At 39.0% G+C, this 144,179-nt stretch overlaps 2 protein-coding genes and 1 pseudogene across 2 annotated transcripts; 2 read left to right on the top strand and 1 right to left on the bottom strand.

Moving 5' to 3' along the window:
- Positions 1–4,047: 4,047 nt before the first annotated feature.
- LOC150040579 (ferritin light chain-like) lies at positions 4,048–5,368 on the top strand. The gene is made up of 2 exons (XM_090326417.1): positions 4,048–4,574; positions 5,128–5,368. Exon 1 carries the CDS (start codon positions 4,095–4,097, stop codon positions 4,572–4,574), a length of 480 nt encoding a protein of 159 aa, XP_090182543.1. The 5' UTR covers positions 4,048–4,094; the 3' UTR covers positions 5,128–5,368.
- An 8,062-nt stretch (positions 5,369–13,430) lies between these two features.
- Positions 13,431–23,891, top strand: LOC150040578 (uncharacterized; annotated as a pseudogene).
- A 30,355-nt stretch (positions 23,892–54,246) lies between these two features.
- Positions 54,247–123,825, bottom strand: Otc (ornithine transcarbamylase). Its single transcript, XM_090326216.1, has 10 exons — positions 123,597–123,825; positions 111,004–111,142; positions 107,528–107,609; positions 99,594–99,681; positions 76,443–76,596; positions 73,900–74,022; positions 65,573–65,626; positions 65,343–65,492; positions 61,585–61,722; positions 54,247–54,412 (listed from the first exon to the last, which is right to left on the bottom strand). The coding sequence occupies exons 1-10, from the start codon at positions 123,671–123,673 to the stop codon at positions 54,353–54,355; spliced, it is 1,065 nt and encodes a 354-aa protein (XP_090182342.1). The 5' UTR covers positions 123,674–123,825; the 3' UTR covers positions 54,247–54,352.
- Between the last annotated feature and the right edge of the window lie 20,354 nt (positions 123,826–144,179).

The following is a 144,179-nucleotide window of genomic DNA, read 5'->3' as shown; positions in this document are numbered from 1 at the left end:
CCCTGAGCTCTTTTGCTCAAGGCTAGCACTCTACCACTTTGAGCCATAGCACCAGAACAGTTTCTGGTGGTTAAAAGTTTCACGGACTTTCCTGCCTGGGTTGGCTTTGAACCATGATCCTCAGATCTCAGCCTTCTGATTAACAAGGATAAAAGATATGAGCTACCAATATTTTTAACTTTTTTTCTTTCTCAAGTTTTTAGGTTCTCCCTTACCCTCACTTTTCCAATAATCACTTGTACAAGAATCCTTATGTCAGTGTTAATTTCAGGGGAAACTAATCTAGGACCTAAACATTCTAAACTCTATGTTTAGTTGAAGGAGAGTTCAATTCTATAATTCTATCACTCACATGGCACTCATTTAATGTTTCTTACTGTAATGCATGATGATCTTAGGTGAGATAACAAAGAATAAAGAGAATTCTTCTACTTGTCCACCGCCTCCAGAGCTAGCAGGCCATAGAACATCTCCAGTATGTTGTGGAAAGCTCCTTATTCAATGGAAGGAAAATAACATCACTCTAGTTTTAAGTTATGCTGATCTTTTGCATACCCTAAGTTATGGTTCTATACTATCCTATCTGAAGTTCAGAGAGGATATTTATTGCCAGAACAGGTCAGCAGAGAAGAAACTTATACCAGAAACATAGCACCCTACTTCTGTCACTTATTAGGACTTGAAAGGATTAACAAATTTTATTGCAAAATTGACTGGCTATATGACATCATTTAGTTATTTCTACTGGGTTGTTCATCTTGTCTCTCTCATATATTATGTCATTAAATCTTTGTAGCATACTTGTGAGACATCAATTTTCCCATTTTAAAGGTAAAATCAGTAGGGATACTGTTTCTCTTCCCACCAAAATGATGAAGGAAAGATTTTTTCAGAGAAGTATCTCATCTGTAAAAGTCTATACAGATTGTATTATCTTTCTTGACACTGTGACCTAAATACCCAAGAAAAACCTCAAAGAGTAAGGATTTATTTTTCAGTTTTGTCATTTCATGGTTGCTTGTCCCCATATATTTGGGCGTAACACTATCATGGTGATGGCATTGCGTGTGGGGGGAGGGGAGGAAGATTCTTGACCTCATGGTGAATAGCAGGCCTATAAAAGTAATCCATGAAGGGGTCAGGGCAAGAAATAATCCCCAGGAATGTGTCCCCAGTGACTTCCCTCTTCCAACAAAATCCCATATCCTTCCATCACCTCCCAATAATACTATACTATTCTAAATCTATCATGGGAATCATCCATCCATTTGTGTTGGGCCTCTCATTATCTAATTATCCCTGGAAACTCTCATGCATACACCCCCAGAGGTGTATGTTCCTACTCTCCTAAGCTTTTGTCAATCTCATCAAACTGTCAATCAAGATTAACTACCACACAGACATTTTTCTTCTTCAAGAGGGAGAAGCAAATATATAGGAAGTTAAAATATATTTAAATGAGCCTGACAAGCTGCAATGCATAAAATACATATTTTATATAGAGAAATTTTGCTCTAAAATTGGCATTTCCTTATTCTGATGTCTATATGATAATTGATGGTTGATTCAAAATGTAGAAAAGCAATCATTTCTTTGCGGTCATTTGAAAGTATTTCATGTGCTATAATATCTCCTTCTTGAGAATTTGTTTCTAAGTTTAAATTCTTGTCTTTCTCTTTTTTTAAAATTTTATTGTCAGGGTAATGTATGGAAGGGTTACAATTACTTTCACCAGATAGTAGGTGCATTACTTCTCACACATTGATACCCCTTCTCATTTTTTTGTCCCCATTTCCCTTCCCCCAGCCCTCCCAATCATCTTGTTTTCCCCCCCTTCCCTTCACTATTTCAAATAAACAAATAAACTTATATAAAATATACCAGGTCACAAAGTCATGAGATTAACCATAAGGAGAAAAAAAGACAAAAGAAATAACATAATACATTAAGAACAACAAGAACAAAGATAAAGTTCTTGTTTCCATATCCCAGAGTTCATTTCATTTAGCCTTATCCTATATGACCTTATGTGCACAGCTTCTGAGCTATTGTGATCCTCTGCTAGGAGAGTCCCAGATAAATCCTTGGTTTTTTTTTTGTTCCTCATAACCTTTAGCCCCTTTTTCTGACCTAGATCCAAAGCAAGGGACATTGTTACTTTTGCTGTATCCAGGTTCCCTCAAGATTGAAAAATGTAGCTGTTTATGAATTCTAATAGATATTGCAACCCTCAAATGCAACATGAGAGCACTTTGTGTTAACAACATTCTATGAATAAAAAAGATAATACATCTTGCATATACATACAGTGAAGGGAGACTATATGTTCCTTTTTAAATTTTAAGATACCAATTTTCAGCTATAGAAAAACTAAATTTGAAATTGGCTAAAAAGGAATTTTTACTTTCATTTATAAGTAGATCCATGTAAGTACGAAGTTCTTCCTCAATTTCAAAACTTATGTACTCTGAATGAGAGAGAACATACTTGGTATATGAAGTATACAGGCAAATGATACTTAAGAAAACAAAATGCTAGTCATGAAACCATAGATCTGAAAGAGATTTTATGGAAACATCTAACTCCATCTTTCATTAGAGAAAGATAAACTCATTGTTTTGGGTGTTCTGTTGTGGTAGAGATAAGAGTCTCACGAACTTAGGTGACTTTGAATCGTGATCCTTATATCTCAGCTTCCTGAGTAACTAGGATTACAAGCGTGAGCCACCGACACCCAGAATTTTGTACAATTTCTATCTTTTCTCTCTTCTATCTAGCATTAGCATGATGTTCCAGCTAATGGTAAAATATATAGACCCAATGGATGCCAATACCTAACAAGCACTTATGATATTTCCTATAGAACTTTCTAGAAGGAATGGATTTATTAAGAGGTTAAAAATATGAACACTCAGTACTTAAGATATTTTCTATAGAACTTTCTCAAAGGAATGTGTCTTAAAAGGTGAAAAAGAAGGGATGGAAATGTGGCTTAGTGGTAGTGTGCTTGCCTAGAATGCATGATGCCCTGGGTTCAATTCCTCAGTTCCACATTTGAAAAAAAAAGCCAGAAGTAGTGCAGTGGCTCAAGTGGTGGAGTGGTAGACTTGAGCAAAAGAAGCTCAACAACAGTGCCTAGGCCCTGAGTTTAACCCGCAGGACTGGTGAAATAGGTGAAAAATATGAAGTAAGTAGGAGATTTTGTGATGGAGTTTCTTACTAGCAAGATTAATAAAATGCAAACAAATCATACAAGTACTACAAACTCTCACTTACATTTCATAATGTAAGTTTTGTCCTCCTTGAGTAAGATAAGTAAGGTATTTTGTAATACATATTCCAAACAAAGACCTTTCACAAGCTAGTCACTAGTGACTCATGTGTGTAATCCTAGCTACTCAGGAGGCTGAGATGTGGATAATCATAGTTTGAAGGCAGCCTGAGCATAGAAGTCACTCAATCTCTAAAATACTCAGAAAATAATTCAAGCTCAAGTGGTATAGGGCCAGCCAGCTATGAGTAAACATGGCTCTGAGTTCAAGCCCCCAAACCGGAAACACACACACACACACACACACACACACACACACACACACACACACGAGGGCAAGTGGTGTTACAATTGTACAACTGTACAAAACAACAAGACTACTCTGAACAAACTGTGATTAACAGCAACTTACAGAAACAAGGAGTGATTATAAGCAGTGGAAAATACATTGTATACAAGCTCTAAATGAATAAACAAGGGAGTTTTAAGTCAGGAATGAAAATTTTCAGATATTATGAAAACTTTGATTCTCTTACTTTACTTTTTATAGTTTAAAATTAGATCAGATAAAACATAAAGCCTTTCTATTAATTTTGGAAAAAGATGGATCAAATTCTTGCTAGAATATTGGTTGATTGTGTGCAACTGTGCAATCCCACAGACCTATCAGAAAGTTTGAACCCTACCCGACCCCAGCATGTCATTACACTCTAACTCCGCCTCCCAGCTGGGCACTTCAGAGATTGTCTTTAACAGGCATTCTTCTGCTTCCCAGATCAGCTAACTTCAGGCTCCTCCTAGAGCTCCGTCTTGCCCATCAACTATGAGTGCTCTCAGTCTCCCAAGTTATATTGCAGAAGTGCAGGCTGCCATAGACCATTTGATCACCTTATGTTTGCAGGCCTCAGATATGTACCTGTCTCTAGGGTTCTATTTCCAAGACGACAGTCTGATTCTGCAGGGTATATGCTACTTCTTCCGAAATTTAGCTGAGAAGAAGCGTAAGGATGCATATTATCTCATGAGGAAAAACCCATGCAGTGGTGGTGGGTACTTCCCCACTGGCCAGTTGCTTCCCCACGATGAGTGGCATGATATCACAGATGCCATGGAAACTTCCTTGTCCCTAGAGAGGAATCTATACCAAGCTCTAATGGATCTGTATGCTCTGGGCTTGGCCAGTAGAGACAGCCAACTCTGCAAATTCCTGAAGAGACACTTTCTGGGAAAGGAAGTGAAGCTGATGAAGAAGATGAACAAACACCTGACGGCCCTCCGCAGACAGATGGGGATACTGAACTGAGTGAGTATTTCCTCCAGAGACACACCTGTAAGTGCCACCAATAGCTTGTCATGGGGGGGGGGAGCCTTCTGTGTTCCTCTGACATAAAAAATTTCTGCCTGAGCAGCTTTCCTAGAGCCATCAAACCATGGACCAAATGGAAACAAAACAAATCTTTTTTTTTTAGAGAAAATGAAAGTGTCTGGAGGAAGGATGGGGTGAGGGAAGTGTTCAGAATAGCATGAACAATTTGCCATTTTAATTCTCTATTCTAATGACATTCGTAACTTTTTGAGTTGTCTGTTACTTTGAGGATTTCATAATTTCTGTTTACTGCCTTAAGAATAAGAAATACTTTCCAGTGTTCTAAATACTTCTAAATATTGGAAACGAATTTAGTAGTTTCCTAATTTGAAACTATTCAGGATGCTGGATTAAACCCTTAAATGTTTTGTTTGAAAAATGTATCTCTGATTTTGCCTAACAGAATACAGAACTAACTATCTGGACTAACTCAACATTGTGTTTCCCTAACCCTCAAATTCACAATAAAACTGCTTTTCCTTGTTTTCAGGTTGTCAAGATCATATCCACCTGTCGAGTGGGACACAGTAAGAAGCCCCATGAAGTCCATCTTTGCACTTCCCATTAAAATGCGGCTCAGAACATGAACTCCTACTCTTTGTCACTGACCTCTTCTTGAGTCCTCTTTAAAATTTTTGCTCTGGTCTTACAAATTGAAATAATAGCATTTCTTTTGGATAATCGAGTTTGTTTTTTTATAGTGTAACTTATAGGTTTTAAAAAATAATATAACTGGGTGGGGGGTGTGGGGGGGGAGGGAAATGGGTACCAAGACATGTGAAAGGGTATCAATGTATGTGAATTAATGCACCTTCTATCTGGCAAATATCATGTATCCCTTTTACTAATTACAATAAAAAATAAAATAAAAAAATAATATAAGTTTCCTTTCCATCTTGCTGGCTAGTAAGTTTAAGTCGAAATCTGTGGTGTACTAAGAGTAATATACTTCATCCCTTGTAAGTTACTTATTTGTCAACATGTGTTATAGAGCCTTTTAAACCACCTTAAACTCTTTCTGAAAGAAAATCTGCGTATAAATAGATAAACTAGTTTAGTGTAGATTAAAACATTTCTGAAGTTTCTTTTACAGAAAAGGGAGGATAGTCTCAAGAGCTAAAGTGATTAGAATGTAAGCAGGTCAGAGAGGGGATACATTACAGAAGCCAAGGGAAGGGAGTCAGAATAATGTAGCATTCTTCAGAAATGTGCACCGTTTATTTGGTTTGTTATCTTCTCCTAAATTTATACACTTATATCCCACAGATAACCAATATAATAGACCAATATAATAAGTGTTTTATTTACAGTTTTTATACATTAGATTTTTATTTTTTATTTATTACCAGAGTGATGTATAGAGGGGCTACAATTACATTTATTAGGTAGTGAATACATTACCTTTTGAACATTGTTCCCACTTCTGCTGCTTTGCCCCACTTCCCTTCCCCACCCCCTCCCAAGTTGTAGAGTTCATTTCCAATATTTTGACTTGTGAATATCACTGTTAAGCTGGTTCCTCCATTGTCCTTTGGCTCATTTTACTGGCAGTTTGAAAAAACTAGAGTTGTTGCAATTTCTCAAGGGACAGAAGTGGGAAAAAATTTTCCTACATTTCCTCTCCCTCCGAAAGCAGGAAGACCAAGCACATGATTTTACTCTAGAAAGGTCAAACACTTAGGAAAAATGTTTTTCTGAGATTGGGACAATGTCTGCTTAGTTAAGGAGAAACCCATATCTTCCTGTTTTCCTAAAATTGCTTTAATAATAAAAAGTATACTAGAAACATCATTCCTAGAAAGAAGAGTTTTTCCCCTTAACTTGTAGTTGGCAGTAAGAAATATACAGAAAATATTTCCAATTGTCTTTAAACATTTATGTCTGTGTACTTAAAAAATATGACTAAAAGAAGAAATTTTCAATTAGCACCTGAATATAAACACAATTCTGATTGATAAAATCACTTGATACTGTGCAACCAATGGAAAGTTTACCATTGAAAATATATTAGGAAGAAGAATGAGAAAATTTGTTTCTTAATGATGACAATATGGATCAAGTTATTAGCCTCTCAAACAGATGAACACATTCTTTGGTCATCAAATACTATTGAAAATGGAACAATTTGTTGGGTGTATAACAAACAACCCATAAATATGATAAAGTACTAGATTGTCTTAAAGTTTGTAATAAATTCATTTGTGTAAAATTGATGTTTCATGAAATTACAATTCTAAAAATCCCATAGTGATTTCTTCTAGAGATAAACATTGTATCTTTGCACTGTGATAATACATGGTTCTTATAGACTCTGACAAAAATTCCCTGTATCAGTTTTCAAAGTTTTCCCTGGTTTACCATATCCACTATGCCTTATAAATTTGAATTTTCAGATAACTTCATTAAAGTTTTGGGGGCACCAATTGCTCATCCTCTCTTTCATCTGAGTTCTAATTAGTTAGAATAAACAAAGAGCCAAAAGGAAAATCAGGACTCAAGATAGTTTTGGCCAGGCAAGCGTCTCACTCCTGTAATCCTAGCTACTTAGGAGGCTGACATCTGAGAATCAGGGTTTGAAGCCATCCCAGGCAAAACAAAGCTGAGAGACTCTTATCTCCAATTAATCACTAGAAAATGGGAAGTGGGGCTGTGGCTCAAGGGTAGAGTTGTAGCCTTGAGCTGAAGAGATCAGGAACAGTGCCCAGGCCAGAGTTCAAGCCCCATGACCCCCCCCCCAAAAGAATCAAGGTAGTTTTGCTGATGGTAAAGCTAAAATGGAGGATGTCTGAGGTTTTCTATTGCTACATTTGAGCTAAACTATTTTGCTATGTCATGTTTCCCTGAATTGCTCTTACCTGATAGATCTTCTGAGCTTTGCTTCATGGAATCAAACTGATTTAATTTTCAGCCGAATTCCAACCTTTCTTGACTAATACAATTGTGATGCTTAATCATGTTTAGATTGAGAAATGCCTCAGAGATTAGCAAAGCACACCTTTGATGGTGTCTGTGAGAATATGTCCAATGACGCCAGTCTCATAACAGTGAATGGATGAATCCCTTGATGGATTCATAATGTGATGGTATTATTGGGAGGTACTGAAGGAGTAGGGATGGGACCTCATTGGATGGAGGAAGTAATCATTGGAGACATTTCCTTGAGGATTCTATCTTCTCCCAGACCCTTCCTGTATTCCTTTATTCTACTTCCTGTCCATCATGAGGTAAGCTCCTCTGCTACCACATCATCCTACTATGGTGCAATGAACTATTTGAATCTGTAAGCAAAATAAACAGTTCCACTTTTTTTTTCCAGTGGTGAGGCTTGATCTCTGGCCCTGGTCACTATCCCTGAGCTGTTTAGCTCAAGGCAATTGCTCTACCTCTTGAGCCACAGCACCACTTCTGGTTTTCTGGTGGTTCATTGGAGATAAGTGTCCCATGAACTTTTGTGCCCAGGATGGCTTTGAACCGTGACCCTCAGATATCAGCCTCCTGAGTAAATGGCTAGTATTACAAGAGTGAGCCACTGGTGCCCAGCTAACAATTTCACTTTTTAAAGAGAAAAATAATCTAATTCAAATACCAATTCAGTTATCTGGAATGGAATCTTCTGTTAGTTGTCATATGGTACCCTCCAGATTATATGCAAATTGAGAACTGGCAGAATATATTACACCAGAATGCCTGAACAATGGGCCCTGGACCACACTACTTGCCTTTGAAGACTGCCTCCACTCTTAGCTCATCTTGGTCTAGTTTCTTTAATTTCCCCAAGCTCCATATTCTTCATCTAAAAAACTAGATTTGATTATAATAGTCATGATACTACCTAAATCATAGATTGCAGTGGAGATTACATGAGATGAGTTGTGGCCCTGTACATACAACATGCTCAAAATGTTTTAGTAAACTGTATTTTTATCTGAGCTAGTAATGCCTGAAATAAATTTAGTTCTATGCTTTATGAAAACCAATAATTTTAGATTGTATCATCTTCCTTTTTTGTCATTCCTCTCTGTAAATAGACTCTATACATTGAAGTAAAATACAGGACTTTGCTTATTTTTTAGATGTGATTTTCATTACTTAGAAGAGAAAAACTTTCAGTTGAAGGTTCATGTAAGTCAAGCCACATTATTTAGGACCTAGGATTAATTGTTTTAATTAACACACTGCTGAAAGCATTCAGGACAGCTTTTTAACCTCTCTCTTGGGAAGACAAACAGCACAAAGGGGTCATTTCAGAGCTGAAACTAATTAACTGTTGGCTGGTATTCTTCGCATATAGTTGCCAAATCTTGGAAATCTTTCCACCCACTCTTTTTCTCCCACATGCCCTTCTCCTAGCACTTTGGGGGAGGTTTGGATATATCAGCTTGAGAGAGGACTGAAGAGTCACTGTCACTAGGTCTTCTGTGAAGTTCTGTGTAGATAACTTTCTCTGTGTGGAAAGTAATACAGCCCTAGATATAGGTTACAAATGCAACAATTTAGAACAAAAAACAATACGTGAAAGAAATGAAAAGAAATAAGAATACAAATAGACAAGGGACCTGTCTTTACTGCAGTCATGTTGGGTTATTTATCTGTGTTGTTTATCTACTTTGATGAATAATTTATTTATTTCACTAATAATGAAGTACTCACTAATGTGAGTATGGAAAGCAGCTATTTACCTTAGGATGTTAGAAACTTTTTTTTCCAGTCCTGGAGCTTGAAATCATGGCCTAGGCACTGACCTTGGACACTTTTTTTCTCAATGTTAGTGCTCTACCACTTGAGCCACAGCACCACTTCCGGCTTTTTTCTAAGTATGTGATACTGGGGAATCAAACCAGGGCTTTGTGCCATGTTAAGTGAGGACTCTACCACTAGGCTACTCTCACTAGTTAGAAACTGTTATAACTGAATTAAAACTCATAAAAAGAAACAGAAAAACTCAACTCAAACAGATCTCAAATGCTCTACAAAGTGCACAATGCCAGTCCAAAGTATTCCATGTTTCGAACATGGTTAGAAATAGCTACTCTGGGACTTAATAACCACTTATTCTAGTGAAAAATTAGCACCTTCAACCTTAACCATGTAAGAAACATTCTACAAAATAAGTAGATGATAGTAATCACATGTGTCTGGGCCAAGTAAGATACAGAAAGTGGTAGAGTATCTGTGTAGAAAGCTAAAGACCTGAGTTCAAATCCTAGTACTATAAATGAAGTGGGGTTGGTAAGGAATCCCATAAGAAGCATTGCAAAACTATGAAATTTGTACAAGGACCAGAGACTGGTGTCAACTATACTCTTCCTGATTTGGGTAATGGCATAGTAGTTAAATAGGAAATTGTTATTGCTCTTAGAAAACACACATTGAGGCCAGGAGCATGGCCTACTGATAGAATGCTTGCTTAACATGCAGGAAGCCCTGAGTTCGATTCCTCAGTACCATATAGAAAAAGCCAGAAGTGGTGCTGTGACTCAAGTGATAGAGTGCTAGTTTGGGAAAAGTGCAAGGTCAGTGCCCAGGCCCTGAATTTAAGCCCCAGGACTGGCAAAAAACAAAGGAACAAAAAAGAAAATACACATGGAAATATTTAAGGATAGTTACCAAAACGTTTCCAATTTGCAAATGATTAAGAAAACCAATTCATTGAATCTGCACAAAGAATAAAAATGGGACTTATTGTCTTATTATTGCAGCTTTCTCTGTAAATTTGAAATTATATGTAATTAGAAGTTATACCTCCCAAGCACAACTCTCAAGATAGTTCAGACCTGCTCTAACTCAGCTACTCATGCAGCCTCACGTGTATGTGTACGGGGCTCATTATTAAGGGTGGAAATTGTGTCAATAAGTGATGGACTTTTTGTTTTCAAGTTAGTGATTGTTTCTGTTTTAGGACCATGCACAATTCAGACAAGGATTTTTTTTTTAGTTTTTCTTAGTAACTTCTGTATCTAGCATAGTACACAACTTATACCAAGTACTCAAAAATTATTTGTTGAACCAGGTGCCATTGACTCATCTATAATCCTAGTTAAGTGGGAAGTTAAGAACAGGAGGGTCAAGGTTCCAGGCTAGCCCAGGTAGAAAAGTCCCCACAACAAGATTCCAAATTCTTTTCTTCCTGATTATAAAATTATACACTTTCAGTTTTGCTATCTAATCCTCATCCTATACAAAGAATATCAACAAATTTTTAAAAGATAAAATAGCCAGAATAATAAGGTAAGGAAAAAGAAATCCTGGTATTTATTTCCATACAAGTGATATATTACTGGATTATTTTAAATTTTCAGAAATTATGTGTGTTTTATCTCTTCTAAGAAGGATATGTGCTATCAGCTTTCTTTATGAAACATCTGTTTCAGTTGTTAGGTGGTTTGGAGTGATACAGAACTTCAAGCTTTAAGGCTCTTGTCAGCCTGCAAGGTCACATAGCAAGACTGATGATCCAGTTTGCTTTTTATTTATTTTTTACTCTTTACTTTTATTTAGCAATCCTTCTGTACTTCTGAGGGATATCATAAATGAGAGACAGTCTCATTCTTTGGGTACTTTTCCTATTATCAGAAAATAGGCATCCCCTGATGTTCAAACATCTCAAATTCACAACCTTAATATTATCACATGCTTGTCAACTGCTCACAGCTAGGCCATTTCATTCTGTGGGATATAAAGTATTTCACAAAATGCATAACCTCAAAGCAGGGCGTGGTGGCTCTCGCCTGTAATCCCAGCTACTCAGGAGGCTGAGATGTGAGGATCAAGGTTCAGCCAGCCCAGGCACAAAAAGACCTGAGACTCTTATCTCCAATTAACCCCGTGAAAATGGGAAGTGGGACTTGGCTCAAGGGTAAGGCAGTAGCCTTAAGCTGAAGAGCTTTGGGACAGCGCCCAGGCCCAGTTCAAGCCCCGTGACCCACATGGGCCGGGAGTTTAGCCTAGTGGTAGAGTGCTTGCCTAACATGCATGAGGACCCGGGTTTAATTCCTTGGTACCACATACATGGAAAAAAGCCAGAAGTTGTGCTGCGGCTCAAGTGATAGAGCTCTAGCCTTAAGAAAGGCCAAGGATAGTGCTCAGGCCCTGATTTCATGGCCCAGGACTGGCAAAAAAAATTTTTTTTAATGAACAACCTCAGATAAATCTACTCTGAGGTTCAGTTTGCAATTTTTTCTAAGCACAGACAAAAATCAAAGTCACTGTGCTTTTTAGAAAATACCCAGTTTCAAGATTGCCCCCTTTTCTAAGTAACCTAGACCAAACGTTTGCTTTCCTGTTCTCTTTTCCCATATAATTCATTGAAAGCCAAAATCTGATTATAGTATCTATAGGAGAAGTTCCAGGGTCCTATTGTATTATAGTATCTAACACCCTCTTACTGGAACACTCTGTTGACTTATTTTGTTAGATTTTGTGGTACTGGGGATTGAACTCAGGGCATCATGTTTGATAGGCAGGCACTCTACCACTGAGCCACACCTCCAGGTTAGGTGTGTGTGTGTGTGTGTGTGTGTGTGTGTGTGTGTGTGTGTGTGTGTGTGTGTGTGTGTGTATTGGTTATTGTTTTTAGGATAGGGCCTTTCTTATTATCCAGACTTATACCTCAAACTTTATCTTCTCAGTCTCAGCCCATCGTGTTGCTAGGATTACAGGTGTGAGACAGCAATATCTGACTATCTTCATTTATGAATTTTAAAAGGTGACTGACAATGGTGACTTAGTATACCAAGGACTAAGTTGGGTGCTACAAATGAAGAGAGATAGGACTCAGTGTGCTTTTTACACTGAGCTCACACCATAGGAAGACATAAAAAAATAGAAAAATAAAACTTAGGAATTAGAGTTGTATCTGAATAGTAGAGCATATGCTTAGCAAACCAACATTAAGACGTGAGTCTCTATCCCTAGCATTACAATAAAAGTAAACTTCTGATGAACATGGTAAAGTGTATAGTAGAAAGAAGTGTCTCAGGGTGGAATTTATAACATGGTATGGGAGAATACTTTGTCTTAGAAAGTGATCAATGTTTACCTATTACTCAAGAGAGAAAGGGGTATTCTAGACAGAGTGGAGTCACTTGGTAAAGCAGAATGCCTGGTATGCTTAGGATGAGAACACAGACCAAAAAGAGAAGTTGGAAAGGAAATTAGGGTCCTTCAAACACAGGGACAGGTGATAGTAGATGTAATCTTACATCAGCAAGGAGAGAGTGAGGGAAGGGCTGATATTGTACAGAAAGAAAATGTACTCTTTACCTAATTTATGTAATGATAACCCCTCTGTATATTACGTTTATAATAACAAGAAAAAAAGAAAAGATAATGTAATAGCATTCTTCCTAATGGATGAGTAGAATCCCATCTTGATCTATTTCTCCATTGAGGGATATCTAGGCTGTTTCCATACCTTCACTATAATGAATAATGCAGAAAAGACACTTAAAGCCCTTGGCTTATATAGGGATGCCTCGAAAATTAGTGCTTCCACCTCTCTGCTTTGTTTCTTTGAGTTCAACTGGCAAGGCACTCAACGGTCAAAGCAGCTGAATTACCAGAGGGCCCAGGGCATCATGTTGGTGGCAGAGCTTGGTGTCATCCTCATAATGATAGTTTTACAAGCACATCAATAGAAGAATTATGGAGGCTTCCACTGTGATTCCAAAGGAAAGCCTGGGAAGCCAGGCAGTATGTGGCAATCAAAATCCCTGTATGCAACCCAAAAGGTAGTGATGTAAAAAGATGGAAGGACGAAGCTGAAACTGCACTGGAAATCCCAAGAGATCGAAAATGATAGGAAACTGGAGACATCTGCTAAAGGAGACTGCAGGCAATGAGTGGAGTCAGACCATATGGGTTATGACTGACAGGGCTGGAGTAGGGAGGCTGCCCAAGCCCTTTGAGGCTTACATCATGGTGCTATATGCCCCTGAGGCCAGACATAGGCTACAGGATATAATGTTTTCCCTGATGAGTTTGAGTCATGATTTAGTCACATCTTTCTGTGTAATGTCCCTATTCTTTTCCTTTCATAACAGATATTTTACTCAGGGCCATTATATCTTGGAAGTACATAACCTTGGGGTTTTTTTTTTTGTTTATTGATGAGACTTTGGACTTGGACTTGTGTAATGCTAGAACTGTTCAGATTAGGAGGACTCATGAAGATGGATTAGATGTGTTTTGCATTGTGAGTTGGCCATGAGCCTTTTGGATCCAGTGTGGAATGTTATGGTTTTGTTCGTAACTGTTCCCCAAAAGCTCATGTAGTAAAGGCTTGCTCCACAGCTGATAGGGCTATTGGGATTTGATGGAAACATCAGGGATGGGGCCTGGTTGGAGGAAGGAAGTCATTGGGAGAATGCCCTTGAACGGTTTATTAGGACCTTCTTTTCTTTTCTTTTCTTTTCTTTTCTTTTCTTTTCTTTCTGTTTATGTGGTACCGAGGAATCAAACCCTGGTCAAACTCCTGGACCTTTTTTCTTTCTTTCTTGACAGCCATGATATGAGAAACTTTGCTGCAATATCAATTCTTGCCATTATGCTCTGTCTAGCTGTAACTCAAAGTGCTGGGGGCCAAGCAACTTCTGAAACAATAAAGCAAAAGAAATGTTTTTCTTTTATAAGTTATGATTATCTGAAGTGTTTTGTGATAGCAATGGACAATTCCCTAGCACAATCAAGTAATTATTTATGATTTCTATAAGATTTAAGAGCTTCTTGAAAAACTAATTCTTTTTCTTTTTGTTATCCAGCCAGCACCATGCCCTACCTCTCTTTTCTTACAACCTTTGTCCCATGTATCACTCAGTACCTTTTCCTTAGGTAGGAGTCACTCAACCAGGAAAGCCCCTAATCCTAAGAAAAGTTTCAGCTTTTTAGTTTATCAGGTAGGTAAGATGGCTGCCTTTCAACTTTTACACATTTCAGGGGAACAAAGATCATTGCGAATCACTATAGCTTCCTAAATATCAATAAAACAGGGTTAGGTAAACATTTTTCCAGCCAGTAATTTCTGAGTAATGACAACCTCAACACTGAGTCCAGCTACAGTATTATTTTTTCTGACTATCTGGGTCATGTACTCGATGAGACTAGAGAAAAACACTTGAGCCTATTTCTCTGAAGCAAATATTAATAAGCCAGATGTCTATTCTTGAATCAGCTCACATTCCAATTATTATTAGCTGCTTACATCAGTAAACTTGTACTTAGTCTGACACCTGTTACAAAGAGGATCATGTTTCCATATGCTTGTAATAACAATTTAATTCTTCAGGAGCAGGAAGTATTTGGCATTGACTCTATTCTTGTCACAATACTGACTAGAAAAATCTTTTTATCATGGTATGAGACAAGTAAACAAACAAAACAAATCCACCTATGATAAACTTTTAATGATTAGCTAAATCTAGTAATAATTTGAGAGCATGTGTTTAAAAGTAAATATTTAACAACTAACAAAAATCAAAATATAAAAATCAATAATGGGAGTAGTACTTTTATCAAAGGTATATAAATATAAGCTATGTGGTTAAAACAAAAATATTGTTTATGTAAATTCTACCTTAATAAAGCTGATTAAAATTAATAAACTTCATATGTACAAATAATAATAATTAGAAATATAATAAAATTGAGGAACCCATTTCAAGTATGACAAATAATGAAATATACTAATACCTAGGTAAAACATTTCTAAAATGTTCAAAACCTCAATGAGAAAAAAGAAAACATACTTATGAATTGCACACAAATACACACGAATAAATAGAAATACAATGTCAAAAATAAATTATAACAATTTTAATTTACTTAAAAGATTTTGATCTCCTTTAATTTATATTCTAAACTAGGGTAACACTTCTTGCATAAAACAGAATAAGCATTCTGATCACTAAAAGCTCCTTTTATAGGCAGAGAGACTAGAGAAAACAGAAATAAAAACCTTCCATGCTAAGACAGAGTTATGGAGACAATAATAGAAAAATAACTGATGGGGCCAGAAGTTTTGCCTAGTGGTAGAGTGCTTTCCTAACATGCATGAAGATATAGGTTCGATTCCTTGGTACCACATACATAGAAAAGAGCTGGAAATTGTGCCATGTGGCTTAAGTGGTAGAGCTGTAGCCTTGAATGCCCAAGGACAGTGCTCAGGCTCTGAGTTCAAGCCAGAGCTGGCAAAAAGAAAGAAAGGGAGAGAGAGAGGGAGAGAGGGAGAGAGGGAAAGAGAGAGAGAAGGAGGGAGGGAGGAAGGGGAGGAGGGAGGGAGGGAGGGAGAGAGAGAGAAGCAAGCTGATTGGATCACATCAGATTACTTCAGATCCCTTTTTTTTTTAAGGAATTAAAGGATGTAGGGCCGGGAATTTGGCCTAGTGGTAGAGTGCTTGCCTAGCATGCACGAAGGCCTGGGTTTGATTCCTTGGTACCACATAATTAGAAAAAAGCCAGAATTGGTGCTGATGCTCAAGTGGTAGAGCTCTAGCCTTGAGAAATTCCAAGGACAGTGCTCAAGCCCTGAGCTCAAGCCTAGGACTGGCAAAAAAAGAATTAAAGGATGTAAGCATTAAACTCAGGGAATTTCATAGTCATATGGACTGGCCTGTTAAGGAAATTTGGCTATATCTCATTCTTTTGACTTCTGCAAAGGTCAGATAATAACTTAGTTTCCGTTTGATAAGGTAGAACATTTTAGTGTGAGTGACTCCATATTGTTCTGTAGTCTAGACTGGTCTGTTAGAGACCAAGAACTTAGACCATTTTCTATGACTGGGCTACAAACTCAGGCCTTTTTTTGTAGTAGTTATTTTTCAGGTATGATCTCCGGGTTTTGGGGTTTTGCCCAGAGTAGCTTCAGACTGTGATCCTTTTAACTTAAACCATCAGCTAAGCTGTGATGACAGGGCTATACTACCATACTGGACTTATTTGTTGAGATAGGGAGGGGGGTCTTGTTAACTTTTTGCTGGTTTTGAACACAATAATCTGATCTCTCTGAGTTTCCCAAGTAGCTAAAATTAGGTTAGTAGTAGCTGAAGTGTAGTTTTCCAAGTAGCTGATTAGTAGATTACATGAGTGAGCCATCATACATGGCCTTGCCAGTGAGTTTTATTCTCTAACTTTGAGTGGGGATTAGAAATCTGCAGTTTTTGAAATTACGCATAATCCAAATATATGTATTTGAATGAGAATCACTGATTGCTAATAAATAAAATGCTAGAAAATTCCTACAATCAAGAAACTTGTTTGGTGTTTGTTCTTAACCATAATATTCCTTAGACTTCTGTTACCCAAATATTTTGCTGTTATATAACACCTACTAAGATCTCTCTAAGCCAATGAGCTACAATAGGCATCACAATGCAAATTTGAACTTCCTGGATGCTATCTAGAAAGTAGGAGTAACATTCTCCTACCTCTAATGCATATCTGAGCCAGAGAAGTTCAAAATTGTGGGGCCAAGATCTCCAGGTTAAAGATTGTACTGCTGACATAATTAACTTGTATTTTGTGTTCAGTGAAATGATTTCATCAATTGACAATGTATCAGAAAATTTAAATGTAATACAATATTTTTAACACCTTTCTGTCTTCCAAGCTCATGTGCTCCTATCTCCATCTCTACCGTTCAGTTCTTTCTTTGTTTCTTTCTTTCTTTCTTAATTTCTTTCTTTCTTTCTTTCTTTCTTTCTTTCTTTCTTTCTTCCTTTTTTTCTTTTTTTTTGCGAGTCCTGTGGCTTTGAATCAGGGCCTGAGCATTGTCCTTGGGCAATCCTCAAGTCTACAGCTCTACCCCTTGAGCCACAGCACAATTTCCAGCTCTTTTCTATGTATGTGGTACCAAGGAATTGAACCCTGGTCTTCATGCATACTAGGCAAGCACTCTATCACTAGGCCATGGCCCAAAGCCATTTACCTTTCATTTCTAATGTATTATTATGCTAGTAAAATTAGTAAGATTGTTCCCAAGTCTGTCACTTCTTAGTTGAAGAAATGGTATTTATGATCCAGGAGTTATAGTACATACCTATTATCCCAAATCTCAGGGTGGCAAAGGTAAGAAGATCCCAAGTTCAAGTCTAGTCTGGAATAACACAGCAAGTTCAAGGCCAAAAAGAGTAACATAACCAGATGCTAGCTCAGGAAACCATGGGCTGAGAATGTAGCTCATGAACATTGTCACCTAGTAGCTATATAGCTTTGAAAAATTTTAGCATCTTTAAACTCCATTTTCATCATCTGTTCAATGAGAGTAAAAATGGTACTTAGACCTCAGGATGTTTGTGGGGGTTAAATAAAATGAAATTATTTCTATAATCATTTACTATGCTATCTGGCACAAGGCAGGCATATCAGTCCAGCAGCAGACACTAAGAAATGGGCAGATAAGTTAGAGAGTAGGGAAGTAGAACAAGAATGGGACCTTGGCAGAACTCTCACCATAAGTAACCAGCCTGATTCCCCAAGAGAACTCAGAATTTTGAATGAGATCTCCAAGCTATATCATCTTTAGGTCAGACATTGATCTTTCATACTCCCACACAGCTATTGGCTGATAGCCACCTTTGGGTGGAGTGGGAAGATTGAAACTCCCAGCACTAATCTCTCTGACTTGTGGGCAAAGATCCAGTAGCCTGAGGGCAGCCTTATTAAGAGAAGAGTTTAGGAAGGATTCTGGCCTAGAAACTAAAAGAACATTAAAAGTGGTGGAGGGAAGGTAAATAAGAATAAAATAATGAAGCACTCCGACAATCACAGAAGTAGGTGAGGCAGAAATAGGAGGACTGTGGTTTGAGGTGGCCCTGGCAAAGTGAGAGACCATGTACTAAAAGGCAAAAGGGCTAAGGACATGGTTTAAGTAGTATAGTGCTTGCCTGGCAAGTTTGAATTCAAACTGTAGGATCACAAAAAAAGAATAAAAAATTAAAACAGAATCTAAAGGTTCCTTAGTTCTGATATAATTTAAAATATACATATACATAGCTATATACATAAATATGCATGCATTAGAAACATAGGCTCTTTGGGAGGGAGGGTAAAGGAAAGTGAATGATTGAGGATGCATACTACTGAAATACATTGTACCTACATATGAAGATGACATAAGGAAACTCACAGAAAATTATTGAATAATAGAGGATTCATGGACACAAAGAAAAAAAAGAGAGAGCAATAGAGGGAGCTGACTTCATTAAAATGTAATATGTAGGGCCGGGAGCTTGGCCTAGTGGTTAAAGTGCTTGCCTAGTATGCATGAAGACTGGGTTCAATTCCTTGGTACCACATACATAGAAAAAAGCCGGAAGTGGTGCTGAGGCTCAAGTGGTAGAGCTCTAGCCTTGAGAAAGTCCAAGGACAGAGCTCAGGCCCTGAGCTCAAGCCCAGGACTGGCAAAAAAAATGTAATATGTATATGTGTGAAATACCACAGTGCAACACCTTTGTACTTTGTATATGGTTCCTATTTTTTATTTAGACAATTAATATGCAAAAAATGAATAAGAGGAATGTAAAACAAATTCTGTTTGTGGGTTAGTACCAGTAGTAGGAAGGAAGATCAATGGAGAGGGTGAAGGACAGTGAATATGGTAGAAAATAAAACAAGGAAGTCAGGTGGCTCACGCCTGTAATCCTAGTTTCTCAGTAGGCAGAGATGTGAGGACTGTGGTTCAAAGCCAGCCCAAGCCCAATAGTCCCTGAGACTCTTATCTCCAAATTAATCACCAGAAAACTGGAAGTGGTACTGTGGCTCAAGTGTAGCACACTAGCCTTGAGTTAGAGAGCTTAGAAACAGTACCCAGGTCCAGAGTTCAAGCTCCACGACCGACTTAAATAACTAACTAACTAAATAAATAAATATGAAACCCATTGGCTTTAAGAAGGGTGGAGGGGAGAGTAATGCAGAGGATGAACTTGACCAAAGTTCATTATATATTTTATGCATATATGGAACTACCACAGTAATCCTGCCCTACAATGAAGACATCCTAATAAAAATAAACTTTTTAAAAATGGAGAGAAGCTGTGGCTCATGCCTGTAATCCTAACTACTCAGGAGGCTCAGATATGAGGATAGTAGTTCAAAACCAGCCTGTGGAACTAAAAAGTCAGTGAGACTCTTATCTCCAAATAATCACCAGAAAATGGGAAGAAATGCTGTGGCTCAAGTGGTAGGGTACTAGCCTTGAGCTGGAGAGCTCAGGGACAGTGCCCAGGCCCAGAGTTCATGTCCTAGGACCAACAAAACAAAATGGAGAGACAGGGCCCGGGAGTTTGGCCTAGTGGTAAAGTGCTTGTCTAGCATACACGAAGACCCAAGTTCGATTCCTCAGTACCACATACAAAGAAAAAGCTAGAAGTGGTGCTGTGGCTCAAGTGGTAGAGTTCTAGCCTTGAGAAAGCCCAAGGAAAGTGCCCAGGCCCTGAGTTCAAGCCCTGGGTATGGCAAAAATAATGGAGAGACAAAAAAAGATAGAGACGGAGAAAAGTAATGGAATTGTTAGTTGGCCGGTGAAAGGTTTTAGTAGTGTGGCAGAAAAAACATCCACATTTTAGGGGGAAATACTAAATAGATTATTAGAATTTTTTCATGAATTATAATTTTAGTTAGTTTATGGAAAGGTGGACATAATTTTTCTTAGTACAAGATAGGCCTAAAATGTAAACAAAGGAAAAGGCTGATAAAAACAGAAATAGTTGAGAAATTAAAGCTGAAAGAACCAGATGCAAAATATCATCAGAAGAAAATGAAACTGAGGATATCTCAATTCTTCTTGTCCTTTTAGACTTACACCAATTAAGGAAATATATTCCATTATTTTCAGCCCCCTGCCCTTCCCTGTGAGCTTCGAAACTGTCAAATTATGACTCAAATTGTGCCTTCAGTACTAAGTGCCTGATTTGAGTTGAAGCTTGCCATTTGGAAAAGGAATATGCAGAGTATGACTGTCTCAGAATGAAGAAAAGCGGATGCTGACTAGCAGTGAGAGCTCACAAATACACCCACACATTCATCAGCATGGAAAGGAGCAACCATCCTCAAACAAAATGCAATTACAGGCTGAATTGCTGGGTTCCAAAATTGGATTTCATATGCCCAGTCATTTTTTGTTACCTTTAAAGGTAAAGATTTGGAAGATTTTTTTAAGCAAGACCTCTAAATGGAACCTGAAATTAGTCATGATGTTATTCTTATTTTCAATATATTTTTGTTTTTGTTATTTGGATTTCTTTTCTCGGATACCGGAACAAGGGATATGGGGTCCTAACGTGAGCCTGGGTAGGAAGAAAGGAAAGCTATGTTTGTGACATCACTAGTTATTCTCTCAGATTATCAGCCTGGTTTGTAAGTATGAAATTGGTGTTCTAAGATCCAGCTAGACCTGGTCTTGTGCAGAATGTCGTCATGGCAACTGTACTGGCTCAGAATGGGTTTAGTAGTGGTGATAGAAACCTACAAAATAAGAGCCTTGCTTGCTACACTGTGGAGCCATTGTCCTGCTGCTAGGTTTATATATGCTATGCTTAACAAACAGAAAAAGTTCACCAATCTGTAGGTAACATTGGAAAAAACAATCTAAAACAAAACAATGGCACAGAAAAAAATCTCAGACATAAATCACAAAGGCCAGGCAATGATAGGTCCCACTAATCCTAGCTACTCTGGAGGCTTCGATCAGAGAACTGAGCTTCAAAGCCAGCCTCTGCTGGAAAGATGGAGAATCCCTTATCTCCAATGAGCCCCCAGAAAACTGGAAATGGAGCTGTGCCTCAAACTGGTACAGAGCTAGACTTGAGTAAAAGAGCTGAGGGACAGCACCATGCTCTGAGTTCAAGCCCCCTAACCAACAAATTAAAAAGTCAATACATAAATAAATGCATTAATTAATGAGGAAAGCATTGTTGAAATGAAAGCAGCTTTGACTATGTAGTTTGAAATGATATACACAAGAAAAACTGGTTTGGTATATATTGAACTCGAGTTGGAAGAGGTGAGTCCGGTCTCAAAATGGAGGTAAAACCGCAGCCCAGTTGCAGCCTTTGCTGGGGGTGGGGGGACGGGGGAAGAGGGGTGGGAGGAGGGCCATGAGCCAAAGGAACCAGAGCAGCTGTGGAAGCTGTTTATTGGTGGTCTGAGCTTTAGAACTACAGATGCTATTTAAGAGAACATTTTCCTCCATATATTTTTTATTGTAATTAATAGAAGGGTTACATTACATTCGCCAGATGGAAGGTGCATTACTTCACATACATTGATACCCTTTCTCATGTCTTGGTCCCCATTTCCCTCCCCCCACCCCACCCTCATCTTGTTTTCCTCCCTTTCCTATCCAATTTCAAATAACCAAATATGCATTTATCCAATATATCACATAACAAAGGGAAATACTGTAACAATATGAGATAACCAAGGGACAGCAAAAGAGATGAGAGATAACATAGTACATTAAGGACAACAATCACTCATTATATGGCTTTTGTTTCTATATCCTAGAGGTCCTTTCATTTAATGTCATACTGTATGGCCTTATGTATCTAGGTTTTGCTCTATTGCAAATCTCTGCTAGAAGAGTCCAAGGTTTCTACTGATTATGGCAAATGAGGGAAACCATTGAGCCTGTGTTCCTTTGAGTCTGGCTTACTTCACTTAATATGATTTTTTCTAAGTCTTTCCATTTCCTTACAAATGGGGAGATGTCATTCTTTCTGACAGCAGCATAGAATTCCATTGTGTATAAATACCACATCTTGTTGATCCACTCATCAACTGAGGGACATCTGGGTTGATTCCATATCTTTGCTATGGTAAATAATGCTAATGCTGCAATGAACATCATTGTGCTAGTGGCTTTAGTATGCCCTTGTTTCTGGACGGTTGGGTAAATACCAAGTAGTGGAATTGCTGGGTCATAGGGGAGCTCTATGTTTAGTCTTTTGAGGAACTGCCATACTGCTTTCCATAATGGTTGAATGAGTTTGCACTCCCACCAGCAGTGTAGTAGTGATCCCTCCTGGCCACATCCCCTCCAGTATCTGTTGTTATTAGTTTTTAAGAGAACATTTTGAGATATGGGGCACACTCACAGATTGTATCGTGATGAGAGATTCTGAGACAAAAGGTCCCAGGGGCTTCGGTTTTGTGACTTACTCTTGTGTTGAAGAGGTGGCTGCAGCCACATATGCGAGACCCCACAAGGTTGATGGGCATGTTGTAGAACCAGAGAGCAGTTTCTAGAGAGGATTCTGTGAAGCCAGGAGCCTATCAAGCAGTGAAGAAAACTTTTGTTGGTGGTGTTAAAGAAGTACAGAAGAATATAATTTGAGAGACTACTTAGAAAAATATGGCAAGATTGAAACCACAGAAGTTACAGAAGACAGGCAGAGTGGAAAAAAGAGAGGATTTGCTTCTGTTAATTTTTGCTGATCATGATATGGTGATAAAATTGTTGTTCAGGGGCCAGGAGTTTGGCCTAGTGGTAGAGTGCTTGCCTAGCATGCACAAAGACCCAGGTTCAATTCCTCAGTACCACATACACAGAAAAAAGCTGGAAGTGGTGCTGTGGCTCAAAGGGTAGAGCTCTAGCCTTGAGAAAGTCCAAGGACAGTGCTCAGGCCCTGAGTTCAAGCCCTGGACTGGCAAAAAAATGTTGTTCAGAAATACTACACTATTAATAGGCATAATTGTGCAGTGAAAAAGGCTCTTTCTAAACAAGAGATGCAGTCTGCTGGATCACAAAGAGGTGGTGGAGGTGGATCTGGCAACTTTATGGGTAGTGAAGGAAACTTTGGAGGTGGAGGAGGTAATTTTAGATGTGGTGGAAATTTTGATGGAAGAGGAGGCTATGGTGGTGGAGGTGGTGGCAGCAGAGGAAGCTACGGAGGAGGTGATGGGGAATGCGATGGATTTGGAGGTGATGGTGGTAACTGTGCTGGTGGTCCTGATTTTTTAGTAGTAGAGAAGGCTATGGTGGAGGTGGACCGGGTTATGGAAACCAAAGTGGTGGATATGGTGGAGGAGAAGGATATGATGGTTACAATGAAGGAGGAAATTTTGGTGGTGGTAACTATGGTGGTGGTGGAAACTATAATGATTTTGGAAATTCCAGTGGACAACAGCAATCCAATTATGGACTCATGAAGGGGGGGTGGTTTTGGTGGAAGAAGCCCTAGTAGCCCATGTGATGGTGGTTATGGATCTGGTGGTAGAAGTGGTGGATATGGTAGCAGAAGGTTTTAAAAACAACAGAAAAAGGGCTACCGTTCTTAGCTGGAGAGAGAGCGAAGAGTTGTCAGGAAAGCTTCAGGTTACTTTAAGGCAGTTGTCCCAAATGTAATAGAGAAACTGTAAAAGTCTGTCACAGAAGGAACAATGATCCATAGGCAGAAAAGTTACTGCAGCTTAAACAGGAAACCATAGTTTGCAAAAAAGTGCAGCTATAGATTAATGCAATGTAATGTTAATTAGATATACATTCCTGAGGTCTTTTATCTGTTGTAGCTTTGTTTTTTTCTTTTTCTTTTCATGACATCAGGTATATTGCCCTATAAATTGTGGTACCAGGAATAAAAAATTCAGGAATTTTTAAGTTTTCAATATTTGTGTAGTTCAGTTTTTCTACATTTTAGTACAGAAACTTCAACAAAATGCACTTTTGAAGGTGCTTCATTGTAAGTTAACAAGTAAAGATCATTGTCAATTACTATTTTATATGAATTTTGCTAAAGTTAACTGTAAAGAAACCTCTACTGACTTGCAATTTAAGGGAATCTATTCTCATGTACTTGTCCAAAATAACAATGCAGCAGATATGTAGTCTTAGCAGATTAACAAAAAGAAAGATTTTGACCTTAAGAGACAAATAATTGACATGTTCATTTAAGACCAGTTTCTCTTTCTTTTTTAAACCTTCCCCATTCCTTCAACCTTTATTATATAAGACAATTTAGCTCAATTTTAATGTTTCCCACGCAATATTTTGACCAAGAACCCAAGTTATGAACATTGACAGTGTCCATTTATATAACCACACTTGATGTTACTAAATACTTAACAATTTTCTAATATAAGCCTATTTTCTGCACTGCTTATTCACACATGCCCATTAACAAATGGAATATTGTTTTGATACATTTTTTGGTTCGAGTGTTTTCTGGAAAACTTCAGCATCTGCGAAGACCAATTTCCATGCTTGCATCTAAATATTAATAACGCACAGAATTAGAGCACCAAAAGAGAGCATATTCAAAAATTAGCAGGCCCCACTCCCCTTTTTATTGCTTGTTTTATTTAGTACTTTGAAAGCCTCATAAAAATCCTGAATTCTTTTCCCCTTTCCAATAGAAAATGGAAAGACCAACAAGTTATTTGGCTAATGAGACCTACAGTGGAAAAATGAAACTCTAGTCTTCTTTCCAATTAAGCCCTATAACTTTATCAATGATTCTCTAGAAGTTTCCATCTTAGATTTGAAAAAGGGAAGCATCCTCTTTTCCAATCTGAAAAATGGTGATAGTAGTTGTGAAGGATGAAACCATCTCAATTTACAGATACTAAAGAGCTCAGGGCTTTACCAGCCCAACTCTCGTTGAGTTGACTAGGAGATAGGTGGGGTAGAGTCTGTTTATTTCTTAATCTCCAATTTATATTTCTTAGGGGGAAGTAGCCAGGCTTTCTAAACTTAGTTTTAGTGTATCAATTAGTCTTCTGTTCTCACCTTTGGGCATTAATTCCAGGAAACTAGTAACTCCCTCCTCGATATCTGATTACACACAAAAGCATTGTTAGAATTTTCATTTTTTTTCTGTCATGGGATTTGAACTCTGGGCCTGGGCATTGTCCCTGAGCTCATCAGCTCAAGGTTACTGCCCTACCCCTTTAGCCTTGAGAGACAGCATAACAACCTGGTTTTTGGTGGTTAATTGGAGATAAGACTCTACTGGACTTTTGTACTCAGGCTGGCTTTGAACCATGATCCTCAGATCTTGGCCTCCTGAGTAACTAGGATTACAGGCATGAGCCAGTGCGCTAGCTTATAATTTTGGTTTTTGACCTCAAGGCCTAGTGCTCTCTAGGCAAGCACTCCACACTTGACCCATGCTCTTACTGCTTTAGTGTTTTTTAGGTAAGGACTCAAACTTTTGCCAAGACTAGTCTTGGATCATAATCCTTCTATCTTCACCTCCCATATAGCTGATATTATAGGCATGTGTCATCAGGTCAGGCGCCCGAAGTATTTATTTTTGTGGAAGTTTGGTTAGTGATTGAGATACTTATTACCATTTGTTGTATTCCAGCTCTACTCTTCAAAGTATTGTGCTTAACTCAAATAATAAAGTTGAGAAGATTCACTAAATCATCCTGATCTTGATTCTGATATAAAAATGTATCTTAAAATTTATAAAAGTTACATCCATGAAAAAAGATACTTTGGGATTTGTGAAATCTGCATAGCTCGTTACACCTTTGCCTCACTTTTGCATTCCCCTCAAATGACAGCAAACAAATGGAAACATACACTTTGGGTAAGCTTTCTAAATTAGTGAATATAGCACAATATATTGATTGTCTGGAATGAACACACACTAGCGTCTTCCATTAATAACTTTAATTAGAGGAGCCATCAATTACAGTAAAGCAGGCCTTGGGCTGAGACTAGACATGACAGAAAACAGTCATGATCTAGTAATTATCTAATCACTAATGGACAGTACCAGTTGAAGGACATTACAACTCTACTAAAAACAGTGAACTTTTTCAAGAAAATGGCATATATGCTTATTGTAAAACAAGCTAAAGAAGACAATATGAATATAAAAACAAAAATCTCAACAAACATTCTTACCTAGACATGAACACTATTTATATGTTGGTAAGCATATTTATAGAATGATGTGTCATGTTCTTTTTAAAGAATCATATTTTATCATAGTCTTGAATATTCCATATATTAATGGAGATGCTTTCCAATATTTACCATAAATTCTTCACATACGTTCATTTTGTGAAAGATTATTAACCAGTGTCAGTTTGTAGCTACTTATCTAAGAGAAGGTATCTTCCAGTATGGAACATAAAGAGGTTATGGAACCTACTTAGAAGCATCTGAATTTTAAGAAGTTGCTTATAATTTTAGGGAAATTCTCTCACATTGAAAGGAAAACTGGAGCTGGGAATGTGGCCTAGTGTTAGAGTGCCAAGCATACATAAAGCCCTGGGTTCAATTTCTCAGCCTCACACAAACAGAAAAGGCCCCAAGTAGTGCTGTGGTTCAAATGGTAGAGTGCTAGCCTTGAGAAAAAAAAAGCTCAGGGACAGTGCCTAGGCCCTGAATTCAAGACCCAGATCTGGCAAGGAAGGAAGGAAGGAAGGAAGGAAGGAAGGAAGGAAGGAAGGAAGGAAGGAAGGAAGGAAGGAAGGAAGAAGAGAGGGAGGGAGGGAGGGAGGGAGGGAGGGAGGGAAGGAAGGAAGGAAGGAAGGAAGGGAGGGAGGGAGGGAGGGCAAAGAGAAGTGTTTAATACCTTGATTCTAACAAGTTAGATATGGCCTGCTGAGCTGCTGCTAGTGTTAAATGAGTGGTAAATGTATGTGCGTTTCTGGTTATTTGGATCTTCATTCTAGCTGTCTTTACAAGACTTCTTTTAATTGCTAAACGGGACTGCCACCTAGCTTCACTAGTCTACGCTTTCAAAATGTCAAAGCTTCCATCATAAAATAAATGGCCAAGTTGAAGGTCCCTTTATCAGTTTTACTTCAAATAGCTTCATGTCAGTGCAAAGGAGCTCTTCATGTGGCCCATTAAACAGTATGTTATCCCTGTAGGTAATGAAGATTTCAGACAAAAGTATCAGGTTTTCTTTGTATGGACACAAGGCAACAACTTTGTCATCACAAAGGATGAAGCTGAGGGGAGTAAGCCACAATCCTTGAATAAAGTGCTAGGTAGTAATGTCCTTTTTTTTTTTTGACAAAGAGATCTTAAGTTTGATACATCATTCACAATATCAGGTTCGTTTGACAGAAATAATTACCCAAAGACCTTCAGTATCAATAGTTCATAACCTTGGTTGTACATTAGAATTTTCTGAGAAGCTTTTTAAACATTATCAATGACAAGGCCTCACCTTTAGAGACACCAATTTAATTGTTCCAAGATGCTTTCTGGGCGCTGGGTATTTCTATGCTTTTCAGTGATTCTAATGAACAAGAACATTTTAGAATCACTGAACATGCAAGATGTCAGTTTGAGCAAAGGCTCAAACTTTAGGGAAGGAGAAATGGGAAAAATAATTAAGAAATCTGGGTCTTTGTGCCTGAGTGCTTTTTCTTTATGATTAGAATGACCATATACTTACTTGTCAAAATTGGAACATTTCTGAGAGTGGAAGAGGGAGCTCTTAGCAATTATGCCAGGACGCAGTTTGCTGCTATAAGTATCCAGGCAACTGAGACTTATTGTCACTCTGCTTATAGCTGTGGAATGCCTTTCTTCTTGGTCTCAGTAATAGCACCAAGTTGAGCTGTGCTGTTCTTACTGGTTTAATATTTTTCTGTCAGGAGATTTTTCAAGTCACTTTTTAAAAGTGTGTATTGTCACCAAATTAAATTTTGGCAATCACTTTTAGAAAGTTATTCTTTGGGATTGTAAAAATATATTTTTTCAATATTATTATTTTACCTCTCCACCATAGTTACCTTACTGAAGCCATAAAAAGTAAGAACCCACACAAATTACTTGTTTTTTTTTTGTTTTTTTTTTACCAGTCCTGGGATTGAACTCAGGGCCTGGGTGCTATCTCTGGGCTTTTTCAGCACAAGTCTAGCACACTACCACTTGAGCCACAAGTACTCTTTCAGCTTTTTGGCAATTAATTGGAGATAAGATTCTCACACAGTTTCCTGCCTGAGCTGGCTTTGAACCATAGTTCTCAGGTCCTAGCCTCACGAATAGCTAGGATTACAGGCATGAACCACCTATACCCTGCTTCTAGTTTTAATAAAAGTTTAACCACTACTGGATACTGTCAAGGACTTCCAGCCAAAGTTTAATAAAAGAGAAGTTAGAAACTCTTTGTTCTAGTTAAATTTATAGTTTGTGTGTATGTATCGTAGAGACAAACTGGATCCATTTCCCATTAACAAGGATAATTAAATGTTAAAGGAGCTTAAGATATTGCAAATGCATAGACTTAATTAATTAACTTTATTGATCATTTCTGTTCTTCTGGATAAATGAAATGTCTGCACAGACTATTTAAGGAAGGAGAAAATGCCCTATAAAGGGAAGAAGGGTCTCTTACATAACTGAAATTTGCATTGTAAAACAGAATCCTCATTTTCCTAGGATGATTTGGTTCAATGGGTTTTCAATATTTTTCTTAAGCAGAGAATCATTTCAGCAAATGAAATCATACATAGAAATTCCATATATAATGCTGGTTAAATAGTAGCTGCTTGGCTGAAAGTGAGAAGAAATCACTGACGTGGAAATGAAGTGTCTTGCTTGAATAGTCTACCTCTCCATAAACAATATTTTTCAGAATAAGGTTAAGAAGGGCTTTAGAAATCTAAATTGTGGCCAGGTGCAGTGGCTCACAGCTGTAATCCTAGCTACTTGAGAAGCTGAGATCTGAGGATCAAGGTTTAAAGCCAGCCCAAGCACAAAAGGACCTGAGACTCTGATCTCTAATTAACCTCTAGAAAACAGGAAGTGGGCTTGGCTCAAGGGTAGGGTGGTAGACTTGAGCTGAAAAGCTCAGGGACAATACCCAGGGTGAGTTTAAGCCTCATGACTCCCCCTAAAAAATCTATATTGTGTTTCTAGTTTTAGGTCTGGATGTCTCCTACAGTCTAAAATATTTAAAGTATTTCCAGAAATGTCCTATTAATTTAAGGAGATTAATAAAAATCTATCATCTGTCTGCCACTCAGCAGTGATACATGAGCCAAAGGTGATAAGTACAGCATCTATTGATTTCTACTAATGAAAATGTATACAAACTTAAAGTATTTTATGTTTAGGTGCTGAGAGTTTGGACTAGTGGTAGAGTGCTTACCTAGCATACACGAAGACCAGGGTTCGATTCCTTGGTACCACATACGCAGAAAAAGCTGGATGTGGTGCTGTGGCTCAATTGGTAGAAGACTAGCCTTGAGGAAAGCCCAAGGACAGTGCTCAGACTGAGTTCATCCCCCATGACTGGCAAAAAAATTAAAGTATTTTATCTTTGTGTAATAAACCTTATAGATTAACTAAAAAAGAAAGAAGGCAACAGGCCTAGAGAGAATCTAAATATGGGAAAATTAGACTGTGTGTTAGTTTCTATTCTTGTTATTTCTCCTCCTTAAGTCTAATTTTATGTATTAAAAAGGAAATGAAATGGCCAGGAGTTTGGCCTAGTGGTAGAGTACTTGCCTAGCATGCATGAAGGCCCAGGTTCAATTCCTCGGTACCACATATATAGAAAAAAAGCCAGAAGTGGTGCTGTGGCTCAAGTGGTAGAGCTCTAGCCTTGAGAAAATCTAAGGCCAGTGCTCAGACCCTGAGCTCAAGCCCAGGCCTGGCAAAAAAAAAGGAAATGAAATGAGAAACAGCTTTTTGTTCTCTGTGACATGTTTCCTATAACTCCTTAGATGCTCATATGAGTCAATACATGGACATAGGTAAAATCTGTTTCTTTTGTCAGAAAACTTCTTACCAACAGGTCAAATTATATGACAGTCTCAGCCAGGCATTTTGTTCTATGCCTTTCTTGGTTTCTTATTCAGGATTGTTTTACTTCTAACCTGCCTGTGATCATCATATACTTATAAAATCTCTGCGGAAGGCCACTGGGGATGGCGCTGTTTGCTCTCATTAGCGAGGAAAACAAAGCTCTGTTTATTCCTCTTGTTAGTGTCATGGGATGCCTTGTTTAATTCCAACACAGGTCTGAGTATTGATTTCACACAAAGGGATTACCTTGGGTGTATGTGAAATTTCAAAGGCAGCCTCCTAGGCCCCACCTGACTCAACTGCTATGTGACGGGGGAAAAGTGGATATACACCATACACTGTAATTCTTTTCTAAAGCACCATTAGAAAGTAGTTCCGAAGTCCAATCAAGTGCTGATTTCTCACTTATTCAGAACCTAAGTGTTAATTTTGAAATCATCCTCAGTAATGTCCCTTTTGCACAAGGCTGACATTCCATCAATATGGAATGGGGAAGAAAATTCTGCCAGGGTTCTGCTCACAACTACTCCATTTACAAGTTTGGTGGCTTCTATTTTTGTGTGTGTGGGTCATGGGGCTTGAACTTTGGGCCTGGGTGTTGTTCCTAAGCTCTTCAGCTCAAGGTTACTGCCCTACCCTTGATCCAAGCCCTACTTCCAGTTTTCTAGTGAGATGAGTCTCACAGTCTTTAGTGCCCCGGCTGGCTTTGAACTACTATCCTCAGATCTCATCCTCCTGAGTGTCTAGAATTACAGGCATGAGCTACTGCGCCCGGCTAAGTTTGGTGCTTCTTGACTCATCATAGGTTTGTCTGTAGGTTTGCCTTCCCAACAGGCAACATATACACATATATGTATTTTTTTGCCAGTCCTGGGGCTTGAACTCAGGCCCTGAGTACTATCCTGGGGTTTTCTCAAGGATAAAGCTCTCCCACTTGAGCCACATCACCACTTTTCTGTGAATGTGGCACCAAGGAATCGAACCTCTGTCTTTGTGTCTTCGTGTATGCTAGGCAAGCACTCTTATCACTAGGCCAAACTCCTGGCCCCCATATATGTTGGATAGCTTTTCTTGAGCAACTAGGGCCTTTTTTACCCTGAGATATAGAAGTGCCAGAGAAGCTGTCCTATAGGTGACTAGTATCCCTTTAATCAATCTGTGTCTAAGAGTAAAATAATAAATAAAGACTCCTTGCCACCGCTGGAGACAATATTAAAATGCACTGCACATAATCTCCCAGCTTTCCCAGGAGATGGACCCAAGCTTATACTCCTTATCACAGCAACAAAAGGTCTGCCTAAAAAAAAATCCAAACTGGGATTTTCTTGGGTATCTCACTAACAATATTTGATTTTATTTTCCTTGTTGGAATTTTTCTTTCTTTAAGTTTTAACTAGTGTGTCACTGTCAGCTGGTTGTGTCTGTCTCTTCTTAACTCCATACTGACTAATGCGACATCAACTCAGGGATGAACTTCCCTATTGTTGGAGTCTGAATTTAATGGAAATTGGAAATTTTTAAAAATTTGATTTCTTTTTCTTTCCTTCAGAGAGTTGGTTGTTAAACATTTACCACCACATCAAGTACTTACCACATCTTTCCACAGACCACTGATTACCCTATGTTCTTTCCATAAATTGCAATTAACTTCTATCTCTAGTTAATTCCTTTTCTTACATTTTATTGTTATTGTGGAGGTGATTTACAGAGGGGTTACAGTTACATAAGTCAGGTAATGAGTGCATTTCTTTTTGAACAGTGTCATCTCTTCTCTCCTTTTCTCCCAGTTTGCCCCTTCCAATCCCCATTTCTGAGAACTCCTGGTTAATCCATTTTTGAACACTTTCAAGTAGAATGTGGTGGATGGTCCACATCTCACCAATTTTGTTCAAGTACCAGAACCATGAGAAAGCTGCTCTTCATTCTATCTTTTTTTTCCAGTCCTGGCCTTGAGCTCAGGGCCTGTGCACTGTCCTTGGACATTCTCAAGGCTAGAGCTCTACCACCTGAGCCTCAGCACCACTTCTGTCTTTTTCTTTGTATGTGCTCTTCATTCTCATAGCAGCCTGTGGTACTAGAGAAGGATGCCTGGTGGAATATGGCAAAACCCCATGCCTGCTTGCTGCTTCTGCTCCAGGGTACCCATGTGCCTATCTTCATGGAACAATGGCTCCTTTATTGCTCCTGCAATTTCTTTCATAGAAAAATATAATTGTTATTCCATTGGCAAAAGGATATGAGAAGTATAATTTTTAGGATTTGAGTTATTGAGGTACCAAGGAGAACTTAGGAGGTAGAGCGATAAATGAATATTACTAAGCCCTGTTTGGCATGGATGACAACTCCTATTATCGGTGTATATTTAGATAAACAACTCAATAGATTTCTCCTACCTGATCACTATGTGCCAGGCACTGTGCAGAACAACGATCTTCCAGTTATTGAGAAAATGTATAATAGGCTATAATATGAAAAATAAATATATCTTTTTTAAACAAAACTGAATAAAGCAGAATAGAAACATTTATATAAGTAAATACCATGAAACATGTTTTCAATAGGTAGATATGTGTCTACTTATCTGCAAAGTAAAAGGCTTTTCTCACTCTATCTGTAAAACTTTGAAAACATTGCTTTAGAGTAGGCACTCACCAATCTTTTCTCAAAAGGACCAGACAGAAAATATAGTAGTCTGTGAAAAATTACGAAGTCTATGTTGCAACTATTCAACTATGATTCAGGAGAGTAAAAGCATGATGAATAATAAATGAATATGTGTGGCTGCATTCCAATAAAATTTTGATATACAACAGATCAGCAGGATGTGACACATTTGATAGAGCTTGCCAACTCCTAATTTATAGCAGTGCTTCTCAAACTATCTGTGATAAAGCACCAGGATTTTTTTTTAAATTTTAAATAGTTGTTGTTTCTTCTTAATTGCAAGCTAGACCAATACATGGTCTCACTGCCCAGAACAAATATATAAGTCATGCTACATAAATCTTATTCAAGCAAGTTCAACACTATGTAGCCTGACCTCATTCAACAAGATGAATGAACACTAATTATGTGGTTATTAAGTATTAGTAATTGTTTTGGTTATATAAAGCTTGAACTCAGAGCTTCACACTTACTAACCGAGCTACAATTCCAGGCCTGCCTTTTAAATGGTTATTTTGGAGATGAAGTCTGTGGGCTTTTCTGCCCAGTGTGACCTCAAACCAGGATCCTCTAAATCCCAGCCCCAATCCTCAGTAGGTAGGATCACATGTGTGAGCCACTGAAAGCTGGCTAAATGTCTGGAGAAATATTTAAATATAGATACTGTTTGTTATCATTATCTTATTGCAGACTGGTAATCCACATTATATGTAGCACTACTCTAGATGATATATAGAATTATATATATATATATATATATATACTAATATAAAACCTAGTTCAGAGCACATGTACATATAGGCCCCCTGACTTATCTTGAAACATATATGTCATTCATAATTTCAAGAAAATTACTTAATATATAACAAGCATTACAAACACCTTTTTTTTTGCAAGTCCTGCGGCTTGATCTCAGGGCCTGGACTCTGACCCTGAGTCTTTCTGTGCTCAAGACTAGCTAGCATTCTACAGCTTGAGCCACAGTGCCACTTCCAGCTTTTTCTGATTTTTTTGATTATAAAAAGATAGCTAGAAACCAGTGGTTTATGCCTATAATCCTTGGAAAGCACAGATTGAAAGGATTGTGAGCCAGCCCAGGCAGAAACTTTGCAAGGTCCCATCTCAAACAATAGCTGGTCACAGTGCTATGTGCTTGCCATTCCAACTGTTGTAAGATATAAAAAAAGGAAGACTGGGCTTGGAATGTGGCTTAATGTTAGAGCATTTGCCTAGCATGCATCAAGCCCTGGTTTCAATTCCTCAGCCTCACACAAACAGAAAAACCTAGGATTAGCTCTGTGGCTAAAGAGATAGAGTACTAGCCTTGAGGAAAGAGAAGCTCAGGAACAGTGTCCAGGCCCTGAGTTCAAGCCCCAGGACTGGCAAAAATAAAATAAAATAAAATACCAAATAAATAAATGAAAAAAGGAAGATTGTAGCCCAAGTGATAGTAGGCAAAAAGCAAGAACCCACTCAAAAATAAGTAGAACAAACAGAGAGCTGGTGGTGTGGCTCGTGGCTAGCAAGTGTGAACCTCTGAGTTTAAATCCCAGGATCACACAGAAAAAGATATCTTTAAGTAGAGCTTCAGATTTTGAGTGTATGTTTTTATGTGTGTGCTGGTCCTGAGGCTTGAATTCATGGCCTAGGCACTGTCTCCGAGCTTTGTGCTCAAGGCTAGTACCTTCTACTGCTAGAGCCACAGCTCCATTTCTGGCTTTTTTGCTTGTTAATTGGGGACAAGAATCTCATGAGCCTTTCATGCATGGGCTGGCTTCGAACTGTGATTTTCAGATCTCAGTCTCCTTAGTTGCTAGGATTATAGGCATAAGCCATCAGTGCCCAGATCATCTTCTGATACTTTGAAAGATGTTCTGTGGAATTTAGAAGGGTGAAAAGCATTCTCACTGACATAATGAGCAACACTTGGTGAATGAAGACTCACAAAACATCCAACCCAATTATTGATGGAGCTGTGGTTGACCACCTACAGACAGAATCTCTTGATATTTCCAAGTCAAATAGCTTACCTCTAATTTCATTGAAAACCATTACTCTTTGTATGCTAGTGGTAAAACACATTTAGGAACTATTTTTAGAGTTCAAAATATATAATATGATAGATAAGAGCCAGATCATGATGTGATTGTGGCCAAAATTTTCAACAGATGTCAGTTTCTAGCCCTTGGTCTGTTTTCTTGTATTTTTATATGTCAACCTTCTAAAGAGGAGCTTCTGATGGCAGATTGCTTTGGGAGTTTCAGTGCTGGATTATCAGAAGGAAATAGAGAAGTAGAATGTATAGAGAACAGTTTCGTAGAACCATGAGTGGCTAGGTATGGATAAGAGATTTTTTTTTTGCCAGTCCTTGGCTTGAGCTCAGGGCCTGAGCACTGTCCTTGGACTTTCTCAAGGCTAGAGCTCTACCACTTGAGCCTCAGCACCACTTCCAGCTTTTTTTATGTATGTGGTGCCAAGGAATCGAACCCAGGTCTTCGTGCATGCAAGGCAAGCACTCTACCACTAGGCCAAACTCCCGGCCCTAGGATAAGAGATTTTTGAAATCATAGATTACTAATGTCAAGGTGTTGCTTAGCAAGAGCAAATTCACCCGTGATATGTCAAGGCGTAATGTGGGTGAGAAATGGAAATTTAAGGATTGTAGTGGAGGACTATATGATTAATTTCATGGAGTCATTGAAATATAAGTTAAAAATTCACCGTTTTGCCTAATGCCAGTGGCTCACACTTGTAACCATAGCTACTCAGGAAGGTGAGATCTGTTGAGTTTCAGTTTAAGGCCAGCCAAAACAGAAAACTTTGCTAGACTGCATCTCCAAAATAATCAAGAAAATCATGGTTGGATGCTTGGTTCAAGTGGTAGAGTACTAGCCTAACACACACAGATCTTGAGTTTAATCCCTAATACTACAAAAATGCCTATTAAAAATTTACTTTTGGTTATGAAATGTGTTCATTTGAAGACTAATTATAGTGAGGGATGTTTTATTATCAATATTCTACCTCCCTTAAACTAGCAACATACACAAGCAACATTTGACCTTGTTCTTTCCTGTTTAAAGCTGAACCTTCAAAATCTGTCAGTTTTCTTTCGGTAAATGCAAAACCAGCAGGGATAATGTACAAAGAACTTATGACTCATAGGTTTGAGACTTTCTTTTGGGCCATCATAACATTAACTCTCACTTGAAACTGGGGCATCTTTCTCTTCCATAAAAACCTATGAAACAGGAAAAAGATAAGCACTATACCATCATTTTGCAAATGGATACATTTAGGTGTGAGGGTTCCTTGGGAGATTTGGGTCTCCTAATTCATTCGTTGAAGTGCTGGAATGAACTGTCAATACTTTTTTTATTCCAAAGAGAATGACCATATAGTTATGACAAGTGAAACTGTTATAGGTATAAGCATGAGAAAAAGTTCCAATTTAGCCGAGAGCCAGTGACTCATGCCTGTATTCTTAATTACTTGGAAGGCTGAGATCTGAGGATTGTGCTTTGAAGCACAGGCTGAAAAGTCTGTGAGACTCTTATTTCTAATTAAACAGCTGAAAACCAGAAGTGGCACTGTGGCTCAAAACAGTAGAGCACTAGCTTTGAGTGAAAAAACTCAGACACAGAAACCAAGCACTGAGTTCAAGTCCCATGAAAGGCCAAAAATAAGTTCCAATCAATCTCCCAATGTCCTAGAAACCTCTTTAGCCCAGTATAGTTCCATGAGCAGCAAGATGATCCACAGAAATATTACTGTTTCTTCTGGTTTGTTTTGGTTTTATTTTCTATGGTACTAGGCCTTGAACTCAGGGCCTCACAGTAGTTAGGCTTGCTTGTTCCACTGGCACTCTACCACTTAAGGCATGTCTTCACTTCTCCATTTGTTGGTTATTTTGGAGATGGAGCATTGGGGACTTTTCTGCCCAGGCTGACTTTGAATCCTACAAATCTCAGCTACTTAAGAAGTTTAGATTATGGTGTAAGCCACTGGTGCCCAGCTTAGAGATATTAGTCTTAATGAAAGATCATTTGCCTCTTATTGTTTGTTGGTCCTGGGCTTAAACTCAGGGCCTGGGTGCTGTCCCTGCACCTCTCTGTGCTCAAGGCTAGTACTCTAGCCCTTGAGCCCAGGCACCACTTCCAGCTTTTTCTGTTTGTATGGTACTGAGGAATCAGACCCAGGGCTTCATGCATGCTAAGCAAAAACTCTACCACTAGGCCACATTCCCAGCCCTCACTTGCCTCTTTATGGGCTTTGGAAAAGGCTTCAGATAACCTTATATCCCAGACCTTAAACCCATTCTTTCTGCCTACACATAATCCTAGAAGAGCCATACTGTCAGGTACATTAGATTGGGCTGATACTAGTAGGGGTTTGGGACCCTAAAAATTATCATATGAGATTTTTGCTCAAGGCTAGCTCTACCATTGAACCACAGCTCCACTTCTGGCTTCTTGGTGCTTACATGAAAATAAGAGTCTCTCAGACTTTTCCTGCCTGGACTGACTTTGAACTATGATCCTCAGATCTCAGCCTCCTAAGTAGCTAAGATGCTGTCCCTTGGTTATCTCACATTGTTACAGTATCTCACTTTGTTATCTGATATGTTGGATATATTTGTATTTGGTTACTTGAAATTGGATAGGGAAGGGGGGAAAACCAAGATGGGGGGTTGGGGGAAGGGTAATGGGGACCAAGACATGTGAAAGGGTATCAATGTATGTGAATTAATGCACCTTCTATCTGGCAAATATCATGTAACCCTTTTATTAATTACAACAAAAATATTTAGAAAAAAAGATTGGAGGCCTTAGCCACCAATGCCAGCTTGGATTTTTACATTATTATTATTATTATTATTTTAATTAGGAAGCTATAGATTGCTTTTAATAACATAGTCATGAAAAAAATGGGTCAGGGATAAGCATTCTGAAATAGTCCTAGCACTAACAAAAGAGAACGGTGTTGCCATCCTCTTAAATATTTCCTGTAGCTAGCAGATCTATTAAATAGATTTTGTCCCTTTTTCTCACAGCAGAACATCGTTCTGCTCGTCATAGAAAAAACTGAAGGGGCTGGGCTTGGTGGCTCACACCTGTAATCCTAGCTACTAAGAAGGATCGAATCTGAGGATCGTGGTTCAAATCCAGCCGGGGCATTAAAGACAATGAGACTCTTATCTCCAATTAATCATTAGAAAAACAGAAGTGGTAATGTGCTTCATGGGGTAGGGTGGTAGCCTTGAGTTGAAGAGCTCAGGGACAGCGCCTTGGCCCAGAGTCCAAGCCCCATCACACACACACACACACACACACACACACACACACACACACACACATGCACGCACACACAAACACACACAAAAGCTAAAGGCTGGCGAAGAAATATGAATTTTATATATGAAATAGCCTGACTGTCTAAAACCTGAAATGTATGTATTTAATTTTCTCTGGAAATGGTTTGTAATCATTTTCCCTTAGCACTGCATTTTTCAATCTGGAGAAAGCCCATAACTTTGTGTGTTGGCATATTTCAAATTCTTGAAGTGCCTTGCAATCTCAGATGAATCAGGAGAAGTGTTAGTCCCTTTAACGTATTATTTTAATAAGTAAATTTAAGGCAAACAATTGCTCTAACTTAATTGCTTGTGTGACACATCCACTGAGTCCTTATAGTTAATATAATTAGGCTGACTGTTGGAATTGTGACCTACCTGGACAGAGGGAAGAGAAATTATCTTTTGGCCTAAACTTATTTCCTGTATTGACTCATCTTCCAATTGCTTCTGTGTAATCTTAGCCTTGATGAAGGATGTGGCAAGAATGGATCTTTGATTTGGATCGAGAACTTCATATTTTGTTTTTTGTTCTTCCAATATAGGAATATCAACTCAGAATCTAGCAATTTTATCATAATCTTTCTGCCAGATGAATTATGGGTTGATCCATCTCTGAGATGGAGTTAATTGTACAACAATATGGTTGAGAGAAAGGCCTGTGGGGAGGCAGGCATGGTACCTGATGCCTTTCATCTCAGCACAGGAAAGTGAGACATTAGAATTATGAATTTGAGCTGGGTGTGGTGGTTCACGCCTGTAATCCTAGCTACTCAAGGAGGCTGAGATGTGAGGATCAAGGTTCAAAGCCAGCCTGGGCACAAAAGGACCTGAGACTCTTATCTCCAATTAACCTCTAGAAAACGGGAAGTGGGGCTTGTCTCAAGGGTAGAGTGATAGCCTTGAGCTGAAAAGCTCAGGGACAGCGCCCAGGCCCAGTTAAAGCCCCATGGCCCACAAAAAAAAAATTATGAATCTGAGGCCAGGTAGTACTGTTTCATAACTAGTCATAAGGTGCTATAAGATCAGGGAGAGAGGAAACACGTCTCAGATAGCACCAAATGCCGTCTATCAGAGGATTCCCTATAGAAGTGTGGTAGAAGATGGCAGCAAGACCAGTGGATCCCTGAAATCTGGGTCAGAGGAAAGGATATTAGAGCAGTTAGGATAAAAGTGACTTTCATCTGAGCTAAAATGTTTCTGGTTTATCTCAAGCTAATATCAAAGGCAACAGACACATTCCTAGTTCTGACAGCGGCAGGGTCTGGTTATAAACCTTCATGTACCATTGGAATGTCTTTGTTTATTTGTAATATGTTGGTAAACTATGTGAAGAAAACAGACCAGGTCTACTTATATACAATCATCATGGTCACAGCTCAAGATAGCATGCTGACTGCAAATAGCACACATTCCTTCCTGCTCTTGTTCTATAAAAACAGCCCTATTTCTCTTGATCTACCAAATGCTTTTGCCATGACTATAACCCCCCCCCTGCTTGCTTATTAGTTGCCGTGCACAAGGAATTCAAAGTATCATGGTGATAGCCATAGTCTTTAGTTCAATAGCTCCTTCATACAAGAGTTCATTGTAATGAAAGACCAGGACTTACCCTCAGAATCCTCAATTGCTGAGGATGGAAACCCTAAGTCTTTCTAAAGTAAGTGGAGCCACTCACGCTTCCAGTCTTTGTTCACTGAAGCCATGTATTCTTCATACTAGGGATGCTGCACTAGATACAAATACATGATTTAATACATGCACTATGTCCTGAATGGTATAACCTTTGTTTCGGGGTGTTACTTTTAAACTGGTATTAGTCCTTTTGAAGGCCATTACAGTATTCTGTGAGGATGGCTGCCTCTGGGTAATATGTAACTGACACAACCAGTGGGTGATCTTATTTTCATGGGTTCACTCCTACCTCCTCCATGTTAGAAAACAAAACAAAACAAAACAACGGATCGCCTGTTGTATCAGTCATCTGTATATTGCTACACTGAAATATCAGATCTCCCTAACTTATAAACAGAAAAGGTAGAGTTTGTGAGATTGAGAGTCCAAGATTAGGTTGGGGGTCCAATGATTTGGCAGTGAATGGAAGGACATCATGACATGAAAGTGGATGGAAATCATGAAAAAATGTATGCCTGTAGGATCAAGCTATCACATCTCAAACAGGAACACAGACAGGAAAATGGCAGGGACAGGTGTGTTCCTTTATAACAATCCTCTCAAGAGAACTCAAAGGGTCATATGAGAATTACCAGTGGGTTCCATACTAGGTCACACCTCTCAAAGATTCCATTAAATTCCCATAAGCTATCCTTGGAACCATGCCTTTAATCACAATGGACCCTTGTAGAACACTTAAGCAGCACCCAAACTGTAACACCCATTCAGGTATTATATGACATGGAATTCCTTGCTTATAAACAAGGATCTCCATTCCTGGATAGTAGTGCTACCTGTAGTTCTGTAGGCAAAAACAAGACAAACCTTTGCTTGAAATATATCCATTACTGTGAGGACAAATTGCTGACCCTTTCAGGATGTAAGGATCCAGTGTTGGTTTGATATTATGATATAACATTAGCAAAATCAGCCATGGTAAATTGTAGGGAGCTGAGTGTGGGGTCAGACTGATCTTGGACCTGCACTATTGATTAGAGCTAAGTACACAAAGAAATGAGCTGTCATATGAGCTACATTACCAGTATTGTAAACATTTATGGCTTTGTCACTTTCTGCTTAAGCGACCTGAGACTAGATTACCGTTTTGTATGAATGTAACCCCTGGAAGTTCTCTGGTTTTAAGAAAAGTATTTAAGATTGGAATTTGAAATAAACGGGGATACTGTCTTAAGCTTACAGCCTTAGGCTTCAGTCTTAGGTTGCTGACTTAGGCTGTAGACCTCCCGACACCATCTGTTTCTTGTGTTTTTCTTTTCTAGTCCTCACCCCCTAAATCAGGAATCCCAACTTGTTGCTAGCTGGCTCCAGCAGTAAATGTGAATCCATGCACTAGTTTGTGCATATCTCTATTCTACCACATCTAAATTAAAGGATGGAAACAGCTGGATAATGATAGTAGACCAAATCATTATATTTCCTTGGTTATGGCCAAGTGTGTAAATTCCTTGGTTATGTGGTGCCTCTACTGTGGTGGATACTTTAGGTGGATCTTTATGTGTGATGCAAAGATCTTCACTTTATCCACATAGCCATAGGTCTTTTCAGCAGCCTTTACCGCAGAACCCCTTGTTATTGATCTAGTTTTCCCTTCCTACTCCTCACCATACTGCCCATTAATCTGCCAATTAGTCCTCTGCCCATTAATCTGCAAACATTCTTACCTTAAGCCATTTCCCCTGCCACACAATGTGGATGACCAAATACTGTACCTATTCCATCTGACCTATTGGGAAGATTTCCCTTTTGCTTTCAGGGCACCTCATTACTCATTTTCAACATATATATGTGTGTAGCAGACCAATTTATGAACCAAATAAGAGCTTTATTCTTGTTCAGCTTTATTTATCTGAGAACTCTCCATCATATGACTATGGATGAAAACCGGGAAGTGGCTACCTGGTCAAGTAGCTACTAATACCTTCAGCTCTTGTTCAGATACCCCTTAGCCCCGAATATTCTATTTCCATTGTATAATAGGCTATTGGCTGGCCTATTTGACTTTATGATTTAGCAATATTAGAGTTACTATCCAATTCAAAATGAGTAGCTCCAGGTGAGTGGCTATTTGGTGCCAAAGGACAACTGTTCTGCTACTGTCAGAGCCCAGTAACATGCCAGAACCTACTTCCCAAAAGATATGTCATTTATTGCTGTAGATGGCAGACACTTGCTCCAGTCTGCTAGAACCTACATTGTTTTTCTCTCACTGGAGCTTGCCATAAACTCCATACTGTATATTCTACTGCTGATGCCTGTAGCACCATATGGTCCACTAGGTTGCATGGTCCAAGTGGTAGGATTGTTGGCATCATAATCTAGAATCTGTTTCTGAACCCTTTCCTGCTATGCTCAAAACAGACAGCTCAGCTGGGCCCTGTGGCTCACACCTAGCTACTCAGGAGGCTGAGATCTGACGATCAAGGTTCACAGCCAGCCCGGGCACAAAAGGGCCTGAGACTCATCTCCAATTAAGCTCTAGAAAATGGGAAATGGGGCTTGGCTCAAGGGTAGGTCGGTAGCCTTGAGCTGAAGAGCTCAGGGACAGTGCCCAGGCCAAGTTCAAGCCCCACGATCCACCCAAAACAAAACAAAACAAAACAAAAAACACAAGCAACTTTCTATTTCAACCAGTGTATGGCCTGAAGGAATGTCCTAGGAACAATCTGCAGGATGCAAAGAAGCCTTTGAGATAAGGTGCTTTCTTCTCTGTGATAGCAGCTGTGAAATACCTTACCACTGGAGGGAATAACCCAGAATACCTCTATCCTCTCACTCCTTTGTAAATGAACTTTTTAGCACTTGAGCAAATTGAGTTACAAATTGAGTTTATCAAAGACTGTTTATGTCCCATTTATGAACTAGGACAATGTTTTCTTTGCCTACAGGACAGTAAGGAGTAAGAACCTAGTCTACTTATTACTGTCTACTTTCTCAGACTACTCATAGTACAATGTGTAGTGCCTATGAGTGTAATTGGAAAGGAAGTAGGAGAGACTGATAACTTCAAACTAGATCTGATCCTGGGTGAAAGAAAGGAAAAGGAGTGAGATTGAGTGGAGGGAGACATCCTATATTGAAGTCTAGGTCTGAAAGAGTTCATCAAGGTTATCAGGAAGTTCTTGACCTACAGTTTACAGTCCTGTTTCATTAACAAAGCAGACTGCAGAAAACATGGCCTTTGCATGAGTGCAGCGAGGGATTTCAGAGTGCCGAGGCTATTAGTCAATGCTGTCTTCCCAGTGGATGTAAGAAGTGTGTTTCAATGACTACCACGAAAGCTTTGGTTTTCTTTATAGAAAAAAAAACCACACAAATATATTCATAAATTGCATGTGTAATTTCATGGAGTCCATAGATAGTCTTTTGACAATTCATAGATCCTCTTAAAACCATTCACCACCCCCAAGGGAGGTTAACAACACCTGTTTCCAGAGTTATTACTTTAGCAAGAATAAATTTCTATGATGCTTTACCTGAAAGCTATGCAATACATTCGTTTAACTCCTGTGTAAGTTTCTGCTATAGTTTGAATATGTGTCCGTCTAAAATTCATATGTTGGAACATAAATCCCGAGGTGATAGTATTCGAATAGGGAAACTTTAGGAAGTAAGGAGGTGCTGGGGACCCCTCATTCATGAATGCCCTTATAAAAGAGGTTTCACACAAGATGAGGGATGGGGGAGGGGAAGGGAAATGGGGACCATGACATGTGAAAGGGTATCATTGTGTGGGAATTAAGGCACCATTTATCTGGCAAATATCATGTAACCCTTCTATCAATTACAATAAAAAATATATTAAAAAAAAAAACAAATCCTGATAGCCAGCGTAACCTTTCTCCCCTCTAAAAAAAAAAAAAGAGGTTTCACAAAGCATCCATCCTTTCTGCCTCTGCCATATGAGGCTACAGACACAGGATGCCATCTTTGAAGCAGTGAGCAAGCAATATACCGCTGCCTTGATCTTGGACTCGTATATTCCAGAGCCATTAGACAAAAATTTCTAAATGATTGAGTCTATAATATTTTGCTACAGTAGCAGAATGGGCAAAGATAAACCCTTATGAGTGTTTGCAACCTTGTCATTGAAAAGATGAACCAAAGATGGGCATGGGGACATCAAGAGGCAGAGAGAGGAGGATAAGAGCTTGAGGTCTAAAATCAGTAACTCCTAGCCCCCAAAGCAAGCCAGATCGTAGTGGTTCATGCCTATAATCCCGGATATCTAAGAGATGCAGGTCGAAAGATGACAATCCAAGGTCAGCGCGTGCAAAAATGTGAGAGTTATTTTGAAGAACAAGCTAAAACTAAAAGGACTATATGTGGAACTCAAATGTTAGCGATCTTGTCTAGGAAGGATGAGGCCCTGAGTTGAGTGTATAATTTATAAGTATGTTACACAGTAGAGATACATTAGAGAGAATCTGAATAAGTTGACTAGGCATTAAGTAAGGATCTCAACACAAGCAATCCCACTTTAGTGATGATTTAAGCAGTAGAAATAGAAAGTAGTAAAGCAACAGAAGCTTTTCAGTCTTGGATCTTACTGTTGCATTGTAGATTGATAGAGCAGAAATTTGGTGAGAAATCAATGGCAGAGGTTCAGATTTTCATTCTAATAAAAATGCCCATTTTCTTTTTAAAATTTTTAGATAAGAGCTTTCTATAAACACCTTGGTTGGCTTGAATGCATGATCCTTCTACCTTAGCTCCCTAAGTGCTAGATTATAGGTGTGTGCTATCATCACAGTGTACTTATTTCTTTAATCAAATATGATAATTTAAAAATGTAATTATTGGGCTGGGAATGTGGGCTAGTAGTAGAGTGCTTGGTTACCATGCATGAAGCCCTGGGTTCGACTCCTTAGTACCATATAAACAGAAAAGGATGGAAGTAACACTGTGGCTCAAGTGGTAGAGTGCTAGCTTTGAGCTAATGAAGTTCAGAGACAGTGTGTAGGTCCTTAGCTCAAGCCCCAGGACTGGAAATAAATAAATGAATAAATGAACAAATAAATATTAAATTGCAATTCTTTTTTTTTGCCAGTCCTGGGACTTGAACTCGGGGCCTAAGCACTATCCCTGAGCTTCTTTTACTCAAGGCTAGCACCCTACCACTTAAGCCACTATAATTCTTTTTTGATGAGTAGTTCAGTTGAAGCTGTGCACTGAAAGACATTTCCAAATTAAAACAAAGGACAACATTTAACCCTCTTATGTGCTATGCTTTGGATTTCCCTACTTTAATTAATGTCTATAAATTTATATATTTCTTATTAAAGAATTTGTTAACACTGATTTTTACATCATATTTCAAATGACATGTTTAACAAACAAGTGTTCAAGAAGGGAATCTCTATATAAAAATCACTGGGACTTAGTTTTTAATTTATAGTTATGTTTTATGATCTTAAGTGGGATAAGATTTACTTCCAAGTGCACAATTAAGGAAAAACTTATGATTATTTAATACAGTCTACATAACCACCAACTGGATCAACTGAAGTTGCCAGTCATAGGACAGAGATATTTTAGTTTTGTCAAATATTGCCAAATAGTTCTGCAAAGTTTCCATTTTCATCTGACAGTGTGTTTTAGTTACTGGGTATCTTACCCTCGTATGCATTAATTCCTTGAAATGTTAGCCATTTGGGTGGGGATTTCCTGCTTTTAAGTAAAATTGAGTTACTATCAGTCAGTACAAAGGAAGTCAGTGCTTTGAGACCCTCTTAGGATGGTTTGATCCTGCATGATAAATCAGAATTCTGATGCAGATTTATTTTGAATATATTTGAAGACATTTTCAGTACTTTAAAAGATTTATGAAAGTAAAAAAAGAATCTTATAATTGAGAAGTGAGTGGGAAGTTTTATTGGGATGGATTTTTGGAAAAAAGAACATTGAGGCTATGGCCAAGACTTGAGTGGTGCAAGCAAGGAAACAACCACTTTAGGGGCCGAGAGGTGGCCAGATCTAGAGGAAAGGGTGAATTACATATTTATTATGCAGAACACCTGTCTATTCTTACTTAAAGATGCGCAACTTCTTCCACATAGATTAGATGTTGAATTTTGTTTGGTTGGACAATCAGATGTTTATGTACATAAAGTACTACTGATCTTGAGCTTTTAGTGATAAAAGGGAAGGAGGTGGAAGCTGTTCGTAACCATAAATAATTTCCTTTCTGTGTTTTACTGTTAGAGGCTAAAAAGCAGGAAATAGGTTTGCTTGGTCTACTAATCTGTAAATCAAATTCAAAGATGGGACATATTAAAAGACCCAGTATTTAAAAAAAATCTTTTCCTTTTGCTATTCTCACTTAACCAGAATACCTTAATTTGCCTATGAAGTGCTATTTCTTTTTCTTTTTCTTTTTCTTTTTTCTGTCGGCCATGGGACTTGAACTCTGGGACTGGGCATTGTCCCTGAGCTCTTCAGCTCAAGTGTACTACTGTACTCCTTGAGCCATAGCCCCATTTCCAGTTTTCTGGGAGTTAAATGGAGATAAGAGTCTCAACAGACTTTTTAGTGCCAGGGCTGACTTTGAATCAAGATCCTCAGATCTCAGCCTCCTGAGTAGCTAGGATTACAGGTATGAGCCTCAGCACCAGGCTATGAAGCTCTATTTCTTTTTCTCTTTTCTTTTTTTTTTTGCCATTCCAGTGCTTGAACTTATGCCTGGGCACTGACTGACCCTGGACATATTTTTGCTCCAGGCTAGCGCCCTACCACTTGAGCCACAGCACCACTTCTGGCTTTTTATGTATGTCTGTTACAGAGAAATCTAACCCAGGGCTTCGTGCATGCTAGGCTGAGCATTCTATCACTAGGCTACCCCCCCCCCCGGCCCTGAAGCTCTATTTCTAAAGGCACAAAAATAATCAAATACAAATAACTTGTACTAATTGCTTTTCTGGTGCTAAGTAGTTTAAAATATCATGCATCTGTTATATTTATATGCTGTGCATCTTCCTTAAGTTCTTCAAATTCCTATGAAGCTACAATGTTACTGTAACCAGAGAATCTAAACAGAGAACTATGAAGGCAAAAAGGTAAAATGATAGATCTGATGTGCTTTTATTTACCTTGTAATAATTTGAAGTTCAAAGCATTTATTCTTTTTTTTCTGATTGTGAGGTTTCAAGTCAGGGCCTAGGCACTGTCCTTGAGCTTCTCTGTGTTCAAGGCTAGCACTCTACCACTTGAGCCACAATGCCACTTCTGGCTTTGCTGGAACTTTTCTCTTGACTTACAACTTCCATTCCCTTGATTGGTGGCCATCAATTGGTTTCCTGAATAAATCCACATGGTATCACGAGATGAATTTTGTGACATTCCTTCAATTTTGTGTGTCTCTTAGGTCAAAATGCTCAATGGTTCCTCAAAGTCTGCAGGAAAAAATTCCAATTTAACCAGGCACTGGTGGCTCATGCCTATAATCATAACTACTCAGGAGGTTGAGATCTGAGGATTGTGATTCGAAGCCAGACCAGGCAGGAAAGTTCATGAGACTCTTATCTCCAACTAACCACCAGAAAACCAGAAGTAGAGCTCTGGCTCAAAGTGGTAGAGTGCTAACCTTGAGCAAAAGAAGCTCAGGGACAGTGATCCAGGCCCTGATTTCAAGCCCTACGAAAGAAAAAAAAAGTCCTAACTTAATAGCTTATTGATAAAAGTACTAGTTAGTTTTATGCTAAAATATTTTCCTAAGCAGCTTTACAAATGAGTCCTCTACATGAACATAATAGAATGCAGGTTGATCATTATACAAGCCATGTATCCTCATCTAACCTACTTGCTCACAGTCCCGCCAACTTGAAAGGCCCTATCTTTGCCTTCTCATTGAACCCAGAATGAAAAGCAAAGTTTTATTTATTTATTTATGTTTGTTTATTTATTTATATTGTCAAGGTAATGTATAGAAGGGTTACAGTTACACTCATCAGGTAATGGGTATATTTATCAGGTAGTGGGTGCATTACTTCTCAAACCTTGATACTGCGTCCCATGTTTTGGTCTCCCTTTTCTTCCCCCACCCCCTCCCAATCATCCTGCTTTCCTCCTTCCTTTCCCTATTTCAAATAAACAAATAAATGTATATACAATATACCAGATGACAAAGTCAGGTATAGTAATAACATGAGATAAACCATAAGGGGAAAAAAGAGAAGAGAAATGACTTTACATAGTACAGTAAGAACAGCAATCACAAAGACAAACCTCTTGTTTCCATATTCTAGAGTTCATTTCATTTAGTCTCATCCTGTATTACCATATGTGTATAGCTTTTGACCTATTGTGATAATCTGCTGGAAGAACCCTAGATGTTTACTAATTATGATAAATGAGGGGAAACATGGAGCCTATGTTCCTTTGGGTCTGGCTTACTTCACTTAATATGATATTTTCCAAGTCTTTCCATTTCCTTATGAAAATAAAAAAAAAGTTGGCAAAGTAACCAGTGAGAGTGAATGTTTTGAAAGATATATGATCAGGAGCTTGCTTTGAGGATAAAACTTCCCCAGGAATGTTCTATGACAAATTTATAAATACAAAATTTCTGATGGAATCACTTTTGCTCATAAAACATATTTTTTGTCAGTCATGGGGTCTGAACTCTGGGCCTGGGCATTGTCTCTGAGCTCTTCAGTTCAAGGCTAACCCTCTACCTCTTGAGCCACAGCACCACTTATAAAACATATTTTTAAAGGAACTTCTGGTAGTCCTAGATGTCTTAAGTGAAAAAATAACCTTTTATAATAAGAAATGGAAAAGGTTCACTCTAACAGCCAATGAATTTTCTGACACTTCAGGTAAATTTGTAGCTGAAGAAGACTCATATTGCCGCAACCAAAGGAAAACCCTTTCCCCCATTACTCTTAAGAGTTGGAACTCAAGTTTTCAGGTCACCTTCCAGAGGCTTACACTGGGTACTGTATTTCAAGTAACACTGCTCAATTATTGGAAACTCTTTAATAAAAAACAGTAAAGCCCAGGCTTTATGTCCACAAGCCAGAGTTTCTGTATTCTTCATTGTCCTTTGAAGTAATATTGATACCCATTGAAATTGGTAAACTACTAATCCAACTATATACCTTTCCCTTCATCCCTTAATTTTCTGTGATAACGTCCTATTTTGTTTTGACCAAGCTCTTATTACAATCCATGTGGTTGTCAGTCTTTTCCTATTAGATTTAGAAGCATCATAGGGACAGGAATCGTCTTTTCAGAGCCAATCACAGTGCTTAGCTCATAGCTGGAACTCCAAAAACAGATTGGTAAGACTTGCTTTATAACAATGAATCATAAATTTTAGTTTCCATAAGAATGTATGACCATAGTACTGGGAATTATCAGAGAGGACCTCATAGCAATTAGGACATCAAGCCCCCCATTATGCTCCATAGTCTGATTGGACTGTATTTATAGAACATACATTTCAAGATATATTTATTATTAACTTTAATAGAGCCAGGTGCTGGTGGCTTTCACCTGTAATCCTTACTACTTAGGAGGCTGAGAACTGCAGTTCAAAGCCAGCCCAGGTAGGAAAGCCTGTGTGACTCTTATCTCCAAATAATCATCAAAAAAGCCAGGAGTAGATCTGTGGATCAAACTGGTAGAGTGGTAACCTTGAACAAAACAAGCTCAGGGACAGTGCCCAGGCCCTGAGTTCAAGCCCCATGACCCACCAAAAAAACAAAAACAAAAGAAAGAGAGAGAGAGAGAGACAGAGACAGAGAGAGAGACAGAAAGTCAGAGAGAGACAGAGAGACAGAGAAAGACAAGACAGAGAGAGAGAGAGAGAGAGAGAGAGAGAGAGAGAGAGAGAGAGAGAGAGAGAGAGAGAGAGAGAGAGAGCGCGCGCGAATAGGAAAGAAATGAACATGTTTGATGCAGCAGTTAAATATTAGGCTAAAGTTTGTGTGTGTGTGTGTGTGTGTGTGTGTGTGTGTGTGTGTGTGTGTGTGTGTACATGTACAAGCGTGCAAGTGCTGGTCAGGGCTGGAACCAGGGCCCAGAAGCTGTCTTTGATCTTTTACTGCTCAAGGCTGGCACTCTACAGTTTGAGTCACAGCTCTGCTTCAGGTGTTTTGATGGTTAATTGAACTTTCCAGGACTTTCCTGCCAAGACTGGTTTTGAACCTTGCTCCTCCGATCTCAGTCTCCTAAGTATCTAGAAGTACAGACATGAACCACCAGCACCCAGCTGAAGCTTCAGTTTTTGAGCACACATCTTTTTGATATTCTACATGCTGAAATAGGAAGTGAGCATTAAGCCATTCTGATGGAAAATGAAATATGATGGCTGGATTGAAGAAATGCACTTATGCAATTCTTTGATTTGTGAACTGAATAAACCGCTATTTTTATAGGATACCAGTTTTACTTGGAAAAAAATGGTTGATGAACTGTGGTGACTCAGACGTAAATATTTCCTGCATATCTTAAAAATGAATGAAGTAAAGCTGACACTTCAAGAAAAGCAAGTGACATTATTGCTGCCAATGATAAAACTTGAACTGAGTAGCGTAAAGTTTTCATTAGCTTCTAAATACTTAAAAGACATTTCTAAAGAGATTAGTGATGAGGTTAACACAAAAAAGAAAAGAAAAGAAAAGAAAAAGGAGACAGTACTGGGTCTAATTTGCTTATTCCTATAATCCTATTTACTTGGCAGGATCACCCTTCATGGCTAGCCCAGGCATACATTTGAGACTTCAACCCAGGCATGGTGGTATGCACTATCCTATAATATCCATCATAGGAAAACAAAGGTAGGTGGACTGTGGTCTACACATGTGCCCAGTTATGAATCTAGACCTTATCTCAAAAAGAACCAGTTCTAAAAAGGGCTGGCTCAGCTACTGGCTAGCTAGCACATGGCCCTTAGTTCAATCTCAGTACTGAACAAAAAAAGGAATGAAGTAGGAATATTTCTAAGAAAGAGAAGATAGAAATAGCTTTACAAAAATTGAGACTCAACATTTTCTTTTCTCTGATGAATTAAATAATTTCTACAGAGGAAAGGTTTTTAAAGTGAATAAATTCCTACGTTTAGTTTGAAGAGGATGTTAAATTGTGTATATATGGCAAAGAAAGCTTGGAGAATTTTTGAGGAAAAAGTGGCTACCAGTTTTGGAAAGAAAATAGTTGGAAATTCCTTCTGATTGAGGAAAGAAATTTAGACCACACAGTTGGCTCAAAGGCTAATCAGGATAAATAACCTATTGCCATTGGAAACCATTTGATGTATCGAAGGATTCATCCGTGTGGCTATTCTACTAAATTTCACTCCTCTTTTTTCCTTTCTTTCTTTTTCTCTTCCCCCCTCCCCTCCCACCCCCCCGCTCGTCATCCTCCTCCTCCTCCTCCATGCTGACCATGAGGCTTGAACTCAGAGCCTGGGCGATGTCCATGAGCTCTTTTGCTCAAGGCTAGCATTCTACCACTATGAGCCACATTACTTCTGGTTTTCTGTATTCATTACAGAAAGACTCATGAACTTTCCTGTCCAGGTTGGCTTTTCTTTTCCTTTTTTTTTTTTTGTCGGTTGTGGGACTTGAACTCTGGGCCTGGGCATTGACGCTGAGCGCTCAAGGCTAGCGTCCTACCCCTGGAGACATAGTGCCACTTCTGGTTTTCTGGTGATAAATTGGAGTTAAGAGTCTCTCAAACATTTTAGTGTTTGGGCTGGCTTTAAACCGAGATACTCTGATCTCAGCCTCCTGAGTAGCTAGGATTAAGTGTATGAGCCATCAGTGCCTGACACTCTCTCTCTTTCTCTCTCTCTCCCCCTCTCTCCTTCCCTCCCTTCCTTCCATTTTTTCATTCTTCCTTTTGCTTCCTTAACTGCTTTGAATACATTGCTATCAATGTAAAAGTAACCTTTGAGGTCTGGGAGTGTGGCCTATTACTAGCGTGCTTGCCTAGCACACATGAAGGCCTGCGTTTGATTCCGCGGTACCACATTCACAGAAAAAGCCAGAAGTAGTGCTGTGGCTCAAGTGGTAGAGCACTGGCCTTGAGAAAGTTTGAAGACAGTGCCCAGGCCCTGAGTTCAAGCCCAAGAGTGGCAAAAAAAGTAACATTTGACATTTACTGGAATTTTTTAAAAATTTTTTCTGCAACATTATAGGACACCCACCCCACACAAGCTGTTTTAGTGTATTGTTATTGCAACTATAATTTGTTTTATCTCTTGATTACTCATTCGAGTTATACATGTCTGGGGAATAGTTCAGTCAATTAAGCCTATAAACATTCTTCTAATAGTACTAATGGAAGATAAAGGAAAGGAAATTGTATTTTCTTGCTCGATGTAAAATGTGTTATTTTTACAAGATGTTGTATGTACTTGTAGTCCCAGCACTCAGAGGCCGAGGCAGGAAAATCACAAGTTCAAAGTCATATTGGGCTACATAAACATAACCAAAACAGTTCAACTTATAATCATTTGAACAGTAAAAATTGCGATCATCTTCAAGAGGAAGCTGGTCTTCATTACATTAAAACTGAACAATGCAAAGTTTGATTATTTTGATGGAAAACTGGACAAAATGATTGACTTACATGTAGCAACTAGTAGCTTTATAGAAATATTCAGTGTATGGTGTGAACACATGCATGCTAAAACACAAATGTAGAAAAGAAATAAATTGTTCCTGCTAAAAGGTTTCAAATCTGGGCTGGGAGTTCAGCCTAGTGGTTGAGTGCTTGCCTTGCATGCACAAAGACCTGGGTTCAATTCCTCGGTACCACATACATAGAAAAGCTAGAAGTGGTGCTATGGCTCAAGTGGTAGAGCTCTAGCCTTGAGAAAGTCCAAAAAGAGTGCTCAGGCCCTGAGTTCAAGCCCCAGGATTTGCCAAAAATATTAAAAAAAGATCCAAATCTAAGGTGTTATTCTCTCATGGGTCTTATGCTCCTGGGTAGGCAAGTGGCTTTACCACTTGCTAGCAAAGATTTCTTTTGTTTAAAAGATTTAATTATGGGCCGGGAGTTTGGCCTAGTGGTTAAAGTGCTTGCCTAGCATGCATGAAGTCCCGGGTTCGATTCCTCGGTACCACATACATAGAAAAAAGCCAGAAGTGGTGCTGAGGCTCAAGTGGTAGAGCTCTAGCCTTGAGAAAGTCCAAGGACAGTGCTCAGGCCCTGAGCTCAAGCCCAGGACTGGCAAAACAAAAAGATTTAATTATTCAGCCGGGCATGGGTGGTGGCTCACAATTGTAATCCTATTTCAGGAGGTTGAGATCTGAGTGTCACGGTTCAAAGCCAGCATGGGCAGGAAAGTCTGTGAGACTCTTATCTCCAATAACCAGCAGACAACCTTAAGTGGCTCAGGGGCAAAGTGCTAGCCTTGACCTGAAGAACTCAGGGTCAGCACCCAGGCCTAGAGTTCAAGCCCAGTGACCCCATACACACAAACAATTAAGTATTTATTATAGAGAAAAGATACATGCTCATAAAGAACCCACTTCTCTTCCAGAAATAATTAGGAAAACAGCCTGGGCATAGTGAAAAAAAATTTCTACGAATTTCATGATAAGTCTCCATTAGTAACTATCTTCCTTTGTTGATCTGAAAAGTGCAACACATCTTTAAGATTTACTATTTGGTTTCCTTGTTGATCCCTGAGGACATGAGCAGTGCCCAAAGATCTATCAGCAGTAGACTACCTGGTAAATATTTACTTATAGATTAGCATGAGCAATCATTTTTTTTGTTGTTGGTGGGGCTTGAACTCTGGGCCTGTGCACTGTCCTTGACTTCTTCAGCTTAAGGCTACCGTCCTACACCTGGCGCCACTGCACCATTTCCGATTTTCTAGTGGTTAATTGGAGATAAGAGTCTCTCTGTATTTACCGCTCAGGCTGGCTTTGGACCTTGATTCTCAGATCTCAGCCTCCTGTGTAGCTATGATTACAGGCGTGAGCCACCACACCTGGCTATGGATGATTAATTTTAAGGAAATAAGTATAGATTACATTTAATGATCTAGACATTATACATATTGTATGTATAAATGAAGCAAATGCATTGGACAATATGATAAACAAGTGTCACTTTGAAATTGTGAATTAGAGCTTAAAACAAGTCAAGCACTGTTTTATGGTCTTTCAGCTCTTTCAATGCTGGCAAGAAGTTCTAATAATGATAAAGCAATACCATACAACAACACATAGTGTACATATTAGAGATTTATTTATAGGGGTGATTCTCTTTCACCATAAACTGATTCGTTCTGATACCAAAGAGCATTGATTTCTCTCCGTAAACATCACAGCATCAAAACTTTGGCTTCTGGAGCATAGGTGAGTAATCTGTCAGCAGAGACACCATGACAGCCTGGGATAACATAACAAAGAAAGAGAGAGAAACAAATAAGTATTAGCAATCATCTTTGGGATCTAAGGAAGGAGAACTAGGTTTCAGTTTTGTAGGCCTAGAGTTGAACTGTGTATTCTCAAGGGAAAGATAATGGGCAGTTATGAACTAATATTTATTTTTATATGGATAGAGATCCTGAGGAAGTATGCTGATCAAAATATACATAGAAACATCATGCTAACTTAGGCCTCATTCCAGGTCAAAGAGTTCAAATATGATACCATGGTAGTTGCTGTGCTTAGAGTTTCCAGCAATAATTTGGGACCCAAGTATTGGCTGTTCTTAGAGAAATATAATCCTGCCTATTTCAGTTTCTCATGTATATACTGTGGTTTAGTCACTTTGCAATCTAGAGAAGCTCAGGATAAATCCTATGTAAAGTAATAAGAAGAAACTATCAGTACCAATCAGTAACTTTTGCTAAGTAGTAGTCCTCTTAAAAACAGTTTTAAATTCTGTAGCCAAAAGCATACATTCCCCTAGGGTTGTAAGCCACCAATAACAGCTTTTACTTTCCTTCTCCTTAGGGACAGTTACAATCATATATTGAGTGCTTAAAAAATCACATATTGATATTGTAACATGAAGCAGTTGTGTGTATGACATTATCTTTCCTTGAACTGGATCATAGCTCTGTATATATTGTTGCATGAATATTTTTTCGCATTTAGTTTTGGCTTCATAATTTATATTGTTTATTACTTGTGATTGTGCCTTATTTTGTGAGTTAATGGCTCAGTAAATACTGTACTTTCTAACCTCAATGATTAGAAGAATATTGATTATAAATATAAATGAACTATGTACAAGATAGCATTTAAATCTATATAAAGAAAAAATGGAATGATCCTTATTGAATTGTTTTTATAATATATTAAAGATTATATTAAAATGTTTCTTTGTAGTATATGTTTAAAAAATCATATATTGAGTGGTGAACCTATTATTTAGTGCTTAATGGGTACAAGGCAGTATAATTAATTGTGTGTTAGTAAAAAATATTTCCTAGGCACTATACTAGGTATTTGGGTTACCTAGAGGGAAAAATTCATGTGTTACTTTATTCAATACAATGATTTCTGAAGGTGGCTTCTGCTTACAAAGCAGTTTACTGCTTCTCGTGTACTTATTCTTACACTTCAACCAGGCTGGACATATGTCCTTATATGAGATGTGCAAGTCTTATATTTCAAATGCATTTAGAGGATATATTAATTACACATTTACTATTATTTACTAGGGTCTGCATGGAGTGTTTTACAGATATCTTCCCCCCCCTCTTTTTTTTTTTGTTTGGTTGGTCATGGGGCTTGAACTCTGGGCCTGGGCACTGTCTCTGAGATCTTCAGCTCAAGGCTACAGCCCTACTCCTGGGCCTGGCTGTTGTCCCTGAGCTCTTCAGCTCAAGGCTACCGCCCTAAACAATGAGCAAAGCCCCACTTCCCGTTTTCTACTGGTTAGTTGGAGATAAGAGTCTCATGTTCTTTAGTGCCTGGGTTGGCTTTGAACACATCTCAGCCTCCTGAGTAGTTAAGAGCCACTGCACCTGGATTGTATCTTCCCGTTTTAATATCCTTTCCTAGTCTAGAAAGTAGTTAAGAGTTGTAAAACATGGATGAAGAAAGTGAGATGTAGGAGTAGTGATGCTGAGTCGGAATCTAGCCACAATGCTCAGATGGCCCTTACATCATTCATTTGGGGGGTTATTAATTTGCTTTTATTTGTATCCTCATTTTCACTTGAGTAAACTGGGCTTCTGGAAGTTAAGGTACTTGTCCAAGATCCCAGAGAACCAACATTTTGACTTATTTTCTAAAGTCTGCCATCTAAAGTCAATATTTTCTTGTGAAGGACTTTTGTTCACTTCAGTGACTGACAGACAGGTAGCAAACAGACAAAGAAAATACTAGGTAATATCTTTGGAAAATCATCATTTTAGAGCAGGTCTTTTAAAAGCATTTAAGAGTGAACACACTGTGAAGACCTGGCTAAGGAGTGACATTAAGGCAAGGTCTCAATGACAAGAAGGGTCTCAGAAGGCCAAACTCTAAGATTAAAACATGCATATTAATAATATAACCAGCAGAGTATCACAGTAGCTCAATAGCTGTGAACATATGACCATATAGAATCTTATTTCCAGGATAGGGAAACAATAATTTTTTTCTTTATTGTTATTTTTAATGTAAAAAAATAATATAACCAGGCAAAAAAGTTTTTAAGTTTTATCCTGAATACTTGGGAGCACATCTTAGTTTTTTCTTTGCTGTTCTGTTACTGAAAATGTCAAACTTATTTTCAAGTCAAAAAATTAGAAATCGGCAGTCTTGCCAGACTGCAATAAAAAAATAAATACACACAGGGAGGGATTTCAGAAAAACACATTATTTAATTGTAGTTATATTTTAAGTATAATATCCAACACGCTTATCCTAAAATGTAGTCCTTGTTTATCTGAAATTCAAATTTAATCGGGTATCTTGTATTTTATCTGGTAACCTTAGCTTGAAGAAAAGTAAAACATTATAAATACTGTGAGTTGCCTTCACAACTGTGTTATGTACTCAAAGTCACCCAGATAGTAGTATTTTGAAGTCCCCTTAGGACACGTTAGTTTTACAGTAACATTGGGTAGGCAGTAGAAGAAATCTACTTGTGAAAAATACAAATTACAAGCTTTGTGGGGAGGAAAAAGAGTGGGTTTAGTTTTTCCTTTTACACAAAGGAATCTAAAGGCCTATGTGTTACTGACAGAATGATGTGGTCAGTAGAATGCTCTAACAGAGCACTGGGAAATTAGCCAGCATGAAATCTTAAAATTACTCTGGTTGCTGTAATTATAAACTTTGGTGTCCAAGTTTTTATACACTTTAGAAGTAAGCTCTTCTAGTTAAATACCTTATATCAATTGTTGTAGGCATCTCACTAATGAAGGCCACATTGTGCTTATCCTTCCTCCTTCCATCCAATTTTATATGAGTGTGAAAAATGTCATTTCCCAATGTAGTGTTTTCCAGTTGAACTATCTGCAGTAGAAAATATTCCCATTTTTCTGTCCAATATGGTAGCCACTAGTTTTGAGCAATTAATGTGGATTTTGTAGTTATACGACTAAGGAATTAACTCAGTTGAAGTGAATTTAAATTTAAATATTCATATATGCCTAGCAATTGTGTATTTGATATAGTCATAGTGGTAAACAAGAATTATCCCTTAATAGAAAAATGTGCTACATGGGCTGGGAATTTGGCCTAGTGGTAGAGTGCTTGCCTAGCACGGGTTCTATTCCTTAGCACTAGATACATAGAAAAAGCCAGAATTAGTGATATGGCTCAAGGGGTAGGGCTCCAGCCTTGAGAAAACCCAGGGACAGTGCTCAGCCCCTGAGCTCAAGCCCAGGACTGGTGAAAAAAAATCTGCCACAGTAGTACTGAGCCTAAATGCCATTCTAAATAAGCTTTGCCTATAAAAGAAAATTTTAGTCTAAATAATCTCTAAGATTTCATCCTGCTTGAAAATTGCATGCAATTCTGGAATGCATAGTATGATGAGATTGCATACTATTATAATTTTCATTTTTTAAGATATAAACTACCTAATATATGACCTTGTAGAGTAGATGCTTATATATGGCTGCTTCAATGATCCCAGCTCAAAAAGACCTCCAAATCACCCAGTTGCTGAACAATAGTATAACATATATATTACTATATATCCAGTAGCATGTTATACACACTAATAGTTATTCCACTCTTTTCTACTGAATGCAGATTCAGATCCTTTTCCAAGTACTCTGTTGAGATTATTGATCTAAGATTAAAACTCATTTTCCAGCCGGATGCCAGTGGCTCACACCTGTAATCCCAGGTAAGTCTATGAGACTCTTACCTCCAATTAACCACTGGGAAATGGAAGTGGCATTGTGGTTCAAAGTGGTAGAGCAGTAGTCTTGAGCTGAAGAGCTCAGGGATAGCTCCCAGGCCCAGAGTTCAAGCACACAACTGACAAAAAAAATCATTTTCCAGCTGAATACATCAGAATCTACTTATTTTATGGAAGAAAAAACTGGGATTTACAGAGATAATGTTTATCCATGACAACACAGATAACTAGTATTAAGTCAATACAGGACTTCAATCTCATAGTTTAGCATACTTTCTACTTTAGACTCTCTAACTTCATTTTAACATGGTTCTGCTTCTTGCTTTTCTCTAATTTTTTTTTGTGAGTCCTGGGTCTTGTTTTCAGGGCTTGGGCACTGTCCCTGAGCTTTTGGGGCTCAAGCTAGCATTCTACTACTTTGAGCCACAGCATCAATTCTAGTTTTTCTGGTGATTAATTGAATATTATTCTCAAAGATTTTCTCACCCATCTACCTTGAAACCAAGATCTTCAGATCTCAGCTTCTTGAATGGGTAGAATTAAGGCATGAAATGGTGCCTGACTTCTGTAAAAAATAACTTGGAATAGTAGTGGGCATCTCAGAAGAATGGGGAATCGAGAGAGGTGGATGAAAGTGGGTGCGTCCTTTTAAACATTTCATTCATGTTAATGCATTATCTCATTTTGAGTAAATTGAATGCAAAGATGTCTAAGACATTCTAAAAATTTGGAAATGTAAAGCATCTCCAAAACTGAGATTATAAGAAAAAATTTCCCCTGACTTTCTACAATCTTTTTTAACAGGTTCGGTTGATTTATCTTTGCACAATATATTGCCTTATGGTGACAAATTAAACGTAAGAAAAATAAAGATGTTTTCTCTGTTACTTCTTAAATTGGAAGAGAAAACACCCTATTTAAATTTTTATCATCTAGGTTTTTGCTATACAATTATGGTCCAGAGGAGAATGAATTATCTGAGTGCTTATTAGAAACAGTGGATCTTGAACCTCATCTGATGCCTATTATATCTGAATGTGCACTTAGAGATCTACCTGTGTGATTTAAATGTACACTGAAGCTTCAGAAGCATGGTCTAAATGACAGGGCAATGGCCACTTTAGCCAAAATTGTTGTATAGAGGTGGCAAGCTAGAAAAGTGAAGTTTAAAAATTCCTTGGGCCAGGAGTTTGGCCTAGTGGTAGAGTGCTTGCCTAGCATGCACGAAGACCCAGGTTTGAGTCTTTGGTATCACATACATAGAAAAAAGCGGGAAGTGGTGCTGTGGCTCAAGTGGTAGAGTTCTACCCTTGAGAAAGCCCAAGGACAGTGTCTCAGGCCTTGAGGTCAAGTCCCAGAACTGGGAAAACAACAACAACAACAAAATACTTGTTATAACAAATTGAGGGCCTGATACTGCAAAAGGCAGTAATGATTGGCTTTCAAGCAGTGACAATGGTACAATACAAGTCATCATTTATGAGGCACTGTACTAAAATCTTTACATAAAGTATTTAACATCCACAATTACTACTTTTTTTTCTTTTTTCTTTTGTTTTTTCCAGTCCTGAGGCTTGAACTGAAGGCCTGGGCATTGTCCTTTGGCTTTCTCAAGACTAGGGCTCTACCACTTGAGCCACAGCACTACTTCTGGCTTTTTCTGTGTATGTGATATGAAAGAATCAAGCCCAGGGCTTCATGAACTTTACTACTAGGTCATGCTTCCAGCCCCACAAAAACTAATTTTTATTTACAGATTGCATAAGTAATTAGCAGGTAGTCCTTTCCAGAGATTAAAAGCTAAACATTTCCTAGCTAGTGAGGAGGCTAGGTAGGAAAGTCCATGAGATTCTTATCTCCAATAAACTACTCACAAAAATCTGGAAGTGGCCCTGTGGCTTAAGTGGTAGAGGGCTAGCCTTGAGAACAGAGAGACTCAGGGACAGAGTCCAGACCCTGGATTCAAGTTCCATGACCAGCCCCTCACCCCCCCCCCAAAAAAAGGCTAAACACTATATTTCCAAGAAACCGTTTCAGCTATGGTACCTGAGACTTTGATGGACATATATGAAGAACACATGCTGTGGAAATCATTCTCTGGGAGATTAGCTATCTGGGCCATATGCAGGCAAAAGTATCCTGTTACAACCACAGTATCTATGATGGAACATCTAGTTTGAAGAGCCTTAGGGCCAAATGTCAGTGATTTTCTTTCTATAAAAGATCTAAAATAGTTTGGAGCAGTTTTCTTGCTTATATTGTGCATGGCTATATGGAGTCTAAGAATGATTCACAGCCCTTCTCCTATGAGAGATCTGGACACTCACAAATGTATTCTAATTAATTCTATTAATTCACCTAGAATGGATGTTATTGTTTCCAAGTAGGACTCTTGCTAGTATACTGGGATCTGTTAAATCACTTAAATCTAAAAAAAATAGTAGAGCTAATTTATGACTTGTGATTATTCAGTCTTCCAGAGGAATAGTGTAAAACACATGCTTATGGTTAGTATTTCCTAGAATTACAGAGATAAAATGACTAGTGGACTAATCTGGAAGGGATACCTAAAACCAAATGGATTTTTCTAGCCAAATTTAAGTAGAAAACCAAAGCAATTATCTGGTCAAATCATTAAAAAAGGCATGAAAGGATGAAAAAGAAAAAAGGAGGGCCGGGAGTTTGACCTAGTGGTAGAGTGCCTGCCTAGCATGCACGAAGGGTTCAATTCCTCAGTACCACATACATAGAAAAAAGCCAGAAGTGGTGCTGAGGCTCAAGTGGTAGAGCTCTAGCCTTGAGAAAGTCCAAGGACAGTGCTCAGGCCCTGAGCTCAAGCCCAGGACTGGCAAAAAAAAGAAAAAAGGAATAAGACTTTTGCAATGCCTATTTTACATTGGACACTGAAGTAGGGCTTCTATAATTTTGAACAGATTAGAAAATGAGAGTCATATAACCTATAATGGTTAGCAGAAAATAGCAGCTAGTTCTCAAGCCAATCAAGGGCACTAAGAATTTTGATTAAAGTTTGTGCATTTGGAAGGAGATCAATTTTACTCCATTAAAATACACTATAAATGCTAATGAAAAATAATGATCTGCTATGAACTTTCTAGACAAAAATAGATGTCATGTAAGTAATAAAGCTGGATAATCTTGGTTGTTTATTATTTACCAAGAAGCATGCACAGCCAAGTCAGAACCACACAGAAAACTCTTTGTATTTCAAATCCTCATTTCTTGCTTACCATGATTGTCCATTTTCTGTTTTCTGCCTCTGGGAACACTAATGATTGTGGAGAATAAAACACCTCATCATCCACTTCTTCTGGTTTTCTGGGCAAGCAGTGTAAAAATGTCCAGTTAGGGGCAGCAACTTTAGCAGTCTACAGAAATGGGGATAAAATCATGTTTTGAGTATTGTAAGTAACACATATACTTAAGTATTTCAAAACACACATGGCCTGAACCCACAGATCAATATAAGCAAAGAACAAAGAAGCAGATTAAAGTGTAAGATAACTAAGGTAAATGTATATATAATTCTTTCAACGGGGAATTCCATAGTCATATTTAAAAATCTTTCCTGGCAAACCAGGTGCAGAGACTTACTACTGTAATCCTAGCTACTCAAGAGACTAATATCTGAGGCTCAAGGTTCAAAGCCAGCCCCGGAACAAAAGGACCTGATACTCTTATCTCCAATTAACCTCAAGAAAATGGGAAGTGGGATTTGGCTTACGGGTAGGGCTGCGGTACCCTTGAGCTAAAGAGCTCAGAGACAATGCCCAAGTCCAGGGGTAGGGTGGTAGCCTTGAGCTGAAGAGCTCAGGGACAGTGCCAGGCCAGATTTCAAGCCCCATGACCCACAAAAAGAAAAAAAAAACTTTTGTGGCAGTACTGGAACTTGAACTCACAGCCTTGGACAATTGCTCAGCCACTTTACTTTGAGCTGGTCAAGTCATTAAGAAAAGAATGAAAGGAGGAAAGAGGAGAAATGGAATAAGACAGGGTTTTGAATGCCTATTTTATACTGATCACTAGATTAGGGGCTTTTATCATTTCAAAAAGATTAAAATATAAGTTACTGGTTGGCAGAAAACATGAAATAGTATTCATTAGCACTTGAACTACATCTGTAGTTCTGGCTTTTATTTTTACTGGTTAATTGGAGATGAATGTCCTAGATTTTTCTGGCCAGGCTGGCTTTAAATGATGATTCTCAGACCTCAGCATCCTTGAGCAGCTAGCATGAGTCACTGACCGTAGTTACTTTTTTACATCAGGAAACCCTCATTCCAAATTAAACCACTAGCTCAGTTTTCTCATATTCTATCTAGTGAGATAGTAAAAAATGCTCCTGTAATATGTGGTTGTTAGCAAAAGTCATCAATCATGCCTCAAAATACATTTTAAAAGATGCTTTAATGCAATAGAATTATAACCTAAACTTCTCTCCAAGTGATACATTTTAGCACTTGAAGCATACTTTGTCACAAATAAAAAACAATTTTGAAAAAGTACAAAGGAATGGAATACATTAAGTAGGATTATGAGCATGGTACACACTAGAGATTTCATTCTTAATGCAAATGCAATTCCTCTAAGTTTCATTTTCCCATCCATTTCCACTAGGTACTTACAGATTCAAAGCTACATTTCTTTATACTTTCCTACCTCAAAATTACTGCCTTTGTACTAAAATTTTGTTTTATTTCCACCCTTGCTCCAAGTTCAGAACAATGGTTTCTGAAATACCAGCAAAATTACATGAAAAAGGAATAACATTTGTACCTGTCATGCATCAGTAAAATGACTGTTTCTCAAGCCTACAAACTCAGCACTAGAAAATTACCCAAGGTATGCATGAAATAAACTATAAGCAATTTAAAATACCTCCACGAAATTACTTGGAACATATATAACAAAGAATTATCTATAATGTATAGAGAACACTTCTAGCCAATGATAAAAAAACAGAAAATGAGAACATATATTCTATCTAGTTTAAAGAAAAAGAAGTAGAAATGACCAGAAAGCAGGAAAAAATGCTTACCTTCATCAGTAATGAAGGAAATGTAATTTTTTTAAGTTTGAAATCTTTTACCTTGGATTTTGGTTGTTTATTTTGCAATACTTTTTGCTTAAGTGCTTCATGTCATAATTTTCTTTCCCCCACTTTTTACTATCTATTTTTCCCAAGGGCTTACAAGTTACCATGTCCATTTATTGGTACAGTGTATCTTGGTCAGAGTAACCTTTTCCATCAGTCCTCCTCCCTCCATGTCATGTCAAGTTTTCTAGTTCCATATTCACATATGCATTGGTATTATTATGAAGATATGAAGATAATTGCTTAACTGGTAGACTGAAGAATTAGTTAAAAGACTGAAGAATTAGTTAAGAGAGCCCAGAGCTAGTGGCTCACACCTGTAATCACAGCTACTCAGGAGTCTAAGATCTGAGGATCACAGTTCAAAACTAGCCCAGATATGAAAAGTCTGTGAGACTCTTATATCCAATTAACCACCAGCAACCTGGAAGTGGTGCTGTTGTTCAATGTGGTAGAACATTAGCCTTGAGCTGAAGAGCTCAGGGACAGCTTTCAGGGCCAGAGTTCAAGCCCCACGACCAGCAAAAACAAAAAACAAATGTTAGTTTAGAATATCTATCTGGGCAAGGCATAATGCCAATTTTCTTTAAGAAAAACTTGTTTGTGTGTGTATATATGTGTATGTTTTCTCCTTTCTGTTATTAGAATTATGTACAATTTATATATGACAGCAAATATAAACTTTTGTACATTCACAAAGAAATATAAGGGTATTCAATGTAGCATTGTTTGCCACTGGAAATTTTGGAAATAATTTACCAGCAGGAAACATTATATATAAATGATAACCTACTCATACTTTGGAATTTTATGCAACTACTAAAAAGAATGAAAAATATCAAAATGAATGAACAAGATCTACAGTTTTTGATAGGTAAAAACAAGTTAAAATAATATATCTAAAATATCATTTAGGAGAAATCAATGGTTGTGTGCATATTGGCCTACATATGTGAATTTTCAGGAGAGGTATGGAGAAAGATACATAACATTAGTACATAGTGGATACCTCTGGTAATAATCAATGTTAAGGCGATAGGGAGAGCTATTTTTACTCTGTTTTGCACATTTCCATTCTATCTGCTATGTCACAATAAGAAATGTGTATTGATGTAGTACATTATCAATGAACTATTTGTGGTACTTGTTTAATCACTCTCTTGATCAAAGTAGATTAAATCATGTTGATGACAAAACTCCAGTGTGCCCTCATCTTTCAGGATATTCTTCTAAACAGTGGTTCTTGAAGTATGGTCCTGGAGCATTAAATCACTTAGCGAGGAGGTAGCAATATAAATTCTCAGGTCTTGCTCTGATCTACTGCATCAGAATCCCTGAGGGAAATGAGAGTGAGCAGCCAGCTGTCTATTAACAATACCTTTAGGTGATTCTAACGCCTGCTCAAGATGGAAACAGGCTGCTTCAGTTTTTCTGGAAGGTAAAAAGATTGAATGATCGTCCCCTGGGAATGTCCTGGAGGTAGTTGACAAAATTGACCGCATTGAGGGACCTTGAGGAAATAGAAGAAGCAAGGACTAGTCCAATAGGACTTTTTTCAGTAGAAAGGGCAAAAGAAATTGCACGTCTCAAAAAAAAAAGTGCTAATCTCTTGAAGCATACACAGAGAAAACCATTCTGATACCTCTACAGCAGACAGAGAGGGAAGCCTTCTAGCTGCAGACTGAGTTTCAAATTCCTTTGTCTCACACAAAAAGTGTTTTTGCAAAAGGATGCAGCTAACACTTTGAGAGGACAGAAATCCCTAGAGGATAGACACAGCCCTTTTGAAAGTATAAAAGGACAGTCCGCCCTTCCTAAAGAGAATAAACGATTAGATGGTTTGAGCCAGTATAAATGGAATTAATGAACCTTCAGAGAGGTATCAGTTTGTACCTTCATTGTAACCTGGTAACCTTGAAAAGCCTGGAGCCGCTTTTTCTTCTCTTCTTCTTGTCCCATGCTTATCCAAGTATCTGTAACTAGTACATTGGCTCCATTCGCTGCTTCCAATGGATCATTCGTCAGCAACAGTTTGGTATCATTCTAGCATATAGGAGAAGGATGGTTAAATAATTTCATGAGACAGAGAAAGACAAGTCTAGCTTTCCACACAGGGAACATACCTCCTTGGCATACTGCTCTGCCAGGTTGGTTATATTAGGATCCGGCTCATAACCCTACAAGAGGAAAAATTGAACTGTTATTTAGGAAATGGTATTCCGTACATTTTCTTATACTTCAGAATTCCATATCCAACAAGTTTATTTCTTCCTTTTTAAAACATGTAGCCTCGCCATGTTCAGTTGAGTACAATTTTTTTTTATATCTTGAATTTCAGACTGTCACAATGCCTTTCAGAATTTGAAGAGGCAGCTAATTACTCCCTTCTTTTGCGATTATCCCTGGCCTCTTCAATCATAAAGACAAGCATAGAGTATGGTGCTTTCTAGTTCTTGGCAGGCCCTCTTCTTGTTCCCCTAATAGTTTAAGAGGATTATATACATAATTGTAAAGCCTAATGTGTTTTTGCCTGAGATTTTCCACATGCTATTCTTTTAAAATCTGAAATGCTTTTCCCCCATCCATTCATTCCACATGGATAACATTTTTCAGGTCTGTTTGAACAAGCCCTCCACAGAAAAGCCCTCTGTGACTACTTGAGATAAATGCTAACTGACTCCCTGCTGCACATCTTTATTTTTTGTAAGAACATTGCACCAAAAACTTGGTTTTTTTTGCCAGTCCTGGGGCTTGAACGCAGGGCCTGTGTCCTTGTTTTTTTTTTCTCAAGTCTATCACTCTGACTCACAGCACCACTTCTGGCTTTTTTTCTATGTAAGTTGAACCAGGGAATCAAATCCGGGTCTTCATGCATGCTGGGCAAGCACTCAACCACTAAGCTAAACACCTGGCCTGCAATATCTTTTCTTAAAATTATGTATTTGTTAGAATGATCTGGTGAAGCAAAGTAATGTACAGAGAGAACACAATCTCAGGAGATGTTCATTCTTAGGATTATTTTCTTTTTTTCATACATTTTTATTGTAATTAATAGAAGGGTTACATGATATTTGCCATATAGATGGTGCATTAATTCCCATACATTGATACCTTTTCACATGTCTTGGTCCCCATTTCCCTTTCCCCAACCCCAACCCCTCATCTTGTTTTCCCCCGTTCCCTATCCAATTTCAAATAACCAAATACAAATATATCCGATATATCAGATAACAAAGTGAGATACTGTAACAATATGAGATAACCAAGGGACAGCAAAAGAGATGAGAGACAACATAGTACATTAAGAACAACAATCATTCATTATATGGCTTATGTTTCTATATCCTAGAGATCTTTTCATTTAGCGTCCTACTATATGGCCTTTTGTATCAAGGTTTTGCTCTATTGCAAATCTCTGCTATGAGAGCCCAAGGTTTCTACTGATTATGACAAATGAGGGAAACCATTGAGCCTAAGTTCCTTTGAGTCTGGCTTACTTCACTTAATATGATTTTTTCTAAGTCTTTCCATTTCCCAACAAATGGGGCGATGTCATTCTTTCTGACAGCAGCATAGAATTCCATTGTGTAAAAATACCACATCTTGTTGATCCACTCATCAACTGAGGGGCATCTAGGTTGGTTCCATATCTTTGCTATGGTGAATACTGCTGCAATGAACATTGTTGTGCTAGTGGGTTTAGTATGTCCTTGTTTCTGGATGGTTGGGTAAATGCCAAGTAGTGGAATTGCTGGGTCATAGGGGAGTTCTATGTTTAGCCTTTTGAGGCACTGCCACACTGCTTTCCATAGTGGTTGAATGAGTTTGCACTCCCACCAACAGTGTAGTAGTGATCCCTCCTGGCCACATCCCCTCCAGCATCTGTTGTCATTCGTTTTCCTGATCCTGGCCATTCTAACTGGAGTGAGGTGGAATCTTAGAGTTGTTTTGATTTGCATTTCTTTTATGACCAGAGATGTTGAGCATTTCTTCATGTGTCTATAGGCCATTTTTGTTTCTTCTTCAGAGAAGACTCTCTTTAAGTCTTTGACCCATCTTTTAATGGGATGGTTGTTACTTTGGAGATTAGTTTTGGATTGATTCAATTTTTTGAGCTGTTGATATATTTTAGATATGAGGCCTTTGTCTGTTGTATGGTTGGTGAAGATCTTCTCCCACTCTGTAGGCTTCCTAATTAATTTACTAGCTATGTCCTTTGCCATACAAAAGCTCTGCAGTTTAATGCAGTCCCACTTATCCAGCCTTTCTCTGATTTGTTGTGATTCTTGGTCCTTATTAAAGTTTCGACCTGTGCCAAGGAGGTCTAGTTTATGTCCTATTCCTTGTAAAGTTTTCAGAGTGTTGGCTTTTACCTCCAGGTCTTTGATCCATTTGGAGTTAATTCTAGTGCTGGGTGACAAAGAAGGATCCAACTTTAGTTTTCTGCAGGTGCTTAACCAGTTCTGCCAGCACCACTTGTTCAAGAGGCTATCTTTCTTCCATTCTATTTTTTTGGCTCTCTTGTCAAAGATTAGGTGGCCATAAGTCTTTGGTTTAATATCTGGGTCTTCAGTTCTATTCCATTGGTCTTTAGGCCTGTTCTTGTGCCAGTACCAAGCTGTTTTGAGAATTATAGCTCTGTAATAGAGTCCAAAGTTTGGTATTGAATTCCTCCTGCGCTGTTCTTTCTGCTAAGAAGTGTTTTTGCTATACGAGGTCTTTTATTATTCCATATGAAATTTTGGATTGCCTCTTCTATTTCTTTAAAGAATGACATTGGTATATTGATGGGTATTGCGATGAGTTTGTAGATTGCCCTTGGCAAGATTGTCATTTTCACGATGTTGTTTCTTCCAATCCAGGAGCATGGGAGGTTTTTCCATTTCCTCAGTTCTGTTTTAATTTCCTTTTTCAGGGTTTTAAAGTTTTCATCAAAAAGGTCCTTTACATTGTTAGTTAAGGTTATTTCTAGGTACTTTATGTTCTTTGAGGCTATTGCAAAAGGAGTTGCTTTCCTGATTGTTTCCTCGTTCCTCTCACTGTTGGCGTAGAGGAAGGCAGTTGATTTTTGAGGGTTAATTTTATACCCTGCCACCCTTCCAAAGTTTTGAATCAGCTTAAGGAGCTTGGGAGTAGAGTCTATAGGATTCTTTAAATACAGGATCATGTCATCTGCAAAGAGGGAAAGTTTTACTTCCTCTTTCCCTATTTGGATCCCCTTTATGCTTGCTTCTTGCCTTATTGCACTGGCTAGGAATTCTAATAGTATGTTAAAGAGGAGTGGAGAGAGTGGGCATCCTTGTCTCATTCCTGATTTTAGAGGGAATGGCTTTAGCTTTTCACCGTTAAGTATAATACCAGCTGTGGGTTTGTCATACACAGTCTTTATTATACTGAGGAATGTTCCATGGATTCCTAGTTTCTCCAGAGCTTTTAACATAAAGGGGTGTTGGATCTTGTCAAATGCCTTTTCTGCATCTATTGAGACAATCATGTGATTTTTGTCCTTGCTCCTGTTGATGTGTTGAATTATATTAAGGATTATTTTCTTTCCTAAGTGTCTTACTGGCTCTCCCATGTCCCAGCTGTAGGTGAAGGGACATTCTGGAAGGCAACTAACACAGCCCAAACCCCACAAATATCCTCTCTTTATTCCCCAATCTAATCTGTATACAATAGCAAGAATTGTTCTCTTCTAAGCCTTCAATATTTGTAATTTGTTTCTTCAGTCAAAGCTGATTAAGAGCATCAAGATTCTCTGCCTACATTCCTGGCATCTGTTTCTTTTCATTCTCAATAGCTTGCTTCACAAAAGCCAACTCTGTCATCCTTGTACACATCTTGTCCTTTTCTACCATCATAGTCTTCTACTCCTGAACACCTACCACTGTCTTTGTCCCGCCCTGAATATTTTCATCAGAACATGTCACCTCCTCAAAATTTCAGTGCAAGCTCAATTTCAAACCCTCCATATGACAGTCTTAATCATGCTCTTGTTCCTCCATCCTTCTTGTTTTCCTGAATTCCTAGCATTTGGTATGAACTGATTTTTATAAATTTTCATTGAGGAATCCTGGTGAATGTTGGGATATATATATATATACCAGCTCTACTTCATGAATAATCACGAATAAATGACATATTCTGCCCCCTCAGTTGCTGGCATGCTAGAAGATGGCCTTTAGCTGTCAGCCTTATTGGGACACAATGTCACCTGCAGAGTCACCTCTCCCAAGGTCACACAGCTTTCCTGGGTTCTATATTTCATGAGTGATGAGAATAGGGGTATAAAACCCTGATTCTCTTGGCCCAATTTCAGAAAGTCCAAATGGTGATATAAGATCCAGAATGCATCCAGGCGTGGTGGCTGAAGCCTGTAATCCTAGATACTCAGGAGGCTAAAATCTGTGAGACTCTTATCTCCAATTAACCACCAGAAAACTAGAAGTGTTGCTGTGGCTCAAGGGGTAGGGTGGTAGCCTTGAGCTGAAGAGCTCAGGGACAATGCCCAGGCCAAGGGGTAGGGTGGTAGCCTTAATCTGAAGGGCTCAGGGACAGCGCCAGCCAAGAGTTCAAGCCCAACAATCAACAAAAAAAAGAAAGAAAGAAAGAAAAGAAAGAAAGAAAGAAAGATCCAGAATGCACCGTAGGTTGACCAACACTAATGTTAGGATTGCCTCAATAGATTGTTATAGAAGTGGTTCTATTTTTCCTGCCCACTATTGCTTCATTCCCTTTCTTTTCATAGTTGCTGATTCAAGAACACATTCAAATATAATTCTTGCACATTGTATACTCTATACCCTAAGATTCTGCTTCCCAACAAGAATATATACATTTATTCACTTGAAATTATGCCTATGTATACATGACTGCCCCATATAGTTTTTCTCCCACTGCAAAATTCTTGAGACGTTGGACGCAAATTCTTAAGATGTTGGTGATGATGGCTACAGATGTTTTAAGCACATTTACAAATCTCAAACTGCCATGAATTTTGGAACCTTTTTTCAGGGGCTTAGAGAAAATAATTAAGAAAGGCTTGCTGATTTGGTAACTGAGATTATGAACATAAATGAAGAGTCTTGGACATTACTTCAGGAGCCTAATGCTCTAAAATTTTAGACTTCCCTTTGGAGAGCAAGTTTTGCGCTCTCTCAGTATAATCATTCTTGGAGAAGGAATCAGTAAGTACTTAAAGAACCAAGAGTGATGTTTGGAAATTAGAAAATCACCCAACCTTGCACACACTGAGCCATGACTTAGCATACAGAGAGGAATTCTTTACTCAGATCTCATCTTTCAATACTAATCCATTCATTGATCTTTACATAAATTTAAAAAACAGATGAAGGAGGTTATTAACAAACTGAGCTCAGTCCAAATATTCAGTTAGAACAATATTAAAATCATTATTGTTGATAGTTTATGAAGTAATTTTATAATCACAGGCAAAATTATTAGTTTTCAAATATGTAAGTTATTTTGGTATGTAAGTTATTTTTGGTTGAAGAATGGAAAAAATGGATTTACAATAAATCTCCTACCTTTATCTTTAAAGGAAATAGTTCTATAACAACTAAAGACTTACAAATTGATGGACTGACATCTGCACTGGCAGACTTTCCAGCAGGTTTCAAAAGACTCCTACTCTTACCATGATTTACCTGGCTTTTATACTCTTTATCATTTAAATGAGTCTCTGCATAAGAACAATACTGAAATTACTCTGTAATATTGGAATTTTTCTCTTTGATGTTAGTGAAACATCTTTGACATGGAATGTTTAAAGTATATATTTCTTTAGCAGACTAAAACTTTTCCAAAAGCACCTTATAGCAGAGAACAATTATTATTAATATACATTTTATCTGGACAAACCAAAATGCAATCAGTTTTCCTTAAAACAATCCTTTCATCAGATTTGCACCAAGTGTGTTCATCCTTCTCATAAAGTGACAAAAAGCCACCAGAAGCGGGTGTCATATCTGAACCTTCATTTCAGTTCATGCTAGATGAAAGAGAATTTTCTCTTGAAAGGGTCATTTCTTTTAAGTCACCAAAATTTATTATAATAGGAGAGTTTCCAGTCTGTGGTATTTCATATGCCTGCCAATTCTATGGCAATTACTTTGGGTTGAACATTGTTCTAAAAAAAATTAAAACCTAGAACTAGGGTATGACACAGTGGTAGAGAGAGAATCTTCAGGGCACAAATGAGACCCAGCACCACAAAACAAAATGTATGCCTACTCAGACCTGTGAATGTGATCTTACTTAGCAGATGTAGTAGGCTAAAACAAGGTCATACTGAATTAGGATGAGACTAAATGTAATATGTTAGTCTTTATAAAAAGAGGGGGATGTTTATACAGGAATTCATGAAGAGACATACATGGCCAAAGAAGGAAGACATGAAGACAGAAATTGGGATGATGAAGCCACAAGCCAAGTAACAAATAGAACGTTGCTGTGCCAACACATTGATGTCAGATATTTGTTCTCAGAATTATGAGAAAGTACATTGTTATTTTTTTTGGCAGTCCTGAAGTTTGAACTCAGGAGCTGGGCACTATCCTTGAACACTTTATACTCAAGGCTAGTGCCCTGCCACTTGAGCCACAGAACCACTTCTGGCTTTTTCTGTGTATGTGGTACCATGGAATCAAATCCAGGGCTTCATGCAAGCTAGGCCAGCATTCTAACACTAGGCCATGCTCCCAGCCCCACTGCTGTTGTTTTAAGGCACTCAGTTCATATAATCTGTTATTGCCACCCTAGGGAATCATGAAAACAAGATACATTGGCTTAAATTGAATCAGGAATAGCTCTAGAGAAAGGGATTTTTGTATTGTTTCATTTTGTTCCAACAAGAGAAAGCAATGATGTAGATGTCCTATCTGGATTCCTTCAGAAGATCCTTTTAATGGCTTTTTCCCCTTCCCCTAATTTGTGGGGGGTTTGTTTGTTTTGCCAAGCCTGGGGTTTGAATGTGGTGTCTGAGCCTCTCTGTGCTCAAGGCTAGCACTCTACCATTTAATCCACAGCACCACTTCTGGCTTTTTCTGTGTATGTGGTACTGAGGATTTGAACCCAGGGCTTTGTGCATGCTAGGCAAGCACTCTACCACCAGGCCCCACTCCAGGCCCCTAAATTGTTACCATGTTGAAAGCTTATTTATTCAATAAGGAACTGGGAATATTTTAATGGGGTTGTTGTTAGTAAGGGATCTGCATGTTTCTTTCACCAGTACATTTATTCTTGAATTTATTTTCTAATGTACATCAAATATTTATATATATAAAAATTCCAATCAGGGCCAGGAGTTTGGACTAGTGGTAGAGTGCTCACCTAGCATGGGTTCAATTCCTTGGTACCACATACACAGAAAAAGCCAGAAATGGTGCTGTGGCTCAGTGGTAGTCTTGAGAAAGCCCAAGGGCAGTGCTCAGGTCCTGAGTTCCAGCCCTGGGACTGGCAAAAAAAATTCAATAATAAGCCAGGTGCTGGTGGCTCTAGCCTGTAATCCTCGCTACTTAGGAGCCTGAAATCTGAGGATCATATTTCAAAGCCAGCCTGGGCACAAAAAGTCAATTGACTCATATCTCCAATTAACCACCAGAAAACAAAACAACAACAAAAAAGTGGTGCTGTGGCTCAACATGGTAGAGTACTAGCTCTTCAGCTCAAGGACAGAGCCCAGGTTCAGAGTTCAAATCCCATGACCAACAAAATTAATTTATTAATTCCAATCATAACAAAAGGATTTATAGTCTATATGCTGGAACATCCTGATTTTTTCAATTTAGAAACAATAGCTATTCTCATTCCCTTGTGAATCCAAAGAGTTAAGAATCCAAAGAGTTAAATTGGGCCTATGAATAGAGTCAGGCTTCCCACACATTCTGTAAGAGATTAACAGCAGGATAGAAATAATATAGGGTTCATCTTCATAGCCAGGTGGGATTCAGATTTTAAAAGCCACAGCACCTCTAGAGATGAGGCTTGAAACCCATCACTAAGACCTTCACATTGGATGGACCTTTTGTTGCCAAATTACAGTATTAGAAAAAAATGACAGCATCATGCTCATACATTGATTAGTCTATGCTGTCTGGATTTCACTGCTTTCTTCAGCCTGTGGGCTGGTAATGCGCAAGGATGCCAGTCATCATAGTGGCTTGTATCAGGGCATTCAAAGGGATAATTCAGACATGCTTTTATCCCAGACTCACAGAATGAAAGGCCTCAGCTCAGACTAGTTCTTATTGTAGAGTTGGGAAATTGGGCTCCTCAAAGGCCAGATAGCTATTTAATAGTGGGAACAGTAATGTAACCTCAGTTTTGTGGCCTCACCTATGTTGCCCTTGACTGGAAATAAGCTTTGCTTTCCCTAGGTAATTGCATCTGATTTAAGTACAGCTTCCTTCAAGGAAGGAAGTTCCCCTACCTTTGGAGTTGCTGCTTGAAGATGCATCCCAAATTTTGCTGCACTCATCATGATAGAGTGCAGGATGTTGTTTCCATCCCCTATCCAGCTCAGGGTAAGACCTTTGAGGCATCCATAGTGTTCCTAAAAGAGAAGAGATGGAGGTTAAACCTAGGAGGAAATCCACCTTTTTGTTATAGATACTATGGTTAACATAAAAGGTCTTCATCTCAGTTTTAATGCCTGGTTGGAATGATAAAGTACTATTTTTGCATTGTCTAGAACAATTCAGGAGAATGTTACTGAATTCAATATTGTCTTCTACAATTACAATAGTAAAAAGTGTTAATATATTAAACAAATACATCATACAATTGTATGAAGACTCAGACTTTCATACATTTCAAATCTGAATCTCTGTTCTATTTATTCAACAAATGAACGCCATAAACATTCAAACGTGGTCCTTGACCCTAGCCAGAACAAAGAACAAAGGAGTGAAAAATCACTGCTATTTTAGAGTTTTTATACTTTGGTATAAAATAAGGGAAATATAGTGTACCTATAACTGTGTAGACTACGGGCTCTGACAATCCTTCCATTTATCTAAGGCTGAAAAACCTGCCCAATCATACTGTATACAAACGATAAACACATGCCTGAAAATTATAGTGGCAAACATCAGGATAACTTCTTTTTTTGTTTTCTTTTATATCTTAAGGTTTATTAGGCACAGATATACATATATGTATATTAACAGCAGTGTTATATATACTTATGTATTTCTATAAACTATACAGACAAATATATACATTCTATCTATGCTATGATAAGTACATGTGTGTGTGTGTGTGTGTGTGTGTGTGTGTGTGCAAGAGAACTTCTTGATACAGTTGGGCGTAAATGGGATCAGGTAAAATTACCCATTTCAATTCTATCAGCAGCCTCATTTACAAACAATAATTCTGAAGTAATTTTCTCTCATGTGAAAATGAGACAAAATTTAGCCTAGATGTAGCTGAAACCATGGATATTAGGATTTTAAGTGGCAAGAGAGCTCACCTACCATGCTTGAGGTCTTGGGTTCCAATCCTAACATAATACAGACACTCCCAAAATGGATTTGATAACACTGGAACAGGCTCATGGACATTTCTTTTATTTTTCCAGAAGTAAGTGTTCATAGGTTTCTTGTATTCTTACATATTTATTTATTAAAATGTTTATTAACAAGCAATTCTATTTAATTTGTAAATAATGGAAACATTAGATGATTAAGCGAGGATTAAATCTAGTGCCACCACATTTATAACATGCCTTTACGTGTGTGTGCCAGTCCTAGGGCTTGAACTCACAACATGGATACTGTCCCTGAGCTGATTGGTTAAAGCTAAGACACTCACTTAGACCACAGCTCCATCTCTGACTTTTGTTTTTGGTAATTAATTGGACATAAGAGTCTCATGGACTCCCCAGGATGGCTTTGAACCAAGATCATCAGATCTCAGCCTCCTGAGTAGCTAGGATTATAGGTGTGAGACAAATGTTCCCAGCATATCATATGCTTTTAATTAGCTGCTATTTATTCACTAAAATCCTACTTTGGTATCTCTTATATGAAGGCATTTCATAAGGTCCTGTAAGGGACCCTATGATGAATAGAACAACAATTCATGACATCAGAAAGGATTAAATTATCTGGTGTCTCTCGAAGGCCACAGACAGCAACTTGATATCTCACACTGTTGTTTCATGTTCCCTGCATGGATCCTCTTCTCATATCTGAACAGCTTCATTTTGAGTTTAGTCTCACTTATAAATGGGGAGGAAATTGGGCCTCTCCAGTTCATTTTTCCCCATCTCCTCAGATCATCTATAGGCGCTCAAATCATGGTTATTAGAATTTCAAGTGCCCAAACCATGTGAATTAGCTGTGGCAAACCATGCCAGATAATTATTACTAAGTTATCAAGTTATTGATTTTGGAGAACAAAGCTAAATTAGAGTCTAAACACTATATTCAGCTTTTTCACATGTATGTTAATAGTAGATAGAGCTTGAACTCAGGACCAGGGTGTCTCCAATAGCTTTTTCACCCAAGGCTGGCACGCTACTACTTGAGCTACACCTCTACTTTTGGCCATTTTGATTATTCAAAACAAACTCTACTGGCCTTCCTGCCCAACTATAGACTCTTAATGGATGTAGGATGGCACAAGTCTTGTCTATGTTGTATGCTCTAGAATTCCTTGTTCATATGTTGTTAAACATGGCACCAAAAAAAAGCAGTGACTACGAGAACAGAAGATATGAGAGGTACTAAATGGTTTGAAAACAGGGTTAAGGACAGAAAGTATCAAAGTTAGTTTTTCAAAGTGCCTTGTTTTCCTCAGACAAATAGAATGCACATACATACTATAACTTTTGGTCAAGGCATTTGGAGATAAATTATAATGATGATTAAATACCATGATTTAAGCAAATGGTTTCACTAATTCATTCCTGACTAATATTAGTCAGGAATTTACAAATTTTGTTCTCTGTAAACAAAGAACTATACTAACCTGGAGCGTAAGGTAATCAGCCAAGATCTGGATAGGATGATACAAGTCTGACAGTCCATTGACAATTGGGATGGATGCTTCTTTAGCCAGAGTGTCCAGATCTGATTGCTTATACACCCGAGCCAATACTGCATCTGTCATGCCAGACAACACGCTGCAGCAAAATAAAGAAAAAATCTAAATTTGTCATATTTAATAATTCCTTAACACAAGATCCCAACAATCAAATCTGAATAAAGTAGAATCTGCACTAAGTTATACATACCTATCAACATGAAAGATTTAAAGTCTATATTAAATATATAACTGTTATAGTACACAGATGTTATTGCAACCACATATAATCTAGTGGCCAGTGTGGTCAGTGTGATTTCATACTTATCTATCTACTTATTATCTATCTATCTATCTATCTATCTATCTATCTATCTATCTATCTATCTATCTGTCTACCTATCTACCCATCTATGATATATTTATATTGGAAATGGTCCTAGGGTTTGAACTCAGGGCCAGGGCACACTCCCTGAGCTTTCTTCCTCAAAGCTAGTGCCTCTACCACTTGCAAATCAGCTCCATTTCTGGATTTTTGGTGGTTAATTGGAAATAAGAGTATCAAGGAACTGGGCACAGTGGCTCACGCCTGTAATACTAAGCTACTCAGGAGGCTGAGATCTGAGGATCACAGTTCAAAGCCAGCCAGGACACTAAAGACATGAGTCTCTTATCTCCAATTAATCTCTAGAAAAGGGTAAGTGGTTACTGTGGCTCCAGGTGGTATCCTTGAGAGGAGAGCTCAGGGGCAATGCCCAGGCCCGGAATTCAAGCCCCATGACCCACAAAAAAAGAAAGGAAGGAAGGAAGGAAGGAAGGAAGGAAGGAAGGAAGGAAGAAAAGTACACTAAGACATGATATATTACAGAGTTCACTTTTCCTTTTGTCTTGCTTATCTGTCTTAGGGTAGGGAAGATAGGAGGGGGCACAGAAATGGTGAGACAAAGGATGAACAAATGCAGCAGTGCTACTTACTAAACATTGTTAAAAAAAAGCACTATACAATTGGGGGGGGGAGATGGGAAGGAAAAAATGGAAGAGCAAAGGAAGAGATGACATTGTCCAACAAGAAATGTACTCTTTATCTGACTTATATAAAACTGTAACACCTCTGGACTTTACCTTTATAATGACAAAAAATATATGAAGAAAAAAATAGGAGTCCACCAATTTAGGCAGATGTAGCTCAGTTCATTAGTAGTACAGTGCTTGTCTCCCACGCACAAAGCCTTTAACTCCTATCCCCAACAACAATCTCACACATGTGCGCGCGCACACTCAATTGTGGGCAGACATGACGATGAATTCTAATTAATGAATACTAGTTAGTCAGGTTTAAAGGATTAAGATCAAAAGTAAGATATAACAAAAGCACTTCTAATGATTTTGTGTGCAGCCAATTTTCTCTCACATGAGCCTACTTTAAAAATACATATTCTTCTGCAACATTGAAAGCTCCAGTGTAGCAGCCTTGAATATGTACAATGACTGCCCAATAATAGCCTGAAATGAAAAGAACTGTGGACATTCAGCCTCCCGCTGTAGCCCCTGTGGTGATCTGATGAGACCATGCTATCCTTAGAACATTCGCATTTCTAGTGCAGCAGGAGCAGACTAGAGCTGGGCCATTTCTGGATGACGCATGTACATGGGCATTTCTTACCCACCTTTCCTCCCTCACCCAACACCAGAAAGCAGTGCAGCACATAAACTTTGGTTGCTAATATTAACCTCTACCAAAAATGAATAAGAGACAGGTGGCTCATGCCTGTAATTCTAACTACTCAAAAGCTAAGATCTGAGGATCAGGGCTCAAAACCAGTCCAGGCACGAAAGTCCATGAGACTCTTATCTCCAATTAACCACCAGAAACCAAAACCAGAACTGGTGCTGTGGCTCAAAGTGGTAGAACACTAGCCTTGAGCTGAAGAGCTCAGGGACAGCACCCAGGTCCAGAGTTCATGCCCCACAACCGACAAAAAATAATGAATACGTAGAAACTATCAAAGGACAGTTGATTCCAAGTCCTTGTGCAGAATAAAACCAGAAAAAAAATTTGCAACATCACATTATTGCCAGGAAGCCAGAATGATTTGTAAAATGGCAGAGGCTATGCTAAAGAGAAAAAGTATTGTTTAACAGTTCCCATTTTTCAAACTGTTATTTATAGTAATAAAAAATCAGTACATGAAATGAGTTCTGTTTGTGAAAGGCTGTAATGCTTGTATGAAAGGAGTTAATATAAAGACACTGTAAAAAAATGTCTTAGAGGCCAGGAGTTGGGCCTAGTGGTAGAGTACTAGCATGCACAAAGACAGAGGTTTGATTCCTTGGTACAGCATACATAGAAAAGCTGGAAGCTAAAGTGGTAGAGCTCTAGCCTTGAGAAAGTCAAAGGATAGTGCTCAGAGCCTGATTTCAAGCCCCAGGACTGGGGGAAAAATCAGCTTAATAAACTAAATGAAAGGAACTCTAGGATAAGGAAACGAGAGCTATATATTGTGTGATTGTTGTTCTTAATGTACTATGTTATTTATCTTCTCTTTTTTTTTACCCTTATGGTTAATCTTATATTGTTACTATATCTGACTTTGTTATCTGGTATATTGTATATACATGTATTTGTTTGTTTGAAATAGGAAAGGGAAGAGGTAAAATAAGATGATTGGGAGGGGGTGAGGGGAATGAAATGGGGACAAAAACATGACAAGGGGTATCAAAGTGTGAGAAGTAATGAACCTACTACCTGACGAATGTAACTAACCCCTCTGTACATTATCCCGACAATAAAAATAAATAAATAAATAAATAAAAATAATCAGCTTAATAAAGAACAGTGGATATTACCACTACACTTCAATTTGTTTATTTAAATAAGAGTGTTTTTATATAAAAGTAGCACAGAAAGATATTTTTTGTATATTTCTGTTCTTAAGTTATAAATCTTCCTTCCTTCCTTTCTTTCTTTCTTTCTTTCTTTCTTTCTTTCTTTCTTTCTTTCTTTCTTCCTTTCTTTCTTTCGTTCTTTTTGTGGGTCATGGGGCTTGAACTAGGCCTGAGTGTTGTGCCTGAGCTCTTCAGCTCAAGGCTATTGCCCTACCTTTGGGCCTGGGTGCTATCCCTGAGCTCTTTAGCTCAAGGCTACCATCCTTCAGCCAAGCCCCACTGCCTTTTTTCCTAGAGGTTAATTGAAGATAAGAGTCTTGGTCCTTTTGTGCCAGGGCTGGCTTTGAACCTTGATCATCAGATTTCAGTCTCCTGAGTAGTTAGGATTACAGGCATGAGCCAATGCGCCCAGCTTGTATTACTTTCAATCTGCATAAACCACAAAAATTTAAATAATTTGCAAGCCAAATAGTTGAAACTATATTGTAAATAGACAAGCCCCGGCAACATATGTGGCCTTTTGAAAAATAAAGTCGAGTTGAGCAGTTAACTAGTACCAGTTATCATAAAATTTCCAATGAGAAGGATGATACAACTTTTCCAAAGCAATAACTTAGTTAACTGTCCTGAAAAAGAAATCTAAAATTCATTTCCTGTTTCTCTGAGAAGGAAATCTTATGATTCCATTTACTGTAAAAAAAATGCCAATAAGAGAAAGCATATGTTTTTAAACATTGAAGCCAAACCACGTTTAAGAGTATTACAAAAAACAATACAAGGGATACTATCAGAATCTACAAAAAAGATAGGATACTATTCTAGACAGAATAACGATCCTCAAATTTTTCCATGTCCCAATACCCAGAACTAGTCCTCTTTTTTACTTGGTAAAAAAAAAGAATTTTGATTAAAGCATGATTTTTTGAGATGAACAGATTCTACTGGCCCAACCTCAAGTATTTATAACAGGGAAGCAAGAGGTCAGAAATAAGAGATACTATGATAAGTTTAAACATCAATGAAACAGTCAGGACCCAAAGAATGTAGGCATCTCTGAAAGCTAGAAAGCACATGAAACCAAATCTTCCCTGGAGCCTCCAGAAGGCACACAGCTCTGTGTACCGGTATTGCAATTCTGACTTTTGAAACAGTAAGCTTGTAAGTTTGAACTATTTTAAATCATGAAGTTTGTAGTAATTGGTAAAAGCAATATAGGAAACCAATATGGATCCTATGACAAAAATGAAAACTATGTAATAAAAAAGATATACAATATGCTGGTCAGCAGCTTGAGTTTAATTCATCTTGATCTTAGCAATCTATTCTTACAACCTAACCAGAATCAAGTGATATGAAATCCATTTAACTTATATTCTTGGCTTCCTAAAATGTACTTTTCCCCCTTCCTGCCCAATGAAATTATGTAAACCATTAAAATGTATAAAAGCATTCTCTTGTAAAATTTCTGACAGCCTAGGAATATATAGAAATTAAATTTCCAATACCTTGTAAGAATAAGAATCAAAATAGGTTTCAAGAATTAAAAAAATAGGGGCTGGGAGTTTGGCCTAGTAGTTAAAGTGCTTGCCTAGCATGCATGAAGACCCAGGTTCGATTCCTCGGTACCACATATATAGAAAAAAGCCGGAAGTGGTGCTGAGGCTCAAGTGGTAGAGCTCTAGCCTTGAGAAAGTCCAAGGACAGTGCTCAGGCCCTGAGCTCAAGCCCAGGACTGGCAAAAAAAAAAAAGAATTAAAAAAATAGTAGCCAGGTGTTGGTGGCTCACGCCTGTAATCCTAACTACTCAGAAGGCTGAGATCTGAGGACAGCAGTTCAAAGTCAGCCCAGGCAGGAAAATCCATGAGACTCCTATCTCCATTTAATCACAGAAAAGGCTGGAAGTAGTACTGTGGCTTAAGTGTTAGAGCACTGACCTTGAGCAAAAAGGAACTCAAAGACAGAGCCCAAGCCCAGAGTTAGCGCCCTAGGATCAACAAAAAATAAAATAAAATCCATGATATTGATATCATCGCACCATTTATTCTCAAAATGTTAATCAACTCTATAACCAATGTAATGCTTTATACTTTTTCCTTTGTAAAATACGTTTAGAGCATTCAAGAAAATCCAAATTGCTGTGCTTCTTCTAATTAAATGTTTAAGAGTGCTTGATTAGACTTTTAATAATTATTTAAATGGTAAGACGACTTGTTTTGTTCATTTACTATGTATTTGATGTATTGGTTGCATAAGTAGCTCGTAATTGTTTTCCTTTAATAGTGCTAGGGAATCAAAGCCACAACCTTATGCATACTAGACAAATGTTCTACAAACTAGTTACAACCCTAGCCCTCATATGTAAATATAGATAGGGCATGAAAACTTGAACATGAACCAGAATCATTGGCAAGGCATACTAACATTGTCTTCTGTTTCTAATCCAGTAGGCCTGAGAGTTTCCATTTCTATAAGCTCCCAAGGGCTGTTATGTTGTTGCTTTGCTGACCATATTTTAAGAATCAGCCATTTATAGACACGTTCATGTTTAAGTCATTTATAGACATATTCATGTTTAAATATAACATATTCATGTTATATTTAAGTGAATGATAAATGATTTATAAATTCCTAAGTTTCTTAGGTAACCTGGAAATAAAGGACAAAGATTAAGGAATATTCCTACTAGGCACACAAAGAAACTACTTGGATATTCAGACATCTAGAAAGGAAAAAGTAACATGACAGAACACGGTAGTAAATGAAGCTTGCCCAGCTCTCAGTCACAGGATTTACTGGTAAAGTGAAATTCAATGAGATAAGGGCTGTTAGGTATGTGTGATGGAGATATTAAAGACATTTCAGATGATTTGCATTGTTTCGTTCGTGGTATGTATTTTATGAATGTTTAAAGTTTTCATGAACATGGAGAAACCTCCATTCTTATTCTTTTTGGCTAAGAAAAATATATAGATCCGGGCGCGGTGCCTCATGCCTGTAATCCTAGCTACTCAAGAGGTTGAGATCTGAAAATCAAGGTTCAAAGCCAGCCAGGGCACCAAAAAATCTGAAACTCTTATCTCCAATTATCCCCTAGAAAATGGGAAGTGAGCTTGGCTGAATTGTAGGGAGGTAGCTTTGAGCTGAAGAACTCAGGGACAGCACTGAGGCTGAGTTCAAGCCCCATGACCCACAAAAAAATCTTTAGAAAATAATAAACAAACCTTTTTACTGGAAACATTGACAATCCTTTAGCTAGGATCAAGCTATATGACCATACAATAATATAGGTTGATACAGTTCTCCATAAATTCAAGACCCCACTTTTAAACATTTTCAAGAGCTTTATTCTAGTGAGTTGGGAGTTTGACCTACTGGTAGAGTGCTTATATAGCATGCACAAAAACCAGGGATCGATTCTTCGGTACCACATACATAGAAAAAAAGCCAGAAGTGGTGTTGTGGCTCAAATGGTAGTGTTCTAGCCTTGAGAAAACCCAAGGACAGTGCTCAGGCCCTGAGCCCAAGCCCAGGACTGGCAAAAAAAAACAACAACAAAAATACAGAGCTTTATTCTACATGCTACAAATGAAAATTTGATAAGTTAACAATAATCTGGCTTAGATCCAAAGAAATATAGGCTTTATGATTTCCCTCATTTGTAATAATTAGTGTATGTCTAGGACATACATAGCAGAAGATGACAATAGCTCAGTAGCTATATGCATGTGGCCATATAGGACGAGGCTAAGTGAAATGACCTCCAGGATGTGGAAACAAGAAGTTTATCTTTGTGATTGTTTCTTTTAATGTACTGTGTGTACTTCTTTTCTTTTTTGTTCTTGTTGTTGTTGTTGTTTTTCCCTTACTGTTTATCCCATTATTACTGTATCTGATTTTGCTATCTGGTATATTGTATATATGTTTATTTGTTGATTTAAATTAGGGAAGGGAAGGGGAACACCAATATGATGAGACAAAGGACAAAGGGTGAACCAATGCAACAGAAATAGTCACAAGACAGTATGTTGGAAATGAACTCTACAACTTGGGTGGTGGATGGGTGGAAGGAAAGTGGAGAAAAACATGAGAAACGGTAACAATGTTAGAGAAGTAATAGACTCACTACCTTAACATTTTAACTGTCGTCATCATGATAATAAATTTTTTTTTAAAAAGTCTGGGGAGCCAGGAGTTTGGCCTAGTGGTAGAGTTCTTGTCTAGCATCCATGAAGACCTGGGTTCAATTCCTCAATATCACATACATAGAAAAAAACCTGGAAGTGATGGTGTGGCTCAAGTAGTATAGCTCTACCCTTGAGAAAAAAAATAAGACTGGCTCTACAAAAAGCTTGCTCTCCCTCTCTCTCTCTCTCTCTCTCTCTCTCTCTCTCTCTCTCTCTCTCTCTCTCTCTCTCTCTCTCTCTTTCTTTTTTTTTTTTCTTTTGCCAGTCCTGGGGCTTGAACTTAGGATCTGGGCACTGTCCTTGGGCTTTCTCAAGGCTAGCACTCTACCACTTGAGCCACAGCACTACTTCTGGTTTTTTCTGTGTATGTGGTACCATGGAATCAAACCTGGGGCTTCATGCATGCTAAGCAAGCACTCTACTAATAGGCCACACTCCCGGCCCTATGAAGACTTTTCCTTTTGGCCTTATTTCAATTGAATATATGGAGTTGTGCTTGCCTTCCAATACATTCCTGCAATTTCACAATCTTAAGTATCTTTCAACAATTGTAACAAAAATATTATTTGTAAAACCCACATTACCCAAATTGTGTTTCCCTCACAGACCCTCTTTCTTCAGATGCTTAATAGCCAATATTAGTATTTTTCCAAGACAATTAACAACTTAAATATTCTTATTAAACGTATTTGCCTAAATTATATGTAGCCATTTCCCCTATCATATATTTTCCAACTGTTCAGTAAAACAAGAAGTCTGGCTGGGGACTTTAAATAGAAAGACAATTCCCAAGGGATAAAAAATGGTAAAATATTAGCATGCTATTTCTGTATGATAGTGGTTTTAATACATATATATCATTTATATTCATATATCCTGATTTACTATTTTCTATCAAGAGTACTTTTGTAATATGCAAAAAAGTATACCAGTAGCCAGTAATCCTGGCTACTCAGGAGGCTGAAATCTAAAAAATCTCGATTCAAGGCCAGCCTAGGCACTAAAGATCATGAGACATTTTTTTTTGCCAGTCCTGGGCTTGAGCTCAGGGCCTGAGCACTGTCCTTGGACTTTCTCAAGGCTAGCACTCTACCACTTGAGCCTCAGCACCACTTCCAGCTTTTTTCTATGTATGTGGGGTATGGAGGAATCGAACCCGGGTCTTCGTGCATGCTAGGCAAGCACTCTACCACTAGGCCAAACTCCCGGCCCAGATCATGAGACTTTTATCTCCAGTTAACCACTAGAAAACTGGAAGTGGTGCTATGGCTCCAGGGGTAGGGCAGTAGCCTTGAGCTGAGGAGCTCAGGGACAGCACCCAATCCCAGAGTTTTAGCCCCATAACACCTCCCCAAAAAAGTATACCAGTAAAAACAAAGAAAATTTCCTCAAAAAGAACTTTGAAAGTAATTAAAAGTAAAATAAGGCTTCTTAAAAGAATGATTAAATCCTGGACTTTGTAAAGAAACATACAAAATGAACCTGCAATGTCTCATAGTATGAAAAAGTGAGGGAATTATCAAAGATGAATGGGATTTTGGTCAAAATGACCTAACTTAAACGCAGATCACAGTGGCTAAAAATATAGGACAATTTATGCATCAACAAGAATAAAAGCTGGGATAAATTGAAACCTTAAAATATATAAAATACATGAGTTTACCAAGTTACAAAAACATACAATAACATAGAGAAGAGTCATAACAAGACCAATTTCAGCTCAATTTGAAAGAACACTTTCAGATTGTGTAAAGTCATGGTCAGAACAGTCAGACTTAAATAATGAAGCAAGAGAGCATGTAAAGAGTACTCTAATTCTCAGTGTTTTCACCTGGGACTCCACGACCATTTTTAAATGAACAATGTAAAAGAGGCACAAAAAGTATGGTTGGTCTAAGTAAATCCTTTCCCACTCAGACTTTGTTATTTTTTGATATTTTTCTTCATGTAAGAAAAAATCTGACTAAAAGACTCAAAACCCAAACAGCAACAACAAAAATGAAATAAATAAGAAAAGTCTCCAATGGCACCAGGGAAGCTAGGCACAGTCTGTAGTGTTGTGTGAAGACACAAAACAAACAAAAATGTCCTAACCCCCACAAGTATGCCAAACTAAATTTTAAGAGAGAATCTGAATATTGATAAGATGGGCAATCATCCACTATGATGCTCTTGAAAGGAGATGAATTCCATGTAAAGTATGGAAATATACAGAATAATGTGTGAATTTGGGGAACAATCTGGTACTGGTATAGGATGATCAGCCAGGAAAAGAGACAGAAATCTGTGATTGCACAGAGTACAATTCATTGAATAGTTAGTGCCAACAATGTGGGCAGCAGCAAAATTTAGGTCAGAGGAAAGGGGTTTCTATTATGGTCAGGGCAAAACTGATTTTCAACTTACTTGAAATGTACATAGTTTATCTTGAGATGCCCTCAGAAGCATTAGGCGCTGGGATAGGAATGTGACTTTAGACGTAGAATGCTTCCCTAACATGCATGAAGCCCTGGGTTTGATTCCTTTGTACCACATGAACAGAAAAGGCTGAAAGTAGTGCTGTGGCTCAGTGGTAGAACGCTAGCTAGCATTGAGCAAAAGAAGTTCAGGCACAGGGCCCAGGCCCTGAGTTGAAGCCCCTGTACTGGAAAAAGAAACAAACATTAGGCACTGAAACTTTTCAAACTCCACATGCCCTCTAATGGTTTTGTGTATCTGAAACAGCCGGGGTTACTGACAGGGAAATTAGGGTGATCGTAATTCAAAATAACTATAGTAAATGCAAGATGAATCTCGCTACAGAGTCACAAAAGCCAAAGGCAAACAGGAGGTGTATTTACATGGGGTTTATTATTTCCCTCTGTCACTTTCCTGCCTTCAACCATATACTTGTGTCCTCTAGATTCCAGTTTGTTATGGATGACACTTATGAGAAGTAGTGAAAGGAATTTGGGGTTTTACACAATGACACCATTGTCAGCCCTGTAATCATTTTCAAAATGGGATACTTCCTATTTTTATATTATATTTTAAAAGGCCCTAAAGAACACATAAGCTTCTATCTCCAATATGAATTGGTCAAGTGATAGACTGATTAAGTCTCCCTCCAGGAGGGAAAATATTCAAACCCTCTGAAAGATCTACAAATGGCAATATTTATCTTATTTTTGCTAGTCCTGGGGCTCAAACTCAGGGATTAGGTACTGTCCCAGAGCTTTTGTATTCAAGGCTATTAAATGCTCCAACACTTTGAGCCTTAGCACTATTTCCAGCTTTTTGGTAGTTCATTGAAGGCAAGGGTCTCAAGGGCTGGAAGTTTTGCCTAGTGGTAGAGTGCTTGTCTAGCATGCAAGAAGCCCTGGGTTGATTCCTTAGTACTACATACACAGAAAAGGCTGGAAGTAGTGTGGTGGTTCAAGGGGTAGAAAGCTCGCCTTAAGAAATGACAATGCCTAGGCCCTGAGTTCCAGCCCCAAGAAAAAAGTTCAAAGCTTTGAATATCTATCCTCAGATCTCAGCCTTCTGAGTAGCTAGATTATAAATGTGAGACACCAGTGCCCAGCATTATTCCATATTTATTTTTCTTGCCAGTTCTGGGCCTTAAACTCAGGACCTGAGCACTGTCCTTGGGCTTTCTCAAGGCTTGTGCTCTACCACTTGAGTCACAGCACCACTTCTAGCTTGTATTTTTCTATGTATGTGGTACTGAGGAATCAAACCCAGGTCTTCATAAATGCTAGACAAGCACTCTACCACTATGCCAAAGTCCTGTCCTATTCCATCTTTTGTAAAGTATTCCTTTCAGTTGACAAAGATTTCTCTTGACTATCGTTCATGTATGAATCCCTCCATAACTTCTTCCTTTATTTTTTTTTTGTTAGTCCCGGGGCTTGAACGTAGGGCCTGAGTACTGTCCTTCAGCACTTTTGCTCAAGGCTAGTGCTCTACCACTTGAGCCATAGTACCACTTCTGGCTTTTTCTGTGTATGTGTTATTGAGGGCTTCATGCATGTTAGGCAAGCACTCTAACACTAGGCCACTCTCCCATCTCCTCCCTAACTTCTTTCATTTAGGAAATCATAATGAAGTTTGTAAACTCTTCCATGTTTCTGCAAAGTCAGATGTATAGCTATGGATATGGATATAGATATATAGATATATAATTGTAGTGGGTTGAATGCTATCCCCTCAAAATGCTCATCTATCTAAAAACTCAGAACTGGCCTTATTTGGAAGTAGGATCTTGATAGATGTGATTTGGTAATATGAAATCATACTAGAAAAGTGTAGGTCCTATATCTAGCGACTGATGTTCTTTTAAAGAAAGAGGCATGGAAGCTGATGGCCAGTGCCTATAGTCCTAGCAACTCAGGAGGTTGAGATCTGAGGACTGTGGATTGAAGCCAGCCTGGGCAGGAAAGTCTGTGAGGCTCTTTATCTCCAGCAAACTACTTAGAAAAAGCCAGATGTTGGGGAGTGTGGGGGGGAGGGAAACGGGTACCAAGACATGTGAAAGGGTATCAATGTATGTGAATTAATGCACCTTCTATCTGGCAAATATCATGTAACCCTTTTACTAATTACAATAAAAAAATGATAAAAAAAAAAAAAAGAAAAAGCCAGATGTGGGGCTGTGGCCAAGTGGTAGAGCTCTAGACTTGAGAAAAAAAGAATCTTAGGGATAGTGCCATAACTAAACAAATAGGAGAGGCTACCTAGAGACAGAGAAAAACAAACCTAGGTGGTAAAGGCAGATTTTGGAATGATGTAGCTGTAATCTAAGGAGTGAATCATGATGTAGCTAACACATGGATTTGGGGTTACTATTTTCCAGAATCTTTTTTTTGGGGGGGGGAATCACAGGGCTTGAACTTGGCCTGGGCATTGTACCTGAGCTCTTCACCTCAAGGCTACCGCCCTAAGCTTGATCCAAGCCCTACTTCTCATTTTCTTGAGTTTAATTGGAGAAAAAAAAGTCTCAGGTCCTCTTGTGCCCTGGGCTGGCTTTGAACCTTGATCCTCAGATCTCAGCCTCCTGGGTAGATAGGATTACAGGCATGAGCCAATGCGCCCGGCCTGTTTTCCAGAATTTTGAGAGAATAAACTTCTCTTGTTTTAAGCATTACGTTGTAGAAACCTGTTATGCAACTCTAGGAAAATAATAGAGTGGTTCATGCTGATTTTTCTTCTTTAGTTTTACATTAGTTAAAAAAAAACCAACTTTGGTCATTGTGACCAAGAGTAAATTACATGTGTAAGGAAAGTAATTCAAGCAGAACAATATTCCACTGTTTGGTTTTAAATGGAGCCTTTCATATACATAGTTCCTGAAACCATATGACTAAGTACTGTATTAAAGTGAAAATGACTGTGAAGCTATTATTCACCTTTCAATAGTGCACTCAGAGCATTAGGTATGAACAGCTATCATTATGGAAGAAACACAAAGCCTTGAAACTGGGGAGATAATATCCCACTGCTGTTGCTAAGTTCTATCTGATTTTAAACTTCCAAAGAATCAGTCATCTGAGTCACAGTAATGTGTCACTTCTGATGTGACATTTAAAAGTATAAACCTAGAGCAAGGAAAAAATAGAATACCCAACTTCTAACCCTGGATAGATCACTAGGAAATTGACAAAAATCTACAAATCCTCTCAAACTTGAAGCAAATGTATCTAAATGTATGTGTGTCTGTTTGTGGATGTGGGGGGATGTGTTTTATTATGCTAGGTTTAAGGAAGAGCTGCTAAGAGAAACTCAAGAGACGAAGTGAGTCTCAAGAGGCCAAGTGAGCCGTTGAGTTGATTCTGTTAGATAGGAACCTGGGACCTTTAGGAATCCACACAAAATTGAGGAAATGAGTATCTTACCAGTATACAATCCCTTTCCAGTTAGAATACAGCTAGATAAAAGAAAAATAGCAAAATCCAGAAGGGAAGTGAAAGCTTGGTTATACAGTCCTATATGCTAGCCTTTGAAAGTCTGCTTACAAGAATGGCCTTTGCCTGACGTCTCTGAAAAGTTAAGACTTTAGGAGGGTTTCCACCATTCTGAGCTGATTTCTGTTGAACTTCATCTTTCTTTCTGGGAGTCTGGAATTTGGGTTTATGTTCATCAGAGGATGCTTATGGAATCAGTCTCCAATAAAATCCTTGGGAGCTGGTTTGCTAATGAAGTTAAGTGTACCTATATGACTCTTCTAAAAGACCTGGAAACTTGTGCCTGGATTCATTCAGACTTTACATCCCTTTATGATATTTTTTCAGTGCTAAGAATGGAGAATGAAGCCAGGTTCCCTTTGTTATTTTGATTTGTATCATCTAGTTGTAATAATTTTTTCCATAAATATAATTATGTTGAGCTCTGTGCGTCACCCTAACAGATGACTGATTCTAAGGGTGAAGTTGGGAGTCCTCAATATACCAGCTCCTCCAAAGAAACAGGGAAGAGCTCCATTTCAGAGCTCTTTCTCCACCCACCTTCAGATTATACTATATTCAACTCAAGAGTAGCTAATGAAAATAAAGCTATGATATCCTATGTTGTAAGCAACATTTATTACTCTAACTCAAGGAGAAAAGAACTAGTACATTTTTATCTCCTTAATTGTGAAATCTTTAACATCCTTATTATGAAGTAGTTAATATAAGGTTTCTACTGTGCTAAGACTATTTAATATAAAATCTAGAAAGCGTTTGTAAAGCAAATCAGCATGGTGAAAAGGCAATCTACAGAAAGGGTAGATATATAAGATAGATTAGAGAAAGGTGAGGAAGAAAGAAAGAAAGAAAGAAAGAAAGAAAGAAAGAAAGAAAGAAAGAAAGAGAAAGAAAGAAAGAAAGAAAGAAAGAAAGAAAGAAAGAAAGAAAGAAAGAAAGAAAGAAAGAAAGGCAGGCCTAGGCATGTGGCCTAGTGGTAAAGTGTTTACGTAGCATGCAATAAACCCTGGGTTAGAGCATTCAGTGCCACATAAACAGAAAAGGCCAGAAGTGGTGCTGTGACTTAATGGTAGAATGCTAACCTTGAGCAAAAAGGAAGTTCAGAAACAGGGACCAAGCCCCGAGTTCAAGCCCCAGGTCTGGCAAAAAATCAATAAATAAAAAGAGACAGATATTGCCAGTTCAGAGCTTGAAATCAGGGCCTCAAGCTTGCTGAGATACATTGCTCATGGTGGGTGCTGTACAACTTGAGCCACACCTGCAGCTTCTTTTATCGATGATTTTGGAGATGGAATCTCTGACTTTTCTTCGTGTACTGGGTGTGAACCATGATCTTCTAATCTCAGCACTGGGGTTCAGATGTAAACCCCTGGTACACTGCATACATGGCTCTGTCTTTTCACTAAGTTCTCAACTAAACTTTCACCTCTTCAGACAGTCCTTCCTAGACCACCCACACTAAGATAGCATCCACTTCACTGACAGAATACCCTGTATCCACCCACTTCTTTCACACTACCCCTCTATTTGCATTATTTGATAAAAATTATCCTCACCCTAGAATGCTTCTCCATTGTAACAAGGATCTTATTTTACTTAGTCAGCATTTTATTTTCACTGCTAAAAATATGTCTGGAAGAGAAACTAAGTATTCACCAACTATTTGAAATAGATGAATAATTAAATCATTTGAAAAAAATAAGTGACATTTTCAAAATTGCATCTAACACATTTCAAGAAACTGTCACAGGCTTGGTTTTTCTCTTCCCCTTTTTTATAATGGTTGCATTCACTGAATTCTTTCACCCACATTCGGGCTTTTTTTTTTTTATTCTACCAGGTCCCCAAAGTATTCAGACAGGTAGCCTGGAGAATCAATGCCATCAATCAGTGTCAGGTGTGCACTATCTTCTTGATTTGAAAGGGCAAGCACTGTCATTTAAACCTCACACAATCCCTTTGCATTTAAAAAAAAAGTTCAACTTCTACGAAAAGCAAAGGAGGCAATTGCTAAGGTTTGTTCTCAGTATATTGCAAGGTAGATGTCATTAAGATTCACTTCTTTACTTCTCCTATCCAATTGCTTCTGTGAAAGGCAGTGGATTTCTCTTGTCTTCTTCAATTAAGGTTTATTGAATTTCTGAGTCTCACCATATCTCATTCATCAGATATTTTGGCAGATTAAGTAGCAGTGGGGTACACAGAAAAAAGTCAGATTTCTACGGTAGCTACTCAACCCCTTTTCTGACACCCTTACCTCCCTAGGCCAGATTCTCCTAATATTATATTATCTTTGTTCTGTTTTTACTCTAATTGCCTCTGCCCTCAAGGTACAAGCTTCTGCAATCCTCCCATAATAAAACTGAAATTCATATTTTTAGTACTAAGTGCACACATATTTCGCCAGCTATAAATGTCATCCAAGGTCCTTCTTTCCAGTGGTGTGCATGTATGCACAATTGGAGAATTAATCTTCAGTGCAATATCCTTTCTTATCTATTTTCTCCCCAAAGCCGACAAAAATTGCTTCTATACAACACACACACACACGCACACACACACACACACATATACACACGCATGCGAACATTTTCAGAATAATAAATCTGGAATCATTTTTACTTAAATTATCTATTCTCTCTTCACAATCAGTTATTATGAAGCTACCTCTTATTACCTGTTATCGATGACAATGGCCCAGGTTTCTTACACTACCTCCCAAATCCAGGTCTCTTGAAGTATGTCATAGCCAGTCACTCTTGTGTCAGAAACATCTAACATAATTGTTAAAATATAGATTCCCACCAACTGTCTGAAACTTAATTTTTTAGGGTGGGGCCCAGAATTATACATTTTAACAACTCCACAACATAATTCCCTAGCTAAGATTTTGATTAGCTAGAATAAGTCCATTTTTCCATCTCTACCCTGATTCAAATTACTCTAAATCTGTACGTACATAGTTGATACTTGTGACACATTTAAGGTCTACCACTTTTCATCCAATGCATTAACATACATTTGGGATTACAAATTAGAACAGCTTTATTCTAAAGGAGATAAAGAGACAGAAATATTTACCATGAAGGTCATGTTGGTATTATGAAGATGCTTAAATGTGGCAGAGCTAGGAATGGATGCCAAGTGTCCTGATTTCTAAGCTTCTCTGGAAAGCATACTCATAGCAGGCCTGACTGCTGTCCTTAAAAAAATAAAAAAATCTGGTGCCGGGAGTTTGACCTAGTGGTAAGAGTGCTTGCCTAGCATGCACAAAGACCCGAGTTCGATTCCTCAGTAACACATATATAGAAAAAAGCTGAACGTAGTGCTGTGGGGCTCCAGTGGTAGAGCTCCAGCCTTGAGAAAGCCCCAGGACTTGCTCAAGCCCTGACTTCAAGGCCCAGGACTGGCAAAAAAAAATCTGTTTGGGCTGGGAGTTTGGCCTAGTGGTAGAGTGCTTGCCTAGCATTCATGAAGACCCAGGTTAGATTCCTCAGTACCACATACATAGAAAAAATCAGAAGTGGTGCTGTTGTTCAAATGGTAGAGCTCTAACCTTGAGAAAGCCCAAGGATTGCATTCAGGCCCTGAGTTCAAGTCCCGAGACTGGCACCAAAGGAAAAAAAATCTGCTTGCAAGACTGGTCTTAGAAGGTAGAACTCTGGTCTTGAGAAAGCCTAAGGGCAGTGCCCAGGCCCTGAGTTCAAGCCCTAGGACTGCCAAAAAATAAAGAGTTTTAGGCATAGGGAATTTGACCTAGTGAGAGAATGCTTGCCTAGCATGCATGAAGTCCGGGGTTCCAGTCCTTGATACCACATACAGAGAAAAAGCCAGAAGTAGTGCTGTAGCTCCAAGGGTAGAGTTCTAGCCTTGAGAATGTCTGAGGACACTGCTCAGACCCTGAGTTCAAGCCTCAGGACTAGCAGAAAAAAAAAAAAAAACAATGGTTCTCCATGGGCCAGGAGTGAGCACGTGCCTAGCATGCACAAATCCCTGGGTTCGATTCCCTAGTACCACATACATAGAAAAGGCCAGAAATGATGCAGTGGCTCAACTGGAAGAACACTAGCCTTGAGGAAAAAAGCCCAAGTGCAGTGCCGAGACCCTCATTTCAAGCCTCAAGATTAGCCCCTCCCCAAAAAATAAATAAATGGTTCTCCCCACCTAAAACGTTTTTGACAGTGTGGCTTATAGAGGAACACCTGTTTTCCTTTGGGTGTCTGAAATTTGGGTACATACCAACTGCATGTCAGAAACACCTAGTGTGCTTGTCAATATGTAGATTTCCACAAAGAATCTGAAACTCACTTCCCAAGTGTGACCTAGAATTATACTATTTAACAAGTCCCTAACCTAATTCTCAAGCTAAGTTTTGGAGGGTACCACAATGACCAGTCTCCAGTTGAAACCCTGGATGCTGAGTCTATAAGGAGACTCTTCTATTGTCAACATTTCACGCATGTCGTCACAAATCATTATACTGCGGGAATAAAGTGTACCTGTGCAACTTCGCTAGGGGCGTATTTTGAGATCACACCTAGTTTCACCTGGAGTTTATCTGCACATTTACTACACTTTTGTTGGGGGAGGATGGGGGTGGGGAAACAGTTATGGGGCTTGAACTCGTGGCCTGGGCACTGTCCCTGAGCCTCTTTGTGCTCAAGGCTAATGTTCTACCACTTGAGCCACAGTGTCCCTTCCAGTTTTCTAGTGGTTATTGGAGATAAAAGTCTCCTAAGCTTTCCTACCTAGGCTGGCTTTGAACCTTGATCCTCAGATCTCAGTTTTCTAAGCAGCTAGGATTACAGGTGTGAGCCAGTGATACCCAGCTCTATCATGCATATGTTTTCCTTGGCTCATTGTGCTTGCTATTTTTGTTTTTTGCTACAATGAGTCATAAACACGAGTATGACTGTGGGAGGCCTACTAGTGAATCATCAAGCCTCAGGATGGTCATGAGAACCTCGGAATTCACAACCCAATACTTCCCATGATTTATTTCACTGCCCCTCTTATGGACTGAATATAAGAAGCATCCGTGAGTAATCAAAACCTCATGGCCTTAAACAAAATAGCATGATTTAAATCCTGATTACATTTCAAAGCTTCATTACTTCTCTGAAATATCATTTCCTTGTCTTTAAAACTGGGACAGGGCTGGGTGTAGAGTGCTTGCCCATCATACATGAAGTCATGGGTTCAATTCCTCAGTACTTCATAAACCGAAAATGCCAGAAGTGGCATTGTTGCTTAATTGATAGAGCAAAAGGCTTGAACACAAAGAAGCTCAGGGACAGAGTCCAGGCTGCGAGTTCAAGCCCCAGGACCAGCAAAAAAAATAATTGGGACAGTATGTGGCTATTAGATCCAAACAGTACAAGAGCGAGGACTCAAGAGTTGCATACCCAATGCTATGGACATGGTACTGGAAATATAAACACAGCTACATAGACATAAAAACTTATGACTCTATAGACATAATATTTTATTTCATAGATTATTATGTATCTATGACATACAAACCCTCGGCCTAATTTTGATTATGTTCTAAAATCTAAGTGCCAGTGATTGTATATAGAGATTCCCTTCTTGAATACTTGTTTGTTAAACTTGTCATTTGAAATATGATGTAAAAATCAATGTTAATAAATTAATAAAAAATTAATTGAAAAAATAATTGGGACAATAATATTAACTTTGCAAATTTTTACAAACATTTAGAGCGAATACTAGGGGTCCATAGTAAACATTTTTAAAAGATAATTATTATTTTCATTCAGATATTTTAGGCATATTGAAATGATCAGAAGGTATTATATAGTTCCATTTTATGTATATATCTAGTCAAATAGCCACCAAAATAATTACATGGGCTCTAAAGATCAAAATCATGTTGATACTTGTGAACGGATTGTTTCTCTCAGGATCTATGTAGATCTATTCTTAATAAGGACAGTGGGAACTGTGTAAAGAGCAGGCATAGAAAAGAACATGTCTATACTTGTTGTTTTCATCCCATGTTTGATTATTGCCTTTATTGCTGTTGCCTCATGCTTTTGTAATCTTATCCACTCCAGTGATCTCTGTATGCCATGTCTTTCTGGCTGCCAATCGGTACTGCTTCTTGAGTGCTCAGCTGTCTCTTCAGCTCTTTAATACTTTTTCAATCATGGCTCATATGGCGTTTATGGACAACCCTTACTGAAAATTTTCACCTTAATGTGCTTTCGGCTTTATTCCTTCATCTGATTCTAAAAAAAAAAACCCACTCTACCCCCGCCCCAATCCTGGGCCCAATCTCTGGGCCTGGGCGCTGTCCTTGAGCTACTTTTACTCAAGGATATCTCTCTACTAGTTGAGTCACAGTGCCATTTCTGGCTTTTTCAGTGATTAATTGGAGATGAAGAGTGTCACAGAATTTCCTGCTTGGGCTTGCTTCAAACTGCAATCCTCAGATCTCAGACTCTGTGTAGCTAGGATTACAGGTGTAAGCCACCGGTCTCTGGATTTTTTTTAAGTCGTGGGACTTGAACTGTGGGCCTGGGCATTGTCCCTGAGCTCTTCATCTCAAGGCTACCTTCCCACCGCTTGAGTCACAGCTCCACTTCCGGTTTTCTTGTGGTTAATTGGAGATAAGAGTCTCATGATCTTTAGCGCACAGGCTGGCTTTGAACTGAGATCCTCAGATCTCAGCCTCCTGAATAACTAGGATTACAGGCATGAGCCACTGCACCAGGCAAATAGATTTTGTTGTTGTTAATTTATGTTTCTGTTTTTTTGGAAACAGAATTATTAGGCAAATATAACCCAAGGTAAGTGATAGTATATTTAAAAGAAAAATATTTAATGCCAGCCATCAGTGGCTGACATCTGTCATGCAATTTACTTGGGAGGTTGAGATGGAAGGACTGTCGTTTGAAAATAAATGTCCCCAGAAGAAACTTTTGTATGACCCCTTGCAAACCTATAGTTTGGTGCAGTGGTAAGGGCCACTCATCTTTTTTTCTTTTTTCTTTTCTATATTTTTTTTGCCAGTCCTGGAGCTTGAACTCAGGGCCTGAGCATTGTCCTTGGATTTTCTCAAGGCTACCACTTGAGCCACAGCCCCACTTCCAGCTTTTTCTATGTATGTGGTACTGAGAAATCGAGCCTGGGTCTTCATGTATGCTAGTCAAACACTTACCACTAGGCTTAACTCCTGGCCCCCAAGGGCCTCTCATCTTAAGCTATGTAGGAGGCTGGGATTGGAAGGATCATGGTTCCGGGCCAGTTTGGATAGAAAATCTGAGATTCCATCTCCACAGGGGCAAAACAGTTGCATGGACCTGTGTGGTCACAGCAATAAAGGGATGCTAAACTTTATGGCGTACAGCTCAGGCTAGCACCCTGGCAGGGAGATCGTATCCAAAAATTAAGTAGTATAAGCCTTGCACAGTGGTTCATGCCTATAATCCTAGCTACTCAGGAGGTTGAGATATAAGGATCATGGTTCAAAGCCAGCCCAGGGAATACAAAATCGAAAGACTCTTATCTCCAGTTAATCACTAGCAAACTGGAAGTGATGCTGTGGCTCAAGGGTAGGGTGGTAGCCTTGAGCTGAAGAACTCAGGAACAGTGCTCAGGCCAGAGTTCAAGATTCAGGACCCCCCCCAAAAAAATTAACTAGTATAAAACAGGTGGCTGGAAACATGACTTAAGTTTTCAATGTCGGCTCAGTAAAGGTGAAGCCCTGAGTTCAAACCCTACTACCAGAAAAAATAACTCATTATGTCCATTCATCATTTTTATCCTGGCATCCAAAATATAACCATACATTGTCATGGTCTATCTGAAATAACATAACTAAAAGTTTTCAAAATGAGTTATTTGAAATTCAGCAAGTCAAATAAGGCAAACTATTTTTTGTATGCATATACCCATGCGAATGCGTGCATGTGCGCGCGCACGCGCGCACACACACACACACACACACACACACACACACAATCTCCATCTTTCCTGCCTGGGGTTGGCTTTGAACCATGATCTTTAGATCTTAGCCTGGTGAGTAGGTGGAATGGCACTGGTCTGGGTAGTTGTTTTCATGGGGAAAAATTACTCATCTCTATGAAGGGCAAAATATTTTTTGAATGTACTGAGGTTTTGAACTTGTCCTCAAAGGGCAAAAGTTTTGGCCAGGCACTGGTGGCGCACACCTGCAATCCTAACTACTCACCAGGCTGAGACCTAAGGATCATGGTTCAAAGCCAACCCCAGGCAGGAAAAATGGAGATGCTTATTCCCAATTAACCACCAGAAAATGCCAAGTGGAGTTGTAGCTCAAAATAGTAGTTTCTTAGCCAACAACAAGAAAAAAAAAAGCTGAGGTTCAAGCAATGTGGCTCATGCCTGTAATCCTAGCTACTCAGGAGGCTAAGATCTGAGAATCATGGTTCAAAGCCAGTCTGGGCACAAAAGGACCTGATACTCTTATCTCCAATTAACCTCTAGAAAATAGGAAGTAGGGCTTGGCTCAAGGGTAAGGTGGTAGCCTTGAGCTGAAGGGTTCAGGGACAGTGCCCAGGCCAAGTTCAAGCCCCATGACCCACAAAAAAAGGCAAAACATTTAACAAAGACCCAGGATTTATCAGCTACAATACTACAGTGATTATGCAGAATTTGCATGGGGAATCAGAGGCCTGCTTTAGCCTTTCACTTTAATATATGGCAAAGTCTTTTGCCACCTCTCCTTACATGCAGGTGAGACTGAGCTATTTGGATTTGCCAATAGAAATGAATGTGCCACTTCCCTGCTAAGGAGGCTTTGAAGCAAGTAGATTTTATCCTACTCTTTTCTCCTACAGAGCCATTTGCAGCTACAGCTCCTGATGACTGTGCCACTTAATAATCTCTTACCAATCAGAAAAACCCACACTAGGTTAAGATTCTGACATTTGAGATTTTGTTATAGCAGCTAGCATGTTTCTCATTTTTTTATGTTTCTCATTTTTTAACATTCTCATATCAGTTTGTTTGGTCATTAGTAGGATTAAATGAGTTAGAACAGAAGAGACACTTATGGCTCAGGCCCATAATCCTAACTACTCAGGAGAGTGTGTCTGAGGACTGCAGTTCAAAGCCAGCTGAGACAGGAAAGAATGTGAGACTTATGGGCCGGAAGTTTGGCCTAGTGGTTAATGTGCTTGCCTAGCATGCATGAAGACCCGGGTTCAATTCCTCGGTACCACATACATAGAAAAAAAGCCAGAAGTGGTGCTGAGGCTCAAGTGGTAGAGCTCTAGCCTTGAGAAAGTCCAAGGACAGTGCTCAGGCCCTGAGCTCAAGCCCTGGACTACAAAAAAAAAAAAAAAGAATGTGAGACTTACCCTGGATAAACTACCAAAAAAAAAAAAAAAAGACAGAAAGAAGTGGAGCTGTGGCTCCGGTGGTAGAGCTAACTTTGAGCAAAACCAGCTCAGGGACAGTACTCAGGCCCTGAGTTCAAGCCCCAGGACCAGCACAAAACAAACGAGTTAGACTAATTATTTCTCATGTAATAAATGGTCAATAAATGTTAGCAATTCCTAATATCACCTATTCTGATACTGCCTAGTTACAAGTCACTGAATATCAATTTCCCTATATATCTATTTCTTTGATAATTTCTGAATTTTATTTAAGTTGAGATGAAATTTTTAAGTCTCTATAAAAAAATTTGCTAGGAGGCTGGGGAGCATAGCCTAGTGGTATGAAGCCCTGGATTCGATTCCTCGGTACCACATGCACAGAAAAAGCCAGCAGTGGCACCGTGGCTTAAGTGGCATGGCAGTAGCCTTGAGCAAAAAGTATCCAAGAACAGTACCCACGCTCTGAGTTCAAGCCCCAGGACTGGCAAAAAAATATTGCTAGGAAAAATTCTCTTAATCCATGGAAATTGACCGGAGTATGAGGGGAACCATCTCAAACATCAGGTAAATAGAGAAAGTGGGACAGAAAATTTAAAAAAGGACTATCAGAGGGAAAGTCATTATTTAAGAGGACACGTTTTCTGTCTGAAACCAACAGATTTTGAAATAAGCTCTGAGTAGAAGAAAAGATTTACAAACCGGGCTGTATCCATGAGACTTTCATTCACACCCAAATGAATGTCTTGCGTGGTGAGAAAACAAGGGTGTCCTCCCAGCAGAGCAAATCCTACAATAAAATAAACAAAGCATTTTGGAAAACAAACTTAAATTTTGAAACAAAATTATGATGAATTGGCAAATGAATTGGCAAATGAAAAGTTAGTATTTTTTTTTGGCCAGTCCTGGGGCTTGAACTCAGGGTCTGGGCACTGTCTTTGAGCTATCTCAAGGCTACCACTCTACCACTTGAGCCACAGCAACACTTCTGGCTTTTTCTGTGTATATGGTACCAAGGAATCCAACCTAGGGCTTTGTGAATGCTAGGCAATCACTCTTATCACTAGGCCACAATCTCATCCTATAAAGTTACAGTCTTTAAAGCTCAAACACCACTCTAATAGAAAACATCCAGAGAAAACAAAGTGAAGAAATAGATAAAGGACTTAGCTGATCTTCAGCTATATGCCCATTCCTCCACCCCTTTGTTCAGGACCACACAATAATGGGGCATTTCTCCTTTTGGAGCCTCATTTTGATTCTCTAAGATACAGAAAAATGTCCATCCAGGAGCATGAAAAAGAATAAATTGTAGTTATATGCGATATTATGGATTATAAAGGAATAGAAGTCAATAATAAAAAGGAATGAACTACCACAAACATTATGGTGAATGAAAAACGCAAGAGCTCAAAGAATAAATACTACATAATTCCATTTATATGAAGTTGTGGTCTAGGCTAAACTAACACAGAGTGTCAGAAATTAAAATAGTGATTGCTTCTGGAGAGGGTGATTGACTAGCAAAGAGCAAAAGGGGATTTTCTGATGTAATAGAAATGTTTAATATCTTCAGTGGGTTTCGGGGTTCCATAGGTATAAGCTTATCAACACTGATTGTATTATAAACTTAAGATCTGTTCGTTTTACTACATATAAATTGTACCTTAATATTTGTTTTGGTTGGTCATGGCACTTGGACTGTGAGCCTGGGTGCTGTCCCTGAGCTCTTCAGCTCAAGGCTACCACCATAGCCCCCTTGCCTTAATTTTTAAGGTACCCTTGTACCTTAATTTTTAAAGCCTTGAAAATAAAATAAGCACTGATAAGCTGGGCGCAGGGGCTCAGGCCTGAAATCTTAGCTATCCAGGAGTCTGACATCTGAGGATCGTGGTTCAAAGCCTGCCTGGGCACTAAAGTCTGTGAGACCCTTATCTCCAATTAACCATCAGAAAACTGGAAGTGGCACTGTGGCTCAAATGGTAGAACACTAGCCTTGAGCTGAAGAGCTCAAGGGACAGCACCCAGGACCAGAGTCCAAGCCCCATGACCAACAAAAAATAAAATAAAGTAAAATAATGGGGCCGGGAGTTTGGCCTAGTGTTAGAGTGCTTGCCTAGCATGCATAAAGACCCCGGTTCGATTCCTCCATACCAAACACATAGAAAAAGCCACAAGTGGTACTATGGTTCAAGTGGTGGAGCTCTAGCCTTCAGAAAGCACAAAGACAGTGTTCAGGCCCTGGGTACAAGCCCCAGGAAGGGAGAAAGAAAGAAAGAAGAAAGAAAGAAAGAAAGAAAGAAAGAAAGAAAGAAAGAAAGAAAGAAAGAAAGAAAGGAAGGAAATAAGCACTGATGGCAGCATTGAGTCACTCAGGATAAAGGATTACTCTATTATTTTCAACTGTTTTCTTAATTTTTCAACAAGCACAAAGCTAAGTACCACTAGCATATTACCCTTATTGCTTTAAAAACTATTCTTGTATTGTGAGAGTTCTGGACCATCCACACTGGAGGTATATGTTTCCTGTCTCACACTAATTGCTCTGAGCCAGAAAGTGTCCTGCGTTACGTGGGCTAGTGAAAAATTGTGGGAGACTATGACCTCCATACAGAGCTATCCTATCTGATATGGCACAAATGCAAAAGGCAGACTTTCTCCGCAGGTAATTAAAGGCAAATAAGAATAATTACAAGATAGAGATGTGTGGGGGGTATTTTGCAAAGATTACTTTTTCCTCTATAATGTAATATGCTTAATTTATCTTTGGGGAAATATGTAACTGTCACAATTAGCTAATCCCATCTGTTTAAGGGATTTCCTCTGTATGAAGGAAATCATTAATTGGATGGTGAATTGAATAGTGAGGAATTTTAGAGCCACAAATGGGAATTTGACTCAAGGTCTCATCATATTCTTTAGTGATACTTTAAACCATTTGAAAAGGCAATTTCAATATGGATTGGCATTAAATGATATTAACTTTGGTTAAATGTGAAAACAATATGGCAACTATATTGGAACAGAATATTCATTTTTTAAGCTGTAAATGTCATAGTTTTAATTCATTTTCAACTGCCTTAGTAACAAAAATACAATTAAAGAAGGCAATATATTAACAATTGTTAGACTAATATAAAATTGGTGTATTTCTTATGCTAATCTTTCTACTTTTCTAGTTATTTGAAAATATTCACAATGAAACATTAAAGTCACAGGAGTCCTCATTTATATTACTACATTTAAACAATGTATTTATATTCTATCTGTTTTATACCTTAAAGGTTCCTTAAACTTACCCACACCAAAAGCTTTCTAGACTTACGCCATTAAATATTAGGCCCTAAATATTGCAATGACTATTCATGAAGCTGAATCATGTGCTGTCACATTATATTCTTCCATTGAATCCCTCATTATGATAAATGGCACAATAGTTGTTATAAAAATGATATCAATTAGATGCTATTGCCTCACACCTGTAATCCTAGCTACACATGAGGTTGAGGTTTGAAGATTGAGGTTTGAAGCCAGCCTGGGGAAGAGTGTGTGACTCTTATCTCCAATTGAACACCAGAAAACTGGAAGTGGAACAGTGGCTCAATGTGATAGAATGCTATCCTTGAGCAAAAGAGCTCTAAGAAAGCACAGAGGCCAAGTCTTATGACAAAAAAAAAGACAAAAAAGAAAACGAGAGGATCACAATTGTCTTACCTACTAAGGAAGTGCTCTATCACTTTAGTAATGTCTCCAGTCCTTTTGTGCCTGGCTTTGAACCTTGATCCTCAGATCTCAGCCTCCTGAGTAGCTAGGATTACAGGTGTGAGCCACCCGTGGCATCCCCAAGACTCTTATCTCAAAGTAAACACCAAAAATTAAAAATAAAAACCCAGAAGTAAAGCTATGGCTCAAGTGGTTGAGCATAAGCCTTGCGTAAAAAACCTCAGATAAAACACCTAGACCCTAAATTCAAGCCCCCAGACCTGAGTAACGAGATGCTTTGTATGAGTTTGGAGATTCTGTAAAACCACCAAGAGCTGACATGGCTGAAGAGAAGACAGAATGACAGGTCTCTACTCTCTACCCTCCATCACGAGAAATCTACATTTTATTTATTTATTTATTTTTGCCAATCCTGGGGCTTGAACTCAGGACCTGGGCAGTATCCCAGGCTTTTTCTGTGTATGTGGTACTAAGGAACCTAAGCCAGGGCTTCATTCATGCTAGGCAAGCACTCTACCACTTAGCCACATTCCCAGCCCACACTAAATAATTTTGATAGATAGGTTTATTTATGTGAATTTCTCCATTTCTGTTTGGGAGAATAAAAGCAAATATCATTTTGTTTTTCCTTTTCCTTACAGATTCCCCTCTGGCTTTAGAAGAATGCAAACAGTATTCATTCACTTTAAACGTGAGACATCTGAGTGCTCTTGCTTGGTAGAACTAAGACAGCCATTGACTTCCTTGTGCATATTTGCAAAATACAATCATGATTTTTATACTAATATTTTTGTAAAGATAATGAATTTGATATGCCTGCTACAAAGTACCCACTGTTATTTCACCTTAAAAATGAAATATCAGTGTTAAATAATGAAAAGAATCCTTTCTTTGGCCGGGAGTTTGGCCTAGTGGTTAAAGTGCTTGCCTAGCATGCATGAAGACCCAGGTTCAATTCCTCGGTACCACATACATAGAAAAAAGCCAGAAGTGGTGCTGAGGCTCAAGTGGTAGATCTCTAGCCTTGAGAAAGTCCAAGGACAGTGCTCAGGCCCTGAGCTCAAGCCCAGGACTGGCAGAAAAAAAGAATCCTTTCTTGGAATGCCTTGTATAATTTCCTATCAGCTATTGCATTTACTGAGATTAATAAATGAATCCACTTAGCAGCTCAATTAACTTGCAATAAAAGAACATAATCCCTAGTAGACACACAGAAAAATTGCTTGGTTTTCCAAGAAGAAATATACAAAGAATGGATGAGGAATAAGTGATCTATAACTAGACACATTGACATGGATATCTCTCACAAATACAATGCTAAGCCAAAGAAGCCAGCCACAGAAGAGCACATGCTGAATGATTCTATTTATATATGAAGTTTGGAAAGCAATCTTATTGTGTTAGAAGCCCATATAATAGTTACCCTGGGATGAGAGAAATAGCAACTGGAAGGAAAAACAAGGTTGGAGAGGAGGGCTTTTAGGTCCTGCTAACATTCTGTTTCTCTACCTTGGTGTTACTTAGAAATGTAATGGTTACTGTAAAAATTAACTGAGCTAAAATACATTTAGTGATCTGTAACTGTGACACTTTACTGAACCTGTTATAGCTGGGCAAAATGTCTACTCCTGAAATTACAGCCACTCTGGAGGTAGAGAAAAAGGAATCACAGTGTAAGGATCTGCTCAAGTAGAAATTATATAATTGTTGTGCATGGTGAAGGTGATCAATTTTCAAATATATTCGCAGAGCAAACATCACATTTGAATAGAAAAAAAACATTAGAAACATTAAGTAAGAAACTTATTTTAAATATATACAAGTGAAAAATTTGGGCCTAATAATTCTTTTAGTGGTTTTAAGTCTAGTGTTGCAACGGAGTAGAATTTAAGAATTTCTGAATTTTTTTTCTATTGATCAGATTAAAAAATGATCATGTACAGTAGCCATCTTTAAAGAGCAAATGTACTTATTTGTCTTTTTCTCAAGAGTTTTATGGTTAGGTAACACTATTTCCTTGGTTCCCACCTCCTAATGCAAAGGGAATGCATTAATAAGAATAGTGGACTTCAGGGCCAGGAGTGTGGCCTAGTGGTAGAGTGCTTGCCTAGCATGCATGAAGCATTCCTCAGTACCACATACACAGAAAAAACCAGAAGTGGAACAATGGCTCAAGTAGCAGACTGCTAGTCTTGAGCAAAAGTGCTCAAGGACAGTGCCCAAGATTGGCAAAAAAAAAATAGTGGACTTCAGATTTGAATCTCAGTGCCATTTGTGTCAATTGAGTAAAATTAGTAATTTGTTTAATCCCCTGAATTTCATTTTAGTTATCTATGTGATGAGCAAATCTATTGATCACTACAGGAAAACAATTGCCTGCAGTACAGTACTCATTTGCCTATAAGCCCTGGAAAAATCTGCAGCTTAGAAGACTGGATAATTTGAATGAACATCCAATGTTTTTGTTTGTGATACTTCTTTTACAGCTTTGTCCTATTTGTCCTTTTGAGCAGTTATATTATTGATTCAAGGGAGATCTGATAGAGCAGAAATATATAGAGAGAAAATAAAAGCAATTTGTGGCTTATCAGTTTCAAAATAGACTTTTTGAAACTCATTTCAGAGATAATAGCTTGGGAAAAAATGAGAAAATTTGAGTTTCAGCTGTCTAGGATTCTAGACAAAACAATAGATTTAGAAGAACATCTGAGCCCATTTTCCCTCCCACTTTACTACCTGACCTCCAATACTGGGATCCAGAAGGGAAACAAGGAGAGCAACAGAGAAGAAACCACAGAAATAAAAATGAATAGACCTTTGATGCTGCTGCACCTGTTGTGTATTCCCCAGACAAACTTCTAAAGGATGTGGAGCATGAGAGAAATTTCATAGGGTTTTTCTCTGAGGAATCCTAGTTATGAGAGCATCAATTTCTTGTTCTTTAACACAGAATCCTAGAAAGGAGTGAATGTTCTGGATCTCCTGGATACTCCACTTGAAGAAGGCACAATGGAAAAAGCTTTGCAGTATTTCTGTACCCAGTGTGGCTTGGAGAGCTATGAAAAGGTTAGGAGAACCAAACCAAAAGATGTCTCAGCTCTTGTCAGAATTAAAAAAAAAGATCCAATGGAAACATAGAAATCCCAGAATCCAAGGTAGATATTTGACAATGATGTTCTAATAATGTTCAAGGACCGATCTTTAGTCAGATACTCTCCAAGATTTAGCCATAACTCTGGGGAAAAGGAGAGACTTAATGTTAACAAAGTGAACTCTAAAAACAGCTTAGAATTGTCTCTCTTGTGTATAAGACACTAAGTTCTACTTTCCAGTAGAATTGGGAATACAATAAAATTAGGATACATACTTTACATGAGTTGCAGGCCTGAGATTTTGTGTTCACCTATAGATTGCTTTTAACACAAAGAGCTATGTGGGGCTTCTATTCAAGTCTTCATGGTATTCCTATAGATAAAGCTACTCCTGAGAGCTGGGAGTGTGGCTTAGTGGTGGAGTGCTTGCCTAGCATGCATCAAGCACTGAGTTCGATTCCTCAGTACCACATACACAGAAAAAGCCAGAAGTGGCACTGTGGCTCAAGGGGTAGAGTGTTAGCCTTGAGCAAAAGAAGTTGAGGGATGGTGCCCAGGCCCTGAGATTAAGACCCAGGACAGGGACAGAAAAGCTAATCATGGGGCTGGGAGCCTGGCCTAGTAGTAGAGTACTTGTCTAGCATGCATGAAGCCTTGGATTCAATTCCCTGACCACTTACACAGTAAAAGCTGGAAGTGGCACTGTGGCTCAAATGGTATAGTGCTAGACTTGAGAAAGTTCAAGGACAGTGCCCAGGGCCTGAGTTCAAGCCCCAGAACGGGCAAAGAAAAATATGCTAATCATCTAGCTTATTGCTCACCCCCCACGCTCCCCCACTGGTCATGAGGCTTGAACCGAGGTCATGGATGCTCTACCTGAGCTTTTGTGCTCAAGATTAAGACTCTATAACTTGAGCCACTCTGCTCCTTCTGGCTTTTTGATAGATAACTGGAAATAAGAGTCTTGTGAGCCTCCCTGTTAGCTGGCTTTGAACTGCTCTCCTCAGGTCTCAGCCTCCTGCGTAGCTAGGATTACAGGTCTGAGTCAATGGCACCCACCGTGTTTGTAGCTTTTATGAGAATTGCAAGGAGTATCTACAAGCTTGCACTACTGCCTCCAGTGAAAGTATTTACTCTTAGTGGTTGTTAAAAATACAATCTTGGGGCTGGGAGTTTGGCCTAGTGGTAGAGTGCTTGCCAAGCATGCACAAAGACCCGGGTTTGATTCCTCAGTTCCACATACATAGAAAAGTGAGAAATGATGCTGTGGCTCAAGAGGTAGAGACCTAGCCTTAAGAAAAACCCAAGGACAGTGCTCAGGCCTTGAGTTCAAGCCTTGGGACTGGCAAAAAAGCACCAATCTCCCCAACACTGTACTCTCCTAAATCCTCCTCTTAGCCTTTTTTTCAACATGCGTCAGTCCAACATTGAACTCACCTATTTTTCTGGCACCATTCAGGCTTAAGCTCAGGGACTGGTCGCTGTCCCTGAGCTTTTGTGCACTGCGTTACATCAGTCCTTTGAGTGGTTAACTGGATATAAGAATTTCATGGGGACTAGACAGGCAGGGTGGCTCACGAATGTAATTCTAGCTACTCAGGATGCTGAGATCTGAAAAGTCCATGAAACTCTTATCCCCAATTAACCACCAGAAAACCGAAGTGACACTGGGTCCCAAGGAGTAGGTTGGTAGCTCTGAGCTGAAGAGCTCAGCGACAGCACCCAGCCCAGAGTTCAAGCCACACAACTGACCAAAAAAAAAAAGTTTTTCTCACAATTCTCCCCTCTTTCATTTTCTATTATTTTCTTCAAATTACTCACCTGTTTCTGTGGATAGTCTTGTTCGAGTGCTTCTTTTCTCAAAAATCATGCCTAAGGACTTTCCTTGCAGCAAAGGCAAATACTGAAAATTAATGATAAAATTAATTTAAAATGAAAAATGTTATCTATGTTTGTTTCAAAAACATTCTTTACACTATAGAAAACAGAGTAATAAAATCACTGCTTCTGCATTAAGGGCTTACAATATTATTAATTTTTTGTGGGTCATGGGGCTTGAGCTCGGCCTGGGCACTTCCCTGGGCTCTTTATCTCAAGGCTACCTCCCCATTCCTGGGCTTGGGTACTGTCTCTGAATACTTCAGCTCAAAGCTACTGCCCTACCCCTTGAGCCACAGTACCACTTCCCATTTTCTAGTGATTAATTGGAGATAAGAGTCTCAGTATTTAGTGCCCAAGCTGGTTATGAATCACGATCCTCATGTCTCAGCCTCCTGAGTAGCTAGGATTACAGGTATGAGCCACTGTGCCCGACTTGCAATATTAGTTTTAAAGTTTATTTATATCTGGGTATTGAAGGCTCATGCTTATAATAGTAACTATTTGGAAGGCTCAGGAGGGTCACAGTTTAAGGCTAGCACAAGAAAAAAAGGCTACAAGAGTCTATCAATGGAAGAAGCTGGGTGAAGTGTGGCACGTCTGTCATTTTAGTTAACAGTGAAAAGAAGGATCATGGTCCCTGTATTCACTCAAACAGAAACTAACACCCTACACAGGAAGAACTGAAAATCTCAGTTCAAAGCCAGCCCAGGCACAAGTCTGTGAGACTCTTATCACCACGTAACCACCAGAAAACCGGATGTGAGGCTGTGGTTCAAGGGGTAGAGCATTACCCTTGAGCTGAAGAGTTCAGGGACAGTGTCCAGGCCCAGAGTTCAAGTCCCATGATTCACAAGAAAAAAAATTAACCAGAGCAAAAAGAGCTGGGGGATTAGCATCTGCATAGCAAGTATGAAGACTTAAGTTCAAATACCAGTTCTGCAAAAAAAGTAAATTTAAACCCCGTCTCTTGCAAGGAGGATATCAGGAATACTGCAGTTTGAGGCCAGTCCAGGTAAAATGGGAGAGTTCCATCTCAACAAAAAACAGTGCAGGTCTGGGAATGTGGCTTAATGGTAGAGTGCTTGCCTAGCATGAATGAAGCCCTGGGTTCGATTCCTCAGTATCACATACACAGAAAAGGCTGGAAGTAGTACTGTAGCTCAAGTGGTAGAGTGTCAGCCTTGAGTAAAAGAAGCTCAAGGACAGTGTCCAGGCCCTCAGTTCAAGCCCCAGAATGGCAAAAAATAAAAAGGAGCATATGATGATGTACATGTCAGACCAGCTATGCAGAAGGTATAAATAGGGAGATCTTGTCCAGGCCAACAAAAACAAACATGATCGTGCTTAAAAAAATAAATAGGAGGGCCAGGAGTTTGATCTAGTGCTAGAGTGCTTGCCTAGCATGCATAAAGACCCAGGTTCAATTCCTCAGTACCACATACATAGAAAAAAGCCGGAACTGGTGCTGTGGCCCAAGTGGTAGAGATCTAACATTGAGAAAGCCCAAGGACAGTGCTCAGGCCCTGAGTTCAAGCCAGGGCTGGCAAAAAAAGGAAAAAGAAATAGGAGCAACAATGGATAAGAGCATGGCTCTGGTGGGAGGGTACCTGCCTAGCAATCACAAATTTCTGAGTTCAAAACCCAGTAACTGCCGAAGTATTTTTTCGTATTCAATATAAATGTGTAGAAATTGAACTGTAACTGTCACAATTTGTTTACATTTAACTAGAAAATAATAGTAATTATTCCATGTTCACTCTGGGCACTTACTCTGTGCTAAAATAGAGTATTTCACACTAGAACCATTATCTCATTTAATTGCCTGAAGTTAGCCATTAAATTTTCATTTCTTTCTTTCTTTCTTTCTTTCTTTTTCTTTCTTTCTTTCTCTTTCTTTCTTTCTTTCTTTCCTTCTTTTTTTCTCTTTCTTTATTTCTTTGCCAGCTCTGGGCTTAAACTCAGGTCCTGGGCCCTGTCTCTGAGCCTTGCTATGCTCAAGGCTTGCCCTCTACCATTTGAGCTACAGAGCTTCTTCCAGCTGTTTGTTTTTGTTTGTTTTTCCTGTTTATGTGGTACTGAGGAATTGAACCCTGGGCTTTATGCATGCTAGGCAAGCACTCTACCTCTAAGCCACATTCCCAGCCCCTTCATTAAATTTTCAATGATCTGAAATTCTGTGACTCGGGTGTTTTCTCAGAAGTATGCTATTTAAGTCAGTGATAAAGCCTCAGTACTATAGATTCACATACCTCACACATTCTCATGGGAAAATCACAAAGGCTTTGCTTCTGGAAATTATATAAAACAGTGGTGGGTGAGGCTCTTCCTACTTTCTCTTGTTGGACATTTTTATTTTAACCTTAGTCGTGGGAATTGAACTCTGGAGCCTGGGCATTGTCCCTGAGCTCTGCAGCTCAAGGCTACCACCCTACCCCTTGAGCCACAGCGCCACTTCCATTCTTCTGGAGATTATTTGGAGATAAGGGTCTCACAGACTTTTTAGTGCCCAAGCTAGCTTTGAACCAAGATCCTCAGATCTCAGCCTCCTGAGTAGCTAGGATTACAGGCGTGATCCACTGTGCTCGGCTGGTCTGTTGGGACTTTTTGACAGAAGGAGTTCTACTCTCCAGCTGACGTTATAGAGAGTGAAATAGGAAGACTTCTAATTTCAGTTGTTCAAAGAGTAGTGTCTATCCTCCATCTGTTCTTTGGAACGTGGAGAACCTAGCCAACTAGATAAGAAAATGGAGGCTGTGTCAAAAATTTTCAAACAGCAGCCCGCTCTTTGAAAAGCATTTGATCACACTTGGAAAACAAAACTGCTTTCACAATTAAGTGGTCTAAATGAAGCTACTGCATTAATTAAGCCTGTTTCAAACATAAATTGCTCAAAATGCAGAATAATGCTTACATGCTTACAGCTAAGCACCATATCCCATTTATCGCCTCGTTGGCAACCATTTTATTATTCCTTTGCTAATCGGAATGCTTTTTAAAGCACCATATTACTGTGAATTGTGGTATTATTCTAATGATCCTATATCTGATATGCACCCAGAACTAAAATTTACTGCAAAAAAATATACCACCCTTATTTTTTTTAGCTTGGTAGAAAATATACAAAAAAGGGGTATATAAAAAGAAAATCTTTCCAGACAAATGATTCCTTAGGTTTTGATCTCCTTAATAATTAATTTTAGCATTCCACATGAAAGAAGTGCAATGACTTGTCACAGAATGACTGATTTTTATATGCCTGTCCATTCAATAATAACCAATTATCTTGACTGTGAGGTTTCATTACATAGCTACTGGGTAGGAATTTTAATATATTTCCTTTTTCTTAAAAAAAAAAACATTGCCTCTGGAAAAGGCTGAGGAGTAGTAATAGAAGGTAAAAACAAAATTTAACGTACTTCTCCTTTCTGTTTTATCCTAAATTTCAGATCGGCAGATAGCCATAGCAGATATTTAATTTCTTCTCCAGTAAAGTCCTTTAGAGTGAGGAGGTCACGACCCTTCAATCGGACTTCATTTTGTAGTGGCTTCCCACACCTACAAAAGAAGAAGAGTAATAAAAGAGAAATGGAAATTAAAAGAAACAATCATTGTATGGTGGTTCATTGCCCTATTCTTAAAAGAAAACATAGGGCCAGGAGTTTGGCCCAGTGGTAGAGTGCTTTCCTAGTATGCATGAAAACTAGGGTTCTATTCCTCGGTAGCACATACATAGAAAAAGTTGTAAATGGTGCTGTGGCTCAGTGGTAGAGCTCTCGCCTTGAGAAAGCCCAAGGACAGTGCTCAGATCCTGAGTTCAAGCCCCAGGACTGGCAAAAAATAAATAAAACATAGCAAATCACTTGTAGCCTCATGTGTCTGTTTACACATTGAAAGTGACTGGGCTATGATTTACCTTTTCCATCACCAGAACTTTGAATGTATGAGAGATACAATTTCTGCAATTAAATTGAATTCTAATTCACTGGAAGTAGCCCTATGAATTCCTGTCATTTAGTTGTCATAAAACCTCAGGCAAGTTACTTAACCTCTCTCTGCATCTAAATTTCTCACCAAGAAAATGCATATAATAATCATGTAGCATCATTGTAAAGATGAAATGACTTAAAACATATAAAATAGACAGTGTCTGGCCTATAACATGCCTTTGGTAAATTGTAGCAACTATTATTGAAATCACTAGTCTATGCAAGTAGGATATGTAATGCACAATAGAAAATCATCTCATTTTTCCTCTACTCCTCTTTGAACCCATTCTTGGAAATGATTCTGCTGTTCCTTGTTGAAAATACAATGAACCCTATAGCTTCTCTAACTTGCAGAAAATTTTACAAAGACTTTGCTCGTTGTACAGAGTTAGAGTAAAATCATGTGAAATAATAACGATTCTTTTGGAAAAACGTAGGATATTTATTGTATGTTGACTCATTTTTCTCCCAGCTCATATTTGATTCAAGTTGGGTTCTTATATGAGAAAAAAAGGACCATGAGATACTTCTGTTTCCTTGGAGGACTTGGAGGAATTCCTGAGTCCTCCAAGTAAGGCCAGAGGAAAGGGTGTTGTTAGGAGCCAAAACATAGTCTTTTTCTGTTACAGCTGTCTATCATCAGCATAAGTGTTTGATGTTGACTCTTCCTCTTGGGGTCCTTTGACAAATTCCAACATTGTGGAGAATCTCTTACAGCATTTCTTTATATAGACCATTAAATTCTCTCTATCTATCTGACTCATAGCAGTCACCCATTTGATAATGGAGACATGAGTTTTTAGGTAGGAAATTTGAATTTACATTAAGAATATGGGAAGCCAGCTGCTGTGGCTCATGCCCGTAACCCTAACTACTTAGGAGGCTGAGATCTGAGGATTGTGGTTCAAAGCCAGACTAGGCAATAAAGTCCCCAAGAAATTTTTATCTTCACTTAACCACTCAGGGCCTGGGCAAAGTCCTTGAGCTTTCTCAATGCTAGTGCTCTACCACTAGAGCCACAGCACCACTTCTTGCTTTTTCTGTATATGTGGTACCTAAGAGTTGAACCCAGGGCTTCATGCATGTTAGGGAAGCACTTTACCACTAGGCCAAGCTCCCGTAATATCATACTCTTAAAGCTAGAATACTTTAGAAAGACAGGGTTTCCTATCTGTATCTTTTTTCTTCAGTACTACAGTTTGAAATTAGCCTTGCTCTTACTAGGCAAGTTCTTGATCACATGCACCAGGCCTTCAAACTGCTTTTGCTTAAATTCTTTTTATCAGTTGGGGGGCTTGAATTCGGGGCATGGCACGGTCCCTGAGGCTCAAAGGCTCAAATTTTACCATTCTGAACCACAGTGCCACTTCCAACTTTTTGGAATTGGAGATAAGAGTTTCATTCACTTTCCTGCCCAGGCTGGCCTTGAATCACCATCCTCAGATCTCAGGCTCCTGAGTAGCTAGGCAGGGAACATCTTGTCTTAGAACTAGAAAAACAGAAGTGGAGCTGTGGCTCAAAGTGGTAAAGCTCTAGGTTTGAGTAGGAGAGCTCAGAGACAGGGCCCGGGTAAAGAGTTCAAGCCCATGACCAACAAGATAAAGTTAGTTAATAGCTGGGTGTGGTGGCTGACACCTATAATCCTAGCTAGTCAGGAGGCTGATATCTGAAGATCGTGGTTCAAAGCCAGCCCAGGCACTAAAAAGTCCATGAGACTTTTATCTCCAATTAACCACCAGAAAACTAGAAGTGGCACTGTGGCTCAAGGGGTAGGGAGGTGGCCTTGAGATGAAGAGCTCAGGGACAAAACCTAGGCCCAGAGTTCAAGTCCCACAACCAACCAAAAAAAAGGAATGTGGCATATAGATTTGTTTCTGATAATAATTCATGACATTAAGTAACGCTTGGAATATATGAATAATGATATGGTTGAGAAGTTAACACTTTGATATTCATGAATTTTCAGGGGCAAGCAAAGTCTTGTTCTGGGGATCTGTAAAACAGTTTTGTGTAGCTGGCCTACAGTGGAGATATGGCCGCATAATCTCTACCAATTTACATCTAGGGTAATTTAGAAAATAATTTTTCTTCTGAAATAATATCTAAGCAATGTATCATTGTAAATGATAAACTCTTTTGACATCACACCAACATTTCTTTGAGATGAATAACACTTTGTTGTAAATCCTCAGTCACTACGTTTCAAGGAATTTGGGAACCATCACTATAGTTGTTGAACTTATATCCATCAGCAATAGGAAAAAGAATTCATGAACTAATTTTAAGACCTTATTTTCTGCCTACAACTTAAGCTTCGACTTCTGATTGCTTTTGAGAGGTCCACAAAAGCTTAAATTCCAGGCTGAAACAAAGGCTTCAGATTCCTGGAGTTGGGCAGGTGGCAGGGAGGGTGAAGAAATCTGGAGGAAAAGAGCAAAAAAGTGCAGCACTGGAGCTCACTGGACATTGATGAAAGTGAACTATACAATTCATGGGTGGAGACAGGAGGATGCAACAGGAAGAGAATGAGGGAACAGAAGACACTGTGAAAGGAAATGTATTCATTACCTGACTCAATTGCAATCCCTCTGCACATCATCTTTATAATAATAATAAAGTAAATTAATTTAAGAAAGAATCATGGATTATAATTGGCTGGGTGGTCTAGTGTGTTTCTAAATCTGAAACCCTTCTATTCAGGCAAAGTACTTGTTCCACTGGAAACAATGAAGAATACATATTCGTGAAATAACAGAACAATGATCTTGGTTCTACTCTACCTCCAGTGATTAAACCCAGAAGAGCAGCAAGACAATCAAGTGTAACCAGTATGTGCCCATAGAAGCATGAGGGATGAATCGGAAATACAGGAGTAGTGATTCACAAGTCTCTTGGACGAATTAAGTCCCCAGGATTCTTGGAGAAAAGCGTGAGAGAGATACCACACATGATGATACACAAGTATATGAGGACTGGAGTAATTAACTAGAAAAGATTTTTAAATAGACCTCTGCTGATGAAGGGGAACGTGCTGTTTATACCACTGAAAGATCATTAAGAGCAGCCCCGTCTTTTTGAATTCTGTCCAGTAGGTGGAGCAGGAAATGTTAGCTAGGGAGTGGTGGGGGGAGAGGAGGGTAGAATTGTTTGTCCTAGATATTGAGAAATAATCAGGGAAATTTATCACTGAAAGGAAAGCAAACACAATGGTCCTAGTTTAAATTTCTATCCTGTTTATTAGCTTCTCCTAGATTTCCCCTTGGCTCCAAACGGAAGCTACCATATCTATTTCCTAAACTACATAAAAGTTAGAGAAAAGTAGAAGAGCTCCACAACCGAACCATGCTAAAATGCCACTGACACAAGAACCTTTTTATCTTCCTGGATTTAACAAGCACTGTTCTGCTTTTGAGTGATAACCCCACATTCAAATGAGCCAGATATAGCAGATGGCTATAAAAAATGCATCAATAGAAGGCAGCTGTCTCTGTCTTACAAGCATTAGACCCCAGGACTAAGTCACTACTTTATTCTTCCTATAAGTGTTTAGTGCTCTTGCATATAAGAAATAAACCAGAAGTAAAAACAACTCACCTTGCAAACCATAACTAAACCACATTATCATTCTTGAGTTCACACATAATAGAGAGGATGTAGTACTGAGGACACAATGGGAATCACTTATAGATTTTCCATCAAGAATGTCAAGGTGATGGATAAGCTAATTACCCTGAGTTGATCACTACCCAATATATGCATGAATGAAAACATCACGTTATACCTCATATACAAAAACATTGTGTCAATAAATAAAATATAATAAAGATTAAAACAGTCATTTGCAGTCTGATTAGAGCCAGAGCCTTTGAAAAACGTAGGACCTCCTTATAATAATTGTATTTCTAAAAAAAAACAAAAACAAAAACAAAAAAAAAAACCTACAGGGGCCAAGAGTTTAGCCTAATGGTAGTGTTTGACTAACATGCACGAAGACCAGGGTTCAATTCCTTGGTACCACATACATAGAAAAAGCATGAAGTGGTGCTGTGGCTCAAGTGGCAGAGCTCTAGCCTTGAGAAAGCCCAAGGACAGCATTCAGGTCCTGAGTTCAGCCCCAGGACTCGCAAAAAAAATAACTACATAAGTTTCTTAACCCCAAATCAATTAATGCTAAGAAAATAAGCAAAGGCAAAAAGATTCTTGTATTAGGTTTACCCAAATAACCTCATAGCTGGAAAACAAAAGTATTTGCAGAATGAAGTCTTTCATTGCTAGAGCCTTTGTTTCAAATCTTGTAAATGGTTTGGGGGACAGAAGGCTTCCATGTGTTTGGTTTAATTATATTTTGTTGGTTAAGACAGGGCGTGATTCAAGAAAAATGTGGTCAGTTAGATGGGCCGGGAGTTTGGCCTAGTGGTAGAGTCCTTGCCTAGCATGCACAAAGACCCATGTTCGATTCCTCGGTACCACATACATAGAAAAAAAAAGCCAAAAATGGTGCTGAGGCTCAAGTTGTAGATTTCTAGCCTTGAGAAAGTCCAAGGACAGTGCTCAGACCCTGAGCTCAAGCCCAAGACTGGCAAAAAATAATGTGATCAGTTAGAAATTGACTTTGCTGTGGCTGGGAGTTTGGCCTAGTGGTAGAGTGCTTGCCTAGCATGCATGAAGACCCAGGTTCGATTCCTCGGTACCACATACATAGAAAAAGCTGGAAATGGTGCTGTGGCTCAAGTGGTAGAGCTGTAGCCGTGAGAAAGTCCAAGGACTTTCAGGCCCTGAGTTCAGCCCCCAGGACTGGCACTTAGCCCAAACAGCCAAAATATGACTTTATTTCAACTAAAGACATGGGTCAGACGAGTAGTTCGTGGAGTCTGGGAATGTGCCTTTGATATTGGGAATTCCCAAGCTGGGCTCTCAGGCCTATAATCCTAGTGAATTTGGAAAATGAGACCTGAGGATCAGAGTTTGAATCAAGGCCAGGGAAGGAAAGTCCCTTAGACTGTATAGCCACAAAAAGTTGAAAGTGGCTCAAATGGTAGAAGGCTAGCCTTGAGGACAAAAGCTCAGAAACAGTGCCCAGACACAGAGTTCAAGCCCCAAACAAGCAAATAAATAAAATAATAAAAAAATAAAAGAAATTGATTTTACTGGAGTAGGAAAAAAATTGGCTTTAAATGATATTCTGATCCCTGTTGGATGTATATGGGAGGGCCAATGGGCCTTATGAGTGGCCACAGCACCACTTCCAGTTTTCTGGTGGTTAAAGTCTCACAGACTTTAATGTCCAAGTCCCAGACTGGCTTCGAACTGTGATCCTCAGAACTCAGCCTCCTGAGTAGGTAGAATTACAGGCGTGAGCTACCACACCCAGATGATTTTTATTTTTTTTTGACTTGTGTTAATGTGACAGGGCATATTTTTTGTTTTTATTTTTATTGATATATTTTCAATATACATACAATGGATATTGGATAACAGTAGATTGTGTGACCTGATCAAGTTGAAGGGATTAAAGCAATCAAAATAGAATGAAGACATCTGTTGATTTAAGTAGCTGAACTATAGTTCTAGTTTACCCCAGTTACAGGAAAAAGCTATGACTTTGCCAAGGTCATTAGCTATTTCTTACCTCAATTTCCCATCTGAAAAATTAAGAATGTAAGCTAATTCAATGATTCCTCGTGTTTTTGTGTTTCATTAACATTCAGGAAGCTCGCAAACACAAGATTTCTGAATTCTCAATGGCAACTTTAATCCATCCCTTGACTTTCCTCCTCAGAAAGGTATATTAGAGAACATGCAAGGCAGAGCTCTATTTTCACAAAAACTTTGAAATGGGGCTGGGAATGTGGCTTAGTGGTAGAGTGCTTGCCTAGCATGCATGAAGTCTTGGTTTCAAGTTATCAGTACCACATAAACAGAAAAAGCTGGAAATAGTCGGGCACAGTGGCTCACGTCTATAATCCTAACTACTCAGGAGGCTGAGATCTGAGGTTAGCAGTTCAAAGCCAGCCTGGGCACTAAAGACTGTGAGACTCTTATAAGTACCTCGCGCTAACCGATTGCGCTACTGGAGCTCCGACTGTGAGACTCTTATCTCCAATTAATCACTAGAAAATGGGAAGTGGGGCAGTGGCTCAGGGGTAAGGTGGTGTTAGCCTTGAGTTGAAGAGGTCAAGGTCAGTGCCTAGGCCCAGTGTTCGAGCCCCATGACCCACAAAAATAAACATAAAAAAGGCCAGGCATGGTGGCTCACGCCTGTTATCCTAGCTACTCAGGAGGCTGAGATCTGAGGATCAAGGTTCAAAGCCAGCCCAGGCACAAAAGGACCTGAAGCTCTTATCTCCAATTAACCCCTAGAAAATGGGAAACGGGGCTTGGCTCAAGTGTAGGGTGGTAGCCTTGAGCTGAAGAGCTAACGGACTGCTCCCAGGCCAAATTCAAACTACATGATCCACAAAAAAAGAAAGAAAAAGAAAAAGGTGAAGTAGTGCTGTGGCTCAAGTGGTAGAGCACTAACCAGCCTTGAGCACCAAGGGGCTCAGGGCCTGGATGCTGTCCCTGAGCCTCTTGGTGCTCAAGGCTGGTTAGTGGGCTCAAGGCTGGTTAGGGACAGCATCCAGGCCCTGAGCCCAAGCCCACAACTGGCAAACAAAACAAAACAACCAAACTTTGAAGTGATTTCAATGATTTGAAGAACTCATAAATAATTTCCATTTGTTTGGTCTATTGTTAGCAGGATAGTAGTGTAGCTTGGACTTAGGGCCTTGGGCTCTCACATATCTTGCTAGCTCATGGCTGGCACTGTACCATTGAGCCAAACTTCCAGTTCAGCTTTTGGCCATTAATTCAAAGAAGGAATCTTATGAACTTTTCTGGCAAGGTTAACTAGAAACTGTGGTCCTCTAGGTCTCTGCCTCATGATTAGTTAGTATTACTGACATGAGCCACCACTATCAGGCTATAATAACTTTTTTTATTAAAGAATTTATTAACATTGAGTTTTACATCATATTTCAAATGACAGGTTTAATAAACAAGTATTCAAGAAGGGAATCTCTATATACAATCACAGGCACTATAATAACTTTTAACAAAAAAATTTATTGTAATCTTCCTTGCTGTTGTCACATGCTTACGTGTATTATAATTAGTACTGAGAGTGATGTTTTCCTAAGATATTTTAGATTGCCAATATTCTGAAATTCTACTCTTCTGAAAACTAAAGAATTTAGATGAGAGCTAATTTTGTACAGATCTATTATTAAAAGGCTGAAAGCCTGAGACTGAAAATCTGTGGCTTCTTTTTAGTTAATCACTTCATCACTGAATTACTTTAAAAAATTATTTTATGTTGGCCAAAGGAAACATCATGTCCATATTCCAGTTTTTTTGAAATTATTAAAAATGTATGCTTTTAAAAGTCATTCATTTTAACTTTTGACATAAAATGTGACTAATCAGCTGGGCACAGTGGCTCACACCTATAATCCTAGCTACTCAGGAGACTGAGATCTGAAGATCAAGGTTCAATGCTAGCTCAGGCACAAAAGAACCTGAGACTCTCATCTCCACATAGTCTCTAGAAAATGGGACGGTGGGGCTTGGCTCAAGGGTAGGGAGGTAGCCTGGAGCTGAAGAGCTCAGGGACAGCGCCCAGGACAAGTTCATGTCCCATGACCCACCAAAAAATAATGTGACTAATCAAAAGGCACTATTAGGGTAGGGTGGGGTGCAGAAAACGATGGAGGAAGGATGAACAAAAGAATTCATGCTGGTCAGTATACACTACATGGAAAATGATCTGTGTAACTTGTGGGCAGAGATGGAAGGAAGCTGGGGGAAAGTAAAGAAAGGGGTGATATTGTCCAAAAAAAATCAAATGCTCACATTACCTGTCTTATGAAATGGTATCCTCTCTGCTTAACACCTTAATAGTAACAATAACATTATTAAAATAAAAATTTTAAAGGCAGTTTCTTTCCTCTATGCAACTGCATGAATGGCCTGTAATCATTGCATCTTGTATCATTGTGTATGGATGGACTTATGGACAGTGGGGATGGAAGGAAAAATAATAAGTTATGTGAGTCTTTATAGAAGTCTGGAATGAAATACCTGAAAACCAGTCACCTCGGGCTCCAATCCATAACCTCCATAGAATTGGGTGGCTTAGCTCAATATTCTCTGAAGAAATTTCTATTTGTGAGATGAAATTGAACTGCACTTACAAATTGGTCTTCTCTGATAAAGAAAATGATTTTTTAGTGGCTTCTTTAAAAGCTCTAAGTGGTTTCCCTAATAGACAACAAATCATAAGACACTATTATCCAAACACAGATGGGCTCCAGAGCCCAGTTTGTGAGATGGAATGTCTGAAAATTGGTTGTTTGCGATAGTCTTGGTGTCTGATCCTATTGATTTTGTACAGAAAGAGAGGGGGGGGAGGGAGGGAGAAAGAGGGGAAAGTTCAAAGAACTTTGACTAAAAATGATTGATCCTGATCCTGGAATCTTAAATGGATGACTTCAGCCTCACTTTAGCTGTTATTTCACCATATCCATTGCAACATGACTGCTCACTTCCCCAAACTGTGCAATCCTAGTATTGGCACACTGCCAAACCTTACTTATTTTGTATTATTTTATAGTGGTAAACTCACATAGTATGTTGTATAGGGCCTTCCATGTTTCCCTAAAGATGAAAACAAGAAAAAGAACTCAAATTTTCGGGAAAGGCTGAAAATGAGAGGATGACAGGACGACAGGATGCAATCAGGCACCAATGGCTCACACCTGTAATCCTACCTATTCAGGAGGCTGAGGTCTAAGGATCAAGGTTCAAAGCCAGCTCAGGCATGAAAGTCTGTGAGACTTATCTCCAATTAATCACCAGAAAACCAGAAGTGGTGCTGTGGCTTAATGTGGTATAGCACGAGCCTTAAGCTGAAGAAGTCAGGGACAGTGCCCAGGCCCAGAGTTCAAATCCCAGGACCAAAAAAACAACAACAACAAAAAAAATCAACAGGATGCTTTTCTTTGTCATTGCAGGGATTTGTCAAAGGTAGTAGGTGTTATTAGCAATCAGCAATTTTGAGTTTGTCTACCTGCCAGGTAATGTTTAAATAACACAATATGAAAGAAAAATACCTATACTACGTGAGAACATCACGTCAAAACTATTTCAATGTCTGTTATTTACTGCTGTGTCACTGTGCCAAGACCCTGACCTAAACTTAAGGGAGTAAAAGCCTGATGGCAGCCAGGGAAGCCAGGAGTAGGAAGAGGGGCAGAGAGAGAGAGACAGAGAGACAGAGAGAGAGAGACAGAGACAGAGAGACAGAGTGAGACAGAGACAGAGAGAGAATGACTCCTTTCTGTCTCCAGAATATAGGATGGTGCTGCCCAATATTCATATTCAGAGGGGGGTCTTACCCCCTTAAGCTCTGAAAACATATTCACAGATATATCCATCACAAGGCCCTTACCAAGGCAATCAAGTCCACCAAGATGTTATCTTATTCCTCTATAGAGACAAATTATTGAATTTCTAACTGTAGAAGTAGCTACAGGATTTCATATTTTCAAATAGTAAGCGCAGGTCTGTACTAATTTACTATATTTTGCTTCAGTCCCCAATCACTGTGACAGATAGCTAGTAGGGAGTTTAAGAAATGTAGTCTAGCTACATTTCTGTCTATATAGACCAAAAATATTAATACACTATTTGGATTTGGAAGAGGTTTTCCTTGCAAAATTTAATGTGCAAAAATGGAAAAACATAACTATAATTTTCCAAGAATTCTGTAAATTTGAAGTATTTTCTTTCTTTTCTTTTTTTTTAAGTTGGGTCTTGGGGCCTGAACTCGGCCTGGACATTGTCCCTGAGCTCTTCAGCTCAAGGCTACTGCCCTACCCCTGGGCCTGGGGGATGTCCCTGAGCATTTAAGCTCAAGGCTACCACCCTACCCAAAAGGGAGCCCCACTTCCTGTTTTCTAGAGGTTAATTGGAGATAAGAACTTCCAGTTCTTTTGTGCCCGCGCTGGCTTTGCACCTTGATCCTCAGATCTCAGTCTCCTGAATAGCTAGGTTTACAGGTGTGAGCCACTGTCCCCACCTCATTCTAGTATTTTCAACTCAGCAAATTTTCTGTTAAAAACTGTGGAGGGCCAGGAGTTTGTCGTAATGGTAAACTGCTTGCCTAGCATGCATGAAGACCGGGTTAAATTCCTCGTTACAACATACATAGAAAAAAGCTGGAAGTATTGCTGTGCGCAAGTGGTAGAACTAGCCTAAACTCAAGGCCCAGGACTGGCAAAAAATGGCATCATCCTTTTAGCTGATGAAACTCAGTGGAATAAAATAATAAAATCCACAGGGAGCCTTTGTTACTTTATGGGTTTTAATCACATTATCTTATTCATTATCATTAGACTATGACTTCAAATACCTGGAATGAAACCTCTATTAACTTAGTTACTATCATATCTCCAAGATCTTGCATGGGGACTGACACAAAGTAAATGCCCAATGAATGCTGGGTGAATTCTGAACCACCCTTTAATGTAGGTAGAGCAAATAAATTTCTTTTTCCCATTTTACAGGTAAAGCAACATTATAGAAAAGCTTAGTGACTTAAAGTCATATAGCAAGTTAGTAGTAATACCAGGCCTATAATAGATTTCTTTAGACTTCAAAACCTGATTTTTTTCCCTATAGATTCTTAGATTCTAGGGTCCAAATTTGGCACTAATTGGTAAACCCAATAATCTCCATGGGATTGATTTCCTTTACCTGTATAATAAGAGAACCCATTATTCCGTTATTCCATGGCTCTTAGGTCTCACTCTAGGCTCATTATCATTTACAGGGCTGGGAATGTGGCTTAGTGGTAGAGTGCTTGCCTAGCATGCATGAAGCCCTGGGCTCTACTCCTCAATACCACATAAAAAGAAAAAGCCAGAAGTGATGCTGTGGTAAGAGTGCTAGTCTTAAGCAGCTCAGGAACATCACCTAGGCCCTGAGTTCAAGCTCCAGGACATGCAAAAACAACACAAACACACACACACACACACACACACACACACACACAATGTTACATTACAATGCTATTTTGTCTTCGGAGAACTAGATAGTCACCAAAGAGGTATTGATAGTGGATTTTAAGAGAATCTAGTGCTTCTGATAATCCAGAGAAAAGAGGGCCCAGGGTTACTTCATGAATCCATATCTTAATAGTGGAAGAAATTTCAGACAAAAATCTTCCCTTAGGAAGTTGGGGGACGGGACTGAAGTTGGTTTAGGTTTTAAAGAGACTTTCAGGAAATTCTAACATTCTAGAAGTTTTCTGACAGTAATGTCTGCACTTGAATACTTCGCTTATCCCACTCACCCATCCCCTCTCCTCCTTTTCCCCACGTACACACTCCATGGTAATTTCAACCATGTGCTCAACGGCTGTAAGTAGTTAGCTTTTAGCCATTTGAGATGGCCTCCTTTGCATTGGCTACAAACCATTTCAGAAATGATTTTCCAATTTGGATTTTATATTTAGAAAAAGTATTATTATACTCATTACATAGGAAGGTCTTTTTTTCAGCAACTTTGTAACTATTTATTTGCTATTTGGAGGCTTTGTTTTAAGGAACTGATTGGTTCTGACACCCAAGGTTGTTTTCTAGCAAGCCCAAATACAAGCTGAAAGCCCTGTGTAAATTAGTACCTCTAATTTCCTGCAGCAAGTTGCTTGTTTAAAATGTACACAAATGGAAGGTGTCAAGAACATTTAGTCTGTTGTACCTGCCATGGTTAGTTACCCTCTCCCACCACAGTGCATGGTAAAATCTGATTACAGAACTGAGAACTGAAAACTCATCTGGAATTACAGGCAGTTGTCTAATATAAGAGGTGATCGTGACACCATAACCTGCAGAACAAGGCTCTTGGGGGCTACACTCCTCTTCAGAATATAAATTCATTTATCACCATGCTTCCTAAATAAAAAACAAATTATTGTCACTTACCGAAAATTTCGAACCATGAAATGGTGGCCATTTCTACGAGCTGCATTATTCAACAGGATCCTCAAATTAAACAGCATCTTCTTTTTTTTCTTTCTTCTTTTTTTTTTGCTAGTGAAATGGCTGAGTCTTTCTTCTTGAAAACTCCACAGCAAATTAGCCAGTGAGGCCCCTTAAAAGCTAAGAATGCTTTTCATTTCAGAGAGGGAGCAAAGGTCTTATCATCCTTCCACTACCTTATCAGGTCAACCAGATTAGAGATCCTGCAGGGCTGGGCCCTGGGGCATTTGAACTTTAAGCTTAACTCCAGTTGTGGGTTTAGATTTTTGGATGTTTTTCTTTTTTCTTTCTTTTTTTTTTGCATCTAGCCTCCTCATTTTTCATAATCCATTTATGCTGTCAAATGCTAGTATAAAATCAGTTGACAAGTACCCATTGAGCATATAATATATGCAAGGCACTGCAGTTCTGACTGCTGTGAAAGTACATAGAAATAACTCATTCAGAAAATATGACTTGGCAATGCAAAAACCCCAGATGTAGATGTGACAGCCCTGAGTATTCCCACTGATTGCACTTCCTTACCTCTCAGTTCCAGCTTTTTCACAAAAGCCAATAGACAGAGGTTGGTCTAGGAGATAATATTTTGGGTGACAGGAAAGCTAGAGAGTTATAGAAGAACAATTAAAAAAATAACTCAGCCAGTTGTGGTAGCTCACGCCTGTAATCCAAGCTATTCAGGAGGGTGAGATCTGAGGATCCCAGTTCAAAGCCAGGCCTGGGAGTTTGACCTAGTCGTAAAGTGCTTGCTTAGCATGCATGAAAACCCAAGCTTGATTCCTTGGTAGCACATAAACAGAAAAAGCCGGAGGTAGTGTTTTGGCTCAACTGGTAGAGCGCTAGCCATGAGATAGCACAAGGACAGTGCCCAGGCCTTGAGTTCAAGCCCCAGGACTGGCAAAATAAGAAAAAAATAAGATCTCAGTCTAGGGGCTCTCTTTGTGCTTTGCACATAGTAAGCTTCACCAAGTTAAGGTTGCCTACTGATTTCAGGAGAACCCACTTGCTAGAAACGTATAAAAGAGATGCTCTCCATCCCAGCAGCCTCTGCTGATCATGGAGGGGCCATCTGCTGCTTCGAATTCACTCCCTCATCCACAGCTATAAATTGAATGTTTTCAAAGTCTATTCTGTGTCTGACACTGAGCTAGACTGGAATTTCAGAGAAGGAAATGATCTCATCTTGGCTGAGCCTACATTTCAATAAGAATGATAAAATCTGTGAATAAATGTCCATAAAACACGCCTGTAGGAGAGGTCCAGATAAAGCATTCTGCGTCTTTGAGAAATCAGGATGAGTAGGAGGGAGAGAGGTCTCAACAGGCAGGAAAACAGAGAGGAGCTGCCTCCTCTGGTATGCTCATAGGACTTAGCTATCTCAGGAAAGCATTTGCTAGATTTTAGAATGCAAACATATGTTACTTAAAATTCAACTAGGAGCTGGGAGCTGACTGGCTCCTGCCCATAATCCTATCTATTTGAGAGCCTGAGGTGGGGAGGCTTCTGGTTCGAGATCAGCTTAAGAAGAAAACTTCACCAGATCTCTTTTTCAACCAATACCTGGATGCAGTTGTGCCCATTATCTCAAGTTATGTGAGAGACTGAGATCTAGAGGATCACAATTCCAGGTCAGTCTGAGAGGAAAAGTCCATCTCAGTAGAGGGAAACCAAATGCAGTGGAATGTACCTGCCATTTTAGCAAAGACAGGAAGACTAAAGCAGGAAACTCAGTGCAGCAGAGGCAGGAAAGTGAGACTCTTTTTTAAAAATAACCATCATGAAATAGGACTAGTTCCAGGAACAGTGGCTATGCCTGTAATCCTAGTTACTCAGGAGGCTGAGCTCTGAGGATCAAGGTTCAAAGCCAGGCCCAACACAAAAAGACCTGAGACTCTTATATCCAATTAACTTCTAGAAAATGGGAAGTGGGGCTGGCTCAAGAGGTAGGGTGGTAGCCTTGAGCTGAAGAGCTCTGGGATAACACCCAGGCCTAGTTCAAGCCCCATGACTCCCCACCCCTCCTCCAAAAAGAAACAGGGCTGGGAAACTGACTTAGTGGTAGAGTGCTTGCCTAGCATGCATGAAGCCGTGGGTTTAATTCCTCAGTCCACATAAACAGAAAAATCCAGAAGTGGTGTTATGACTTAAGTGGTTGAGTGCTAGACTTGAGCAAAAGAAGCTCAGGAACAGCACCCAGGCTCTGAGTTCAAGCCCTAGGATTGGCAAAAAAAAAAAGAAAAAGAAAAACAGGGTGAGATGTAGAGCTCCATGAAACAGTGCCTGAGGACCTGAGTTCAGAATCAGTACTGAAAAAAAATGGATATTTCAGGAAGAGAGATGGTCTTGATATCATAATATTATCAGGGAGATAGATCATAACATTGTTCCTTTTTATGGAAAATAAAATGAATTATAGAGAGGGGAAGACTGAAGTTTCCAAACCTCTGCCAAATCTTCTGTTCTGGAAAGAATATTTCCAAGCAGTAGCATCTGTCTGTGAAATCACATAGAGAAGAGAAAGTGTATATACCAAGTAGATGGCTGCATTTTATGAAGACAGTAAAGCATTTTTGAGGAAACTAAACAGGGTCAGCTGGTTTTACAACATTGCTCTTGAGACACCGGAAAGGAAAATGAATCTGAGGAATTTGAGTGGGGAAAGGCCAAGCCCTAAGGTAAGTAAAGATCTCCTATCTTCATCCCATTACCTGCAGTAAATTGAGACCAAAAAATTCCTGTGAAAAATGCCTCGGACCAGGTGCTAAAGGCTCATATCTGTGATCCTAGCTACTTCAGAGGCTGAGATCTGTGGATCCTGGTTCGAAGCCAGCCAGGGAGAAAAGTCTGTGAGACTCTTATCTCCAATTAACCATCAGAAAACTGGAAGAGGCTCTTTGGCTCAAAGTAGTAAAGTGATAGCCTTTTGTTGTTGTTGGTCCTGGGGCTTGAACACTGGGCTGTCCCTGAGATCTCTAGCTCAAGGATAGCTTTCTACCACTGAAGCCACAGCAACACTTGTGGCTTTTTCTGATTATGTGTCACTGAGGAATTGAGCCCAGGGCATGCTAGGCAATCACTCTACCACCAAACCACATTCCAGCCTTTGTGTTTCTTGGTGGTGGTGGTGGTTGTAGAGCTTGAACTCAGGGCCTGGGTTCTATCCCTGAGCTCTTTTTCCCAAGAATAGTGCTGTATTGCTTTAAGCCACATCTCCACTTCCAGTTTTCCGGTGTTTAATTGGAGATAACGGTCTCATGCACTTTCCTGCCGAGTCTGGTTGTTAACCACTATCCTCAGATCTCAACCTACTGAGTAGCTAGGATTATAGGAGTGAGCTACCATCACCCAGCATAAGTCTATCTCTTTAGGGTAGGGAATGTCTTGTCTTAGGGCCATATAAGGCCCACAAAATCATTTGATATATCAAGAGACAGACAAGCATACTTCTTTTGTGTTTCTCATTAGCTGACAGTAGTCATCTGCCTATACTGATATTTTATATGGCCTGTGAATGATATTGTAAATACCAAATGCCTTTTGCAGCAGAAAAAAAATTCTCCACCCTTTCTTCTAGGTTGTGGGGCTTGAACTCTGGGCTTGGGCATTGTCCTTAAGCTCTTCAGCTCAAGGCTACTGCCCTGCCCCTTGAACCACAGCACTATTTCCCGTTTTCTAGTGGTTAATTGCAGGAAAGAGTGTCACAGACTTTAGTGCCCAGAATGGCTTTGAACTGAGATCCTCAGATCTCAGCCTATTGAGTAGCTAGAAGAATTACAAGCATGAGCCACCTTGCCTAGCTAAGCAATGGTTCTTATTTTAAGAAGGCTCATCCTGCCGGTGTCAGTGGCTCATGTCCTAGCTATTCAAGAGGCTGAGATTTGAGGATCACAGATCAAAATCAGCCTGGGCAGAAAAGTACCCCTGAGATACTTCTCTTGAATTAACCACTCAAAAACTGGAACTGGCACTGTGGCTCAAATGGTAGAGTGCTAGCCTACCAAAGAGTCTCAGAGGCAGCACCCAGACCCTGAGTTCAAAGCCCCACAAGCTACAGAAAAAAATAAAACAAAACAAAACAAAAAAGCAAATAAAACAAGAAAGCCCATCCTAACCAATCCCAAGACTACCAAATAACCTATAGCTGCCATGTAAGACCACCAGGATTGGGACTCCTTAATAATTAAACATACCACTGGGTATGGTGGCTTAGGCCTATAATCCTAGCTACTCAGGAGGCTGAGATCTGAGGACTAAAGTTCAAAGCCAGCCAGAGCACAAAAGGATCTGAGACTCTTATCTCCAATTAACCTCTAGAAAACCGGAAGTGGGGCTTGGCTCACGGGTAAAGCAGTAGCCTTCAGCTGAAGAGCTAAGGGACAGCACCCAGACCGAGTTCAAGCCCATGACCCACAATAGTAGTAGTAGTAGTAGTAGTAGTAGTAGTACTAGTAGTAGTAGTAGTAGTAATAATAATAATAATAATAACAACACATACCTATTTAAAGTGGTAACTTAAAAAGTGCTTTGTAGCCGGGCACTGTGGCTCATGCCTGAAATCCTAGCTACTCAGGGGCTGAGATCTGAAGATTGAGGTTCAAAGCCATCAAAGCAAAGCAGTCTGGGAGCATAGCCTAATGGTAGAATGCTTGTCTAGTATGCACAAAGCCCTGAGGTTCTATTCTTCAATTCCACATACATAGAAAAAGCTGCAAGTGGCATTGTGGCAGAACAGTAACCTTGAGCATAGGGACAGTGCTCAGACTCTGAGTTCAAGCCCCAGGACTGGCAAAAAAAAAAAGAATTCAAAGCTAGCCTGGACACTAAAGTCCATGAGATTTCAATTAACCACCAAAAAACCGGAAGTGGTGCTGTGGCTCAAGGGGTAGGGTGGTAGCCTTGAGCTGAAGAGCTCAAGGACAGCGCCCAGGCCCAGAGTTCAAGTCCACAACCGATAACCACCAAAAACAAAAATATTTACCCATGAGGCTGGAAATGTGCATGCATGCATACCACATAAAGAGGAAAAGCCAGAAGTGACACTGTGGCTCAAATGGTAGAGTGTTAGTCTTCAGCAAAAGAAGCTCAGAGACAGTGCCCAGGCCATGAGTTCAAGCCTCAGGATTAGCAAAATAAAAAGATTTACCCATAATTGAACACATGTAATAGTAGTGCTCACTAGACACTATGTTGAAAATGAACTATACAACTTGTGGTTAGAGATGGAAGGGAGAAGCTTGGAGAGAGGGAGGATGGGCTTACATTGTCCAAAGAGAAATATTGTCTCTTTGTGTGTGTGTGGGGGGGTTCATGGGGCTTGATCTCTGCCTGGTTGCTGTCCCAAAGTTCTTCAGCTCAAGGCTACCACCCTACCCCTGGGCCTAGGCATTGTCCCTGAGCTCTTCAGCTCAAGGTTATTACCCTACCCTTGGGCCCAGCCCCACTTGATCCTGAGATCTCAGCCTCCTGAGGAGCTAGGATTACAGGCATGAGCCACAGCGTTGGGCTAAGAAATATTCTCTTTACTCAACTTATGCAATTGGAACCCCTTTGTACATCACTTTTTTTTTTTGCTAGTCCTGCCTGGGACTTGAACTCAGGGCCTGGTACTGTCCTTGAGCTTTCTCAAGGCCAGTAATTTACCAGAAGCACCACTTCTGGCTTTTTCTGTAAACCTGATACCAAGAAATCAAACCCAGGGATTCATGCAGACTAGGCAAGCATTCTACCACTAGGCTACATTCCTAGCCCCAATTTCTCCTTTTTAATGATCTCTCTATGGAGTAAGTCAAATATAACAAATCTAAGATTATAATAATTCTTAGGAATTAATAATCCTAGAATGTGAAACTCTTTCCTATAAAAATGTATTGTTATGTGGTTTAGAGATGTGGGAAACTCTCAATAAGAAATAAATTCAAGGGGCCAGGAGTTTGGCCTAGTGGTTAAAGTGCTTGTCTAGCATGCACTGGTTCGATTCCTTGGTATCACATACATACAAAAAAGCTGGAAGTGGTGCTGAGGCTCAAGTGGTAGAGCTCTAGCCTTGAGAAAGTCCAAGGACAGTGCTCAGGCCCTGAGCTCAAGCCCAGGACTGGCAAAAAAATAAATAAATTCAAATTATAATAGTAAAAAGAAATCACCTATGAACTGGCTACATTTTTCTCTCCATTGGTACATATATCACTCAATGAGCTCCTGATTTACAAATCTAATAATTACTTTTCAATTAACAGATGGCAAATCTATGTAGAGTCTGACTGAAATATTGATTTAGGGATGTGTTCTTTCAACGTCATTGTCATTACTAAGTATTTGTTCAAACAGGCAGGCCGTAAGGCAAGTTGTGAAATCAACAAAGCTTATGTCAGCTCCCTTCCCTACCATACCCTTGACACATTTGCAAAAGTAGGCAGCTCCATCACCCCAATATCAAAATTCTGAACAGAATATGAAATGCTAATCATTAAATTTAAGTGTAATGTGTCTTCTTTTGTCAAACAGACCAAAACACCATTGAAATCATTCACCTTTTAATCATTTACTCTGGCAGTTTTTAAATCTTTTTTTTTTCTTTTCTTTTTTGCCAGTGGTGGGGCTTGAACTCAGGGCCTGGACACTGTCCTTGGACTTTCTCAAGGCTAGTGCTCTACCACTTGAGCCACAGCACCACTTCCAACTTTTTCTGGGTCTGTCGTACCAAGGAATTTAACCCAGGGCTTTGTGCATACTAGACAAGCACTCTACCACTAGGCCACACTTCCAACTCCACTTTTTTTTTTATTTTAAGTAAAGCTTAGAATTTTTCCAGAGCTCAGATAGGAAAAAAGAATCTCAAGTTTTCATGCCTAGTTCTTTTTATTTTGCAACTATGTACATTTTTGTATAGCAGATTAGGAAAGATTAGAAAATGCACAAAACAGTGTATGTGACTGGAAAAGGATAAATACAGTGAATGATCCAATCTTGTGTCAGAGGCAGATAACATACAGAGGATGAGTTCTCTTCCAGAGTACTCTTTTATTGGTTAAGTTCTCACTCTGAATCCTAGCACCTTCACTTCTCCCATAGGCTGATCCCAATCCCTCCCCCTTGGAAATGCAGAGGTCAAGTTGTGCATAAGGGAGATAATTAGCAGACCAAAGGCTATGAGGCATGAAAGCAAACAGGCAAATCACAGAGGTTCAAAGTTTATTTGTGTCCCAACAATGATCCCTTGTTCAGCCTGAAACTAGCAGACACTTTCAGGGCCTCAGTGATCAAGGCTCTGTGAGATTCTTGGCATTGCTTCTTGCTGAAAAGAATTTAGTCTAGAGGTGCTATCCTAGCAATAATTTCCATGATAGTATTCTTCCCTTGAAGTCCATGATACTTGTCCTCAAAAGCCACTATTCCCCACATGTAAAATTAACTAATGCTAATAAAAATATGGGGGAGGGGCTGGAAGTTTGGCCTAGTGGTAGAGTGCTTGCCTAGCATGCTCAAAAACCCAGGTTCGATTACTCGGTAGCACATACACAGAAAAAGCCAGAAATGGTGATGTTGCTGAAGTGGTAGAGCTCTAGCCTTCAGAAAGCACAAAGCCAGTGCTCCAGGACTGTCAAAAAATGTGGGGACAAACAAGCTACTGCTAGGAACTGGAACCAATGTTCATCACTACATAGCTTACCTAGTAAGTACAGGCTCAGAGTTCAAATTTTTTCAAAATTTTTAAAGTACTTTATTTATAAGTATACAATTATATGCTTATGGTTTTATTATTTTAGGCATGAGTAGCCAGAGAAAAGAGGAAATTAAGAGTAAAGGCTATTATTGCATTATTTGTGCATGAGGCCCAGTCATCATCCCCAATTCACTTAGAACCTTCAACCAATTGTGAATACTTTAATCTTGTCCTTCGTGCATGCCTACATGTAAGCTCATGGTTTTGAATGAGTGTATTGCTTAAGTCTCTCAAAACACATACCATGGTTTCTATTCATTATTCAACAGATAATAGCAATGTGTTGAAACTCATAGTAGGGATAGTGATGATGGTATCAGTTGTCCAATTTCACTGGCTTAATTAATGACATGATTCTCTACTTCTCTGGAAGGAAGCTTTGCAGGAACTGGATGATAATCTTTATGCAGGTCTTAAGAGCATTTCAGTTGTTTAGATTGTAAAGGGACTATTTTCCTGGGCCTCCCCTCTTCATATGTTCCAGTACTGAGTATTGTCTTCTTCTTGGGCTTTATCCCACAATGTGAATGTCTGTCCCAATCTCATGGCATCATTAAAGGTTAAACAGAGGTAACCGCTTTGCTTGGGTAGCATTACCACTCTCACACCATGTACTCAGATAAGCAAGCCACTATGTATTCCTTTAATCTTCTATTCCCATTTTCCCCAAAGTTTCCCATCATCCTTAAACCTTGACCAATTGCAACATGCTCTTTTTCTTTTAAGAATGCTCTTTTTTCTCTTGAGAAAAAGAGCAACTAGCAATTGTATGTGCTTTCCTACTGTACTGAATCTTTCAAATGTCTACCATGGTTTTTGTTTTTTTGCTTTCTAACCAGTTAATCCCCTTCTTTACAAAAAAATTCTGTTTTATTATCAGGGTGATGCATAGAGGCTTTACAGATACATTTGTAAAGTAGTGAGAGTACATGACTTCTTGAGTATTGTTCCCCCTTCCCATGTTTTTCTCCTCTTCTAATATTCATTTGTATAATTTTGGACATATAGTCTCCATGTCACTTCACTCCCATCCCAGCCCAATTAAAATTCTTAAAAAATAATTTCTAGCTCTTGCTGAAACCTGGAATCATCTCAGTTGTTGATACGTCTCTCCAAACTCTGCTTAGAAGCTTAGAAGTTCTCTTGAACTGCTCTTGTTTTATTAGGCCACATCTGCTAAGCACATCTGCAAGCAAAGGTTCTGTCCTTTGGTTAAGCTAATGGTTAGATACAGACTTACTTGAGTACATGTGATAAGAGCCCCATCACTGGCCCATTTGTTGGATTGTCACTTTTCTAGTAATTAAAAGTATGGCAGTGCTGTGCCATTTTTTGTCTGCTCTTTCTAATTGTATTGAAAATATCATTTAATTGGGGCCGGGAGTTTGGCCTAGTGGTAGAGTGCTTGCCTAGCATGCACGAAGACCCGGGTTCAATTCCTCGGTACCACATACATAGCAAAAGGCCAGAAGTGGTGCTGAGGCTCAAGTGGTAGAGCTCTAGCCTTGAGAAAGTCCAAGGACAGTGCTCAGGCCCTGAGCCCAAGCCCAGGACTGGCAAAAAAAAAAAGAACTATAGCTTGAAAATATCATTTAATTTCCTATCAGACTGCGGTCCTCTAAGCTAATCAAGAGGGAAATTAAAATTTCCTCATTAAGTATGCTTTCTTTCTCTATTTCCCATAAATGCTGTGAAAACTAAGAACTTTGTTCTCCATAAGTACCTCACTTGCCGAACTTTCTAATCTTTTATTGTTCTTCTGTGGCCCTGTCTTGCTAACCAACCAATCCCATTTTCAATAGAAATGAGACAAGGTAATTAATGATTGTTAAGTGCTTCAACTACAAAAGCATTCTATATAATTCCAGGAGGGATTACTGCCTTCCAGTGTGAAAAAGTATAATAAAAATGGATCTTTAATTCTATTCTATATCATGGCCACTACTCCTTTTTGTCCAGTGAAATTTTACAGTTATTTGTAGCCTGCTTATTCAAAAGAACAAAAGACATGGAAATAATACATTAAGTCATTGCAAACTGAGGAACTTCTGTCAGCTAACATATGCAAAAGAAATGTGATCAGCACATGCATTGCAGTAAAGGAGCCTGGGCCAGGGCCCAGTGATATCATTAGAAACAGAGGTACATTTTTACCCTCATGGACTTTGCAAAATACATTGCTGAAATCCCACTCTTGGGCGTTTACCCAAATGATCATAAACAAGTCCACACTGAAACTACCAGCATAAATATGTTCATTGCACCATTATCTATGATAGCTAACATATGAAACCAATGGAGATGTCCATCTGTAGATGAATCGATCAAGAAGATGTGGTATATATACACAATGGAATTCTATGCTGCTGTCAGAAAGAACGACATCGCCCCATTTGAAAGGAAATGGAAAGACTTAGAAAAAATCATATTAAGGGAAATAAGCCAGACCTAAAGAAACATAGATTCCATGTTTTCCTTCATTTGTACTAATTAGGATATCCCTAGCAGAGGATCACAAGAGCTGAATAGCTATGTACATATGACAATATAAAATGATGCTAATCAAAATAAACACCAAGATCTGGAAACAAGTGGTTTTTTTTATTCTGTTTTGTTTTTGTTTCTATTTTTGTTCTTTTTTTTCTGAGGGTCATGGGGCTTGAATACTGGGCCCGGTTGCTGTCCCTGAGCTCTTCAGCTCAAGGCTACTGCCCTACCCCTGGAGCCACAGCCCCACTTCCTATTATCTAGAGACTAATTGGAGATATAAGTCTCAGTGTCTTTTGTGCTCAGGCTAGCTTTGAACCGTGATCCTCAGATCTCAGCCTCCTGAATAACTAGGATTACAGGCATGAGCCACTGGCGGGCTGTTTTTTTCTTGGTCTTTGTGTGTGTGTGTGTGTGTGTGTGTGTGTGTGTGTGTGAATGTCTTTTTTCTTTCTTTTTTTTCCCTTTGGTTCATCCTGTTGTCACTGTTTTTGATTTTGGTACCATGTGTCTTGAATTTACATTGATCTGATTTGGGGAAGGGAAGAGGAATACCAAAATCATTAGACAAAGGACAAAAGGTGAACCAATGCAACAGTGATACTCACAAAAAACTATGTTGGAAATGATTTTGGAGAGGGGAAGGGGAGAGAGGGAAGGGAGAAAAAATGAAGGAGGAGGTAACAATGTTTGTTTGACAAGAAATGAACTTATTACCTCACCTATGTAATTGTAGCCCCTCTATATATCAACTTTACAATAAAAATAAAAATTAAAAAATAAATAATTATATGAACAAGTTTACTTACACACACACACACACACACACACACACGCACACATGATATCTCCACAAACTTTTGTGTTTACTTGAAGAAAATACTTTGGGGGGCAGGAGTTTGGCCTACTGTTAAGAGTGTTTGCCTAGCATGCTCAAAGACCCGGGTTCAATTCCTCGGTACCACATACATTGAAAAAAAGCTGTAAGTGGTGCTGAGGCTCATTGGTAGAGTTCTAGCCTTGAGAAAGTCGAAGGACAATGCTCAGGCCCTGAGCTCCAGACCAGAACTAGCAACAAAAAAAGAAAAAGAAAAAAAGAAAGAAACTACTTTAGATAATGTGGAGTGTTTATTACTTCTTCCTATTATCTAAATTTAAATTATTATTTGAGAAATCTACTGGGCCAAAATAAGTCATTCATGAAGTCAGATATAGATGGAGAGATAGTAAACATTGGCCTATGGCATCACATACTATGTCATCTATGATTGAAAATAAAACCAAATTTCTAGGGCTGGGAATTTGACTTGGTGGTAGAGTGCTTGCTAGAATGCATGAAAACCCTGGGTTTAATTCTTCAGTACTACATAAACAGAAAAAAAAAAAAACAGAAGTGGCACTATGGCTCAAGTTGATAGTGTGCTAGCCTTGAGCAAAAGAAACTCAGGAATAGTGCCCAAACCCTGAGTTCAAGTTCCAGGACTGATAAAAATAAATAAATAAATTTACCAGTCCTTGGACTTGAACTCAGAGTCTGAGTGCTATCCTTGGGCTATCTCAAGGTTAGCACTCTACCCTTGAGCCACAGTACCACTTCCAACTTTTTCTGTGTTAGTAGTACAAAGGATTTGAATCCAAGGCTTTGTGCATGTTAGTTGAGCACTCTACTATTAGGCCATGTTCTTGGCCATATCAAGATATTGTAAGTCATGTATTTGTTTCTATGCACCATTTCTCAAAGCAGCAAGATATTCAAGAGAGAGTGCAAACAATCCAGGTAACCTATCCCTAAGAAGGAGGCAAAGGGTATGTTGTTTCACAGGAATAATTGTATCAACTTACAGTGAAAGCTATTTGCTAGTTTTCCCAGTTCATTCCAACTGGAACAACATATTAAACTTGCCAGAGGTAAGTTTCCATAGCTGGAAGCCTACCTTGTTTTCTGTGTTTGAAGAAACCAAGGGACTTTAGTTATACACAAGGAGGGATGTGAAGAATTTGGTTTTTCTTGGAGGGCATGAAAGATTGATTCCCTACCAAGGATGTAAAGCCATCTGGGAAACAAATTCATATAACAAGTATTACAGTTTTGAAACTGATCACACTTTTCAACATTTTCTATACATTTTCATCATTTTTTTTTCATTCTTTCACTGCCCTTTGAGTTTATAAAGTAATGTTGGCACCTGACACTGTTCTTTAACTTCATTAAGTGAGTACAATTAAAAGTTATTTGCATCCAATTATTTGCTTATCTGCTTCTTTGATTGTGCTTTCTCTTTTCATCAATACTAATTTTAGCTTCATTTAATCAAAATGGTAGAATAATTAGATAGATAAGAGATTTAAAGCAAAACACATACATCAATCTGGATAAAACCCTAAGACTTCCTGGAATAGCAATTTTCTGTCATTGTTCTCCCTAAGATTTACTTGGATTTTTATATTTATTTAAATGGATAGAGTAGTTATAGAAATAATTGTTAAAATCAACAATAAATGTAGTATCTGTCATAGGGAGAATCTTCATATTCAATGAGAAATTGGATGCAAAAATCATTAGAAACAACTCATCAAATAAAAGACCTCAGACTATAAATTTATTAAACTCTTAATGAGAGCATACTTTCTTTCTTACCAGATTAATGAGAGGTCTGGAATCATAGAATGTTAATGGACACTGAATATCTTTTTTTCCTTAGACCTGGGGCTTGAATTCAGGGCCTGACCAGTCTCCTTGAGCTTTCTCAAGGCTAGCACTCTACCACTTGAGTCACAGCACCATTTCCAACTTTTTCTGTGTATGTGGTACTGAGGAATCAAAACCAGGGCTCTGTGCATGGTAGGGAAGCACTCTGCCACTAGGCCACATTCCTAGCCCACCTTGAGATATCTTGAACCAGTTCTCTCCCCCAGAATAGAGAGGTACAGTGACTTTCTACAAAGCAAGTAAAGAAAGAGGATGTGTTAAGAGAGATAGAAAATAACTTCTGGACTCCTAATGAAAGTACATTACTACTGATTGAGAGAAGAGTTTATATTATCTATCATTCAGGTATTCAGGTACTGCATTATAGTCCAGGGTGTGTGTGTGTGTGTGTGTGTGTGTGTGTGTTGGTACAACTCAGGACCTACTGTTTTTTGTAGAAGCACTGTGCCACTTAAGCAATGTTCCAGATTTGTTTTTCTTTTCTTTTCTTTTCTTTTTTTAGGGAAAGTAAGTGGTCGGCCTCCTATTGCTATCTTTCTGCTGTAGATTCCTGTGAAACAAGGGTTTTGCTGACATCACCATGACTAGTTTAGTGATTGTGGTATGATTTCATTAACGTTTTCCTAGTTGACCAGGAGCTGCAAGCTTCCTGATCCCTTCTTCTTAAGTAGCTGGGATTACAAGTATGTACCACAATACCCAGCCTATCCTGTGTCTTACTGTAAAATCTTAACTCCCTGTCTCCATTACCCATAAAAACGGGTTATCAGCACTGGATCCTGAAAATGCACCCACCAGGGATTTTGAATCTTGAATTACTAAAGTAAAAGAGCCAGTGAGATGAGATTTACAGTGCTGTTATCCACATGTCACGCTGACTATGTCCTGTGGTCTTGACTTGGTGACTATGTCAGTGGTAGGTGTGGACAAAGCAAAGATAGCAGCAATATTCTAACCCAATGTCTTGCTGTCTCCCCTCCTTAGTTTCTCATCTTTGCCTAGGAATTCCTCTGGAGATGATGTTCTCATTCTATGAATTCTCTTATCGTTTCCCACTAAATCTTTTCTTTCCCAGGAACTTTGACAGACAAGAAAAGTCCCCCTTAATATCGTGGCAGCAAGCCAGATTATGAATCACCTATGAATACCTGAATGCCCATTCAGCATCCAACAAGAATATAGTATGAAGGGAACGAAGAGTTCAATGACAGCTGATGAGGTAGCTGCTTCTTATAATAAATAGCCCAATTGTGTTAAAAAAGAAAAAAGAAAAGTCATTTGCCTCAGCAGATCTGAGATGGTTAAAGATAAATTCAGCCCTTGACTTGATCCTGTGTGCTGATGAATTACAGTATCAGTAGTATCCACAGCCCTGACAGGTTTCTGAGGTGCATATTGTGGCATTATCTAGGTTAGATTGAAAGCTAGAAAATTGACATGGAAATATATGAGAGGATTTAAAACACCCTAGGATTGCTGAACCCTTAATTTTTATTGAATCTCCCTTGCTAACATAAGAAATCTCTCTTTCCTTGTCTGATGAAACTTTTTCCCCAGATTGAAGATGCTCTTTTAGATGGTTTCTTATTTCCAGACATCAATAATATTAATTTCAGTCCTTACTTTCCCACACAAGATGTGTGTATGAAACACACATACATTTACAAAGAAAATGCAAAAAAATGCTTGTTTTACCTGGGGAAGTTTTCTTGCAAGATGAAGCTAGTTCTTTTCATCTTCCTGAGATCGTCAGATCTACAGATCATCTTTAGCAGGAGGTGTAACTAACAAAAAAGGCAAAAGCTCAACAAAGTCAACACACTTCTAGATTCATAGTTCATAGTGGATAAACTCTAAAGAATGAATATGGGAGGAGCACATAGTGATGCTTGGTTAAGAAAGAAAACAAATGTGACGTTGATCTGGTTCTAACAATTTGGGATATTTTAGAATGAACTACTATCCCAAATTAAGGGGTAAATACGATATACGCAATGTTTTTCTGGAGAGAGAGAGAGAGAGGGAGGGAGGGAGGGAGGGAGGGAGGGAGAGAGAGAAGATACAAAGCTCTGATCTATAACTAATTCTTGAGCAGAACAGTTAATGATTGGATAGATAATTAGGACCATAGAAAGGAAAGAATTTAAGAATTGAAGGCAAGGAAGTTTGAAGAAAGTTATCAATTAGAACACTGATGTCTTGTGAATACATACTGAAAGGTATGCAGTAGGGAGAAGTCACTTTTGTCTCTCTCCTTTATTCCTTTGTCTCTTAAAAGTGCTTTTTTTTGCCAGTCCTGGGGCTTGAACTCAGGGTCTGGGCACTGTCCTTGGGCTTTCTCAAGGATAGAGTTCTACCACTTGAGCCACAGCACCACTTCCAGGTTTTTCTTTGTTTGTTTAGTTTTTTTTTCAGTCATGGGGCTTGAACTCTGTGCCTAGGCACTGCCCCTGAGCTCTTCAGCTCAAGGCTACTGCCCTACATCTGGGCCTGGGCGTTGTCCCTGAGTTCCTCAGCTCTAGGCTACCAAGCTACCCCTAGAGCCACAGCGCCACTTCCGGTTTTCTGGAGGTAAATTGCAAATAAGAGCTTCTTGGACTTTAGTGTCTGGGCTGGCTTTGAACCATGATCCTCAAATCTCAGCCCCCTGAATAACTAAGAACCACCATGCCCAGCTACTTCCAGTTTTTTCTGTATATGTGGTACCAAGGAATTGAATCTAGGTCTTTGTGCATGCTAGGCAAGCACTCTACCAGTAGGCCAAACTCCCTGCCAGACTACATTGTTTTGAAATACATAAATATGATATAAATATTTAGTATGTAAGTAGTAACTGACGTCTGGGAGTGTGGCTTGGTGGTAGAGTGCTTGCCTTGCATTCATGAAGCCCTGGGTTCAATTCCTCAATAACACATAACAGAAAAAGCTAGAAGTAACGCTGTGGCTCAAGTGGCAAGAGTGCTAGCCTTGAGCAAAAGAAGCTATGGGACAGTGTCTAGGCCCTGAGTTCAAGCCTCAAGACTGGTAAAAAAAAAAGTAAAAACTGAAAAGCCTCAATGTTATATTAAAAGAAATGCATGCTAAAACAACACACACACACACACACACACACACACACACACACTATCTGGCCTTACAATGCCTCACTAGATTTGATTAGCTTAGTCCTGCTTCTCACATAAAGATCTAGAAAAATAAAGGGTTTTCTTAAGAAAGGGAAAAAAAAGAAAGGAAATGAGGAAAAAGAAAATGGAGGAAAAAGGAAATGAGACATCAGAGAACCAGAAATAAATAAAATGTATTGAATATCTCTACTCTGATTCGATAGTATTTTTTTTGTTTTTTGTTTTGTGTTTGGTTTTGGTTTTGATTGTCGTGGGGCATGAATTCTAGGCCTAGGCGCTGTCCCTAAATTCTTCAGCTCAAGGCTAGCGCTGTACCATTTCAACCACAGCATCACTTTCCAGTGTTCTGGTGGTTAGTTGGAGATAAGAGTCTCACAAACTTTCATGCTTGGGCTGGCTTTGAACTGTGATCCTCAGATCTTAGCCCCCTGAGTAGCTAGGATTACAGGCATGAGCCACTGGCACCCAGTTTTCATAGTCTTAATGTTACAGATTAATAAAGATTTGGGAGGTTTATTTGTTATTGGAGAATTGTGGGATTTTTTTTTCTGGTCCTGAGGCTTGAACTCGGAGCCTGGAAACTATCTTTGAGGTTTCTTTCCCCTTCCAGGTTAGCACTATACCACTTTAGCTATAGGGCCATTTCCCACTTTTTTTTTCCAGTCCTGAGGCTTGAACTCAGGGTCTGGGCACTATTCTTGAACACTTTTGCTCAAAAACTAACACTTTGCCACTTGAGCCACAGCACCACGTCCAGCTTTTTCCATGTATGTGGAATTGAACCTAGGGCTTTGTGCATGCTAAGCAAGCACTCTACAACTAGGCCAAATCCTGGCCCATTTTTGGCTTTTTCTGAGTAGTTTATTAGAGATAAGAGTCTCGCAGACTTTCCTGCCCAGGCTGGGTTTGAACTTTGATCCTCATCAGTGACCAGCTGAGACTTTGATTTTAAAGATGGGACACAGACTTATTTCTGAACTATTTCATAATATCTACAAATCTTCTATTGTGTGAATTTTGAAAGAAGACAGAAACCATTCCAGTTCCCACCAGGAATGTAAAAGCCCAACAATACTGCTTCTCTGTACCCCTCAGCAGGATGAGGGGTACAGGACAGGATGCTTTTACTTAAGACTTGAGAATGTAGAGCCGGCACGGTGGATCATGCCTATAATCCTAGCTACTAAGGAGACTGAGATGTGAGGATCACTGTTCAAAGCCAGCCCCTGCACTAAAGATCGTGAGAATCTCTAAAAAGCAGGAAGTGGGACTGTGGCTCAAGGGGTAGGGCGGTAGGTAGCCTTGAGCTGAAGAGTTCAGGGACAGCACCCAGGCCCAGAGTTCAAGCCCCATCACACACACACACACACACACACCCCACACACACCTTGAGAATATGACCAAGAGACAAAGGGACAATGAAATGACAAGAGTTGGAAAGTACTATATCTTAGCACATTTCTAGGCAGAGCAGCCTTTCTTCCTTTTTGGACTTCCTTTTTTTCTCCTGATGCTCCTTCTCAGCTTTCCCACTAGCAGATAGCCCTAGTGCTAGATACTGATCTATGAAAGCTGATTTGCATGGGCTTTGTCAACGAGCAATCACATGTTCTAGCTGCTGGATTGGTTTCACCATTGGAATCCCAGCAGGAGAATGAGTGAATGAGAGAATGCCACAGAGTGAAGTTAGAACATTTATTTTCATTGTTCTTTCTCTATATGGAGGGTAATTCCCTGTTCCTCCAAGGTGGTCTGCTTTACAATCTCTCTCTCTCTCTCTCTCTCTCTCTCTCTCTCTCTCTCTCTCTCTCTCTCTCTCTCTCTCTCTCTCTCTCTCTCTCTCCCCTTTCCTTTCCTCCATCCCTCCCTCTGTTCTTCCCCCACTGTTGGGCTAAGGAAAAATAGCTCCAGTACCATTATCAGGAGCCCTGAGTGTTTGCACTATGCCTTATGTTTGTCCCAATCTGCTTCAAAATTAGTTTCATTACTAATAAACATTTCTAAGTTAGTCCAATGAGAACGTATCATCTTTAAGTCGAAAACTTGACAGATAGGACTTCTGGTATATTCCCTTTCTGGTTACTTTTGTGCCAAAGAATAAAAAAGTGGACTTACCATTTCAAACGTAGGCTAAAAAAAGTAGAAAGGCTTATAGTTAAGATAAAAGGTGAAAATTTAAAGGAACAGCAGTAAACAGAATTGAATGAATCCAGGTAACCCTGTTAGGAAAAAGTCACCTGTAGAAAGGCAAAAATAAAAATGGTTCAAGCAGAGTGCCACTGGCTCATGCCTAATCCTAGCTATTCAGGAGGCTGAGATCTGAGGACTGCAGTTCAAAGCCAGCCCCTGGAAGGAAAATCTGTGAGACTTTTATTGCCAATTAACCACCAGAAAACCAGTAGTGGCGCTGTGGCTCAAAGTAGAAGAACACTAGCTTTGAGCAAAAATGCTCAGGGATAGTGCCCAGGCCCCGAGTTCAATAGAAAAGGCTCAAAACACACTTCAAAAGTTTTGAAGCATGATTCTCTGTCACAAGGGGCAATGATTAACAGATCATGTACAGCAGAGCTTGTGTTTGCAGACAGACAAGTGCTGAACAGTTATGCCATTCATTTTAAGTGTCTGACATTAAATACTCTTTCACCCCTGCCCAATTCCTATAGTGCTTTGAACAAAATAAAAAGGATATATGTTATTCCACATGTCTGCCATCCTGTGTTCTTTGCTGACAAAGAGAAACAGCTGCACCATGTTTGGACCAATCCAGTTTGAAAAAACTATTGATCTGGCTCCATCTAGATGTAGCACGTTTAACTGCAGGGCTGGAGTTAAAAGTGTATACAAAGTACCGAAACTTGTAAGACAGACAATGAAACACAAATAATGAGAATTAAAACTACCAGGCAAAGTAAGTACTATGTAAAGAGCTTGCTGAAAAGCCAGCTACAAAGTGTGTTTTCTTCACATCTTGTCCTGGGGCTTGAACTCAGTGTCTGGACTTTCTCAAGGCTAGTGCCCTACCACTTGAGCCACAGCACTACTTCAGGCTTTTTGTGTGTATGTGGTACCTAGGAGTTGAACCCAGGGCTTTGTGCATGCTAGGGAGACACTTTACTACTGGGACATGCTCCCATAATATCATACTCTTTTTATTCCTTTCTTTTATTGTCAGGGTAATGTATAGAGGGGTTTCAGTTATATTCACCAGGTAGTAGGTGCATTACTTCTTACACATTGGTACCACTTCTCATGTTTTCGTTCCCATTTCCCTCCCAATCATCTTGTTTCCCATAATATCATACTCTTAGAGCTAGAATACTTTAGAAAGACAGGGTTTCCTATCTGTATCTTTTTTCTTCAGTACTACAGTTTGAAATTAGCCTTGCTCTTACTAGGCAAGTTCTTGATCACATGCACCAGGCCTTCAAACTGCTTTTGCTTAGATACTTTTTGTCAGTTTTGGGGCTTGAATTCAGGGCCTGGCACGGTCCCTGAGTTCTTTAGCTCAAGGCTCAAATTCTACCACTCTGAACCACAATGCCACTTCCAACTTTTTGGAATTGGAGATAAGAGTCTCATTCACTTTCCTGCCCATGCTGGCCTTGAATCACCATCCTCAGATCTCAGGCTCCTGAGTAGCTAGGTAGGGAACATATTGTCTTAGAACTAGAAAAACAGAAGTGGAGCTGTGGCCCAAAGTGGTAAAGCTCTAGGTTTGAGTAGGAGAGCTCAGGGACAGGGCCCAGGTAAAGAGTTCAAGCCCATGACCAACAAGATAAAGTTAGTTAATAGCCGGGTGTGGTGGCTGACACCTATAATCCTAGCTAGTCAGGAGGCTGATATCTGAAGATCGCGGTTCAAAGCCAGTCCGTGAGACTTTTATCTCCAATTAACCACCAGAAAACTAGAAGTGGCACTCTGGCTCAAGGGGTAGGGAGGTAGCCTTGAGATGAAGAGCTCAGGGACAAAGCCCAGGCCCAGAGTTCAGGTCCCACAACCAACAAAAATGAAAAAAATAAAATAAAAATAAAGTTAGTTAGGCCAGGATTTTGGCCTAGTGGTAGAGTGCTTGCCTAGCATGCACAAAGACCCAGGTTCAATTCTGCGCTACCACATGCATAGAAAAAAGCCAGAAGTGGTGCTTTGGTTCAAGTGGCAGACCTCTAAACTTGAGAAAACCCAAGAACAGTGCTCAGGCCCTGAGCCCAAGCCCAAGACTGGCAAAAATAAAATAAAATAAAATAAGTCATTCCATAATCTCCTCTTTCCTTTGCCTGTTCAGTAAGAGCAGGCACCTCCCCCAGCTCAGGTGCAAGTAAGCAGGTAAGCCAAGCATATTCTAAATTTCCCTCAATAGCCCAAGTGTGGCTTCTACAAACACGATGATGGGAATAAACTTATGTTGCAGTAAACTGCTTGGAATAGTCATACTTGCTCAGGGGAGAAAGCCATGATGGGAGTTGGGGAAATACTGGGAATTAACT

The sequence above is a fragment of the Megascapheus bottae genome, chromosome X (genome assembly GCF_031878675.1).
Source record: "Megascapheus bottae isolate mThoBot1 chromosome X, mThoBot2.hap1, whole genome shotgun sequence".
NCBI lineage: Eukaryota > Metazoa > Chordata > Mammalia > Rodentia > Geomyidae > Megascapheus > Megascapheus bottae.
Note: the sequence above shows the minus strand (reverse complement) of the source record. Positions and strands in the feature narration are given on the sequence as shown.

Bases quoted from the DNA above. Each gene is read 5' to 3' on its own strand.
- Otc (XM_090326216.1), bottom strand. From the start codon at position 123,673: ATGCTGTTTAATTTGAGGATCCTGTTGAATAATGCAGCTCGTAGAAAT. The intron at 61,723-65,342 runs GTACAAACTGAT...CCATTTCTGTAG, and splicing joins GTTACCAGGTTACAATGAAG to ACTGCTAAAGTTGCTGCCCC. The intron at 54,413-61,584 runs GTAAGCAAGAAA...ATGTTATCCCAG, and splicing joins ACAGAAAATGGACAATCATG to GCTGTCATGGTGTCTCTGCT.
- LOC150040579 (XM_090326417.1), top strand. From the start codon at position 4,095: ATGAGTGCTCTCAGTCTCCCAAGTTATATTGCAGAAGTGCAGGCTGCC.